Genomic DNA, 144,179 nt, shown 5'->3' with positions numbered 1-144,179 from the left:
TGTTTTTCTAGGAGTTTGAGATGTAGCATTAGGTCATTGATTTGAGATCTTTCTGTCACTTTAATATATGCACTCATGGCTATAAACTTTCCTCTTAGGACTGCCTTTGCTGTGTCCCATAGGTTCTGGTAGGTTTTGTTTCATTTTCATTAACTTCCAGGAACCTTTTAATTTCCTCTTTTACTTTGTCAATGACCCATTGATCATTGAGCAATGTGTTGTTCAGCTTCCAATTGTTTGCATGTTTTTTTACTATTGTTTTTGTTGTTAAGTTCTAGTTTTAATACATTGTGATCAGATAGAATGCATGAGATTATTTCTATTTTCTTATATTTCCTGTGGCTTGCACTGTGCCCTATGATACAATTGATTTTGCAGAAGGTTCCATGAGCTGTTGAGAAGAATGTGTATTGTGCAGAAGTTGTATGAATTATTCTGTAGACATCAGCTAGGTCCATTTGATCTTTGGTGTAATTTAGTTTTAGAATTTCTTTAGTGATTTTTTATTTGAATGACCTATCTATTGGTGATGGGGGGTATTAAAGTCTCCCACTATCATTGTGTTAGAGTTTACATATGTTTTTAGGTCCTTCAGAATATGTTTGATGAAACTGAGTACATTGACATTGAGTACATATAGGTTGATAATTGTTGCTTCCTTTTGGTGTATTTACTCTTTTATTAGTATGGAGTGTCCTTCTTTATCTCATTTGATCAATGTAAGTTTGAAGTCTACTTTGTCCAAGATAAGTGTTGGTACTCCTGCCTATTTTTGGGGGCTATTGGCTTGGTAAATCTTCTTCCAGCCTTTCACCCTATGCTAGTGCTTGTTTCTGTCAATGAGATGGGTCTCCTGTAAACAACAGATTGTTGGATCTTCCCTTTTAATCCAGTTTGACAAACAGTGTCTTTTGATGGGGGAATTAAGTCCGTTAACATTCAGTGTTAGTATTAATAGGTATGTGGTGATTCTTTTCATTGTTGTTTTTGTTGTTTAAGGGTTGGATTGTCTGCAACTGAATCAATGCTAGTCTCTACTAACATCGTCCTTTCTGCTCCTGTGGTTTGATACTGTCTGTCCTTTCATGGTTTTGTTTGCTTTCATTTCCTGTGTGCAGAATTCCTTGAAGAATCTTTTGTAGTGGTGGCTTGGTGGAAGACTTTTATTGCTCCATCTTTTGAATGGTAGTTTTGCTGAGTAGAGTATCCTAGGGTTGAAGTTGTTTTCATTCAGTTCCCAGAATACCTCACTCTATGCTCTTCTTGCTTTTAAGGTTTCCATTGAGAAATCTGCTATGATTTTTATGTGTTTATTTTTGTATGTTATTTATTTTTTCTCTTCAATATTCTTTTTCTATTCTCTGTGCTTGTTATTTTAATGATAATATGTTATGGGATAGTTCTATTTTGGTCTGGTATGTTTGGTGTTCTGGGGGCCTCTTGCATCTGTATGGGAATAGCTTTCTGTAGATTTGGGAAATTTTCTGTTATTATTTTGTTGAATAGATTATGAATTCCTTTTGCTTGCACCTCTTCTCCTTCTTCAATGTCCATGATTCTCAGGTTTGGTCTTTCGATGGAGTCAGTGAGTTCTCGCATATTCCTTTCACAGGTCTTGTGTTGTTTGACTAATAGCTCTTTAGTTTTTCCTTTAATTTCCATTTCATCTTCAAGTTCTGAGATTCCATCTTCTGCTTGTTCTAGTCTGCTGGAGTGGCCTTCCATTGTGTTTTGTGTTTCTGTTTCATTCTTTTCTCTGAGACTTTCCATATCATGGGTCACTTCCTCTTTAATATTGTCAATTTTCATCCTTAATTTATTTATCTCTCTATTTATGGTGTTCTCTGTTTCACTTTGGTATTTATTTAGGGCTCCTATGAGTTCATTTATTTGTTTTTGTATCTTCTCATATTCTTTATTTTTGTTGTCTTGGAATTTCTTGAGTGTCTCCTGTACATTTTTGTTGACCATGTCTAGTACATCTCCATGAAATTCTCAGTGATTACTTCTTTCAGAGTGTTCTTGTGGGCTTCATTGGGTTCCTTGGCATAGTTTATCTTTGTTTTGATAGAGTCTGGAACTGGGTATCTTTTTCTTCATTTCCCTCTGAATCCGTATTAATTTATTTTTGGGAGGAGAATGGTTTCCATTCCTTTTCATCTTTCCATCACTCCACTTGGTGCTGCTTCTGTCCCTAGTCTGTGTGTAATTCAGTATTAGCCAATTCACAATAGTAAAACTAACAAAACAAAGAAAAAAAGAAAAAGAAAAAAAAATGAGAGAGGGAACCAAAGAAATCAATAGGGAGAGGTGGTGGACAAACAAACAGGGAACAAAACAAAAAACACATGAAAAATTCCAGGTTCAGAAACAGTAGAATTTCAGTCTTAGTAGTTCTGGTGTTACTCTTTCAGTATCCAGTCCTGGTGTTGGTATTTAAGCAGAGGCTCTGTCTTAGTCTCACCAGGTGGTTGGGGAGACATGCCAGTTTTTTTTTTTTTTTCCTGTCTTTCAGTGGCAGCTGCTTAGTCAGCTCCTACCCCAGTGAAGTGTGGCTTGTCCTCAGGTTCTGGAGATCAGCTCTGTGGCCCACTAGCCATCCTGCCTTGAAGTTGGGTTTTTGCTTATTGGGGGCTTGTTTCTTTGCCTCATGCCCTTTCTCTGGGACAAGATCAGAGATCCATCAGCCTGCTCCCTGCTGTTAGCATGTTATGCTGGTTTGCTGACTGGTTTTCAATTTTGCAATGTCATATGACGTTGGATGTTGTTCACTGGCTCAGGAGATGAGCTTTGTGGACTGCTATCTGCCCTATTTCAGGCAGTGGCTTATCACCCGCCTGCTGTCTGCTCTTCTTCCTTTCCAGTCTTTGTTTACTGAAAGTTCATGTGGAGATCAGCTCACTTCTCTGGTGCACTCAGAGCACCCCACCCCCTCTGCTGCATGTTCCTTTTCAGTTCCTTGTTTATTATTCAGTTTTTCTTTTTTTTTTTTTTTGCAGGGTGGGGGTCAGTCTGCCCAGGGGGCTATGCTGGTTTATCCCAGAGGTAGCTGTGGGAATACCACATGCTGCTTATTTGCTCACCTGTTGGTCTGCATCTCCCAAGCAGGTTTAGAGATGGCATCTGGTGGGGGGGAGCCCTGTTTTCTCGGTGTAACGTGGTGTGGAGAAGCTGTGTACAGGCTGGGGTTCAGGGTGTCAGAGTTCTGATTCTTCTTGGTGGTTTTTTTCTGCCAAGTGTGGCTCCAGCATCCCAGCAAAATTTTTGATTTGTGGAGCTCATGCTGTCTGCTTCTACCCTCTAGTCACCATCTTGGATCCTTGGTTGTTCTTTTGAATATAGTGTCTTTCTTTTTCTGATTGTTTTTAAATTTTTCTCTTTGTATTTAATTTTTGGCAAGTTTACTATTTGCTATCAACTGAATTGTCACTCCCTTATATGTGGATGTCCTAACCCTGATGCTATGTTGGACATGGGGACTTTGGGAGGTGATTAGTTTGAGATAAGGTCATGAGGGTGGGGCCCTTGTGATGGGATGAGTGTCCGTATAAAAACAGACCAGAGTCTTGCTTTCCAACCACCACGTCTACCGCTCCAACTCCTCTCCTCCCCCTGCTCTCCCACTTCCCTTCTCTACAGGTGAAGTCACTGCAAGTCAGCCATCTCAAGAAGAAGCCAGGAAGTGGGATCATAAGAAAACAAAATCTGCTAGCAACTTGACCTTGGATTTCAGACCTCCAGAACTATGAGAAATACATTTCCAGTGTTTAAGGCCCCCCAGTCTATGATATTTTGTTATAGCAGTTCCATCAGATTAGTACACTTTGATATGCTAAGTTATGGCTTGCTTTGTGTTCATTCTTTTTGTGGTTTCCGAACTTCTTGGATCTATGAGTGATTAGAACCTTTCATCAGTTTTGGCAAATTCTCAGTCATATCACTTCTGGCAATTCTCTTTTCTCTTTCTGAGGTGCCAGTCACCCATAAGCAGAATTGTTTCATTGTGTTCCATTTGTACCTTATTCTCTTGTCTGTGTTTTTCCATCTTTTTTCCCTCCGTTTCAACCTCAGTCTTTTCTACTCTCTTGTTTTCCAGTTATGAACTCTCTTCTGCTGCATCTAATCTGATTTAAATGATGATATACATTTTTTCTCATGATTCTGTGCTTTTTCTCTCCTGGGACAACCTGGCTGGGGCTAACTGGTCTATGATGAACTCACATATCTAAGACCTCAGCTGGACCAGGTTGGGATGGCAGGGTCTCTCTACTTTTGTGATCTCTCATCCACAGAAGGCTGACTCAGTCTTTCTCTAGATAGTATCACAGTTCACAGAGGCAAGAGAAAACAAGGTCAATATGCAAGTGCTTCTGAACCCTGTTCATGTAAGACTAACTAATGTCCCATTGGCCAAATAAATCTCATGGCCAAAGCCAAATCTAAGGGACAGCAGAGAAGTAGACTCTTTGTGCCAATGGAATGTGGCACAAAGAATAGCTGTTGTCAATCCACCAATAGGACAAGGACACACTGAAGGAAAACCACCAAGGACATATGTCAGTTTCCTCTTACCGAAGACTCCTGGAAGCTGCCACAGGACCTTTGCATCTCTTAACCAGAACTTAATCAGATGAATCTGTCTACAGCATAGACCGGGGAAAGTAGAAGTCAAATGCCCATCTAAAAGATCTAATACTTTTAGGAGCAGAAAAGTCTCTTCTACATCTGTGCTCTTGCTTTCTCTTTCCCATCCCTCATATCTACCAACTTGGGGCAATGCTTAGAAGAGAAATGAAATGAGTTTTACTTACTATTCAAAAAATTAATGGTTAGAGTGCTGGAGTGCAGCTCAGCAGTAGAGCTCTTATCTAGCATGCACAAGGCCCTGGCTTCCATTTCTAGCACTCCCTCGCTCCCCAAAACAAAAGATTAATGGTTGGTGAGGGAAATCATGACCTAAAATTAGTCTGGGGATTTATGCACAAATTTAATCTATTTGTTATACCTTCTTAGTCCCTAAATTCCAAGTGGATTGAGTTTGTGGGGCTGTGGTCACTAAGGCTATCTTTTATTCTGTTTGATGCAACATGGACGATACTTGTCATGACCATTATTATTCTTAGTCAGTGTTCAGAGAGCTGATGAAGAATCTAAAATAGTCATTGGGAGCTTGATGCTGCCATGGTTTAAAAGTGCAACCTTACTGTGTGTGTGGGAACATTTCTTTAAATTTTTTGCAGGTTTCTAGCTTGTTTCATTAGTAGAAGCAGCCAGAGAGAGAGAGAGCAAGTGCACACAGGCCTCGCTCATCTGTCTGCTTTGTTATTATCCTGTGACTTAGGTGAGAAGCTGCATTTCTGTTTCCAATAAAGGCCTTATTAGCAAGTAGGCAAGAAATCTGGAGGAAAGCTGACCATAGAGAAGCAGAAGACTGAACCTGGGAGAGCAGAACTGAGAGCCCTTAGCAAACCCAGGCCTCCCCTTGATGGAGTTTGTGCCTATGACTGTACCTCACATAGCAAGAGGACAAAACAGCAGATGAGAATGTTGCAACCCAGCATGGTGGTTCAGGCCTGTAATCCCAGCAATTCAGGAGGTGGAGATAAGGAGATTGCAGTTTAAGGTCAGCCTAGGCAAAAATTAGGAAGACCATATTCCAAATAGTAAAATTTAAAAAGGGCTGGGAGCATGACTCAAGTGATAGAACACCTGCCTAGAAAGCTCAAGGCCTTGAGTTTGAACTCCAGTGCAGTGCCACCAAGAAAAGAAAAGAAAAAAAAAAAACAAAACTCTAGATCTGGGCTCACCTCCCCACTTCTCCCCAGCCCACGACCACTTATACATGCTCCTGCCATGACCTAAAGACTCATGCTCTGAGATTATCTTAAAGAGGAGAAAGGACTTAGATTTTGGATTTAGAATCTTTAGATCTGAATCTGGGTTCTTTCCACTCACTAGTCAAATTACCTTGGACCCCCGTCATCTACCCCCACTGAGCCTATCTCTGCATCTACAAAAAAGTGACAGTGATGACTAGCGGGCAACATTGATTTTATTTTAGCTGGCACCAGTTGACACCAGCCTGGACTCTGGAGCCTACTTCACTCACCTTCACTGGCTACCTAGGTGCTTCCAGAATTGGAGTTGCAAGGCCTAACTTGGTCTGAGCACCTGACCCTTATATTTCTGTGGAGAAACCAACACCCTGAGTAAGAGAGCTGGCCATGACTCTGGTTGCCATCACTTTCTAGTGAGTTAATCTTGGTGACTTTATTTAACTTCTCTTTGCATCTTTAACTGTAAAATAGAAATGGTGAAGAGAGAATAAGGTGTAGAGCATCACACGCCAGCACCTGAAATATAGTGAATATTCAATGGAGGCTCTTTTGGTAACATGAAAACTTGTTTTATAATTCAAATGCTTGACTAGAAAGGGATATGGTCTGTTTCTGGGACTCTTTGCTTGATGAAAGGGAATAACGTGGTTTGGTATGAACATGCATCTTCTGTGGTACCCTACACAGTCCTCTGCCCCTCCCACAGCCTATGCCCTGCCTCTATGTCTGTGCATGTTGTTCCTTCCTCTAGAAATGCTGCCCCCATCTCTGTCCTAGCCACGTAAATAAAGCCCTGCTTCAGTCAGGCCTTAGTATGAATGGTAAATGCAGGACCCAATTCTTAAACTAAGGGCCAGGTCACACTGGTTAAACCCTGAAGAGTATTTCTAACTCATGCTGTGCACTCAAACTAAATCCTCCCCTTCAGTGTTGCTGGTATCTTGAGTCAGAGTTTTTAACAACCCCCACCCTCACCCACCCACACCCCTCACCTCCCCACACCCCCTCACTCCTGCCACAAGATCACAAGCTTTGTAAGGGAAGAGAAACCCCCAACCACCCACCCAGGGCTGCTTCTGTGCTCTGAGTGCTGGCCTGGCAGAAAGTGCTCATTTTCCCAGCTGTCTTTAACAGCAATCTAGCCTGGGCCTACAGAGGCAGCCCCAACCTTACCAAAAGAGGCCCAACACCAGCCTCTTTCCTGAGCCTGTGCTGTCCAGACAAGAGTTGTATCTGGAGTTCCAATTCTGCCATCAAGAAGAGTCTGGTGGAAAGTCCCCTGGCCTTTAACAATGACATAACATTCTAGTCCTCTGTACCTAAAGACACAGCTCAGCAGAGAAGCCTTGTCTCAGAAGGATCCCCCAGTGTCTGTCCTAGATCTACCACTAACTGGCATTGTGACTGGCAAGTCACGTAACCTCTCTGAGTTACAGTATATTCACATATAAGAAGAGATAGAGGTCCTGCTTCACATATTGCCTGTTGCAGATTAATGACTACATAATAATTGAGCCTGGAATTTTTTAAAAGTTATATTACTGGTGCTCTTTTTCTTTCCATCATTTCTTCTCTCTCTTCTTTGGATATTGGGTATCATGTTTCCAGAGCTATTTTATATGCATATACACATTCAATAAATAAAGATACAAACTCTGCCCATGCAGGGTCTGGACACAGTTTAGTGACAAACAAACAAACAAATAATTGCTCACTCACCTAAACACAAATGGTACTTATTTAAAATATTTTAAAGGTGAATCATGAGATGCTATGCCAGTATGTAACGGGGCATTTATTTAGTATTCACTGAGCCCTATTGCTGGGCAAGTGGTGTGGTGTGGGGTTAGGATGGAGAGGGCCTCCTAGGAGGAGGATAGCATAGCAGAACCCCAGTGGTGAGAAGCTTGGAGTGCATGAGGAACTCAAAGAAAGCCAATATGGTTGGAGCTCTGGGAGGGAGCATGCAGAGTAGGAAGAGGGGAAGTAGGGCCTGTTGTGCAGGCCAGAATTCTAATAGCAATGGGAATCATGGAAGAGCCTAAGTAGGGGAGTGTTCTTTTCAAAAAAAAAAACCCAATGACTCATGTTTTGTATGTGGAGTTTGTATGATATGGAAACTGTGCTGAGGATGCAGGCAGGAGCCATTGCAATAATACAAGAGTCACAGTGGAAAGGCGAGAAGTGTAAGATCCTAGCAGTCTTTTAGGAAGTGGAGATGATGGGCTCTGGTGACTGCGTGAGTGAGAAGAGGAAGAGGTCTAGGACAACTTCAGACTTTGGACCAGAATAGATATTGCTGACCTCTTGTGATCCAGACTCCTGATAAGGTGGTACAGAACAGGTGCCCAGGTGACTTTCACCTCCCCAGCACTCTCTCTCTCTCTCTCTCTCTCTCTTGCTTACAGTTCTCAAAATAACCACAGAATGTAACATCCTGAGGTAGGAAGGAAATGCCATAACAGTTCAGGCTCTGACTTGTTCCTCCCAGAACAGGATCCATGAAACAATTGATCTCAGTGATCCCAGTGGCACCCAGTGCATAAAATGCAGAGTGTCTGCTCTCAGGATCCAAAGGCACAGTGCATTGTGGGGCACACGCAGACAAGACTCCGTCTTCTCTGGGCAGCTTTCCTGAGCCTTAGAGGATGGGCTTGCGTGGATCCTGGACTGTTCATTATGTCTGTTCCCTATCTATGAGTAATAAGGTTGCTTTGCCTGACTTATTGTGCTAATTATCTGTTTTCTCTAGATCCAAGTTGTAGAAAACCACCAAAGGTGAGACGATGGATGGTCAGAATTTAGGACTTTTCCAGGTAGCACCTGCCAGCATCTCTCCTTTTTTCATTTACTCCACATAAAGCACCACAAACCCCCAGGCTCCCAGTTGCCTAAGAAACTGAGGGTCCTTTTTCAATATTTATTCCTCCAGGAGCATGGCCTCCTTTATCGGAATTGGGCCAGCTCATAAACAAATGAAAGCTGCTTCTGCCCTGTTAGGTGATTCCTGAGCCTATAGCACCTCTCTTCAAGCCAAGGGCAGCATGGGGTGTGCTGCTCATTGAATACCCTTGCTAGGAAGGTGGAGTACCTGGGCATCCTCCTCTGGGAAGTCCTCATATCACTCATCACCCTTCCAGAAGGATGTTTGCAGAGGACTCTGCCCTTGCACAATGTATACTTTGCAGTCTTATGAAGCTGGCCTTAGTTAGCTGTTTCCAGGAAGCAGAAACAAGGAAAGGGCTGAATGTGAGCAGAAAAGAGGAAAATCCAATGCTAGGTGATGTTGTGGAGGTCACTGCTTCACCCACATCAAGTTGCAAGACCTGGGGAGGGGTCTAGGTGGGTCACCTGAGTATGGCAGGCTAAAGTCTTTGTCCGTCTCCAGGTAACCTGTGACACTGTTGTTCTACCTGGTGGGTGCAGAAAGCAGAAATCTTTGATCTTTGAGCTAGGAACCTGTCAGAGGAGGATGACCTTGACTTTGCACCTCTGAGGCTGGAAGTGAAGTCAGATGCTTCTAGGGATGGAAGGAATGACTCACAGGATGCAGGAGGTCTTAAAATAGGGTTATTGAGTGCTCCCAGCCTGCACAGCCTATCTCTGGATTCTCAGAATCTGGAGTCTGCAAGGCAAACCTTGTAACCCGCATCTGCAAGATGAGTAACCTTACCTAGGGAAGCCGGATCGCCAGATCACAGAGCCTGCAGATGACAAAGGCAGGATCCCAAGTCAAAGCCAGAGACACCAAAACTCATTCTTCTTCTCACCAAAGCCTTTACTACATAAGTCTCCAGTTCCTTTCCTAAATCACTGGGGACCACGATGCCACCTAAATCCAGTCCCCTCTACCCAGCTCTTTAGAGGTCCTGGGTCACAAGAAACACCTCACAGGGAAGAGCACATGCACTGAGTTTGGACCTGGAAATGGAGAAATTCCCATCCAAGTTCAGCATGCAACTATTAGGCAAATGTACACTGAGGACCTACTGTGAGTCCACACACACACACACACACACACACACACACACACTCACACACTCACAAATTCATACCACACACATCCACCCAATTGCACACAAACTGGCACACACAGAGTCTGCTCATTCTCTATTGATTTGCCCAGGCAAAAATTGACCTGGTTTACTCTTAGAGACAGGAAAAGGACCATACTTCCCCATCATATTTCAAAACAGAGCAATCAAGCAATGCTAATTTGGAGTCTACTAGCAATAATTTAAATGTAGCACAAGACAAAATTTATTTAGATGGCAGGATCATGGCTTATTCCTGCCTAGCATCTCCCCATAGCATCCAGCAAATGCCTTTACAAAAAGAAAACATTTGCAAAGCAATACAATAGTGTAAATGAGATTATATAGGAAGCTCTTTAACCCACACAACTAAGTAACTCCCTTTAAGCATCCTTTAACTGTCTTAGAGAAAATATTCTAATGTGAATTACGTATCTGCCTTATCTATTTTTTGGTGCATTTCCACAAGTTGTACCCACTCCTTTAGGATAATCCTGGCTTTCTCTAATCCAGCTTCTACTGCAGAATTAGTGTGATTTCTGTGTGTGGACATCTCATACATCTTCAGAAAAGGGCACTCAGCACTTGCCTTTGTTCTCTATCACCTCCACATCAGCTGTCATTCTGCTCTGTGAAGGCTTCCTGGGTTTCTAGCATGGCCAAGTCAATGAAGAATTCCATATAAAGAGCAGATGGTAAGAGAGTTGGCCAAGACAAGGAGAAAGCTCACCACACAAATGATTTCTTCTTTAATAGTCTTTTCCCCATTCACACAGCCTCCTTAATGAGTGAAAGTGACATATGAGCACTATTAGATCAGGTTCCAACAAAAACTGTTACCAGGCCTCATGAGCTCAGCTCATGAAAATGGTGTTCTTTCTCTCAGTGCAAAGCCAAAATACATCTTTTTGCACCATGGGGGATTGGTGGGTTCCTAAAATCAATGCTACTCCCTTATTAATGCTTGTTAGAGTAGCAGCAATAGCTTGTTGTTCATGAAAACTTAACCGTGACTTTCTAGATACATATGATCATCCAAAACTGAACCAAGAGGACATTAATCACCTGAATAGATCTATAACACAAAATGAAATTGAAGCAGCAATCAAGAGTCTCCACAAAAAGAAAAGTCCAGGACCTGATGGATTCTCTGCTGAATTCTATCAGACCTTTAAAGAAGAATTGATACCAACCCTCCTTAAACTGTTCCACGAAATAGAAAGGGAAGGAAAACTGCCTAACACATTTTATGAAGCCAGTATTACACTTATCCCAAAACCAGGCAAAGACACCTCCAAAAAGGAGAACTATAGGCCAATCTCCTTAATGAACATTGACGCAAAAATCCTGAACAAAATAATGGCAAACTGAATTCAGCAACACATCAAAAAGATTATTCACCACGACCAACTAGGCTTCATCCCAGGGATGCAGGGGTGGTTCAACATACAAAAATCAATAAACGTAATAAACCACGTTAACAGAAGGAAAGACAAAAACCACTTGATCATCTCAATAGATGCAGAAAAAGCCTTTGGTAAGATCCAACATCATTTCATGATAAAAGCTCTAAGAAAACTAGGAATAGAAGGAAAGTACCTCAACATTATAAAAGCTATATATGACAAACCTACAGCCAGCATTATACTTAACGGAGAAAAACTGAAACCATTCCCTCTAAAATCAGAAACCAGACAAGGATGCCCACTATCTCCACTCCTATTCAACATAGTACTGGAATTCCTAGCCAGAGCAATTAGGCAAGAAGAGGAATAAAAGGAATACAAATAGGTAAAGAAACTGTCAAAATATCCCTATTTGCAGATGACATGATCTTATACCTTAAAGACCCAAAAACTCTACTCAGAAGCTTCTAGACATCATCAATAGCTATAGCAAGGTAGCAGGATATAAAATCAACATAGAAAAATCATTAGCATTTCTATACACTAACAATGAGCAAACGGAAAAAGAACGTATGAAAACAATTCCATTTACAATAGCCTCAAAAAAAATCAAATACCTAAGTGTAAACCTAACAAAAGATGTGAAAGACCTCTACAAGGAAAACTATACACTTCTGAAGAAAGAGATTGAGGACGACTATAGAAAGTGCAGAGATCTCCCATGCTCATGGATTGGTAGAATCAACATAGTAAAAATGTCTATACTCCCAAAAGTAATCTACATGTTTAATGCAATTCCCATTAAAATTCCAATGACATTCATTAAAGAGATTGAAAAATCTACCGTTAAATTTATATGGAAACACAAGAGGCCATGAATAGCCAAGGCAATACTCAGTCAAAAGAACAATGCAGGAGGTATCACAATACCTGACTTCAAACTATATTACAAAGCAATAACAATAAAAACAGCATGGTACTGGCACAAAAACAGACATGAAGACCAGTGGAACAGAATAGAGGACCCAGATATGAAGCCATACAACTATAACCAACTTGTCTTTGACAAAGGAGCTAAAAATATACGATGGAGAAATAGCAGCCTCTTCAACAAAAACTGCTGGGAAAACTGGTTAGCAGTCTGCAAAAAACTGAAAATAGATCCATGTATATCACCCCATACCAAGATTAACTCAAAATGGATCAAGGATCTTAATATCAGACCCCAAACTCTTAAGTTGATGATTTTTGGTCTTTTGGGCCTGGCTAACCTCACTCAGAATGATGCTCTCCAATTCCATCCATTTACCAGCAAATGATAACATTTCATTCTTCTTCATGGCTGCATAAAATTCCATTGTGTATAGATACCACATTTTCTTAATCCATTCATCAGTGGTGGGGTATCTTGGCTGTTTTCATAACTTGGCTATTGTGAATAGTGCTGCAATAAACATGGGTGTGCAGGTGCCTTTGGAGTAACCTGTGTCACAGTCTTTTGGGTATATCCCCAAGAGTGGTATTACTGGATCAAATGGTAGATCAATGTTTAGCTTTTTAAGTAGCCTCCAAATTTTTTTCCAGAGTGGTTGTACTAGTTTACATTCCCACCAACAGTGTAAGAGGGTTCCTTTTGCCCCGCATCCTCGCCAACACCTGTTGGTGGTGGTGTTGCTAATGATGGCTATTCTAACAGGGGTGAGGTGGAATCTTAGTGTGGTTTTAATTTGCATTTCCTTTATTGCTAGAGATGGTGAGCATTTTTTCATGTGTTTTTTGGCCATTTGAATTTCTTCTTTTGAGAAATTTCTGTTTAGTTCACCTTCCCATTTCTTTATTGTTTCATTAGTTTGGGGAGAATTTAGCTTTTTAAGTTCCCTATATATTCTGGTTATCAGTCCTTTATCTGATGTGTAGCTGGCAAATATTTTCTCCCACTCTGTGGGTGTTCTCTTCAGCTTAGAGACCATTTCTTTTGATGAACAGAAGCTTTTTAGTTTTATGAGGTCCCATTTATCTATGCTATCTCTTAGTTGCTGTACTGCTGGGGTTCCATTGAGAAAGTTCTTACCTATGCCTACTAACTCCAGAGTATTTCCTACTCTTTCCTGTATCAACTTTAGAGTTTGTGGTCTGATATTAAGATCCTTGATCCATTTTGAGTTAATCTTGGTATAGTGTGATATACATGGACCTATTTTCAGTTTTTTGCAGACTGCTAACCAGTCTTTCCAGCAGTTTTTGTTGAAGAGGCTGCTATTTCTCCATCGTATATTTTTAGCTCCTTTGTCAAAGACAAGTTGGTTATAGTTGTATGGCTTCATATCTGGGTCCTCTATTCTGTTCCACTGGTCTTCATGTCTGTTTTTGTGCCAGTACCATGCTGTTTTTATTGTTATTGCTTTGTAATATAGTTTGAAGTCAGGTATCGTGATACCTCCTACATTGTTCTTTTGACTGAGTATTGCCTTGGCTATTCATGGCCTCTTGTGTTTCCATATAAATTTAATGGTAGATTTTTCAATCTCTTTAATGAATGTCTTTGAAATTTTAATGGGATTGCATTAAACATGTAGATTACTTTTGGGAGTATAGACATTTTTACTATGTTGATTCTACCAATCCATGAGCATGGGAGATCTCTCTACTTTCTATAGTCTTCCTCAATCTCTTTCTTCAGAAGTTTATAGTTTTCCTTGTAGAGGTCATTCACATCTTTTCAATCAGGTACATAGCAGATCTCAAATCAGATTTTCTTTTATTTCCAATGTTGCTTTGTGGTTTTCATTCCCTGGATCTTGTAACTTTTTAAGCTATTTACTATTTTCTGTGGCTATGGTGAATTGGATTTTTTAAAAATTTCCATTCTAACTGATTATTGTTTGTATAGAGAAAGCCCTTAGTGAGCGTACATTTAAGCTAAGCAAGTGGTCTCATCATATTTTTTATTAACTCTTATACTGTCCAGCAGAGACTCTGGAGTTTTCCAGGTGTGCAATGGATCAGCAGCAAGTAAGAATTTTTTTTCTCTTTTCCCAAGCTTGCATATTCCATGCATATTGAATTGACAAAACTTTTCAAACAAATTTTAACTAATATAACATCCCTTTATAATTCATTATTCTAATAGAATTTAAGATTTTACCATTTATTATGACTGTCATTGATTTTTTGTAACTAGATAATACTCTTATGCTTTACTTACAGATTTTTATTGCGGTTACCACAGTCAAATGCTCTGAACCAGTGTCCAGTCCTGTAACATTTGGCAAAGTGTATATGCCCATGTAACTAACAGCCCAAAAGTTTTGGTTATTTAATGCTGCATAACAAATTGACTCCAAACTAAGTAACTTAATAAGAACAATTTCCAGCTGTGATGGTGCATGCTTGTAATCCCAGGACTCAGGAGGCTGAGGCAGGAAGATTGTACACTCAAGGCCAGTTTGGGCTCCATAATGAGAAACTGTCCACCCAAAAAACAGGGGAAAAAAGAACATTTTATTTTCTCTCAAGATTCTATGGGTTGGCCATGGAGTTCTGCTTCACGCAAGGCCAGTTGCTGAGTGGGGTGACTGGAAAGTCCCAGAAGGCTAGCAACCAGGACCAGCAATTGCTAAGTTAGTCTTCATGGCCCTCTGATCCTGTGGCATGGGCCTCTCCATGTGGCTGCCTGACGGCTGGATTCTGAGGAAGAATGATGGAAAGTGCAGGGTGGTAGGGCCCAGCCTTGACAGTCCACAGCACCACATCTCATTCAGTTGGTCAAGCTGGACACAGCACTAGCCACATTCAGTTGACGAGTAGCTGTGTGGTAGAAAGGTAGCAAAACATCCTGAAAAGAGTGGGAGGGAGCAATTATTATGACCATCTTTGGAAGCACTTACCACACTGAAGTAGGTGTAGATAACATGTCTACCATTCTAGAAAGACCCCATGCTTCCCTCCAGCCAATCACCACCTCAGCAGGTGTACTCCATCTGTTCTCACACATCATGTGCATTGTACCGTGCATTTATGCATCAGTCTGCTGGTGGATATTGGACTCATTTTATGGTTTTCGCTGTTAGGACCAAAGTTGCTATGATGTTTTGTGCAAGTCTTTGGGGGTGTATATGTTTCCATTTCCCCTGTGTAAATTCCTAGACATGGATGTGCTGGAACATATGCTAAGGGCATATTTATCCTGGTGATTCTCCCACATTCTTTTCCAAAGTGATTACACCAGGTTTTACTCCCACGAGCAAGATGACACTCTTGTAAGCACTTCATTTTAGCAGGGTCTTCCACAAAGTACATTTTTAAAATTTTAATCAAGTTCAATTTGTCAATTTTTTTAAAAAGCTGTCATGTCTAAGAACCTTTTGCTTAGCTTTAAGCTGCCAATATTTATTCTAAAAGACTTACAGTTCTATATTTTACATTTTAGGTAAAATTTTCCACTAAATGTTAAATTTAAGACAACATACATTCATTTGCAAATGGATGCCCAATTTTTCCAGTACCATTCATTCCAAAGAATAATCTGACTCCATTGATCATCCTTTGCACCTCTGTTGGAAATCAATCATCCATACCTGTGTGGGGACATTTCTAGACTCCCTGTTCTGACCTATTGATCTCTTTGTCAATGTTGTACTATAGCTTAATAGTACAGTAACTCTTAAAATTGGGTAATACAATTTCTTCAGCTTTATTTTTTAAAATTACTTTATTTTTTTCCAGCTCTTTTGCCCTTCCATATAAACTTTAGAATCAACTTGTTTACATCCATAAGAATCTGACTGGGATTTTATTTGAATTCCATTCAGTCTGAAATTAACTTGATAGAATTGCCATCATTACTTTATCAACACTTGCAATCCATTATTACAATTTATCTCTGCATTTATTTGGGTCTTTGATTTCTTTCTTTAGCATTTTGTAGGTTTCAGAACATAGGTCCCAATAGTAGTAGTGTTTTGTGCCTAAGTACTTCATTCTTTCTGAACCTTTGTAAATGATTTTATGTACTGAAAGACTAAAATATTGTCAAAATATCAATTCTCTCTAAATTTATCTATATTGCATAAACCAAAATAACCCCAACAGATATTTTTGTCAAAATTGACAAGCCAATTCTTCGGTTTATATAGAAATGCAGATCTACAATATATAAAGCAATCTTTTAAAAGAACAATTTTGGAAATCTCACACTATTTGACATCGAAGCTTGCTATAAAAACTACTTCATTACAGGTGGCTCGCACCTAGAGGCTGAGATCTAGAGGATTGCGAATCTAGACCATTCAGGGCAAATAGTTCACAAGATCCCATCTCCAATAAAATAACCAGCGCAAAATAGACTGGCGGTGAGGCTCAAGCAGTAAAGCATTTGCTTTGTGCATGCAAAACCCTGAGTTCAAAACCCAGTCCTACCACCACTCACCACCCCCCAAGAAAACATATCTCACTAGTCACTGGGGAGCTGCTTAAAGATGGACATGTGGAGCAAAATAGAAATCCTATCCAGACAAGGTGGTGCACACCTATAATCCCAGCCTGTGGGAGGCTGAGGCAGGAGGATCTCAAGTTTGAGGACAGCCTGAGCTACAATAGCAAGACCTTGTCTCAATAAAGAAAACTAGAAATTATTTTACTGTCATTTGATTTTGCCACAAACACACCAAAGCAATCCAGCAGAGAAAAAGAAAGTCTTTTTTCAACAAAGGTGCTAGAACAACTGAACTTAAAAAACTTGAACTTAAGTGTTTACCAAAGATATTGGATAAATTATATTATGGCCATATAATGGAATAGTATAAAGCAGTAAAAAAGACCCAGAGCTACAGGTAGCAACTTGAAAAAGTCACTAGTATAATACTGAGTGGGAAAAATTCAGCTGGATGCTTATAGTTTGATACCATTTATTTAAAATATTAAAACAAAATGTGTGATTTTAGGGAGATATACATAGATAGTTAAAATACAAAGAAAATTTTCAGAATGATAAATAGTAGATAAGAGAAAATGGTTAGCTCTGGGTGAAACAGAAAAATTGGGCTTTCAGCTCTATTCATAATATTTTATTTCTTTAGTTATAGGTGGGTGGTACATTGGACTTTGTTATAGTACCTGTTAATATTTTTTAATCTATTAACTAGGCCACTCTGTTGAATATAATGTGACTAATTAGAGATCCTTTAAGGAAAAACAATTTTCCTTCATTGTAATATGTATGTAGTGCTCACCTGTGGCTGAAAACTTCTACTGTGAGGTCAATCTGCCATCCCAGAACAGAGGCAATCTCAGACTACCAGGAGATTATCGTGGAAACCAAGTGTGGCTCATTCCAGCACTCTGACATGTCCAAGTTAAATTTCGTTAATATTATACCTTGAGTTGAAGGCATTTTAAAAGACCAGTATCAGCATAAGTGTTGGTGTGACTAGAATATCAGCATTATCCTGTGAGACACCTGAGCATCTTCAACACCTCCATGTCTGCCTGTCCCAATCCACTTCCTATTGCTGTAACACAATAACACAGACTGGTTAGCTTATAAAGAAGATAAAATAAATTTATCTCACTCACAGCTCTGGATGCTGGGAGCCCCAAGGTCAAGGAACCACATCTGGCTGTGGAACCACATGGTGAAGGCTCACATGGTGAGACAAAACACACATGTTAGTTTGGGCCCTCCTTTCTTCCTGTTATTGCAAAACCACCTGTGCCATAGGGGAGCATCACACCCATCTAATTCCAATTACTTCCCAGAGGCTCCACTTCCAAATACCATTTCCATGAATGTGGAGATTAAGTTTTCAATATAGGAATTTCTGAGGTACACATTCAAACCATAGTATTGGCCTAGACTCTCAAATTTGCCATTGTTGTCACTTAAACTATCTTGCTTTCCCAGTGAGACAGATCCAAGGGACCCATTTCTCCCTGGAGCACTGTGGCAAGACTTAGCACTGTTAGAGCATGGATAAATACTATCAAAGTGCTGTTAATGGTAGGCCTTTGTTGTAAGCACCCCTTTTAATACTTATTTTAACTTTAAATAAGCTAAGATGTTAAGGGCCTAGGTGATTTGGCTCCCCAGGTGACAGGTATCAGACCTTCCCTTTTCTCCCCCCACCCCCCACAGCCATATTCCCAGGCTGCTTTGATGGAGGACTATCAGCCGAGCAGATGGTTGGACAATCCTCAGGGCAGCCCAGCTGCTTTGATCACTTCATGAACGCCTTGAGGAAGCTACACTGCAACCACAGATGCTTGCTGCTAAAGCACAGCTCCTGCTTCAGAAGGCATTGTTACAGCCACAACTGTTTCACATAGCTTTCCCTGGACTTTTTCTCATCACAAACCTCAGTGAACTCCAGCAGCTATTTTCATTCAGGCCAAAGGGGGAGCACTTCCCTGAGGACCAGAAGAAGGCCTGTGATTGGTGTAAACACAGTCCTTCATTTGTTTGAAGGACTGTCATGGTAAGTGCAAACCGCCTTGCACACCCCCTTTCAGGCTGTTTAAGCTGACGGTTGGCTTCACTTTTTGAGTCAACTGAGAGACACCCTCCTGTGCTGCCCCCTAGTATTGCAACATAAAAAGGCTTCTCTTGAGTGGTCTTTTCTTCCCTACGTTTGATCTATATCATTATTGGAGTGGGCTGAAATGGTACTATGAAGAGAAGAAGGCAGAAGTGACAGCAAAGTGGAAACAGTGGTAAGGTGGCAGCAATAGTGAAGGTGACAGCAGTGAGACTATGGACAAATAGTCCCAAGAGTGGCCAGGCAGAAATGATAGTGATCAGAGTTGGTGGAGACAAAGAGATGGTGTTGCAGGAGGGCTCAGACAGAGACTGAGAAGGCACCAAAGCTTTCAGGATGCAAGTTTATTAAGCTCTTGGTATGCACCTAGAGGACAGGTAAGCACACTGGTGAAGGCCACATCACAGAGACTCAGGTTTACAGTGTGTGCCTAAAAGTGCAACCTAATCAGAACCTGAAAGCCTCCCCTACCACCATGCTAACCAGCAACGAGTAAAAACTGGAATGCAAATGGGATCATTGCAATGAGGCAGTGCAAAGAACCGACCCTAAACTAGACAGGGAGAAAATCTTCAGTCCAACCAGTTCCTCAAGGAGTTAACATGCACTTCTATGCAAAAGATCTAGCAGAAAGGAAGACAGGCTCATCTCTAAATATCGCTAAGATTTGCCTTAGTATCTACTTTCCATACAATGTCTGGCTTTCAATAAAATAAAATTATGAAGAATAAATAGAGGCAAAAATAAGAAACCCACAGTCTGAAGAGACAAAGCATTAACTAGAACAGATTTAGATATGACCAGGATGTTAGAATTACCAGACAAGAAATTTAAAAGGTATTAAGGGCTCTGATGATAAAGGTAGACAACATACAGAGAAATGAAAACTATGAGAGATAATTGAGCCAGGCATGGTGGCTCATGTCTGTAATCCCAGCACTTGGGAGGTGGAGACAGGAAGATAGTGAGTTCAAGGCTAGCCAGGGCTATGTAGCAAATTTAAGGCATCCTGAGCTGCATAGTGAGATCCTGTCTCACAAAGGCAAGGACTGAGAGTGTAGTTCAGTGTTAGAGCACTTGCCTAGCCATGCACAAGGTCCTGGGTTCCATCCCCAGCACTAAAAAAAATTAAGTAGAATGCTAGCAGTCAGAAACACAGTAATGAAGACAGAGAGTTCTTTGGATGGCCTCTTCAGAAGGCTTGAGGGAAGAATTGGTGAGCTTTTACACAGGTCAACAAAAATTACTTGAGCAAAGATGCAAAACATAAAAGGAACAGGAAAATAAAATCTTAAAGAGAGTGTTCAGTAGCTGTGATTAATGTCAAATAGTGTAGGACAAATATAATTAGAACCCCAGGAGAAAAGAAAAGCAACAAAACAGATAAAATATTTGAAGAAACAATGGCAAGGAATTTTCCAAAATTAGTGGCAGACAGTAAACCACACAACCAAGAAGCTCAGAGAACACCAAGCAGCATAGATCTAGACATTTTAAAACCGACAAAAATCCCAAGCACATTATAATCGAACTGCGGAAAGCCAAAGTCAAAGATAAAATCTTGAAGGCAATCAGAGGAAAAAAGACAAGTTACGCGTAAAGGAACAAGAGTAAGAATTCCAGTGAAGTCTCATCAGAAATTATGCAGCCCAGACAATGATGGAGTAACCTCTTTAAAGTGCTGAGATTAAAAAAAAAAAAGCCTCCACTGCAGAATTCTATACTCCCCCAAATGGCCTTCAAAAGTGAAAAATACAGACTTTCTCAAGCAAGCAAACATAGATGAAATTCATTGTCAGCAGACTTACTCTGTAAGAAATTTTTAAAGAAATCCAGTATAGTCAGTAGTCACATCCATGCAAGAAAATAAAGAGCACTGGAATTGAAACAAATGAAAGGAAAGTGAGATATTTACTTTTCATTGCATTTTCTTATTTAAACTCTCTTTAAAGCAAGAATTCATAGCAATACAGTATGCATTAACAGCATATGTTAAAGTAAAAAATGTTTGACAAAATAATTTGAGGATGAGTTACTTTTTTTTTTCCATGCTGAGTATGCAACAAGTGCTCTACTTCTCTAACCCTTGGTTTCTTGAGACAGGTCTCACTATGTAACCAGGCTTGCCTGGAGCTCACTGTGCTCCTGCTTCTGCTACCTCCTGAGTGTTGGGATTATATGTGTCCATTTCTATGCTTGGCATAATATTTGAAGTGAGGATAGCCTGGGCTAGGTAGCAAGTTCAAAGTCTGCCTGAGGGCTGAGAGTGTAGTCCAGTGGTAGAACACTTCCCTAGCATGTGCAAGGCCCTAGGTTTGATCCCCAGCACCAGAAAAAAATCAATAGATTGCCAGCAATCTGAAACACACTTTAAAAATGCACATCTCAAATCCCAAGTCAACCACTGGAAGCATTTAAAAAGAATATAAGAATTCCAAGATGGCGGCTAGAGGTAGGAAGCAGAAAGCGACCCTCCTATAGTGAAATCTTGGAGAGATGCTGGAGACACACTTTGCAGGCATAATCACCGAGAAAAGGCATAACTTTGACTCCTCCACATCTCCAGCCGGCGCAGAGAGTCTCCACTTCACGTTAAGACACGCTGGAAAGAGGGTGGGGCGCCCTGAGCGCTGAAGATTGGGGGAAGGGAATCCTTCCCGGGACTGTAAATAAACGAGCCGGGCGGGCCGGAGAGGCTCTGGCGGGAGCGGGGCGCGCCAGCAACCAGGAGCGGGGACGCTTGTGAGAAGAGGGAAGACCCACTTCCCATGTGAGCTGTAAATAAACACGCAGGCCTGACAACGCGGGGCAGTGTCGCCTTTCCCAGTGCTTGGAAAGGGAAAAGCCTGTAGCAGAGGCCCCCTCCCCCGCACAGGAGAACTCTGAGCAAACAAAGCCTGTGGGACCAGGTGAGTGCTAAGCTCACCCCAGAGATCTGCATAAATAACGCCGCCAGCTACAGGCTGAGAGCAGCAGGCAGGCAAGCCACAGTTGCAGATACCACTCTCAGAACTGCCTCCAGACGCTTTTTTTTTCTTTTTCTCCCTACCTTTGATGAGAGAACAACCGAATTACACCTGCAAGCCGAAAAACTTACTGAAACTGTATTGCATTTGAACTGGGGACACTTGGTGGGGTTTTTTTTTTTTTCTTCTGTGTGTGTGTGAGTGTAGTTTTGTTCTACTTTATGCATCCCCTTTGATGACACAACTACAGAACAACATCTGAGGCACCAATTCCAGGACTGGAGATTGAGACGGACATCCAAATTATTAAGACTGAAATTGCATTGCATATAAACTTGGAAGTTTTTTGGTTTTTTGGGTTTTTTTGTTTTTTTTAATTTTCTATTTTCCATTTTATTTTAATTAATTTTTATAAATAGATATTACTTTCATATACTTATTTTTTATTTTTTTTATCTTTGATTTTCAATCCTCTCTCTGTCACTCTATTGTCTGTTCAGCTTACTGTCGATTAGTACACTAACACTCCCTGTTTATACCTTTGAAACTCTCTTGTCTGATACTTTGTTCTGCTTTCTCCCTCTTGTCTGTATATTTGTTTTCCCCTTTTCTTTAACTTCTTGCTTTCCATCTCAGCTCACTCTTCCATTCTCAATATTACCATTGTTATTATTACAAGCTAGAAAATACTTAATTACACACAGTACAGGGACAGTAACAACACCAAGGACAATGACAGGAAGACAGAAAAAACAAGGAAACCAGTTTCCCCACAGCAAAAAATTAGTACAGGAACCAGAGGGGAATGAAGAGAACAGAAACTCAGAGCCAGACTCCAACAAAATGAAGATAAACTATGCCAAAGGACCCAATGAAGCCTACAAGAATAATTTAAAAGAAGACATACTACAAGTACTCAATGAGAATTTTATAGAGATGATACTGGATAGAGTCAACCAAAATGTACAGGAGACACTCAAGAAATTCCAAGACAATAAAAATAGAGAATTTGAAAGAGCAAAAGAAGAAATAAAGGAAACCATAGAAGCACTGTATAAACACCAAAGTGAAAGAGAGAACACAATGAATAAATGGATAAATGAACTCAGGACAAAAATAGACAACAATAAAGAAGAAAACAGCCAGGATATGGAAAACCTCAGAAAAAAGAACGAAACAGAACTGCAAAACAAAACGGAAGGCCAATCCAGCAGAATAGAACAAACAGAAGACAGAATCTCAGAACTTGAAGATGAAATGGTAATTAAAGGAAAAACTGAAGAACTACTAATTAAACAACTCAAGACCTGTGAAAAGAAAATGCAAGAACTCACCGACTCCATCAAAAGACCAAACTTGAGAATCATGGGCATCGAAGAAGGAGAAGAGGTGCAAGCGAAGGGAATGCGTAATATATTCAACAAAATAATAACGGAAAATTTCCCAAATCTAGAGAAAGATATTCCCATACAAATGCAAGAGGCCTCCAGGACACCAAACAGACCAGATCAAAATAGAACTACTCCACGACATATCATCATTAAAACAACAAGTTCAGAAACTAAGGAAAGAATATTGAAGGCTGCAAGAGAGAAAAAACAAGTAACATACAAAGGTAAACCCATCAAAATCACAGCAGACTTCTCAACAGAAACATTAAAAGCAAGAAGAGCGTGGGGTGAGATCTTCCGGGCACTGAATGAAAATAACTTCAACCCCAGGATACTCTACCCAGCAAAGCTATCATTCAAAATAGATGGAGCAATAAAAGTCTTCCATGATAAGCAGAAACTAAAACAATATGTGACCACAAAGCCACCATTACAAAAGATTCTGCAAGGGATCCTGCACACAGAAAGTGACACCCAACTTAACCATGAAAAGGCAGGCAGCACCAAACCACAGGATAAGAAAAAGCAAGACAGTAGAGAGTAACATCAAGTTAGGTACACACAATCAAACCTTCAAACAACTAAGATAACTAAATGGCAGGAATCACCACATACCTATCAGTACTAACACTTAATGTTAATGGACTTAATTCACCCATCAAAAGACACCGTTTGACAAAATGGATTAAAAAAGAAGATCCAACAATTTGTTGCTTACAGGAGACTCATCTCACCGACAGAAATAAGCATATGCTTAGGATGAAAGGCTGGAAGAAGATTTACCAAGCCAATGGCCCCCGAAAACAAGCAGGAGTAGCAATACTTATCTCTGACAAAGTAGACTTCAAACCTACATTGATCAAACGAGATAAAGAAGGACATTCCATACTAATAAAAGGGGAAATAGACCAAAAGGAAATAATAATCATTAATCTGTACGCACCCAATGTCAACGCACCCAATTTCATCAAACATACCCTGAAAGACCTAAAAGCATATATAAATGCCAACACAGTGGTTGTGGGAGACTTTAACACTCCATTATCATCAATAGATAGGTCATCCAAACAAAAACTCAATAAAGAAATCCAAGATCTAAAATATGCAATAGATCAAGTGGACCTAGTAGATGTCTACAGAACATTTCATCCAACCTCTACACAATATACATTCTTCTCAGCAGCCCATGGAACCTTCTCCAAAATAGATCATATCCTAGGGCACAAAGCAAGCCTCAGCAAATATAAGAAAATAGAAATAATACCATGCATACTATCTGACCACAATGCAGTAAAAGTAGAACTCAACAACAAAAGTAAAGACAAAAAACATGCAAACAGCTGGAAACTAAATAACTCATTACTTAATGAAGAATGGATCATCGATGCAATAAAAGAGGAAATTAAAAAGTTCCTAGAAGTCAATGAAAATGAAAACACAACCTACCAGAACCTATGGGACACAGCTAAGGCAGTCTTGAGAGGAAAGTTTATAGCCATGAGTGCATATATTAAAAAGATTGAAAGATCCCAAATCAATGACCTAATGATACATCTCAAACTCCTAGAAAAACAAGAACAAGCAAATCCCAAAACAAATAGAAGGAGAGAAATAATAAAAATAAGAGCTGAAATCAACGAAATAGAAACCAAAAAAACCATACAAAGAATTAATGAAACAAAAAGTTGGTTCTTTGAAAAAATAAACAAGATCGATAGACCCCTGGCAAACCTGACTAAAATGAGGAGAGAAAAAACCCAAATTAGTAGAATCAGGAATGCAAAAGGGGAGATAACAACAAACACCATGGAAGTCCAGGAAATCATCAGAGACTACTTTGAGAACCTATATTCAAATAAATTTGAAAATCTAAAAGAAATGGACAGATTTTTAGATACATATGATCATCCAAAACTGAACCAAGAGGAAATTAATCACCTGAATAGACCTATAACACAAAATGAAATTGAAGCAGCAATCAAGAGTCTCCCCAAAAAGAAAAGTCCAGGACCTGATGGATTCTCTGCTGAATTCTATCAGACCTTTAAAGAAGAACTGATACCAACCCTCCTTAAACTGTTCCATGAAATAGAAAGGGAAGGAAAACTGCCAAACACATTTTATGAAGCCACTATTACACTTATCCCAAAACCAGGCAAAGACACCTCCAAAAAGGAGAACTATAGGCCAATCTCCTTAATGAACATTGATGCAAAAATCCTCAACAAAATAATGGCAAACTGAATTCAACAACACATCAAAAAGATTATTCACCACGACCAGGTAGGCTTCATCCCAGGGATGCAGGGGTGGTTCAACATACGAAAATCAATAAACGTAATAAACCACATTAACAGAAGCAAAGACAAAAACCACTTGATCATCTCAATAGATGCAGAAAAAGCCTTTGATAAGATCCAACATCATTTCATGATAAAAGCTCTAAGAAAACTAGGAATAGAAGGAAAGTTCCTCAACATTATAAAAGCTATATATGACAAACCTACAGCCAGCATTATACTTAACGGAGAAAAATTAAAACCATTCCCTCTAAAATCAGGAACCAGACAAGGATGCCCACTATCTCCACTCCTATTCAACATAGTACTGGAATTCCTAGCCAGAGCAATTAGGCAAGAAGAAGGAATAAAAGGAATACAAATAGGTAAAGAAACTGTCAAAATATCCCTATTTGCAGACGACATGATCCTATACCTTAAAGACCCAAAAAACTCTACTCAGAAGCTTCTAGACATCATCAATAGCTATAGCAAGGTAGCAGGATATAAAATCAACATAGAAAAATCATTAGCATTTCTATACACTAACAATGAGCAAACGGAAAAAGAATGTATGAAAACAATTCCATTTACAATAGCCTCAAAAAAAATCAAATACCTAGGTGTAAACCTAACAAAAGATGTGAAAGACCTCTACAAGGAAAACTATACACTTCTGAAGAAAGAGATTGAGGAAGACTATAGAAAGTGGAGAGATCTCCCATGCTCATGGATTGGTAGAATCAACATAGTAAAAATGTCTATACTCCCAAAAGTAATCTACATGTTTAATGCAATTCCCATCAAAATTCCAATGACATTCATCAAAGAGATTGAAAAATCTACTGTTAAATTTATATGGAAACACAAGAGGCCATGAATAGCCAAGGCAATACTCAGTCAAAAGAACAATGCAGGAGGTATCACAATACCTGACTTCAAACTATATTACAAAGCAATAATAATAAAAACAGCATGGTACTGGCACAAAAACAGACATGAAGACCAGTGGAACAGAATAGAGGATCCAGATATGAAGCCACACAACTATAAGCAACTTATCTTTGACAAAGGAGCTAAAAATATACGATGGAGAAATAGCAGCCTCTTCAACAAAAACTGCTGGGAAAACTGGTTAGCAGTCTGCAAAAAACTGAAACTAGATCCATGTATATCACCCTATACCAAGATTAACTCAAAATGGATCAAGGATCTTAATATCAGACCCCAAACTCTTAAGTTGATACAAGAAAGAGTAGGAAATACTCTGGAGTTAGTAGGTATAGGTAAGAACTTTCTCAATGAAACCCCAGCAGCACAGCAACTAAGAGATAGCATAGATAAATGGGACCTCATAAAACTAAAAAGCTTCTGTTCATCAAAAGAAATGGTCTCTAAACTGAAGAGAACACCCACAGAGTGGGAGAAAATATTTGCCAACTATACATCAGACAAAGGACTGATAACCAGAATATACAGGGAACTTAAAAAACTAAATTCTCCCAAAACTAATGAACCAATAAAGAAATGGGCAGGTGAACTAAACAGAACTTTCTCAAAAGAAGAAATTCAAATGGCCAGAAAACACATGAAAAAATGCTCACCATCTCTAGCAATAAAGGAAATGCAAATTAAAACCACACTAAGATTCCACCTCACCCCTGTTAGAACAGCCATCATCAGCAACACCACCAACAACAGGTGTTGGCGAAGATGCGGGGAAAAAGGAACCCTCTTACACTGTTGGTGGGAATGTAGACTAGTACAACCACTCTGGAAAAAAATTTGGAGGCTACTTAAAAAGCTGGACATCGATCTACCATTTGATCCAGCAATACCACTCTTGGGGATATACCCAAAAGACTGTTACTCCAGAGGCACCTGCACATCCATGTTTATTGCGGCACTATTCACAATAGCCAAGTTATGGAAACAGCCAAGATGCCCCAGCGCTGACGAATGGATTAAGAAAATGTGGTATCTATACACAATGGAATTTTATGCAGCCATGAAGAAGAATGAAATGTTATCATTCGCTGGTAAATGGATGGAATTGGAGAACATCATTCTGAGTGAGGTTAGCCTGGCTCAAAAGACCAAAAATCGTATGTTCTCCCTCATATGTGGACATTAGATCAAGGGCAAACACAACAAGGGGATTGGACTATGTGCACATGATAAAAGCGAGAGCACACAAGGGAGGGGTGAGGATAGGTAAGACACCTAAAAAACTAGCTAGCATTTGTTGCCCTTAATGCAGAGAAACTAAAGCAGATACCTTAAAGCAACTGAGGCCAATAGGAAAAGGAGACCAGGAACTAGAGAAAAGGTTAGATTAAAAAGAATTAACCTAGAAGGTAACACCCACGCACAGGAAATCAATGTGAGTCAATGCCCTGTATAGCTATCCTTATCTCAACCAGCAAAACCCCTTGTTCCTTCCTATTATTGCTTATACTCTCTCTACAACAAAATTAGAGATAAGGGCAAAATAGTTTTTGCTGGGTATTGAGGGGGGGAAAGGGAGGGGCGGAGTGGGTGGTAAGGGAGGGGGTGGGGGCAGGGGGGAGAAATAAACCAAGCCTTGTATGCACATATGAATAATAAAAGAAAAATGAAAAAAATAAAATAAAATAAAATAAAAAGAATATAATAATGAGTCAATAGAAGAGATAAAGTAGTATCATAAAAATGCTCAATTAAACTCAGGAAAAGGAGAAAAATGGAAACAAATAACAAACAGAAAACAATTAGAAAGATGGCAGATTTTACTCAGGTTACTCTAAAGGCACGTGCACACCCATGTTTATTGCAACACTGTTCACAATAGCCCAAGTTATGGAAACAGACAAGATGCCCCACTATTGATGAATGGATCAAGAAAATATGGTGTCTATATACAATGGAATACTACTTGGCCATGAAGAAGAGTGAAATCTTATCACTTGCAGGTAAATGGATGGAACTGGAGAACATCAGCCTGAGCGAGGTTAGCCAGGCCCAGAAGACCAAAAATCGTATGTTCTCCCTCATATGCGGACATTAGATCAAGGGCAAACACAGCATGGAGATTGGACTTTGATCACATGATAAAAGCGAGAGCACACAAGGGAGATATGAGGATAGGTAAGAAACCCAAAAAAAAAAAAATGATGCAGAAACTTTAAAGTGACAGAGGCCAACAGGAGAAGGGGACCAGGAACTACAGAAAAGGTTAGTTTGAAAAGAATTAATTTAGAATGTAACACACATGTACAGGAAAGCAATGCAAATAAACTTCCTGTATAGCTATCCTTATCTCAACCAGCAAAAACCCTTGGACCTTCCTTTTATTGCTTACACTCACTCTTCAACAAAATTAGAGATAAGGGCAAAATAGTTTCTGCCTGGTAGTGAGGGGGGGTGGGAGGGGACCAGGAAAGGGAGGGGGTGGGGGGAAGGGGGGAGAAATGATCCTAACATTGTATGTACATATGAATAAAAGAAATTTAAAAAATTAAAAATAAACTTAAAAAAAGAAAGGTGGTAGATCTTAATTCAGCCACATTAAATAATTACTTTAAATGTAAATGATCTAAGTCAGTTAACTGATACAGATTTTCAGGTTGGACAAAAAAGCTAGACTCAGGTCTGCACTGTTGACAGGAAAATCCACTAAAACACAAAGACATGGGTTAAAGGTAACTGAGCAAGAACAAAACTAGAATAGATTAGTGGATTTCAGACAAAATAGATTTTTAGAACAAAGGAGATTACCGGTGATCAATAATATAAAGCAAAAAGAAAAAACATTTAAAGCCTAATCTTAAAAAGTATTACCTTATCACAGAAGAAAAGGTAGTTTCAGTGAATCTTAATGTTAACACTGAATTTTAATTTCATATATTCTTTTACTTCAATTTTCTTACTGGGATGTACATCTATTAAATAAAAATTACTGATTCCATATCACAATAGTTCAAAGCCACATACCTTTCTGATTCCCACAATCGTTTGCCATTTTGCAGGAAGCTTTTGTCTTTTACCAATTGGTAGGGAAACACACCAACATTCCACTTGCCAGTGTTGAAGATGGGGGCATTTAAAGTGTTCTCCTCTGTTGTTGCCTGACAGAAGTCCAGTGGAAATCCAAGTAGGAGGGATTACATTCTTTAGCATCTGGAAAACTTCTCGTGGTTGTCTGAATGTAATGGGTTTCTTTCTTATTCTTATAGTGCTTTGCCCTCTGAGGGAGACTAGAATTGCCCAGAAGATTTATACATCTCATGAGTAGATTTTATCTTTATCATTTTTGTTATTTTATCTTTGGGTTAGACAATGCCATTGCTTTATGAACTTTATGTAGGGTAAATTAACCAAAAATCCTTGATTTCAAGGCTCACTTAATGATATATTTGTTAATGTATAGCAATATTCAAAGAGCTTATAAATTCTGAAACATGCATCAGTAACAATTTTAACTAAGGTGATTTAATTTGCATTGTTAGGAGTTTTGAAGTTCTTAAGAAGGCTGAGAATAAAGAATTCCCAAGTGTGATACCTATAGATAGAAATGATCCTGCCTGTGCCCACTAATCCATTTATAATGAAATAGTTACTGGCTACATATTAGGACTGATTAAAGGACCTATTAGAAAATAATTCACGTTGGCAGATTGATGCTTCGAACATATTAAAGAAGATTTATGTTTGCTTGTAATACTCATATTAGCAGATTCATGCAGGACTATGTGCAAATATTTATTAAAAGTGGCACAGTATTTAATGGGTGTCGACTCCTTTGGAGAGGAAAGAAAACCTATCTAGCACTGGACAGCTTGGATTCTGCAGGTAAGACACTAGTACTGTGGTTCTGTGCCTCAACTGTAAAAGGAGTCAACAATTTCCCAAAGTGGTTTGGAAGATTAAATGAGATAATGATAAGAACACGTTTGGGAGAAGATTAGTTACATTACATTGACATGGGTCCCTCGTTCACATTGTGGTAACTATCTCTTAATCCAACAGCTCAATGGCTTCAGTTCCGTTCATACTACTGTGTGCTCAAGCAGTACCATTGTTTTGATGTTGGAATTTTAAATGACTGGTTATTGCTTTGACAAACCAGAAAATATTTGATAAACGTCAATACATGATATTGTCGTTCAAGATAAAGTATCCTCTACCATAGAGACACCTGTACACTGATGTTCACTGCAGCACTATTCACAATAGCCAAGCTATGCAAACAATCCAGGTGCCCTACAACTGATGAATGGATCAAGAAAATGTGATAGATGCATGGATAAATAGATAGATAGATAGATAGATAGATAGATAGATAGATAGATAGATAGAGCTAGATAGATAATGGAGTCTTACTCAGCCATAAGGAATAATCACATGGTTTGAAGGTAAATGGATGCAATTGGAGGACATCATGTTAAGTGAAGTAAGCCAGGCTCAGAAAGACAAAGGCCACATGTTTTCTCTCATACATGTAAGATAGACCTGAAAGATAAACATATACACAAAAACGAGCATGATCATATACAAACTCAGTCGTAGAACATATTTATAACAGTGGAACTACTCTATGGAACTTGGGGAAAGAGGGAAAGGAAAAGAGAATATCATAAAACATAACATCTGTGAAAGTAGAGGATATAAGGATATGTATTGAAAGCTCTTGAAATATGGGGGGTGGGAGGTAAAGGGGTAAAGGAGAGCAATGGAAGGGGAGCAATGGAAAGTAAAGTATAACCATAGTGGGGATACATTGAGAAACCCCTTTAAACCATCAACTTAAATATTAATAATGAAAGACAGGATTGTAAAATAGGTACCGGTGTGTGGCAGCAGGGGGTTGGGGGTACCTATGGAAGAGGAGAGGATGGATGAAGGAAATTAAGGTGAGGGCATATGGTTGATGGACTTCATATACTTTTTTTTTTCATTTTTCTTTTATTATTCATATGTGCATACAAGGCTTGGTTCATTTCTCCCCCCTGCCCGCACCCCCTCCCTTACCACCCACTCCGCCCCTCCCTTTCCCCCCCTCAATACCCAGCAGAAACTATTTTGCCCTTATCTCTAATTTTGTTGTAGAGAGAGTATAAGCAATAATAGGAAGGAACAAGGTTTTTGCTGGTTGAGATAAGGATAGCTATACAGGGCATTGACTCACATTGATTTCCTGTGCGTGGGTGTTACCTTCTAGGTTAATTCTTTTTGATCTAACCTTTTCTCTAGTACCTGTTCCCCTTTTCCTATTGGCCTCAGTTGCTTTAAGGTATCTGCTTGACTTTCTCTGCGTTAAGGGCAACAAATGCTAGCTAGTTTTTTAGGTGTCTTACCTAACCTCACCCCTTCCTTGTATGCTCTCGCTTTTATCATGTGCTCATAGTCCAATCCCCTTGTTGTGTTTGCCCTTGATCTAATGTCCACATATGAGGGAGAACATACGATTTTTGGTCTTTTGAGCCAGGCTAACCTCACTCAGAATGATGTTCTCCAATTCCATCCATTTACCAGCAAATGATAACATTTCATTCTACTTCATGGCTGCATAAAATTCCATTGTGTATAGATACCACATTTTCTTAATCCATTCGTCAGTGCTGGGGCATCTTGGCTGTTTCCATAACTTGGCTATTGTGAATAGTGCCGCAATAAACATGGGTGTGCAGGTGCCTCTGGAGTAACAGTCTTTGGGGTATATCCCCAAGAGTGGTATTGCTGGATCAAATGGTAGATTGATGTCCAGCTTTTTAAGTAGCCTCCAAATTTTTTTCCAGAGTGGTTGTACTAGTTTACATTCCCACCAACAGTGTAAGAGGGTTCCTTTTTCCCCACATCCTCGCCAACACCTGTTGTTGGTGGTGTTGCTAATGATGGCTATTCTAACAGGGGTGAGATGGAATCTTAGCATGGTTTTAATTTGCATTTCCTTTATTGCTAGAGATGGTGAGCATTTTTTCATGTGTTTTCTGGCCATTTGAATTTCTTCTTTTGAGAAAGTTCTGTTTAGTTCACGTGCCCATTTCTTTATTGGTTCATTAGTTTTGGGAGAATTTAGTTTTTTAAGTTCCCTGTATATTCTGGTTATCAGTCCTTTGTCTGATGTATAGTTGGCAAATATTTTCTCCCACTCTGTGGGTGTTCTCTTCAGTTTAGAGACCATTTCTTTTGAGGAACAGAAGCTTTTTAGCTTTATGAGGTCCCATTTATCTATGCTATCTCTTAGTTGCTGTGCTGCTGGGGTTTCGTTGAGAAAGTTCTTACCTATACCTACTAACTCCAGAGTATTTCCTACTCTTTCTTGTATCAACTTAAGAGTTTGGGGTCTGATATTAAGATCCTTGATCCATTTTGAGTTAATCTTGGTATAGGGTGATATACATGGATCTAGTTTCAGTTTTTTGCAGACTGCTAACCAGTTTTCCCAGCAGTTTTTGTTGAAGAGGCTGCTATTTCTCCATCGTATATTTTTAGCGCCTTTGTCAAAGATAAGTTGGTTATAGTTATGTGGCTTCATATCTGGGTCCTCTATTCTGTTCCACTGGTCTTCATGTCTGTTTTTGTGCCAGTACCATGCTGTTTTTATTGCTACTGCTTTGTAATATAGTTTGAAGTCAGGTATTGTGATACCTCCTGCATCGTTCTTTTGACTGAGTATTGCCTTGGCTATTCGTGGCCTCTTGTGTTTCCATATAAATTTAACAGTAGATTTTTCAATCTCTTTAATGAATGTCATTGGAATTTTGATGGGAATTGCATTAAACATGTAGATTACTTTGGGGAGTATCGACATTTTTACTATGTTGATTCTACCAATCCATGAGCATGGGAGATCTCTCCACTTTCTATAGTCTTCCTCAATTTCTTTCTTCAGAAGTGTATAGTTTTCCTTGTAGAGGTCTTTCACATCTTTTGTTAGGTTTACACCTAGGTATTTGATTTTTTTTGAGGCTATTGTAAATGGAATTGTTTTCATACATTCTTTTTCCGTTTGCTCATTGTTAGTGTATAGAAATGCTAATGATTTTTCTATGTTGATTTTATATCCTGCTACCTTGCTATAGCTATTGATGATGTCTAGAAGCTTCTGAGTAGAGTTTTTTGGGTCTTTAAGGTATAGGATCATGTCGTCTGCAAATAGGGATATTTTGACAGTTTCTTTACCTATTTGTATTCCTTTTATTCCTTCTTCTTGCCTAATTGCTCTGGCTAGGAATTCCAGTACTATGTTGAATAGGAGTGGAGATAGTGGGCATCCTTGTCTGGTTCCTGATTTTAGAGGGAATGGTTTTAGTTTTTCTCCATTAAGTATAATACTGGCTGAAGGTTTGTCATATATAGCTTTTATAATGTTGAGGAACTTTCCTTCTATTCCTAGTTTTCTTAGAGCTTTTATCATGAAATGATGTTGGATCTTATCAAAGGCTTTTTCTGCATCTATTGAGATGATCAAGTGGTTTTTGTCTTTGCTTCTGTTAATGTGGTTTATTACGTTTATTGATTTTCGTATGTTGAACCACCCCTGCATCCCTGGGATGAAGCCTACCTGGTCGTGGTGAATAATCTTTTTGATGTGTTGCTGAATTCGATTTGCCATTATTTTGTTGAAGATTTTTGCATCAATGTTCATTAAGGAGATTGGCCTATAGTTCTCCTTTTTGGAGGTGTCTTTGCCTGGTTTTTGGATAAGTGTAATACTGGCTTCGTAAAATGTGTTTGGCTGTTTTCCTTCCCTTTCTATTTCATGGAACAGTTTAAGGAGGGTTGGTATCAGTTCTTCTTTAAAGGTCTGATAGAATTCAGCAGAGAATCCATCAGGTCCTGGACTTTTCTTTTTGGGGAGACTCTTGATTGCTGCTTCAACTTCATTTTGTGTTATAGGTCTATTCAGGTGATTAATGTCCTGTTGGTTCAGTTTTGGATGATCATATGTATCTAGAAATCTGTCCATTTCTTTTAGATTTTCAAATTTATTTGAATATAGGTTCTCAAAGTAGTCTCTGATGATTTCCTGGACTTCCATGGTGTTTGTTGTTATCTCCCCTTTTGCATTCCTAATTCTACTAATTTGGGTTTTTTCTCTCCTCATTTTAGTCAGGTTTGCCAGAGGTCTATCGATCTTGTTTATTTTTTCAAAGAACCAACTTTTTGTTTCATTAATTCTTTGTATGGTTTTTTTGGTTTCTATTTCATTGATTTCAGCTCTTATTTTTATTATTTCTCTCCTTCTATTTGTTTTGGGATTTGCTTGTTCTTGTTTTTCTAGGAGTTTGAGATGTATCATTAGGTCATTGATTTGGGATCTTTCAATCTTTTTAATATATGCACTCATGGCTATAAACTTTCCTCTCAAGACTGCCTTAGCTGTGTCCCATAGGTTCCAGTAGGTTGTGTTTTCATTTTCATTGACTTCCAGGAACTTTTTAATTTCCTCTTTTATTTCATCGATGATCCATTCTTCATTAAGTAAGGAGTTATTTAGTTTCCAGCTGTTTGCATGTTTTTTGTCTTTACTTTTGTTGTTGAGTTCTACTTTTACTGCATTGTGATCAGATAGTATGCACGGTATTATTTCTATTTTCTTATATTTGCTGAGGCTTGCTTTGTGCCCTAGGATATGATCTATTTTGGAGAAGGTTCCATGGGCTGCTGAGAAGAATGTATATTGTGTAGAGGTTGGATGAAATGTTCTGTAGACATCTACTAGGTCCATTTGATCTATTGTATATTTTAGATCTTGGATTTCTTTATTGAGTTTTTGTTTGGATGACCTATCTATTGATGATAATGGAGTGTTAAAGTCTCCCACAACCACTGTGTTGACGTTTATATATGCTTTTAGGTCTTTCAGGGTATGTTTGATGAAATTGGGTGTGTTGACATTGGGTGCGTACAGATTAATGATTATTATTTCCTTTTGGTCTATTTCCCCTTTTATTAGTATGGAATGTCCTTCTTTATCTCGTTTTATCAATGTAGGTTTGAAGTCTACTTTGTCAGAGATAAGTATTGCTACTCCTGCCTGTTTTGGGGGGCCATTGGCTTGGTAAATCTTCTTCCAGCCTTTCAACCTAAGCATATGCTTATTTCTGTCGGTGAGATGAGTCTCCTGTAAGCAACAAATTGTTGGATCTTCTTTTTTAATCCATTTTGTCAAACGGTGTCTTTTTTTTTTTTATTCATATGTGCATACAAGGCTTGGTTCATTTCACCCCCCTGCCCCCACCCCCTCCCTTACCACCCACTCCACCCCCTCCCGCTCCCCCCCTCAATACCCAGCAGAAACTATTTTGTCCTTATCTCTAATTTTGTTGTAGAGAGAGTATAAGCAATAATAGGAAGGAACAAGGGGTTTTGCTGGTTGAGATAAGGATAGCTATACAGGGCATTGACTCACATTGATTTCCTGTGCGTGGGTGTTACCTTCTACGTTAATTCTTTTTGATCTCACCTTTTCTCTAGTTCCTGGTCCCCTTTTCCTATTGGCTTCAGTTGCTTTAAGGTATCTGCTTTAGTTTCTCTGCATTAAGGGCAACAAATGCTAGCTAGTTTTTTAGGTGTCTTACCTATCCTCACCCCTCCCTTGTGTGCTCTCGCTTTTATCATGTGCTCATAGTCCAATCCCCTTGTTGTGTTTGCCCTTGATCTAATGTCCACATATGAGGGAGAACATACGATTTTTGGTCTTTTGAGCCAGGCTAACCTCACTCAGAATGATGTTCTCCAATTCCATCCATTTACCAGCGAATGATAGCATTTCGTTCTTCTTCATGGCTGCATAAAATTCCATTGTGTATAGATTCCACATTTTCTTAATCCATTCGTCAGTGCTGGGGCATCTTGGCTGTTTCCATAACTTGGCTATTGTAAATAGTGCCGCAATAAACATGGATGTGCAGGTGCCTCTGGAGTAACAGTCTTTTGGGTATATCCCCAAGAGTGGTATTGCTGGATCAAATGGTAGATCGATGTCCAGCTTTTTAAGTAGCCTCCAGATTTTTTTCCAGAGTGGTTGTACTAGTTTACATTCCCACCAACAGTGTAAGAGGGTTCCTTTTTCCCCGCATCCTCGCCAACACCTGTTGTTGGTGGTGTTGCTGATGATGGCTATTCTAACAGGGGTGAGGTGGAATCTTAGTGTGGTTTTAATTTGCATTTCCTTTATTGCTAGAGATGGTGAGCATTTTTTCATGTGTTTTCTGGCCATTTGAATTTCTTCTTTTGAGAAAGTTCTGTTTAGTTCACATGCCCATTTCTTTATTGGTTCATTAGTTTTGGGAGAATTTAGTTTTTTAAGTTCCCTGTATATTCTGGTTATCAGTCCTTTGTCTGATGTATAGTTGGCAAATATTTTCTCCCACTCTGTGGGTGTTCTCTTCAGTTTAGAGACCATTTCTTTTGATGAACAGAAGCTTTTTAGTTTTATGAGGTCCCATTTATCTATGCTATCTCTTAGTTGCTGTGCTGCTGGGGTTTCATTGAGAAAGTTCTTACCTATACCTACTAACTCCAGAGTATTTCCTACTCTTTCTTGTATCAACTTAAGAGTTTGGGGTCTGATATTAAGATCCTTGATCCATTTTGAGTTAATCTTGGTATAGGGTGATATACATGGATCTAGTTTCAGTTTTTTGCAGACTGCTAACCAGTTTTCCCAGCAGTTTTTGTTGAAGAGGCTGCTATTTCTCCATCGTATATTTTTAGCTCCTTTGTCAAAGATAAGTTGCTCATAGTTGTGTGGCTTCATATCTGGATCCTCTATTCTGTTCCACTGGTCTTCATGTCTGTTTTTGTGCCAGTACCATGCTGTTTTTATTGTTATTGCTTTGTAATATAGTTTGAAGTCAGGTATTGTGATACCTCCTGCATTGTTCTTTTGACTGAGTATGGCCTTGGCTATTCGTGGCCTCTTGTGTTTCCATATAAATTTCACAGTAGATTTTTCAATCTCTTTAATGAATGTCATTGGAATTTTGATGGGAATTGCATTAAACATGTAGATTACTTTGGGGAGTATTGCTACTCCTGCCTGTTTTGGGGGGCCATTGGCTTGGTAAATCTTCTTCCAGCCTTTCATCCTAAGCATATGCTTATTTCTGTCGGTGAGATGAGTCTCCTGTAAGCAACAAATTGTTGGATCTTCTTTTTTAATCCATTTTGTCAAACGGTGTCTTTTGATGGGTGAATTTAGTCCATTAACATTAAGTGTTAGTACTGATAGGTATGTGGTGATTCCTGCCATTTAGTTGTCTTAGTTGTTTGAAGGTTTGATTGTGTGAACCTAACTTGATGTTCCTCTACTGTCTTGCTTTTTCTTATCCTGTGATTTGGTGCTGCCTGCCTTTTCATGGTTAAGTTGGGTTTCATTTTCTGTGTGCAGGATCCCTTGCAGAATCTTTTGTAATGGTGGCTTTGTGGTCACATATTGTTTTAGTTTCTGCTTATCATGGAAGACTTTTATTGCTCCATCTATTTTGAATGGTAGCTTTGCTGGGTAGAGTATCCTGGGGTTGAAGTTATTTTCATTCAGTGCCTGGAAGATCTCACCCCACGCTCTTCTTGCTTTTAATGTTTCTGTTGAGAAGTCTGCTGTGATTTTGATGGGTTTACCTTTGTATGTTACTTGTTTTTTCTCTCTTGCAGCCTTCAATATTCTTTCCTTAGTTTCTGAACCTGTTGTTTTAATGATGATATGTCGTGGAGTAGTTCTATTTTGATCTGGTCTGTTTGGTGTCCTGGAGGCCTCTTGCATCTGTATGGGAATATCTTTCTCTAGATTTGGGAAATTTTCCGTTATTATTTTGTTGAATAGTTTACACATTCCCTTTGCTTACACCTCTTTTCCTTCTTCGATGCCCATGATTCTCAAGTTTGGTCTTTTGATGGAGTCAGTGAGTTCTTGCATTTTCTTTTCACAGGTCTTGAGTTGTTTAATTGATAGTTCTTCGGTTTTTCCTTTAATTACCATTTCATCTTCCAGTTTAATTCTGTCTTCTGTTTGTTCTATTCTGCGGGATTGGCCTTCCGTTTTTGTTTTGCAGTTCTGTTTCGTTCTTTTTTCTGAGGTTTTCCATATCCTGGCAGTTTTCTTCTTTAATGTTGTCTATTTTTGTCCTGAGTTCATTTATCCATTTATTCATTGTGTTCTCTCTTTCACTTTGGTGTTTATACAGTGCTTCTATGGTTTCCTTTATTTCTTCTTTTGCTTTTTCAAATTCTCTATTTTTATTGTCTTGGAATTTCTTGAGTGTCTCCTGTACATTTTGGTTGACCCTATCCAGTATCATCTCTATTAAATTCTCATTGAGTACTTGTAGTATGTCTTCTTTTAAATTATTCTTGTGGGCTTCATTGGGTCCTTTGGCATAGTTTATCTTCATTTTGTTGGAGTCTGGATCTGAGTTTCTGTTCTCTTCATTCCCCTCTGGTTCCTGTACTAATTTTTTGCTGTGGGGAAACTGGTTTCCCTGTTTTTTCTGTCTTCCCATCATTGTCCTTGGTGTTGTTACTGTCCCTGTACTGTGTGTAATTAAGTATTTTCTAGCTTGTAATAATAACAATGGTAATATTTAGAATGGAAGGGTGAGCTGAGATGGAAAGCAAGAATTTAAAGAAAAGGAGAAAACAAATATACAGACAAAATGGAGAAAGCAGAACAAGGTATCAGACAAGAGAGTTTCAAAGGTATAAACAGGGAGTGTTAGTGTACTAATCGACAGTAAGCTGAACAGACATTAGAGAGACAGAGAGAGGATTGAAAATCAAAGATAAAAAAAATAAGTAAATGAAAGAAATATCTATATATAAAAATGAATTAAAATAAAATGGAAAATAGAAAAGTAAAAAAAAAAAACCAAAAAACTTCCAAGTTTATATGTTATGCAGTTTCTGTCTTAATAATTTGGGTGTCCATCTCAATCTCCAGTCCTGGAGTTGGTGCCTCAGATGTTGTTCTGTAGTTGTGTCATCAAAGGGGATGCATAAAGTAGAACAAAACTACACACTCACACACACACACACACACACACACAAAAAGCCCCACCAAGTGTCTCAAGTTCAAATGCAATACAGTTTCAGTAAGTTTTTTGGCTTGCAGGTGTAATTCGGTTGTTCTCTCATCAAAGTTAGGGAGAAAAAGAAAAAAAAGCGTCTGGAGGCAGTTCTGAGAGTGGTATCTGCAACTGTGGCTTGCCTGCCTGCTGCTCTCAGCCTGTAGCTGGCGGCGTTATTTATGCAGATCTCTGGGGTGAGCTAGCACTCACCTGGTCCCACAGGCTTTGTTTGCTCAGAGTTCTCCTGTGCGGGAGCCTCTGCTACAGGCTTTCCCCTTTCCAAGCACTGGGAAAGGTGACACTGCCCCCGTGTTGTCAGGCCTGCGTGTTTATTTACAGTTCATGTGGGAAGTGGGTCTTCCCCCCTCTCCTCTGAAGTTTTCCTCCCACTGCCACTTTCAGAAGCTTTCCTGCTCCTGCTTACTGGGCGGTGTTGCTGCTCCTGCCGGCCACCATGTTTATTTACAGTTCACGTGGGAAGTGGGTCTTCCCTCCTCTCCTGTGGAGTTTTCCTCCCTCCTCCACTCTCACAAGCTTCCCCGCTCCTTGTTGTTGGGCGCGCACCCACCAGAGCCTCTCCAGCCCGCCCGGCTTGTTTATTTACAGTCCCGGGAAGGATTCCCTTTCCCCAATCTTCAGTGCTCAGGGCGCCCACCCTCTTTCCAGCATGTCTTAACTGTTCTTATTGCTTATTACTCAGTTTCTCTTTTTTTCCCGGGTGGAGGTCAGTCTGTCCAGGGGGCTATGCTGCTCTGGCCCAGGCTCGTCTGTGGGGCTACCGCGGTACCGCGAAGCTCACCTGGTCTGCGTCTTCCCACGCCGTATGGGCGCCGGCCACTGGCGGTCCCGGGGGCCCTCCTCGGTTCTCCATTTAACGTGAATTGGAGATTCTCTGCACCAGCTGGAGATGTGGAGGGGTCAAAGTTATGCCTTTTCTCGGTGATTATGCCTGCAAAGTGTGTCTCCAGCGTCTCTCCAAGATTTCACTATAGGAGGCTCGCTTTCTGCTTCCTACCTCTAGCCGCCATCTTGGAATCTCCCGGACTTCATATACTTATATGAAACAGAGCAAAGAAACCTCTTGCAATTGCTTTAAGAGAGGTGGGGAGGAGGTTGAGGGGAGAGAGTATGGGGTGATCTAACAAATGTACAAGATAAGCCTGATCAGAATTGTCACTATGAATCCTCCCTTGTATAACAAACAAATCCTAATAAAAAATTTTATAATAAAAAAGATAAACTATCCTCAAATAAAAGAACTTCTTATCACTGGGATGATGAGTAGACTACAAACTAATTCAAAGTGCACACTGGAGAAAGATGAGTTGTGATGATACTGATGAATCAAAGGATGAAACTGACCAAAGATAAATGAAGACCAAGGCAATGCAAGAGGAGAAAAAGAACATTTGCTGACAATTTTGTGGATGCCATGCTTTGAATCCTGACGTCATAATGCACTTTTTTACTGTTAAGCAAAAACAAGTTCAAAGAGAAGCAAAATCAGTTTATCTGAGCATCCTTGATTGGCTCATGCTTGTTCTGACAGCTCCAAGTTCTTTCCCTTTCCAGCATGGCACAGACTGAAAGAACATAACAAGACGCCAAAAGCACAGATTCCTTACAAACGATTTCATTTCCTTTCTAATAACACTGTCTCCACAATATTTACTTTAAATATTTTAGTCTTCATTTCCCATGGCACACTTTGAGTCTTGAAATGATAAAGGTCCTATTAAACATGACTTATTTCTACATTCAAAAAGTCGATTTTACAGCCAACGGACTCTTCAGAGAGGTGCCAACAGGAATACTGACATTCCAGAGTGCTCTCTTCATGAAATTATTTCATTTTAGTTGACTCTCAAGCAACTAGAGCTACATGGCCAAAGTTTCAGCTACCTAAGTTTATATGTAAAGTGAAGAAAAGCCAGAATGAAAAAGCCTTTCATTTGTCATTGACGTTTAGTGTTATTTGGACATTGTAGCCATAAATCATAAAATAGGCTATAGAATTTATGAATAAATCTGTTAGAAACTCTTGATAGTCTCCCAGCCTATAAAGAGCCTCCAAATTTGGAAGTCACAACCACTCTGAAACCAGATGTGATAGGTGACTTCAATAGCCAAAATCTAGTAAACAGATTCACTAAATGACAAAGCAGGTGATCTAGCCAGATAAATATCAATAGATAGTTGTTTCTCATCCCATGGACTGGCTCTGCTTTCTTGACAGAGACAGCAAAAATGTTTCTTCCCTCTCCCACTGTGTGTCTTCTGTAGGAATCCAACATCTAGGTGTAGTTGTCTGGCTGCTGGCTGCTGGGGGTCCTATCCTGGAGTGGCCAAAGTGTTAATCCCTGTCCCTGTCCCTTTATCCTGTGCAGGATTTATGCACTCATTGGCATTCAGACCCTTGAGAGAACACAGGGGTAAGATGGACAGGAGAGAAACTGGAAGAGGCTTGTGGCTTTCTGAGAAGTTTGGGATGCGGGATGTGAGAACATGGGAATGAGAGAAATAAGATTGCTACATGATACCCTCCACCATGTTATGACATGTCAGGAGGGCCCTCACCAGATGCCAGTACCAACTTTTTAAACTTCGCAGCTTCCAGAACCATACAAAATAAGTCTCTGCTCCTAATAAATTACTCAGCATCAGATATTCTGGTGTAGCTCCAAAAAACAGGTAAAGACTCCATGTGAGTGAAATTTTCCTGCTCTGTGTCAGCTCTGATGATACATGTGGCCAACTAAGGAAGAGGTGAGCCCCCTCCCGAGCTCGGCCCCTGCAGCGCCATTCAGGATGTGCCCCCATTCTTTTATTCCACTATGTGTGTACGCCCACAGCCCAGTTCCCAGCACCCAGGCTGACTGCAGCAATTCTTCCTCTTGCTTACTGTGATTACTCACAATTCTGAATTTTCTGCCCTGACCAAGTAGCTCTCTGCAACTGTGTTTCTGCATTTCTAGCAGTTTTTATTTCCAGGAAGCAAGCTAAGTATAGAACACAGAAGAGCATGATTCTGCCTAACATAAGGGAGTCAGCCATGACCGTGAATGATGGTGAGATGAGGAGGAACCCCAGGCCATCAAGTTCTCAGCCTCTCTTTCATTCCCCTTTCCTGGGCCCCTCAGGCTGTCAGGATGAAATGGCAGGCCTTTGGCCAGCAGAAGCTCAGAGGTTTGCATTGAGCTCCACTGGCCTTCAGTGACCCCTTGTCAGAGCCGCTCTTCAAGGCACAAGCTTCCTACTGAGCAAGAGAACCAAAACTGCTTCACTCAGCTTGAGGCCAATTTAGCCAAACTGGGCTAGGCTTTGACTTGAGCCCTTCCTCTTCTCCTTAACACCTGACTTGGGAAAAAACATTTAGCCTCTCTTATGCCTGAAAAATGAGACTCAGTTGGCTAAGGCTCCTAGGGGAATGTAAGACTTAACTGACCTGACTGATAAACAGATGCATTGAAAGCTTTTGGGTGCTGCTTAGGTTAAGAAAGTTATTCCTATGCATAGTTCAAATTAAGAGAGCCCTAAATCATTTTCTGGGTCCTTGGACCAGGCAGAGGAGGGCGTATCTAAACAGATGAGATTTCTCTTAGCATGGCTGAGCAGGCAGGGACATGTCCAAGTACAGTCATTGATGCGTTCATTCAGTGTACGTTTATTGAGTGCTTGCTACAGGCTACTTTTCTAGATGCTGGAGACCATTCTGAAGCAGAGATTCCAAAGGATTTGAATTCTCTAATACAGGCTAGAAATTCCTGAGTGCAGGAATGAAGAAAAGTATACAGCTTTAGTTAATATTTGGAAAGTAGATGTGATAAGACTATTTAGATGAGGTGGAGGAATTGATATGGTTTTGATGTGTTCCCCCAAGATTTCATGTGTCAAAACTTATCCACATTATGAGGTATTAAGAGAGCTGTGATATTTAGAAGTGGGTCCTTTGGGGTATGATTAGGATTACATAGGGTCATTGGAGTGGGGCCCCCATGATTGAGTCCTGGTAGCTTTATAAGAAGAAGAAGAGAGACTAGAAGAGATACATGAATGTGTATGCACTCCCTGTCTCCTGCTATGTAATGAGCCAGCAAAAAGGCCATCACTAGATGTGGCCCCTCAACTTTGCAACTCCAGAGCTATGAGATATCATAAACCTCCTTTCTTTATAAAGTTATCCAGCCTCAAGCATTTTCTTGTAGTAATGAAAATCAGACTGATAGGAATGTTGGTGAAAAAGGGGATGGGGTCAAAAATAACTCTCACTTTCTGGATTGAGCAACTGGATAGAGGATGATGCCAAACACAGAAGTGGAGACAGTAGAAGAGGAACATGTTGGGTAGTGGAAGTGGTGAGTTCAAGTTGGGGAACAATGAGTTTGAGGTCCTGTAGGACAGCAAATGACAAATATTTGTTGGATAATTGGGTCTAGAACTGCAGAGAGGCTGGGTTCGGCAGGTAGACCTGGGAAACAGCAACCTCTAATAGAGGTACAGAAAAGGATGGTCACTTCCCTAAGAAACTCATGATCCGAAGGGGGAAACAGATCCAAGAGCTGACTCTAGCATGATGAAAGTAATGCTAATACAGATCACAAAGAGGATACAAAGGACCTTGGAAACCCAGGAAGGAAGATATTAATCCTGCCGGGGAAGGTAGGAGAGTGCTTCCATAGAGGTGACATTTGCTGAGTGTGCCAGTAGATAAAGGGGTGGGGGAATAGAGGTGACAAAAAGTGCCAAAGGAGAGAAATTGAGAAAGCAGACCTAAGATGTGCTGACCATTGGCATTCCTACAGGTGCTGGGGGTAGTTGAGGAGAGATTTCAGGGTTGGGAGGACAGAGATAAGGCTGTGAAGACATTGCAATGTCCACTTCTGCAGACAAAGGGGAATGGTGCTAATTCTGTGACCATTGGGGAGTTCCTTCATTTGCTTGTTTTTTTATTAGTTGGTTGGTTAGTTTATTTTGTAGGTAATAAACATAAGCAAGACCCACATTTCCAAAGAATCACCCTAGCAACATTGTGGAAACTGAAGGAGAAGCTGGTTAGAGCTTTTGTGTGAGTATAAATACATTTTCTGTTGAATTCTTCACTTGCTGCAGACAACCAGAACTGGAAGAGAATAGGACTGTGGTCTTCTTCAGTCATTAACATTTGCTGAGTAATTGTGCAAAGTATTTCACCTTTTGGAGAGCTCATTTGTAAAAGGAATTTCACAATGGTAATTTGCTCACTGTCTTCTGTAAGGAGGCACTAAGAAGATACATAAAATACGTTTTGTACAATCATTGAGGTGGAGACCATACTAGCATAAGACCTCTTCAAAGTTTGGCCATGGAAGGTCATCAAATTAGCTAATAGAATTGCTAGATTAGCTAATAGGATTTGTCATGTGAAGATGTTGAAGGATTTAAGTCAATTCTCTTTCAAGAGGGGCTGTGGACCTGTCAGTCCCCTTCCAGGAAAGAGTGAAAACCCTTAATTAATATGGTCTTCACCATCTAGAATTACAGATAAATAGAAGATGGTGAGGGTGCCGAGGTTAGACAGGCCCAGAAGACTTGATATGGAGATGAAGAGAAGGCAGAATGCTGAATCCCTGATGTCAACCCAGATAGACTTTCGGGACTGAAATGATTCAGTGAGGGAAGGTGTGCAATGCTGTGCAACAGAAGTTATGTCACCCACTTGCTCTGTCTTAGCCCGGGGTCTTTGTCTTACAATTTCAAAAAATGAAAACCACAGATGATGAGAGTGAGCAAAGCCAGGAAGTTTATTGAGAAAGAAAGCACAAAGAGTAGAGTTGCCTGGCTATTCTTTGTCTCCTGGCTTATAACATTGCAAGGAAAACAATTTCAGACAAAGATTCTTATCCTGATTGGCTGGAAACCATTCAGACTTCTTTCTTTGGCCAACCAGGCATGCTTTGTTTATGTGGTTCTTGCCCTATCAGGTCTCTGATCACATGTTAGACAATGGCCAGGATTTGCTGAAGGGTTTCTGCCATGAAGTGAGCCCTGTGTAGTGTTGTCTCCCTGTCTGTTACTTTTCCATAGAAACTGTGGGAGTCTCGGTGCCTGTTTTCTCACAGATACTTTGGAATTCAAATGCCTTGTGAATCTTGATTTATTACCAGGGGTGGTGCCCCATCTGGATTCTTTCTACCTCCTAGCCTGTTTCAGTATCATGCAAGTCAACACATAAATTTTTAAACTTTCAAGTAGCCTTATTTTTTTTAATAAAAGGAAGAAGCAGAAATTAACTTATCTATGCTGTCTGGAGACATTTTGGAATTAAAGTTTAAGCTCCCTGCTTAAAAAGAGTTGAAAAGCAGTCCTTTCTTTACATTATCTCGAATAGATGTACAGCTTAGGATCATTTATTTCTTGACTCTTTAGTAGAAATTACCAAAGAAGTTCTTTGGATACCTAATTTTATCTGTGGTTATAGAACTATCGAGGGTTTTGCTGCTGTGTTTTAAATAATGAATCTCTACTGTTGTTTCTTGATATGTCCATCTTATAGCGTTATACTTTACCTTCCTTTTCAGGCAGGTGAGGCTTGAGTTTTTACATCCCCTAATCTCACCTCTATTCCCTGTATCTTAGACAGAAAAAAACTGTATCACAATTTATGTTTACATTTTAATAAACAAAATTTTTCTCACACTGCTACTTCTGCAGTGAAATGGATGCATATGCACACTCAGTGTAAAAATGGAAAGTTATTAACAGCCTTGTGTCTGTTCAAGTCAGCCTCTCCCCAAACGACTCAGCCCAGACCACATTATATAGCTAAATGAGTCTTCAAAAATTTCTTTTTAGATTCCAAACCATAATGAATTTGGAAATTGCAAACATCTCCAAGTATTAAACTTCTAGCAGGGTTTCCAAGTGCAGCTCATGCTTGTCAGTAATTACCAGCAGACACTATATCGTACCATGATCTGAGAGGCTAGTCTGTTCCCTCTTGTCTTCAGTATCTTCTCCAAAAGTATGGTGTATTCCTGGTGCAAAGAATATCTCCTTGCAACTCTCTTTGCTATCAGAGGTTAAAAACTTTTACTATCATTTCAGCTTTACAGCGGGGAGACAAATGTATATAATCAAACCCCATTTTTATCCTAAGATCATGGTTGTGAAGGGCCAGGAAGAATCTTTCAAGTATTTTGACCATGAGACAGTCTCTAGGAGGTAAACGGAAAAGGCTAGACATAGGCAAACAACTTGTGACCCCTTCAAAGGGATCTTTCTGTCTCTCTCTTTCCCTTCCTCCCTTCCTTCCTATTATTATCATTCTTACTATTCTGCTGTGCTAGGGATCAAACCCAGGACCTTACACATGCTAGCAAGCACAAGAATATTCTTTTTTTTCCACACATGAATTTTTTTCCTTTTTAAAAATTATTGTTGTACTGAGGGTACCTTGTAACACAAAAGTTCTTACAATATATCATAGTTGAATTCACACACTCCATCATTCCTCTTTATCCTCTTCCTCCCATTCCTTGAATAATTTCAACAGGTCTCATTTTTCCATTTTCATACACGAGTACATAATATTTCTACCATATTCACCTCCTCCACCCTTTCCCTGCATCCTCCCTCCTTCCTACTAGTACCAACCCCCAGACAGGACCGGTTTTGTCTTCCTATTCTCTGTTTTGTGGGGAAAAAAAGACATTTCACTGTGACTCTAACATGTATATATGTATTATGACCCAAATTGGTTCACTCCCTCTATTTTTCTCCTTCATTCCTTAGTCCCCTTCTTACGGTGATTTCAAGAAGTACATCAAACATATTCACCTTTTTAACTTCCTTCTTTTACCCTCCCTCTCTCATATGTGACCTCCCCTTAGTGTGACCTATTTTTCGTAATATTGCTGTATATAAAATGTATTGGGTCTATAAGGAATATTCTTTAAATTTTTATTCAATGTGTACACAGAAGAAAGGCTGAGTATAAGTGCTAAATAGAGAGGGGGCTCTCATAGAAAACCAACACAAATGATGGATTGGGTTACAACAGAGCTTCTTTTATGCTAATTTGTAGCACAGGTTACATTTTTCAGGATCTTAGGGAGACAGGCTAAGGCTGTCAGTCCTATTTCCCATCTCTAGAATTAACTGGGTCCAACATATTGAATAGAAAAGAAGAGAGGTAAGAGTTTGTAGGCTTCTTCTATAGCTCAGGAACAGAATTCTTTGTCCTGGGCTCAGAATGTTAAGAGAGCAGAGAGGAGATGCCATCGTGAAGGCTGAGTAGGTTTGAATAGAATAGGAGGTTTCAAGACTGGAGAAGACATTTTAGACTTAGGGGATGGCATAAATAAACACCAGAGACAAGAACTGCCTACTTCTGGGTTCCACGGGGACCCTTGGGTGTGTAAAGGTCTATCCTGTCACAGTTAGAACTGTGGAAGGGTTTTTAAGCAGGGGACCAACAGGCCAGACCCACAGCCTGGCTCCCAAAGTACTGGTAGTAGGTAACAATTTGGGAAGCTCATCCTGACAAGTTATCAAATTCTGTGGTTTCTGATATATTTGAAAGACTTCACCTTTGGATGAGAAACAAATAATACCCAACCTCTGACTAACATTGTGTGAAAAACCCACTCATCAACTGCCAGTAGTTCCGATGCAGGTGGTGCAACCTGGGGAGTTTGAACAGCCTGACAGTCTGCTGAGTTGGATCATTGACTTCCATATCAATTACACCCCTTTCTGTAGAGAGTTGCATTTTCCTTGTTTTTTGTCTAATATCAGAACTGAGGCAGAGCACATATGCCTTTCCTTGGATGGATGTCTCCTCTTGGGATAGAGAATAGAAATTTGCTCCTGAGGGTAACATGTCCAGTGTGCATTACATCCATCCCGTGAATTTCCCACTGGTGATGGTAGGCAGGGAGGGAAACTCTAGGATGTAAGTTAAAATTCATCACTGATTGGATCAGAACAATTGCTCATGCTGCAGTCTGGTGACCAAAGAGTTCAGTCAATCCTCAGGGAAGAAGTTCTCTCTTCTAACTCCCTCTGAATTTTCCTCTTAAAGATTTGATTTTTTCCCTTGTGGAAATGAGTATCTTATTGAAAACATTAAAAATTTTCGACTGACATTTCCTACCCTTGCAGATTTTCAGTACAAAATGTTTGAGGACAGTGTAACCAAATCCTGGAGACAAAAATAAAACATTCTTAAATTTTTCATGAGATACTAAGTGTCCTTTGTTTCCTTCTGCTTAACACAGGAACTTGGATAAATTACACTTGAGTTATATTTATTAGACAATGAACTCATCTATAAATAACCATTGCCCCTGGACACTTAAAAGTTTTTGAGTAAATGAACTCTAAAATTTTAAGTCCTTGTGCTGGATTTTGAAGGAAAGCTCTAGCTCTGAAGTGATTCTTTTGCACAAGCTAAGCATGGCCAAAGCAAATAAACAATCAAACATAAAACCAGCAGGTGAAATCCTAACCAAGCCTTAAGAGTACCCAAAACCAGCTGTGCTTGTACCAGGAAATTGCTTGCACATGGCATGCTTCTACAGTAATAATGTTAATTGATTTCCCCTGTGTTGGAGGGCCTACTTTCTCAGCCTAATCTTGTGGAGCAGCATGAGAGTGAGAACCAGTTATTGAGGGATTATATATTATCTGGAAAACCCAAGCAAGACCAGTCACTGTGCAGACATACTCAGCTTACCTTGCCTTCCTCGAAGATTGCATTGTTAAAGATACATAAATATTGTGCTACAGCAAAGCAGAGTGTAGAAAGGGCCTGGGTCAGGTCTATTCTGTGCATAGAATTGAGCATATCAAGGTGTCCTGGAATGCAAGTTTTTTAGGTTTCTTTGTTTGCTTATGGAGGGAATTATTATTACACGTTCATGGGCTGGTGTTCTGTTTCCCATCCACTTTTCAGCAAGTTCTGACAATGTGGCAGGTAGATTTATCTATAAGGAATCAAAGTTCAACCTAGTTCAATTTCAATAAGTGTTTGTTCTTCACACAGAACCATCATAGCTGTGAGTTTGACTCTGTGAGAAACGAAGAATTGAACCACATGATTCTTGCCCTCCCACCTGGGGTTCATTCTAAATGGGGAGAGAAGACATAAAGGATACTTGGCCAAGTGGTCTGTACCCACCTGACCAAAAACAGTGGAAGCCCATGGCAGAACAATTACTTAAGACATAAACAAATGAAGGAGTCTGTCATGGCTCCCTCCTTACACAGGGTCACACCAACTTCAAAAGCCATGAGGGAAAACTGAAGATGAACATGTTTATGGGCATGCTTTAATTTGAAACTCCTCACCCCACTTCCTATCTGCTGTTCAAGGTCACAGGAAGCAAAAATGAAGAAGAAGGATTTGGGAGTCAATCAACACTTTCTCTCGTGAGCTGCACAGGCTCTTGTCCTACTGACCTAACTGGGGGTGACTGGAGATGCAGAAAGGAAGAAAGACAGAAGACAAACAAGCAGGAAGTTGGGATCAGGTGTGCTGGGTGCTTGGGTGGAGATGCACAACAGCCTTGTTACTTCTTTTTTATTTCTCTTCTTTTACTTTACTTCTTTTCTCTGTTCTTTAAAACCTTACTTCTTTTCTTTTCTTTCAAGCCTTTCTTCTTTTCTATTCTTTAAAGTCTTGGTCCTTAGACTCACACTACTTCATGTTTTCTTTAATCTATCTTAATGTCTCAGACTTGCACTGTCCCATGTTTCCTCTAATCTCTAGCATAACTCTTAAAACCTTGGTCCTTAGAGTCACAGGCACACAACAGCAGCCACCAGCAGCAGCAGCAGCAACAGCCAACCTTACAAGCAACCAACCCCCTCACAAGCAGCCAGCAGCCAACAGCCAACCACATCCTCCTTCAGCGAGTCTTTTATCTACAGTGGCAAGCAAGGAGGTGGAGGAACAGTTCTCTGTGAGGGGCGAGACATCATAACAAGAGAAACCTGTGATCCTACTCTCTGAACATAAACATTTTAGGAAAAGCAGCTGTGTTGCATTTTGCCCTCACCCTTTTCTGCAGCTGGTGCCATGCCAAACTCAACCTGCAGATTATTGGGCATAACTGCACTTGCTCTCTTCTGTGGCTACAGCTGTGCCAAACTCAGCCTGCAGATTGAGTATAACTGCACTTATGTCAAGTTCTCTTAGGCTGCTCATAATCCACTCCCCACAACTTCCTTTAAAATATATAATTTTGTGATGGTAGAAAACTCCTCCCAGATGAAAATGTTATAAGTGAAAAAAATCAGAATATAAATTATAGGTAACTTTTGAGTAATACACAGTCAGGGCCAGATTTTTCTTCTCTTTCTAGCTACATTATACTGAAAAAGGAATTAAAACTCACCAACCTTAGTTTTCATATCTGGAAAATGGGGAAGATAAAAATGTTAATCTCACAAGATTAACTGATAAATTAAATGAGAACTTGCATATGCAACCTACATATCTTCAAGTCTTCCAGCCACAAATTTCTCCTGCTGATAACCCTGTTTCTTATCTTGCCTCCTTTGTCCACCTCATTTTGCTTCAAACAAGAAACAGCATTGGGGAGGCACAGCAAAATGGCAGATTACAAGCCTCCTCCATTTCAATTAGAAGACTCAGGGTAACAGACTTTTTTGAAGACAGAAAGAGAAGAAGAGTATCAGGAACCATGAAAATCACTAACAAATGACAGAAAAAGTAGGAAAGTTTGCAGCTCCAACTCCAGTGTGAGTTTGGCATGGCACGGGGGAGACACAACCAAAAGGTAATCAAGCAGTCCTGGTGACAGACTGACAGACCTAGCCACAGGATAAGCCCACATTTTCTTGCAAGCCTTAAATGCAGTGTGGAGATTTGATGTTACAGTGACTACTCCTGCAGTCTAGCATTGGAGAAGAAAGACATTTTGTCACTCCCCCTATCTTAGCATGCTATAGCAAGGTACCATCTTAATAGAGCGTCTATTATTTGAGACTGAGTTACTCTAGGAACCTGAAAACATGGAACAATTATGGCACAGGGAGCCTGGGGACACTGTGACCCAGTGTCTGGATGGGAGGCAGCCACATGAAGCAGTCATAGAGAAAAGAAAGCTCTTACATAGACCTGTTAATAAGAGGGGAGCTCAGACAATGACAGACATGTAGTGAACCCTTAACCAGCCCCACCCTCAGCCCACATACAGCACCAACCTTTACACTAGGAACTACAAGAAACTCCAGCTAATTTTCTTTTCTCTGAGTGGTGCTGGAGATCAAGCCTGGTTTCTAGGGATATATGCAGATGTTTGCTACTGAGCTGTACCCTTAATCAAGTGGTGAGAAACTGCAAGTTAACTCTGCCACTACTCAGTCCTGCCTGAACATTGAGAATGCTTTAACTGAAATACCACAGGTGATTAAAACTTCCAAAGACTTGGCCTCAGAGGTGCAAATCCCAATGAGGAAAGACAATTTACATGACAAAAACAAGGCAACACATTTCCTCCAAAAGTTGAAAGTTCCACAATAACAGACTCTGATGATAATGAAGTGATGAAATCTCAGAAAAAAAAAGAATTCAAATGAATGATAATGTTAAAAAGGACACAAACACCTGAATGAATTCCAAGATAATACAAATAAACATTTGAGTGAAATAAGGAAGACAATGCAGAATATGAAAGAGGAATTCACTGAAGATATAGAAATCCTGAAAAAAAATTGAAATTCTGGAAATGAAAAGCTCAATAAGTCAAATTAAAAACTTAGTTGAAACCTTCACTAGTAGACTAGCTCAAATAGAAGAAAGAATATCAGAGATTGAAGACAAGGCAGATGAATTGGAACACTCAGACAATGACAAAGAAAAAAAATTTTAATATGAAAACAACACACAAGACCTATGGGACACCATTAAAAGACCAGATCTACAAATCATGGGTATAGAAGAAAGAAGTATAAGTTAAGGCCATAGAAAATATATTCAATAAAATAACAGCAGAAATTTCCCCATATCTTGAAAAAAAGATGGTCTTCCAGGTCAGGAGGTTCTTAGAACACAAAATAGAGAAGATCAAAAAAGAACCTCTTCATGTCACATTATAGTTAAAACATTGAGCATACAAAACAAGGAAAGAATATTGAAAGCTGCAAGAGAGAAGTGCCAAGTTACATATAAAGTAAGCCCATCAATCTGTGAAAGCAGATTTCTCAACAGAAACTAAAAGCAAAGAGGGCATGGAATGATGATTACAAACCCTGGAAGAAAATAAGTATCAACCTAGATTACTGTATCCAGCAAAGCTACTCTTCTAAGTGAAAGAGAAATAAAAGCCTTCCATGATAAATAAAAACTAAAATAGTTCATAACCACTATGCCAGCACTGTGGAAGATACTTAAGGAATCACACACAGAAGAGGAAATAAACACAACCAGGATATTTAGGTAAGTATAAATCTCTCTAGATGAGTCAAAAGCAAATGAGGATTTGGAAAGAACCAAACATTACCAAAAAAACAAAATGGCAGGTACTACCACACACCTTCCAATAATAACCCTAAATGTTAATAATATCAATTCTGCAATCAAAAGACACAGACTGGCAGGTTGGACTAAAAGTATAACCCAACCTACAAGAAATGCACTTCATTGACAAAGACAAACACAAGCTTAAAGGGAAAGGATTTAAAATTTTATCAAGCAAATGGAGCCAAAAGCAAGCACTCATATCTGACAAAGTAGATTTCAAACCAAAACTAGACATGAGACAAACAAAATCATTTTATATTGATAAAGAGAACAAACCATCAAGAGGATGCAATAATTGTAAACATATATGCACTGAATGTGGTGTACCCAATTTCATAAAACAAATACTACTGGACATTAAAACACAGACCCCCAACATAATAAAAGTGAGTGGCTTCAGTATCCCACTCTCACCACTAGATTGGCCATCCAGATAAAAAAAATCAACAAAGAAACTTCAGAATTAAACCATAGTACAGACCAAATGGATTTAACAGGCATCTACAGAATATTACAAACAATAGTCACAGAATACAAATTCTTCTCAGCAGCCCATGGAACTTTCTCCAAAACTGATCACATTGTAGGGCATAAATCAAGTTCTTTCAAAATAAAAGAAAATTAAAATTATTTCATTAGACCACAGTGGAATAAAACTAGAAATCAACAGCAAGAGAAAATTCAGAAAATATATGAACATGTGGAAGCAATAACAAACTTTTGAATGATCAGTGATCTCTGAAGAAATAAGGAATGAAATGTAAAAATTCCTAGAATCAAATGAAAATGAAAATACAACTTACCAGGACATTTGGGACACAAAAAAGCAGTGCTAAGAGAAAAGTGTATAGTAATGAGTGCCTACACTAAAAAATTAGAATGATCTAAAATAAATAACCTAATGCTGCAACTCAAGATCTTAGAAAAAAAGAACAAGCCAAATTAAAATTAATAAATGAAAAGAAATAATAAAGGTCAGGGCAGAAATTAAAGAAATAGAGACCAAAAGAATGATACAAAGAATCAATGAAACAAAGAGTTGGTTCTTTGAAAAGATGAACAAGACTGACAAGTCCTTAGCCATACCAAGAAAAAGAAAAAGGACAACCCAAATTACCAAAATTGGAGATGAATAAAAAGGGATATCACAATAAATACCAATGAAATTCAGAGGACCATTAGGGAATATTTCAAAAGCATTCCAATAAACTAGAAAATCTAAATAAAGGGATAAACTTCTAGATGCATGTGACCTACTAAAAGTGATCCATGAACATATAAACAACTTGAACAGATCTATAATGAGTAATGAGGTTGAAGCAGCAGTAAAGAATGTCACAAAAACAGAAACAAAAGTCCGGGATCAGAGGGATTCACTGCTGAATTGTACTAGATCTTTAAAGAAGACCTAACACAAATGTTCTTTGAATTATTCCATAAGATAGAAAAGGAAGGAACTCTTCAAAATTCATTCTATGAAGCCAGTATACCTTGACACCAAAACTGGATAAGGATACAACAAAAAGGAAAATTATAGACCAATTTTCTTGATGACTATAGGTGCAAAAGTTCTCAATAAAGTAATTACAAACTGAATTCAGCAACACAACAAGAAGATCCATGATTAAGCTAGTTTTGTCTGAGGGACTCAAGGATGGTTCAACATTTGCTGATCAATAAGCATAATACTGCACATAAACAGAATAAGGGGGAAATCACATGATTATCTCAATAGATATGGAAAAAACCTGTGGCAAAATTTGACATATCTTCCTGATTAAACTCCCTGAAGAACTTAGAAATAGAAGGAATATACCTCAACACAAGAAAGACTACATATGACAAACCTGTAGCCAGCATTGTACTAAATGAGGAAAAACTGAAACCATTTCCTCTGAAATCAGGAATGGGACAAGGTGTCTACTCTCTCCACTCTTATTCAATAAGTGCTTGACTTCTTAGCCAGAGCAATAAAGCAAGAGAAAGTAATAAACGGGATACAAATAGGAAAGAAAGGAGTCAAATTATTCCTATTTGCAGATAATATGATCCTCTACTTAAAAGCTCCTAAAGATTTCACAAAAAAAAATCCCTTAGATCTGATAAAAGATCCTTACTTTCAGTAAAGTTGGAAAGACCTTCCATGTTCGTGGACACGTAGAATCAATATTGTGAAAATGGCAATATTACCAAAAGCTTCAATACTACTACAGACTCAGTGCAATCCCTACTGGAATTCCAATATCATTCTTCACAGAAATATAGAAAAGATCCTGAAGTTCATATGGAGTCAAAGACCCCAAAAAGCCAAAGTAATCTTGAGCAAAAAGGGCAGGGCTGGAAGTATAATATCAGACTTCAAATTACACTGTAGAGTCATAGTGTAGAAAACAGCATAGTACTGGCACAAATTGAGAAACATAGAACAATGGAATAGAATAGAAGACTCAGAAATAAAACCACACAACCAGCTATAGCCAACTGATTTCTAACAAAAGAACCAGAAACGTAAATCAGAAAAAAGACAAGCTTCTTCAACACATGGTGTTGGGGACCCTGAATATCCACATACAGAAAACTGAAGCTAGATGCCTGCCTCTTACTCCACACAAAAACCAATTCAAGAGTATATGTTAATAAAAATGAAAAAATAAAAATTTAAAAGATCACACAAATATCAATTCAAAATGGACCAAGGACTTTAACATAAAACTTGAAACTTTTTTAACTACCATAGAGAAAACACCTGAAGAAAGACTTTCTAAATAAGGCTCCAATAGCTCAGGATAAGAACAAGAATTGACAAATAAAATTGCATCAAATTAAAGAGCTTCTTCACAGCAAAGGAAATAATTACCAGATTAAAGAGATAGCCTACAGAATGATAAGAAAATCTATTCATCAGACAAGGGATTCATACCAAAATATATAAAGAACTCAAAAATTTAAACACAAAAAGAACAAGCAATTCAATGGACAAATGAGTTGAACAAACAGTCTTCAAAAGAAAAAGTACAAATGGCTAATGTCGTGTTCAGTGAGCAGTGATCTGGGCATCCTCCATGCGAGTCCACTAAAATCTACAACAGCTTTATGCACTTCATTGCATTCCTTCACTGAGATGAGAAAGCTTTAAACTGAGTGGCCTTTTCTCTTTATTTTGAAAAGTTAATGATAGGTCCCTAAAATTTCTATGCCCATTTAGTACTTTCACTGAATGGATTGAAACAGTACTTCTCAGACTTCAGTGCTCACCCTAACCACAGAAGGATCTGTGATTCAGTAGGCAGAGAGTGTTGCTAAAGACCTGCAGGTTGTGGATTTGGAGCACTGTCAGCATCTCCCAGTCACATTTTCAGCTTCTGCATCTTTTAGATGTGTTTAGTCAGTCAGAATGGATCCAGGTGAGAGGTAAGGAATACAGATGTGATGAAAAGAGAACCAACAAGCCTGGGTATGTGACAGATTTGTGGTAAAAGTCTAGCCATTGCTCGTTGTATGACCTTTGGCAAATCACCTAACTTCTTTGAGGTTTAGTTTCCTGAACTCTAAAATGAGCATGATAATCACTACCTCACAGTATTGTGAAACTTAAATAAGTCCATATCCCCTTAATTGTCACTGTGTTCCAAAGAATTTCAATACTACATAAATACCTCCAGTGTCCTGTAGGCAAAGCAAGTCATTCTTTACCATTCATATCTAGTCACATTTAATCCCTACAGAATTCATCTCAGATGGACACCCCAAACCTTCTCTCCATAGGTTTCCTCTTACTTCTTTTATGACCCAATTGTTTCCTCTACTAAGACTCAGTTCTATATTACTATGATCCCTGACAAGTGAGGACTGGTAATACCTAATTTTGATTTCTTCAGGGGAGAGATAGTTCTCTGAGACAAATAAAAACACTGTCTTAAAATGGGTTCCCTTTCTTAGCAAAAGTTCAAGTGAAAGTTCTCAACAGAGTTAAAAATGGGAAAGAATAAAAGCAGTGAAAGAAAGAAAGAAAGTCTCTCTTCCTATAAAGTAAATGATACTGCACTGCATGTGAGAGGTCCTAGCAAATTGTGGCCCGTCTTGTCCTCTTCCTTTTAGTCTCAAACTGTTACTGCACTTGGGAATGAGGAGGAGGGTGCAAACTCTCTCTCTAATTCCAAGGTTTGCTCAACAGCTTCCTGCACATTCTCTTCTTAACATCTTTGTGTGTTTCAAGACTTGGTTGAGTTACAGCCAAGCCAGCAAAAGGAACTCGAAGCTAGATTTGCCAGCAAAACACCTTCAGTTGCCATCAATGGAGTCATATGCTTTGGCAAGAAATATCAGAGTGCCAAGTTAGCATAACACAATCCATTCCCAGGGATCTGTAAATGGATTAGCCACATGGCAGAACTTTTCTGCTGACCCTGGTATTTCCTCTTTTCCTTCCATCTAGCAGGTTCCAGGACTGTGCAGGAGCCAGAAGAATGCTGAGATTCGAGAGCAAGGGCTTCTGAAGGAACAAGACATCCTTTCCTATTCACTGCAGGTCACATTTAACCCCTATAGATCTTGGCTGTATGCCAGGCAGACTCTCAAAGGCTTTATGGAGACTTGAAGTGAGAGGAAACACTGATTAACCTTCTCCCCTTGATATGATGCATCATTTGCTTCCAGAAGAAAACCTACAAAACTACTTTAATTCAAATGAACAAGTCTAGTATAAAGGACGATGCTGCTTTGCAAAGGCTAAAACATTGCAGATGTGTTCACTGATGTTTTGTTTGTTTACTTGTTGACCTACTTTTATGTCTAAGCATGCTGAGTCATGGAAATTTTTTTCATTTAACAATGATCAATTGTTATAATGAACCAATCAATGAAATTGTGAAAATGTATTGAAAATCTTCCCAGCTAATGCCACCAATATGAAGTTGATAGCACAAAAACCAGGATCTGCCTGAGCCTTTTGCTTTCTATGAGTATATTTCTGACTGCTGTGACCCTGGTATTTTGAGTTCAGCTTATCTGACATCAGGAAATCACTCAATTCTCCCACCTCTTTTCTCTTTCCAAACCACCACAAAACTCCTCATTGTCTGAGGCTTATCCAGCATACCATGTTGGCATGTAGCTTCTACTAGCACAGATGAATTACTTATGCCTTGTTGCTCTCTTCCTCATTAGTCCATAATTTTCATTATGTCAAACCAGAATCTCAGTTTGCAAAACAACAGAGGACTCTAGAGCTTTATTTCATGACAATGCTTTTGATTGAATGCTATCCCTGCTGAAGAGAAAATTTGTCTTTATAACGTGAGCACAATGGTAATTACAAGTTCTCTGTTGTCATTTTGACAACACCAACCTAATTTCATCCAGAAAGTCTTAACAACACATTGAAAGTTCAGAGCTGTCACATCAAAACAGGGATCACTCAATATCAACATCATTGTCCATACAAAGCCGTAAACAGTCCTGAAACCTCATGGCACGAGGTGGTTTTCAGTGGCTCATCCACATGACTGAGAATATGGTTCCAACAATCCTTTCAGATTGTCTTTTGAAAAAAGAAAAATTTTAAACTTTTAAAAACTCTTTTCAAGTTATCCAACCCCTTATGAAATATCTGCAGGCTCCAATATGATAAGCACTCATCTCTGCCATTTTTGTTGCTCAGAGAGGGAGCAGCCAGGGGAGGAGGAGCAATGAACTCAGGGCACACAGATGTTCATGATAGGGGTGAAACTCCTGTTCCACCCGGCTTAGTCTATATCATCCGGCAGTTGTCCCCTGTGCAGCAAGTATGGTGTCACTCAGTTCAGCTCTACAAAGGGTGTTGTCAAAGGATTCTTAGTATTGCTCAGTTCTAACATATATATATATATATATATATATATATATATATATATATATATATATATGCACACACATTCTCTATGTCACTGTGAAATCATGGCACCTTGGAGTTCCAAGCTGACATCAAGTCCCAGAGGATAATTCTGTTTTTACATTACAACCAGAGCTCCCTCTAATGGCTTTTTACTCAGACAGTGAAGTCTCTGGAAAATAAAACATGCTTGCTCATTTCAAATTGAGAATGACTGTTTTAGTCTACAGCCATACCACCCTTAACACACCTTATCTCGTCTGATCTCAGAAGCTAAGCAGAGTCGGGCCTGGTTAGTGCTTGGATGGGAGAATGGCTATTTTAAAAACTACTATTGTTTAATGACTCATTAAATGATCCAAAATCTGGATCAATTGTATCCCACTCATTACAGGTTCTAGAAAGTGATGATAGTCCCACATCTGAAAAATCTTATCAATCTAAGTGAAAAACAAAACTTGCTGATATGGTGGTTAATTTTGTGTATTAATTTGGTTGGCTTGGAGCCTCTCTACTGTCACTTCCCTGCATGTTGGGGCATCCTCTCTCCCTTTCTGTTTCTTCCTGCTTTACTGAATAAACTTTGCTAAACTTTGGGAAAAAATTTTGACTGGGTCATGGAGTGCCCAGATATTTGGTCAAACATTATGCTAGGTGATCCTGTGGAAGGTATTTCAGGATGAGATTTTACGTGTGTAGACTGAGTAGAGCATATTGCCCTTCTTAGTGAGAGTGGGCCTTGTCCAATCTGTTGAAAGCCTAAAGAGAGGAAAAAAGGAGAGAACTCGTCCTGCCTAACTGCCTTGAGCTGGGACACTGGCTGGTTGGATTCAAGGTGAAATATCAACTCCTTTGGGATCTCAAGCCTGCCAACTTGTGGATTGGCATTTACACCATTGGCTCTCCTGGGTACCCAGCTTGCAAATGCAGGCCTCAGGACTTCTTAGGCTCCATAATCACAAATCAACTCCTGATAATAAATCTCTTCTCTCTCTCTCTCTCTCTCTCTCTCTCTCTCACACACACACACACACACACACACACACACATACAGAGAGAGAGAGGGAATGAATTGGTTCTATCTCTGAGAATGATAGTGAATATAATTAATTTCAAAGAGCTTCAAAATATGAAAATGTAAAAAGGTTGGGTCCTGCTGTTACACAGTCGGTAGCAGTGTGGGTGCTTCTCCTTGTAGAGTAAGTCAGTCTACTATCTTGGGTGGTTTTGACTAATTAGTTGTCATGTCATTCTGACAGAGGTGAACATAAGAAAATTGAGATCTGTGATCACTGATTTAAAACAGTACCATAGAAAATGATATAATATATAAAATGTGTTCAATAAAAATAGTATCAACTCTACTGATACTGCATTTACATTTCACATTTTCTGTCACATTTGATTTGATCCTCACAGCAATTCTGAAAGATAGAGCAAATATCCTGAACACATTATATGGATTTGTAATCTCATCCCCAGAAAGTAACTGGCTTCTAACATGGTATCATCTCCATTATATTATCATCTCAGTGTCATTCTGAGTCATTCTCTGTCACAACCCAGCAAGACATCATCTTCAGCTACCTCTCAACCACATGAGCGACTGGTGACTTTCAATCCAAATGGTGCTACCCAGTGGCTGTTCTCTGGCTGGCTTGGCTCAATATACTACAGTGGGATATAAATAATGCCAAACTTAGAGATGGAATTTCTGTTTTGAACAAATGACTTTCCCCATTGAATGGCCATTGAATATATCCCCACTACTGCACAAACAGGTGATTTGGATCCCAACAATCTGGGTAAAACAGTCAATTATATCTCCTTGCCTAAAATGAAATTTCCTAGAAGCCAGGAGGCATGTCTTAGTCACATCTGCCCCTCAAAGGCCTCTCACAGAGCAAGGCTTGGTAAACACTGTGGTATGAATAATAACTAGCATTATCTGGTTATCATTTGTTGTGCACCCACAGAATGTCACAACCTAAGCTGAACAGTTTACACTCCTTACTTCTAATCCTTGAAGCCATCCTCTCAAGCAGGTAATGTTTGTTTCTTGTTATACATTATACATATGAGAAAACTGTAGCTCTGAGAAGTCAGGTGACAGCTCAACAGGGTGGTGCTGAGACCACCCTCATCTATTTGGTTCCAAAGCCCACACCACAATAAAAGTTGCCCATCATTGTTGAAAAGCGGTGCAAAGGTAGAAATAGGTGAGTAGTATCATATTGATGTGCAGAAATGACCAAGTAATCTCCTGGGTCATGACTCATACCATCCCATCAGATCTCAGTACTGGGTAGCTGCTTCTGTCACTCCCTCTATGTCTGGATGGTGCAAGAGCTGCTCACACCAGAGTTGGATCACCAAGGAGAAGATAAGCATCCTCCCTGAGCCATGGAAACACCACACGTGTTCCAAGGACCAGGAGCATGATCTGGTCTGTTTTCTCTCCCAAATACAGGACCAGGTCTTCCGTTGGGTCACCTGGTCTGAATGCTCCTGATGAATCAAAATATTTGTGAAATACCGTGGGGAAAGTGTTTTTAGGTTTGCTGATTTTTAATGAATTCATTTTTCAGCCCACAGCATCACAGGTGCTCTATTGGTGTCCTGGAAGAAATTTGATAAATGTTGTTGACTAAACATATTCCCTTCATAATCCAGCAAGTTGCCAATTGGCAATAAATTTCAGTTGACAAGAGTGATGTGACTTATACTAATGCTTTTCTTAGGATTGATAAAAATCTTGCAACATGCATTGAGGCCCAATCATGACATACACTTCTGTAAACCACTCAGGACAGCACTGAGACACATCACATATAGCCTTCCACACACGGCCTCCCTTGCCTGAAATAGTAAAACATCAGAAATAGTCCAAGTGTTCATCTATAGTTACTACCTGGTTAAATAAATTATGATATAATATAATCCAGGCATTGAAATATTATAAAACTATAAAAAATTAGGAGGTTCTCTGTATATCATCATGGAGCAGATCTTAGATATAGTGTTTATTTTTTAAAAATTTAAGTAATATTCACGTTGAAAAACATTTCAAAAATTTAGAAAAAAAACAGTCATGCTGCTACTCTAACATAATCACTGTTAGCATTTTAGTGATTTCTTTTTAGTTGTTTTTTTCCCTAGGAATAATAAACATGTGTTGGTGAGGGGATAGTGTGGCTAATTTTGCATCTTATTTTTATTTAATAATATATTGCATTTTCTGTGAATAACTTAAATATTCCACTAAGTACAGGTGATATTCCCACTATTTTATTTACATAGCTTGGATTCTTTAATTTTCTACATAAAGCACTTTCCTTAGAAGAATATTTTAGAACATTCTTAGAATTTATTTTTACAAGCAGAATGACCAGACAAATAAGAAGAAAAACTTTAAGGCAGACAGTCATTTTGTCCTGTTTGGTTTTACGTTTGAGACAGGATCTCGTATATAGCCCAGGCTGTCCTCAAATTTGTGATCCTCCTGCCCCAGCCTCCTCAATGCTGAGGTTAAAAGTGTGCACCACCATGCCTGGCCAGTGATTTTGAAATGTGGCTAAAACAACCTCAAAGAACTAGTTAGAGCTGTTAGTCATGCTGCAAGAATTTGTGCTCTAATCATTCAACCAGTCATTGAGACATCCAACTGAACTAAGTCACCACAATAATCCTGCATGCTTCCCTTAATAAAAATCAATGTATTTGTGTACAGTATATAGGTATAGTTTATAGATAAGTACGTATTTACCTACATTTAAAATTATGAAATGAATATTAGAGTAAGTGTGCATAATATAATTTCAAGTTAGAATATAAATCACATTAAATTACTCCATTTAAGAAGTTTTTAGGAAGTAAAATCTAGCTTGGTGCAGTGGCTCAAACTTATAATCCTAGCTACTTGGGAAGTTCAGATTGGGAGGATCACGGTTCTAGACCAACCCTGGCAAAAAACTTTGTGAGATGCCATCTCAATGGAAAAATCTGGGTGCCATGATACTTGCCTGTCATTCTGGGGATGATGGGAAGCTTAAAATAGGAGGATTGTGGTCCTGGACATCTTGGGCAAAAGCAAGACCTTGTCTCCAAAACAGCCAGAACTAAAGGGCTGTAAGTGTGGCTCAAGCAGTAGAGCTCCTGCCTAGCAAGTGCCAAGCCCTGAGTTCAAGCCGCAGTACTCCCAAAAGATCAAAAAAAGAAAAGGCAAAATCAGGTAAGGCATTTATTAATAGCTTGATATTAAATGTCATTACATTAAAAAGAATAATCCAAATCCTTGCACTGTACCTGAATAAATTTCCAAGACATGGAATTTTCCTTCCAATTTACTATTATTTCACAGAATCCTGCTTGGGTTTTTTGATGATTCAAAAATCAAAAGTATAAGAGCTGGCAGAGTGGCTCAAGCAGTAGAGTACCTGCCTAGCAAGTGTAAGGCCCTGAGTTCAAGCCCTAGTGCTGCCCAAAATAAATCGAAAGTAAACAAGTAAATACAATTAAATGTCTCTCCAACATTATTCCCATCCTTCCACACAGTTCCTCCTAATTCCCCACCCTGAATGGGATGGCTTCTAATCACTGTGTCCTTTCAGAGTTCTTTGTCAAACATAAACAGTGGCAAATACAAATTATTTACACCTTTTTACACAAAAATAATGTATTTTGCACATTGTTATACAGCTTGCTTTTCCCCTCCTGATGACATATCTGAAATAAACTTCCTGATGATATAAACATCATTTTTTTTAACAGTTTCATAATTTGCACTGCTTGGATTATACCATAATTTATCTAACCTGACTTTGTTTCCAACAGGAGTGTTTTAAGTATTCTTCGCAAATGTCCCCCAAGATTCACATGCTGGATATTTGGTCCCCAGATAGTGTGGCTGTTTTGGGAGGTTCTGGAAATTTTAAGAAGTGAGGCCTGGCTAGAGGAAGTAGGTCTTGGGGGTGTCTCTTGTCCCAGGCTCCTCTTGTCTCTGTATCTTCTCTCTCTTACTCTATCTGCTTCCTGTCTGCCATGAGGTGTGTAGCCTGTGCCATATGTCTCACCACCATGATGCTCTGGCTGACCATAGGCCCGGAGTCAATGAACCAAGGACTACAGACTAAACCCAAGTCAAAATAAAGCAATGAATTAAGCCATTAAATGTATTACACCAGGAAAAAATATAGAGAAAGAAAAATGGAAAGGGGACTGATGTAAAATTTGTAGTTGTTAAAGAGTGATTTATCAGTATATTATTTAAATTAACTGTCAAAATGTTACAGTATTTGATTCCATTCAACCCACATGGAAGAGTGATATAGAGTCTTCCATTAAAATGTCAATATTTACAATTGGCTATCATCATGTTCTAAACTTATTTTTAAAATGTGGAGAGATATACTTTTGTCATTTATTTTAGGCTTATGAAGGAAAAGACTGAAGAAACAGTTCCGTGAAGAAAGAACTAGCATAACCTGGGTTGCACGATGTCTTTGCACACTCACCAGGACAGAAGGACATGTTGGGGAGGACTCCTGGGAACACAGGTATATACCAGAAAGGGCCTTGTATATTATACCTAAGAGAGAATGGATTGGGGACCCAATGGGGGGGCCAATCTGAGCAGATGGGTGATTAGGTTTGCAGTTTGGAAGTGCTTAGGTAACATTTAGTAGTGAGGATTGGAGGGAGAGCACAGTCGCCAGCAACCTTAGGAGTCTATTGCAGAAATTCAGGGTGAAATTAGGAAGCCAGAGAGCAGGGACAGTTGAAGGTTAGACCCATGGGGAAGTGGAACTCAGAGACCTCAGTGGTTGATTGGCTCTCTGGACTGAGAGGAGATTGCAGACAACTGGTTCACAAAGGCAATGGGAAGTAGCCTGACTTCCGTTGAGGCCTGATGTCAACAGGATGTCATTGAGGTGCTTTACTCATGGCTCTCTGGAGCTGATGTGGATTGAGAATGAGGTGTAAATGGAGTTGCTGGGCACTGGTCATTAATATTTATTTCTGAATGATTGCTCTTAGGAAAGCTTATTCTACAGAATAAACTTTATTATATGCAAGATTTGTCAGGTTTTAGTATCACTATCACAATTTCTAGAAATAACATTTAGAAAGTTTTCTTTTCTTTCAGACCCTTGAACAGTTTACAGAGAAGTGAAACCCCCTGCTTCTTAAAGGTTTCACAGCCATCTGTGGTGGAATGACTGTGCTCACTGTCACAGGTGCTGAGAGGAGTAGCACTCTGGAAGCTTAATTCTATTGAAACCACGTGTTTATGTTTCTCGTACTTTCTAGGACCAAATTTGAAGTTATATATTTCTAAAATTGCATCCATTTTGCTCAGATTTTCAAAGATTTTCCTCAGAAAATTGGAAAGTGACTCTTACAGTTATTTTTATTTCTTTGCTTTTGCCATTACTTCTCTTATATTTTTTTATTTTGTAAATGTTTCTTCTTGAAGTGTTCAACTTCCCTGGCCATTAAAGAAATGCGAATCAAAACTACACTAAGATTTCATCTCACCACAGTTAGAATGGCTATCTTCAAGAACAAAAACATCAAATGTTGGTGAGGAAGAGGCAAAACAGTAACACTTACACAGTTAGTGGGAATGCAAATTAGCACAACCATTATGGAATGCAGCATGGAGATTCCTTATAAAAACAGAACTGCCATATTGTTCTGTGATAGCACTCCTGGGCATATACCCAAAGGAACGTAAGTCAGGATGCAATAGATGTTTATTGCAGCACTATTCACAATAGCCGAACTATGGAAACAACCCAGATGCCCCACAGCTGATGAATGGATCAAGAAACTGTGATATACATGTATATAATGGAGTTTTATTTGGCCATATGGAAGAACTACGCCATGTGGTTTGAAGGTAAATGGATGGCATTGGAGGACAGCAGGGTAAGTGAAGTAAGCCTGGCTTAGAAAGACAAAGCCCTCAGGCTTTCTCTCAAAAGTGGAAGATAGAGCCAAAAGAAAAACTTATCCATAAAAATCGAATGTGATCATGTATACATCAGAATATGTTGGTAATAGTGGAACTGCACTATGGAACTCAGAGGAGGAGAGAGAGGAAGAGAAAATGATAGAATATCAAAAATATTGAAATCCTTCACATCTGTATGTACAAAAGTTGCCAAGCTATGGGGGTGGGAGGGAGAAGGGATAAGGGAGTATAACAGAGAGGATTGAACTGACCAAAATAAAGCATAATCACAGCTGGGATATATCGAGAAACCCCTTTGAACATTGATTTTGGAATTAATAACAAAATATAGAACTGTAAAATAGGTACAATGTGGAGGGCTACTTGTGGGAGGGGGAGGGGGAATGGAGGAGATGAAGGTGAGGGAATATGGTTGATGGACTTCATATACATAAAGGAAATAGAACAATGAAACCTCTTGCAATTGCTTCAAGTGGGAGGAGGAGGGGGTAGGGTGGGGAAGAGATGGAGGAGGCAATTAAACCAATGTACAATGTAAGGCTATTTGGAATTGTCACAACAAATCCCCCCTGTACTATGAATATATGCTAATAAAAATGAAAGAAAAAATTACATAAATTTTTTTCTCTCTTTTCTTCATCATGAAAACTGACACTTTGTCTTTTACATAAGTTCTTATGAGGAGGGAAGGGGAGTGGAGGAAAGGAAAAGAAATGAGGGGAAGAGGGAAGGGAGGGAGGCTAGTAGAACCCTGGGTGTTGACAAAGACAGCGGGCCTATGCTCTCGCTTGGGGTTGTGGGTAACTTCTTCCTTCCTCAGCAGGGACAGCCTCTCTCATGGGCTGTTCCAGAGTGCAGTTTGGCACCCTGTGAGAAGGAATCAAAGAACTGGAGAGGGCTGGCAGAGTGGCTCAAGAGGTAAAGCACCTGCCTAGCAAGCATGGGGCCCTGAGTTCAAATCCCAGTACTGCCAAAAAAAAAAAAAGAATTGGGCTTTCAATCATCAACTAATCTTCAATCAACTAACTCACAGATTGATTGGGTTTCCCCTTTCTGCTTCATTAATTTCTGCCTTCTGTCTAGTACTTATGTCTTCCAAAGTCATTTGGATTATTTCACTGTTCATTTTTAACATTTTGAGCAGGGTACTTATTTCACCTACTTTCATTCTTTACTTTTTAATTGACATGAGAGATTTAGGTTAAGGGATGAGAGTGAGGGGACCCGAGTCTACCTCCAGCTGGGGACCACAGTGCCCTGGAGAAGCTGCCTGAACTCTGTGTGTGGGGCCTGGTGATCACCTACCCAGAGCAGGAGCACAGGGTCATCACAAACCTGGTGATGTGTGTGGCAGTGGGAATCTCCCACATTACTGTCTACAGCCGCCAAAGTGTTTTCAGAAGAAATAATTCCAGAGTGATGGGTGAAATTTTAAAAGAGCAGCAGGAACTTCTGGGCCTGGGTTGTTCCAAATGCTCAGCAAAACTTGAAAAAAGGGGTGACAGAGACGATCACGAGTTTTAAATGACCATTGGGCAGCGACAGTGCTGTCCCCAGAAGATGGCAAAGCAGGTATTTGTGACAGTTGCTCTGAACTTTTGCCAGTATTTCACCTAGCAGCAAGGAATTCCCAATTTCCCTGGAATATCAATAACCTGAAGCACTCTAAGGAAACATTTACTTTGGTCTACTTGCAACTTGGCCCAATTATGTTGAAGTGTTGGACACATCTGTGAGGGGGGAACAAGAAAGATTGTGCCATTCCATTCTTTGTCCCTTTGTTAGTGAAGGGGAGCATTTTCAAATATTTTTGTCCATCTTTTTATTTTCAGCCTTTTAGAAACTCTTAGATATTTCTCCTGTGTACAGTTTGCTTTGTGGTGCAGTCTGAAAATCTTTTTCTCTTGATAGGTTAGTCCAGCTCATCTTCATTTAGTAAAATAACAAATATACTTGCTTTTGCTCAGTTATTAAGAAATGTGTGTGGAGAATTCCAAGATGGCGGCTAGAGGGAGGAAGCAGAAAGCGAGCCTCCTATAGTGAAATCTTGGAGAGACGCTGGAGACACACTTTGCAGGCATAATCACCGAGAAAAGGCATAACTTTGACCCCTCCACATCTCCAGCCGGCGCAGAGAATCTCCACTTCACGTTAAACGGAGAACCGAGGAGGGCCCCCGGGGCCGCCAGGGGCCGGCGCCCATACGGCTTGGGAAGACGCGGACCAGGTGAGCTTCGTGGTACTGCGGTTCCCCCACAGACAAGCCTGGGCCAGAGCAGCATAGCCCCCTGGACAGACTGACCTCCACCCGGGAAAAAAAGAGAAACTGAGTACTAAGCAATAAGAAAAGTTAAGACATGCTGGAAAGAGGGTGGGGCGCCCTGAGTGCTGAAGATTGGGGGAAGGGAATCCTTCCCGGGACTGTAAATAAACGAGCCGGGCGGGCCGGAGAGGCTCTGGCGGGAGCGGGGCGCGCGACCAGCAACCAGGAGCGGGGAAGCTTGTGAGAGGAGGGAAGACCCACTTCCCAGGTGAACTGTAAATAAACACCCAGGCCTGACAACGCGGGGCAGTGTCACCTTTCCCAGTGCTTGCAAAGGGGAAAGCCTGTAGCAGAGGCCGCCGCACAGGAGAACTCTGAGCAAACAAAGCCTGTGGGACCAGGTGAGTGCTAGCTCACCCCAGAGATCTGCATAAATAACACCGCCAGCTACAGGCTGAGAGCAGCAGGCAGGCAAGCCACAGTTGCAGATACCACTCTCAGAACTGTCTCCAGACACTTTTTTTTCTTTTTCTCCCTACCTTTGATGAGAGAACAACCGAATTACACCTGCAAGCCGAAAAACTTACTGAAACTGTATTGCATTTGAACTGGGGACACTTGGTGGGACTTTTTTTTTTTTTTTATCTTCTGTGTGTGTGTGAGTGTAGTTTTGTTCTACTTTATGCATCCCCTTTGATGAGACAACTACAGAACAACATCTGAGGCACCATCTCCAGGACTGGAGATTGAGACGGACATCCAAATTATTAAGACTGAAATTGCATTGCATATAAACTTGGAAGTTTTTTGGTTTTTTGTTTTTTTTTTTTAATTTTCTATTTTCCATTTTATTTTAATTCATTTTTATAAATAGATATTACTTTCATATACTTATTTTTAATTTTTTTATCTTTGATTTTCAATCCTCTCTCTGTCACTCTATTGTCTGTTCAGTTTACTGTCGATTAGTACACTAACACTCCCTGTTTATACCTTTGAAACTCTCTTGTCTGATACCTTGTTCAGCTTTCTCCCTCTTGTCTGTATATTTGTTTTCCCCTTTTCTTTAACTTCTTGCTTTCCATCTCAGCTCACTCTTCCATTCTCAATATTACCATTGTTATTATTACAAGCTAGAAAATACTTAATTACACACAGTACAGGGACAGTAACAACACCAAGGACAATGACAGGAAGACAGAAAAAACAAGGAAACCAGTTTCCCCACAGCAAAAAATTAGTACAGGAACCAGAGGGGAATGAAGAGAACAGAAACTCAGAGCCAGACTCCAAAAAAATGAAGATAAACTATGCCAAAGGACCCAATGAAGCCTACAAGAATAATTTAAAAGAAGACATACTACAAGTACTCAATGAGAATTTTATAGAGATGATACTGGATAGGGTCAACCAAAATGTACAGGAGACACTCAAGAAATTCCAAGACAATAAAAATAGAGAATTTGAAAAAGCAAAAGAAGAAATAAAGGAAACCATAGAAGCACTGTATAAACACCAAAGTGAAAGAGAGAACACAATGAATAAATGGATAAATGAACTCAGGACAAAAATAGACAACAATAAAGAAGAAAACAGCCAGGATATGGAAAACCTCAGAAAAAAGAACGAAACAGAACTGCAAAACAAAACGGAAGGCCAATCCAGCAGAATAGAACAAACAGAAGACAGAATCTCAGAACTTGAAGATGAAATGGTAATTAAAGGAAAAACTGAAGAACTATTAATTAAACAACTCAAGACCTGTGAAAAGAAAATGCAAGAACTCACTGACTCCATCAAAAGACCAAACTTGAGAATCATGGGCATCGAAGAAGGAGAAGAGGTGCAAGCGAAGGGAATGCGTAATATATTCAACAAAATAATAACAGAAAATTTCCCAAATCTAGAGAAAGATATTCCCATACAAATGCAAGAGGCCTCCAGGACACCAAACAGACCAGATCAAAATAGAACTACTCCACGACATATCATCATTAAAACAACAAGTTCAGAAACTAAGGAAAGAATATTGAAGGCTGCAAGAGAGAAAAAACAAGTAACATACAAAGGTAAACCCATCAAAATCACAGCAGACTTCTCAACAGAAACATTAAAAGCAAGAAGAGCGTGGGGTGAGATCTTCCGGGCACTGAATGAAAATAACTTCAACCCCAGGATACTCTACCCAGCAAAGCTATCATTCAAAATAGATGGAGCAATAAAAGTCTTCCATGATAAGCAGAAACTAAAACAATATGTGACCACAAAGCCACCATTACAAAAGATTCTTCAAGGGATCCTGCACACAGAAAGTGACACCCAACTTAACCATGAAAAGGCAGGCAGCACCAAACCACAGGATAAGAAAAAGCAAGACAGTAGAGAGTAACATCAAGTTAGGTACACACAATCAAACCTTCAAACAACTAAGATAACTAAATGGCAGGAATCACCACATACCTATCAGTACTAACACTTAATGTTAATGGACTTAATTCACCCATCAAAAGACACCGTTTGACAAAATGGATTAAAAAAGAAGATCCAACAATTTGTTGCTTACAGGAGACTCATCTCACTGACAGAAATAAGCATATGCTTAGGATGAAAGGCTGGAAGAAGATTTACCAAGCCAATGGCCCCCGAAAACAAGCAGGAGTAGCAATACTTATCTCTGACAAAGTAGACTTCAAACCTACATTGATCAAACGAGATAAAGAAGGACATTCCATACTAATAAAAGGGGAAATAGACCAAAAGGAAATAATAATCATCAATCTGTACGCACCCAATGTCAACGCACCCAATTTCATCAAACATACCCTGAAAGACCTAAAAGCATATATAAACGCCAACACAGTGGTTGTGGGAGACTTTAACACTCCATTATCATCAATAGATAGGTCATCCAAACAAAAACTCAATAAAGAAATCCAAGATCTAAAATATGCAATAGATCAAGTGGACCTAGTAGATGTCTACAGAACATTTCATCCAACCTCTACACAATATACATTCTTCTCAGCAGCCCATGGAACCTTCTCCAAAATAGATCATATCCTAGGGCACAAAGCAAGCCTCAGCAAATATAAGAAAATAGAAATAATACCGTGCATACTATCTGACCACAATGCAGTAAAAGTAGAACTCAACAACAAAAGTAAAGACAAAAAACATGCAAACAGCTGGAAACTAAATAACTCATTACTTAATGAAGAATGGATCATCGATGCAATAAAAGAGGAAATTAAAATGTTCCTGGAAGTCAATGAAAATGAAAACACAACCTACCGGAACCTATGGGACACAGCTAAGGCAGTCTTGAGAGGAAAGTTTATAGCCATGAGTGCATATATTAAAAAGATTGAAAGATCCCAAATCAATGACCTAATGATACATCTCAAACTCCTAGAAAAACAAGAACAAGCAAATCCCAAAACAAATAGAAGGAGAGAAATAATAAAAATAAGAGCGGAAATCAACTAAATAGAAACCAAAAAAAACATACAAAGAATTAATGAAACAAAAAGTTGGTTCTTTGAAAAAATAAACAAGATCGATAGACCCCTGGCAAACCTGACTAAAATGAGGAGAGAAAAAACCCAAATTAGTAGAATCAGGAATGCAAAAGGGAAGATAACAACAAACACCATGGAAGTCCAGGAAATCATCAGAGACTACTTTGAGAACCTATATTCAAATAAATTTGAAAATCTAAAAGAAATGGACAGATTTCTAGATACATATGATCATCCAAAACTGAACCAAGAGGAAATTAATCACCTGAATAGACCTATAACACAAAATGAAATTGAAGCAGCAATCAAGAGTCTCCCCAAAAAGAAAAGTCCAGGACCTGATGGATTCTCTGCTGAATTCTATCAGACCTTTAAAGAAGAACTGATACCAACCCTCCCTAAACTGTTCCATGAAATAGAAAGGGAAGGAAAACTGCCAAACACATTTTATGAAGCCAGTATTACACTTATCCCAAAACCAGGCAAAGACACCTCCAAAAAGGAGAACTATAGGCCAATCTCCTTAATGAACATTGATGCAAAAATCCTCAACAAAATAATGGCAAATCGAATTCAACAACACATCAAAAAGATTATTCACCACGACCAGGTAGGCTTCATCCCAGGGATGCAGGGGTGGTTCAACATACGAAAATCAAAAAACGTAATAAACCACATTAACAGAAGCAAAGACAAAAACCACTTGATCATCTCAATAGATGCAGAAAAAGCCTTTGATAAGATCCAACATCATTTCATGATAAAAGCTCTAAGAAAACTAGGAATAGAAGGAAAGTTCCTCAACATTATAAAAGCTATATATGACAAACCTACAGCCAGCATTATACTTAATGGAGAAAAATTAAAACCATTCCCTCTAAAATCAGGAACCAGACAAGGATGCCCACTATCTCCACTCCTATTCAACATTGTACTGGAATTCCTAGCCAGAGCAATTAGGCAAGAAGAAGGAATAAAAGGAATACAAACAGGTAAAGAAACTGTCAAAATATCCCTATTTGCAGACGACATGATCCTATACCTTAAAGACCCAAAAAACTCTACTCAGAAGCTTCTAGACATCATCAATAGCTATAGCAAAGTAGCAGGATATAAAATCAACATAGAAAAATCATTAGCATTTCTATACACTAACAATGAGCAAACGGAAAAAGAATGTATGAAAACAATTCCATTTACAATAGCCTCAAAAAAAATCAAATACCTAGGTGTAAACCTAACAAAAGATGTGAAAGACCTCTACAAGGAAAACTATACACTTCTGAAGAAAGAGATTGAGGAAGACTATAGAAAGTGGAGAGATCTCCCATGCTCATGGATTGGTAGAATCAACATAGTAAAAATGTCTATACTCCCAAAAGTAATCTACATGTTTAATGCAATTCCCATCAAAATTCCAATGACATTCATTAATTGAAAAATCTACCGTTAAATTTATATGGAAACACAAGAGGCCATGAATAGCCAAGGCAATACTCAGTCAAAAGAACAATGCAGGAGGTATCACAATACCTGACTTCAAACTATATTACAAAGCAATAACAATAAAAACAGCATGGTACTGGCACAAAAACAGACATGAAGACCAGTGGAACAGAATAGAGGATCCAGATATGAAGCCATACAACTATAACCAACTTATCTTTGACAAAGGAGCTAAAAATATACGATGGAGAAATAGCAGCCTCTTCAACAAAAACTGCTGGGAAAACTGGTTAGCAGTCTGCAAAAAACTGAAACTAGATCCATGTATATCACCCTATACCAAGATTAACTCAAAATGGATCAAGGATCTTAATATCAGACCCCAAACTCTTAAGTTGATACAAGAAAGAGTAGGAAATACTCTGGAGTTAGTAGGTATAGGTAAGAACTTTCTCAATGAAACCCCAGCAGCACAGCAACTAAGAGATAGCATAGATAAATGGGACCTCATAAAACTAAAAAGCTTCTGTTCATCAAAAGAAATGGTCTCTAAACTGAAGAGAACACCCACAGAGTGGGAGAAAATATTTGCCAATTATACATCAGACAAAGGACTGATAACCAGAATATACAGGGAACTTAAAAAACTAAATTCTCCCAAAACTAATGAACCAATAAAGAAATGGGCATGTGAACTAAACAGAACTTTCTCAAAAGAAGAAATTCAAATGGCCAGAAAACACATGAAAAAATGCTCACCATCTCTAGCAATAAAGGAAATGCAAATTAAAACCACACTAAGATTCCACCTCACCCCTGTTAGAACAGCCATCATCAGCAACACCACCAACAACAGGTGTTGGCGAGGATGCGGGGAAAAAGGAACCCTCTTACACTGTTGGTGGGAATGTAGACTAGTACAACCACTCTGGAAAAAAATTTGGAGGCTACTTAAAAAGCTGGACATCGATCTACCATTTGATCCAGCAATACCACTCTTGGGGATATACCCAAAAGACTGTTACTCCAGAGGCACCTGCACATCCATGTTTATTGCGGCACTATTCACAATAGCCAAGTTATGGAAACAGCCAAGATGCCCCAGCACTGACGAATGGATTAAGAAAATGTGGTATCTATACACAATGGAATTTTATGCAGCCATGAAGAAGAACGAAATGTTATCATTCGCTGGTAAATGGATGGAATTGGAGAACATCATTCTGAGTGAGGTTAGCCTGGCTCAAAAAACCAAAAATCGTATGTTCTCCCTCATATGTGGACATTAGATCTAGGGCAAACACAACAAGGGGATTGGACTATGAGCACATGATAAAAGCGAGAGCACACAAGGGAGGGGTGAGGATAGGTAAGACACCTAAAAAACTAGCTAGCATTTGTTGCCCTTAATGCAGAGAAACTAAAGCAGATACCTTAAAGCAACTGAGGCCAATAGGAAAAGGGGACCAGGTACTAGAGAAAAGGTTAGATCAAAAAGAATTAACCTAGAAGGTAACACACACGCACAGGAAATCAATGTGAGTCAATGCCCTGTATAGCTATCTTTATCTCAACCAGCAAAACCCCTTGTTCCTTCCTATTATTGCTTATACTCTCTCTACAACAAAATTAGAGATAAGGGCAAAATAGTTTCTGCTGGGTATTGAGGGGGGGAGCGGGAGGGGGTGGAGTGGGTGGTAAGGGAGGGGGTGGGGGCAGGGGGGAGAAATAAACCAAGCCTTGTATGCACATATGAATAATAAAAGAAAAATGAAAAAAAAAAAAAAGAAATGTGTGTGCTCTCTGCTTTTTTAAGTTTTTCAGTTTGCTCTCTGTACTTTTTTTATGTATTTGAGAAGTTTGTGGAACTGAGAGTGCCAGAGAGGGCTTGTAACTTGTCCTTCCCACTTGGGGATGCCTGAGGGAATTTTGACTCTGACCAGAACACTTACAAATATTGACTGACAGGATTTACTAATTAAAAGAAAAATGAGTGTGTTAAGGGGTTGCTTTGTACTAAGTTGTTGTTTTTTATTTATTTTGTTCGGTTTCTTTTTGACAGCTCGGTTTTATTTCCTCTCTAGGGTCCTTGCACTTGTACTTGGTAGAAATTGCCTTCATAGAGGCAGTTAAGTCCTTAGAGGAGTTACAACGTTCATGGATTGCATGGTAAGTTTCTCTGCTATTCTTTAGCTGATACAGTTTGCTAACTTAAAGGTCTGTCTTTCTAGGGTTTGGCATGCATTTCACTGCCTCCCTTTTCCCACCCCTTTGTGGCTCCTATTCAGTCTCCACTCTGTCTCTCCAGACCCTTCAGCTCTTGATAGGTGCAAGAGATGCATGTTTCACACTTCAGAGTGTCATAATCTTCAGGAAGGGCATCCCTGAAGTCCACTGCCAAGGGGCCACCTTTCTACTCACTTCCCTCCAGGAGCTTCTGAGCTTATCTTAATCACCTTTGTCAGACACTAATGTTTTGAAACCTACATCTTACCTGTGTGTAGTTTTGCTTAAATGGTGGTTAATAGGTTTCCCTCATTGTTTCTTTCTTGTGGCATACAGGAAAAGAAGAATTCTGTCTCATGCAAACATATTCACATTGGAATTCCAGGCACATTTCTTTCCCAGAACTCCTTGAGTGGAAATGCAATTATGTAGCTCTAACAAAAGAGTTGGCTTTACCTTTGGGAAGGGATTAAAAATGATACACAGTTACCAGTCTTGCCATTTTCCATTTGAAAATGAGTGGATGTTGTGTTGAATATGAACCAGAGCCTGCTTTCTAAACTAGAATTTCAGATCCTCCTAGCTTCCCTGGGCCCTGCATCCTTTATTCATATGTTTTAGAGATTATTCAGTAGCAACAAAGTGTTTCAAATATTTTATAATATACCATTATATAAATTTCCAGTAATTAATTTCACCATTTTTACCAATGAACTTCAAGTAAAGAAATCTTTATTCAAGTCTAAAGATAGAATGGAATACATTAATTAGTGATAAATTACATTTAAAGATAAGTACGAAAGATACTGCATTTAACTCCTAATTATATGAAATGAGTATAAATGTAATGAGATTTGTTTGAAATATATAAATGGCAAAAAATAAGTAGCTAGTTCCAGGTAAATATCCCTCAGTCATGCATGTACATCTATAATGTGCCGAGGCCCAAAAAGGGCATCAGGTGACTTTATTCCAGTCACAGGAAGACTTATATACAAAGAAACAATGTCCAAGGTGCCACCTATAAAATGTTGGGAAATGATATTCAAATGCAAATCTCCTAGGAAATGAAGGCTGAGAGTGGTGCTTGCATAGTGTCAAAATCTCAGGCTTCCAAATAGCAGCTGTGTGGCTTTGAGGGAGGTCTCTAAACTTTTTTTTCCCCTTGCCTGTGAGATTTTAAGAACTACATTCTGACTAAATAAGGTAGTATGTTATCTTATGAAATCCTTTGGAGAGCAAAGCAAAGTAAACCTCTAACCCACAGCAGTGGAAGGGAAAATGGTGCTTATATAATCTGTGCTGATGGATTTAGTGACTGGCCTGGGCATTGCAATGATTCAGTTTATCCTAAAAAACACACTTAGAAGTATTTGACTAAACACCAAACAATGGTCAGTGTGACGAGTTGGTTCCAATGTGTACATTACCTCTGTGAACCAGTGGGCAAGTGTGTGTTCCAACTGGACCACCGTCAGAACCATCATGCCCTACAGCTGCCCCTGAGTGCTCCTCTTACATTTCCTCAACCTTATCTCTGTATTCCCAAAGGGACTGCTCTCACCCATACTTTGGGATACCTTGTTCCTCTCCACTACAGGTGTCTCCCCATGGCCTCCATAATGGATGGCTCTTCCCCCAGTATGGCTCCTGATTCAAGGATGAACCATGGTTGTTACACTTGTGCACCTTCTGGTATCGGGCATCCATAGTTACCTTCTTTGGGTCCTTTTTGGAGCCTTCCCATAGGCTGAGTTCTTAGGCACAATGAACATCTATCCTAGACTTTGCAAGAAAATCCTAATTCCACAGAAGTGGCCTCACTCCCAGTTCATCCTCAAATGTCTCTGATGCTCCACCCATGCCGAAGCACTTGGAGACCCGGCTCATGCCTGTGCATAACCATATACACTATGACCTCAGCTAGGAATGTTACTCCTTGGGAATGGAATGGGGCAGATGGGACTTTGTGTTATTCACAGGTAAGGAAATTAACTCCAAGTACAACAGATGAAGTTCTACTCTTTCCACAGTTAGACTGCATTCCCTCATCATCAATCAGCCTCCTAAATATTCCTCCTGGCAGTCTCTCCCCACTCAGCTCTATCACCCTTGCCTACACAACTAAATCAATCTTGCTGGCAGAAAGTGTCCTGACCCTACGTAAGGAAATGTGACTTCCAGTGCGACTTCTCTGAGAGACTGGGGCAAGTCACTTACCCTCTCCTGACTCAGTCCCTTCACCTGTAAATTAGACACGTTGCATTGTATGAACTCTAATGTCTGTACTTTTTCTGAAGGTCTATGATTCTAAGTAATCTTTTTTTTTTTTTTTTTTGCTGTACTGTGGTTTGAACTCAGGGCCTCAAGCTTGCAAGGCCAGTGCTCCAACACTGGAGTCACACCTCCAGCTTTTTTTTGTTTTAATTATTCTTCAGGTAGAGTCTCACATTTTTTGCCCAGCCCCATCCTCCCTCAGACCACGATCTTCCTATGCACAGCCTCTAGAGTAACTGGGATTGCAGGTGCGCCCCACCTGTGGTTGAGATGGTGATCTTGCTAACTTTTTGCCCAGATTGGCCTCAAACAAAACTGAAATCATCTGAGTCTTTACCTCCTGAGTAGCTGTGAGCCATGGTGTCCTGCCCCCTTTCTTGCTTTTTTTTTCTTTCTTTAACTTTTTTTATTATTATTATTTAGTTGTGCAGAGGAGACTCATTATGACATTTCTGTATATGCTTACATTGTACCTTGGTTAGGTTAGTTTCACCATCTCTCAACCTCATTCCCCTTCCCCCTCTGCTTAAAATGATTACAAAAGGTTTCATTGTCCTACTTCATACAAGTATATAAAGTACATCAGCCACATTCGCCCCCCTTTATCCCTCCATTCATCCTCCCCCTCATATTTTACGAGCCTGTCCTTCATTTTTGATTCCATATTCATCTGTTAAAAGGGGGTTTTCAATGCTTACCTCAGCTGTGAATATACAGTATTTTGGTCAAATTAAACCCCTTTATTTAGCATACGTTTTTTTTTCAGGGTATTTTCAGTGGGGCTGACAAACCAGCCTTCCCTGAAATTGCCATTAAAGTCTGCCTTCTCTTCCCAAGGCGACATTCACCATGTGGTAAGACAAGAAGTCTCATCAAGGACCTGTTTCTCCTACACTGAGGATGTTGAGATGGAGCCTGCTGGGTGTTCTAAATGCAGCCCTCCAATGTGTTTTCAACAGTGTCCAGGAAGGATTCCCCAAACCTACACAAGTTACATTCCATGACTTACAGAGTCTGTAGAGGAGAGCTGCTGCTGTGTTGACAACCTTCCTTCTCCCCTCTCCAGGCATCTCACTTTTGCTTCATAGATGTGAGGAAAGGACAGTTTGTTTAGATCACTGGGAAATCTTGATCACTACACAAGCACTTCACTCACAAGCCAGGGCAGCATCTCACAATGACACAGGGAGGAGAGTAGAGGAGACCAAGCAGACAATGTGCCAGTCCCAAGTAGACGCTGACCATCCACTGCACTCAGATCTCTCACACATCTCTTCGGGATCTTCTCACATGTTCAGCACAAATCCTTCCTTCCTTGGTTCCTCCCCTGATCCCACTACGCCTACCAAACCTCCATTCTGCCATCCTCTGGACAGGCCCCTAGTGGGTTCACTGCTTGCCCATGTCAGGCTCCACTGTCCCCTCCTTTGAGGATGGTAACCTCATTTCTAGTTCTATAAATTTGGCATTGAGCCATCCTTTGTTGACAATGAACTTCTTAGTTGGGTTTTCTCCAATTTTATGCAAACCATAATATATATCCAAGAAATGGATTTTGCAAACAACCAGATGTTATTATGGGGTGTTAAACTGACCATTTTTTACTTATTTTTATCATATACTTAGTTCTTTCACACTGGCATTGTAGTAACCATTCTCCCACCTGATTTTTTGTACATTTGGCTGTTTTTAACACAAGAACGTTTCTTCTCAAGTATTTATGGTCAAACTTACCCCTCAAATTTTTATTTTTCTTCACTTATTTTTTAAATTAAGAAATCTCCTTATGAGAAGAAGCTCAGTTAAAATTCCTGTTTTATGGCCTATTTCCCCACTTTATCTTTCTGCTTTTTCTTTTTAAGCTTGTTTTAATGTTTTTCTTTCACCAACGTAAGTTTTTTTGTTTGATGCTCACACAATGCTTTATGTTTATGGCAAATCAATTAACATTTTCTGATATCTATAAGATCTTCCTTCCTTATAGAGAACCATAATGAGCCCTACTGGAGTGGAACCTACTGATTCTGATTTGTCACTTGAGGCATGTGACCAATGGGAATGAAATAGAAAGAAGATGGAAAGGCCCTACTCAGAGGAAGTCCTTGTTGGATAGATGACCACAAACAATGCGGCATAACTTGCAATAGTACACATATGCTGGGAGTTGATAAAAACTCAGCCTGGCTTTCAGGGAGGATACATGGCTGCAGTTCCTGGGAGTGTTTAGGAAGGACTGTCATTCACTATTGGGAAAAGAAGAGAAACAATTCTTTTTTTTTAATTTTTTTTATTCGTATGTACATACAATGTTTGGGTCATTTCTGCCCTCTACCCACCCCCTCCCTTAGCCACCCCACCCCCTCCCTCTCCCCTCCACCCCCTCGCTTCCAGGCAGAAACTATTTTGCCCTTATCTCTAATTTTGTTGTAGAGAGAGTATAAGCAATAATAGGAAGGACCAAGGATTTTTGCTAATTGAGATAAGGGTAGCTATACAGGGAGTTGACTTGCATTGATTTCCTGTGCATGTGTGTTACCTTCTAAGTTAATTCTTCTTGAACTAACCTTTTCTCTAGTTCCTGGTCCCCTTCTCCTATTGGCCTCAGTTGCTTTAAAGTATCTGCATTAGTTAGAGAAACAATTCTTACAGGATCCTCAGCATCACTAAACATCCTGATTCTCTCCAATCTGCTTGTATTCTTTTCTGGCAAATAAACATTTCACAGAGATCTTGGGATTGTGGTAAGGTCCTGTGACACCCCTTTCTGATTGTGTTGTGCTAAGCTTTGTCTCCTCATAGAAAGAATAACTTCCTGCGTCTGGAAATAGTTGCTTATAAAAACTTAAGTGTAGACTTCGCATAATCAGGGTTGATCAATAAACAGTCTTTTCAACAAATTAAAAAATTCAGGTAGTTTTTGTAAGCAATTCTACTTTATCATCATTTTTGCATCATTATGTACATATGGCTATCTGATGCTTTAATATAACCTCCCTTTCTTTCAACCTTAGAATTCACAAACTAATTCTTATTCTTTTTTCTGCCTTCAGATGTGGAATCAAATGTCTTCCCATGGGGCACTAGTTCCTTTTACCAGAGAATTGCTTTAGAAACCATAGGCACTAGGTCTACAAATAAGATTGTTCCATATTCTGACTAGAATTTGGCAGAATAACAGCAAAAAATATACAATATCACAAGTAACTGTAGGAGCAGAAAAAAATATGTTCAAAAATATATCTATAGAACCAGGTGTGATGGTGCAAACCTGTAATCCCAGTACTTGGGAAGCTGAGGCAGCAGGATAGCAAGTTTGAGACCAGTATGGACTACACAGTGCAATCCTATCTCAAAAATAACTACACACACAAAAAATCCATGGATTCTTACTGAAATTTCAAATTCACCTCTATTTTAATAAGTTATTTTGTCTTACTCTAATAAGAGAGTTAGTACAGTTTTTCAACTTTTGAGCAACAATTTTTCTTTTTTTCATAATGTTAACAGCCATATATTTCATACAAATCACAAGTCTAAATTTCAGTGTTGCCTCTTCCAATACAGGAAACTCCATATCTTTTCTTCTTTCTTGACCCTCAGTTTAGCCATCTTGCAACTTCTTTCACAGTGTCCGGGAACCATCAATTCTTTGGTTGGCATCAACTTAGCACCAATATCTGAAATGAAAGAAACCCCAGCCTTCACCTGGGGCAACTCTAAAGAAGCTACAAGTTAAGAACACTCAGTATGATATATAGATGTCCTGTGTGCTTAAATAATAATAGTAATAAAATGTAGAACAGAGACAAATACCACCTCTCAAAATTTACAAAAAAATATCATCCATCAGTTTTCTCCATTGGATCTCCCCAATTTGAATTTATTTTATATTCTCCTTATATTTTTTTCTTTTATGAGCACAATTTTAGTAGTGTAAGCTCTACTTTCACAGGGATTCATCGGGAGACAGAAGCCTCCTTGCACTGTCTGTGTTAATTCGAGATAATCAACTGTGTGTCTCTCTTCCCAGTTCTGCATTCAAGGGCATCACATTCACAGTATGAAATCAGCACCCAGGAAATATTGACACCATGAAGATTAGGAAACACTATAAATCAGGACTTTCTACCTAGAGACCCCACTGTTAAACATTTTCTAAGACAACTCTGGGTACACACCTCGGTTTCCCCAAAACCATTCAAAATGTCAGAACATAAAATCAGTTAATATCAGTCATATGCCAGACATTATGGCTGTGAATTCCTACTCAATAAGTTTACAGAGAATAGCTTTTGGAGTTTTGTATAATCTCCACAGTATTTACTGGGTAGTGTTCCCCAGACCTAATCGCTGAAGACAGAAGAAAATGAGGATTACAGTACATTTTAGTTATGATATGCAAGCTCATCACATTTAGCTATCCACCAGTTTCAAGTAATTTCCAGATATATTTCTACAATGGACAGAGAATTCAGTAATGAGTTAATACACACTATGTCTTCCCCTCCCCAATCATCCTGTAGTAACTGTATATTCTGGGTGATATGGAGAGTAGAGCCCAATACACTCTGGCTTTGCCAAAATCAAGAGGCTGAAGGGAGATTAAATTTCCTTATACAGTCAGGTGAGGCTGGACCAGGAATTTGTCTCACCAGTGGTCTACCATTTGTTTCTAATTCATCCCCACTTTGCCCAATCATGTTATTCTTAGAAATGTCATGGGCTTAGATATCTCACCACAGGAAATTGCTATAGTAGAGGTTGTCACTTTGTTGTTCATTTAGCACCCAAGTTTCAGCCATGAGAACATTTCTACTCAAAGGCTCCTTGAAGCTAGAGCCCCTGCCTTTTGTTAACACTCCACAGAGCCACAGTACCTCCCAGGAGGGCAGCCAGGACGTTTTAACCTCACTCTCCAACTGCCTTGGGGCAGTACTTGGCTTGATTCCTCCCTCTGGGGGTTTGGCATTCTGAGCCATAACTCTTCTGAGTCTACCACTCTTCCCACTCACTGGCATTCTCTCTCTCCAGCCCCATACCTTGAACAAGACTTCCTCTGACATGACCCCATATCTGCACTTGCTTCTTATGCTTGGCCAGGTCTGGCTGTGCTGACTCAAGGATGCAGGACTGTGGTTGGAGTTTTGGGCACCTGACTATGCTTAATCACACCAGCTCCCAGCACAAGATCACTCCTGATGCTCTTCTCTCTCTTCATGCTGAGTTCCCTCCACTTTAACACTACATCCCTCTACATTCTCACAACATTCTAACATCTTCTGTGTTTCCTACCTACTACTAAGGGAAGGTTGAGAGGAGAGCCATATTCTAGCTTTCTCTTTTTTATTTTTGTCAAATGCCATCAAAAGCCTCACCCCATATCCAAAACTGATACAAAACAAAAATTTTTTTGTTCTCTAAGACTTACAGCCTTGGAGATACCTGAGAATTTTCATCACTTTCCCACTCATCTCTCCAAACAAATCTGTCTGGCTAATATTCTTAACCATTTCTATGTAGCTTTTAGTTTGGTTATTTCTTCAAACCAGGAATTATTTCTTATCTTTTATTTCTAAGAGGATACATTTTTGGATATTCTTTTACTTCCATTTTTTATTCTGCTGCATTATAGAGAAAGTATGAGATCTTGTGGTTTATTGGGGAACATTCAGTATACTATTGTGGTTGTTAGCATGTATCATAGGGTGTCATACTGCATATAAAATCTACTATTTGCTTTTTATATTCCTCGTTTGTTTTCCAGTTTTATCTACCTGATATGGGTGTGTCTGATACATTTAACTGTTATTTAGGATTTTATCTATGAGTATCCCACAACTAATTTATTCATTCATTCCCCTCTTGGTGGACATTCTGGTTAATTTCTTTCTTTCTCTTACTCTTTCAGTTGCAAACCATGATTCGTGTGTTGGTGGTATATTGGTGAGCATAGCTATATTCCAAACCATGATTCATTTAACAGATTTATGTATATATATGTCCTCTAAAAGTGTAAGTTTTCTCCAAGATGGATCCCAAAAATCAAATCATAATTGCTTGATTATAGGTTATACAATATTCTGCCTCGCAAGTATTGCCATATTACACCAAATTTACAATAGTTTATAAATCCTCATCAGTAGCTCATAGAATTCCCTTCACATTCTTGCCAATCTTGACATTTTTTTATTCTTGCCATTTTGATGTTTGTGCATTAGGGTTTTTTTTTTTTTTTTTGCATATCCTTGAGGAGAGTCATAAATCTTCAGGATGAAGAAACTTGAGTCCTGAATAGGATAAACAGAAATAAGTCCATACTTAGTGACATTATAGTGAAACTTCAAAACACCAAAGAAAAAGAGAAAAATCTTAAAAACAACCAAAGTAGAAAATATAATTTACTTACAAGGGAAGGACAAGTAGATTGACAGCAGATTTCTCATTGGCTCTTACAGAGGGAGATGATGAGATGGTATCTTCAAAGTGCTGGAGGAGGAAAATGTTGTCAAACTAGAATTCTACAAGCAGCTGTTCAGCCTCCAATTATTCTCCCAGTGATCACACCTGAGCATTCCCGGTTAGCCTCCCTACCTTCTTCAAAAATAGAACTTGAACAAAAGGGGTGGTGGTGTCTGAAGCTATGCAAACCCTAGACCTCATGCTCCCTGGCTGTGATTGATCTAAAGGGTAGGCATATAAACAACAGAGACAGGAAGACCTCTGGGTGCTTGCCCTGAGACCACCTGAACCTTGCTCCCCCCATGCCTTAGAGATGCACCTTTTTTTCTTTCTGTCAACTGTAGCTGAAAGTCCTGAAAAGAAGTTTTTCCTGAGATACATATTTTTTAAGGGAGTGGGCAAATGGAACTCAGAGAAAATGAGAGAGAAAAATAGAAGGTCAATTTAAGAAATTCTAATCAGAGTTCATTTTTTTAAAAACTAATTGGGATTATAGGAATGATAGAGGGCAGGTGAGGGGTATAGTCCGACCACTGTGAAAGATAAGAAACAGAGGCAATCACAAAGAACAACAGATAAGAAGTATTGCCCATCAATGGATAAACTTTGATAAACCTACCAGCCAACAACTTTCTAAGTCAGGAAATGCAACTCAATTTCTCTGTGTAGGCTCCCCAGGCACAGGGCCCATGTGAATCTGAGTTTCTTTGTACTTCACATGTATTCTCTTTTATTCAAACTGAGGACAACACAGTCCATGTAAATCACAGGACTTTACAACTGGAAAGTTTCATAAAGACCCAGCAATCCAGCCCCGTCATCGTATAAATATGTGAATCAAAGATCACAGGTTAGTTGTTTGAAATGACATCACTAGTTAGTGACAGACCTCAGAATAGAACCTAGGACTCCTAACTTCTAAGTCACTTCTTCTTCCCTTTGTCACACTATCTTTTCATCCTTGTGGACTGAATTTTTGAAGTGACTTTCTAATATACCTGATATAGTAATCTGCCTCTAGTAGATACTTTCTAAATGCTGGCTATCTTCTATGTCCTTCTTTCCCCTTATCTCTCTTCTCCATTTTTTCTGTACCAAAAAGTTCTTGGTTTGATGCTAAAATTGCTACCCTGAGACCTTGTCTTTATAGAGGACAACCCACACTGGACATCAGAGGTGTTGGCCATACCTCACACTATTATAGCACACACACACACACACACACACACACACACACACACAGAGGCAATGATCTTCTGAATAGGACTCTAATAGCTCAGGAAATAATAGAAAGAATCAACCATTTGATCCAGCAATACCACCCTTGGGGATATACTCAAAAGACTGTGACACAGGTTACTCCAGAGGCACCTGCACACCCATGTTTATTGCAGCACTATTCACAATAGCCAAGTTATGGAAACAGCCAAGATGCCCCACCACTGACGAATGGATCAAGAAAATATGGTATCTATACACAATAGAATTTTATGCAGCCATGAAGAAGAACGAAATGTTATCATTCACTGGTAAATGGATGGAATTGGAGAACATCATTCTGAATGAGGTTAGCCTGGCCCAAAAGACCCCCCAAAAAAATCATATGTTCTCCCTCATATGTGGACATTAGATCAAGGGCAAACACAACAAGGGGATTGGACTTTGAGCACATGATAAAAGTGAGAGCACACAAGGGAGGGGTGAAGATAGGTAAGACACCTAGAAAATTAGCTAGCATTTGTTGCCCTTAACGCAGAGAAACTAAAGCAGATACCTTAAAAGCAACTGAGGCCAACAGGAGAAGGGGACCAGGAATTAGAGACAAGGTTAGATCAAAAAGAATTAACCTAGAAGGTAACACACATGCACAGGAAATTAATGTGAGTCAACTCTCTGTATAGCTATCCTTATCTCAACCAGCAAAAACCCTGTTCCTTCCTATTATTGCTTATACTCTCTCTTCAACAAAATTAGAGATAGGAGCAAAATAGTTTCTGCTGGGTATTGAGGGGGTGGGGGGGAGAGGGAGGGGGCAGAGTGGGTGGTAAGGGAGGGGGTGGGAGCAGGTGGGAGAAATGACCCAAGCGTTGTATGCACATATGAATAATAAAACAATAAAAAAATAGAAAGAATAAACAAATAGGAATACATCAAATTAAAGTGTTCTATGCAGGAAAAGAAACAACTACCTGATTGAAGAGAAAACCTACAGAATGGGAGAAAATATTTGCCAGCTATTTCATCCAACAGGGTATTACTATCCAGAATATATAAATAACTCAAAATTTTAAACAAAATAGCAAATCATTCAATTAACAAATGGACAAGTGAGCTGAACACTTATCAAATGAAGAAGTATGAATGGCCAATAAACACATTTAAAACTGCACAACATCTTTCTCCATCAGGCTAATGCCAGTCAAAATGACATTGAGATTCTATCTCACGTGGATCAGAATGGCTGTCATCAAGAGAACTAACAACAACAAATGCTAGTGAGGAAGCAGGAAAAAAAAAAAACCTATACACTGTTGGTGTGAACGTACATTAGTGCAGCCACTTTGGAAATCAGTATGGAGGTTCCTCAAAAAATTAAAAATAAAGCTATCACCAGGCACTGGTGGCTCATGCCTGTAATCCTAGCTACTCAGGAGGAAGAAATCAGGAGGATCACAGTTTGAAACCAGCCTGGGCAAATAGTTCAAGAGACCTTATCTTGAAGAAAAAAAAAATCACAAAAAAGGGCTGGTGGAGTGAATCAAGGAGTGGACCCTGAGTTCAAACCCCAGTACTGCCAAAAAAAAAAATTACCATATGATCCAACTACACCACTTGTAGGAATACACCCAAAAGAGTAAAAGTCAGCACACAATAGAGACACCTACACACTCATCTTTCTAGCTGCACAATTCATAATAGCAAAGTCATGGAATCAGCCTAGATTTCATTATTTATTATTTATGCCTATTTTCATCAGCAAATGAATAAATAAAGAAATGCAGTAAATAAACACAATGGAGTTTAATTCAGTCATAAAAAAGGACAAAAATAATTCATTTTCAGGAAAACTGATGGAACTGGAGATGATCATATTAAGTGAAATAAGCCAGGCTCACAAAGACAGGTATCATATGTTTTCTCTCATATGTGGAATCTATCTGGGGGGGACCTAAAATTACAAGAGAGGGACTATTAGGGATATGAAAGGAAAAGGAAGAGGAGATAAAAGAGGGCAATCAAGGGGGGACTAAGCTCCAAGTACATTTTATGCATGTTAGAAAATGTTATAATGAAATCCATTGTATAATTAAAATATGCTAACACAAAAAGAAATGGAGGCACAAATCCTTTCACTGTGTTAAATGACTTGTCCAACATCATATGGTCAATGAGGAACAAAACCACATCCCAGCTCTGTTTTATTACATAAATCCACTCCCCGTTTAATAATTTAATATTCTTGTCCATTTTTCTGAAAATTTCTTTGAGCTGCTGCTTTCAAAATCCCAACAATTGGAAAGCTTTTTAACTTACTTTGTTTATTCTTATGTGAAAGTACAAAATAACCAAGTTTTAAACAGCAAGATTAGAAGAAATATCAAAAAAGTGAATGTACATTTAGAAACCAGGCAATTTTTATTTTTTTTAATTAAAATAGTTTGTTAGCTTTTCCTTTTTTGTACAGTTCTGGGTATTGAATTCAGGGCATTGGGCATGCTAGGCAAGCCCTCTACTACTGAGATACATCCCAGCTCTTGATTTTTAAGACAGAATCTCACTTTGTAGGCCAAGCTGTCCTTGAACTCACAATCCTCTTGCCTTTGCCTCCTGATTGCTGAAATTACAGACCTGAACCATAATATTTGGTTTAGTTTTTCTTTTAACAGAAACATGAGAAAGAAAAACCATTTAAGTTATAACATTCTTTTCAAAATAAAACTACAGTCAATACTTGAGCATCTAAGCTCTGAGCTCCATTAAGAGTGGAGGTTTTTAAGGTAGGAGATTATATTTCATGCACCATTGGTTATCATTTATGTCTCTCTCCTTTAAAACCGATGGAATCTGCATCACTCAATATTCTATGAAATATTGCTTCATTGAGAGACATTATTCCTGGCCCAGAAAGCCTTTGTTAACAGGAAAGCTTCTTAAGATACATTTGAGAAGAGAAATTGGTTTTACATAGTTGAGAACACTAATATTTTTTAAATATTTCAAATTTATGTGACATTATTATCAATCTCCTCAAATTATTTACTCCTTTCTTTAAATAGTAAGGATTTCTAATAGTCATATAAAGTCCCTCTGAAATAATAGAACTTGAAATGAGACACCTGCAGCCAAGTTAACACATAGGATAGGTTTTAGGAAAAAGCCAGACTGTGGTTCACGCCTGTGATCCTGTCTACTTGGGAGGTAGAGATCAGGAAGATCACGGTCCAAGGCCAGCCTGGGCAAAAAGTAAGGGAGAACCCCCATCTCAAGAAAATAAGCCAGGCATGGTGATATGTATCTATAATCCCAGATACTCAGTCATAGGTAGGAGGATCGAGGTTGGTGGCTAGCCCTGGGCAAAAACACAAGATATTACCTGAAAAATAACTAATGCAAAAAAGGTCTGGGGGGGCATGGCTCAAGTGGTAGAGTGTTTGTCTAACAAGAACAAGGCCCCAAGTTCAAACCCCAGTACCATAAAACTTCATTTCACCCGTTGCTATTAGGGCCCATTTATTACATTTAAAGAGTGTTCTTTATAATCCTCTTTTACAAATCTAGAGAAAATAAATTTGGGTGATCAAAACAGATGGAGCCCAGCCCTGCAGTAAGCCACTTAAAAAAAAAAAGGAGGATATGCCCATGGAGATACAAGGTACCCCCAAAACACCAATGTAATGTTAAGGTCTGATACCTGTGGACATATGAATGTTACAAACCTCAAAACATCATCCAAAGTTGAGTTACATTTCCCTTAAACTTACTTAATTCTACAAATTTGCAGCATTACACCTTCATTTTTAGTTTTTAAATTTTAGTCAATGTTTTCCATCTTCAAGAATGACTGAAAAAGATTAAAATATTCAAAATTTACAAAATTAAATGAAATTACAGTGTCAAGTAATGCTCCGCAAAAGCCTTTTGACTTTTGCTGCAGTGGCCTGGAGAGACCACACATGGTACAGTAAAGCTTCAAACTGCACTAGAACTTGTAAGACATCCTGTACTTTGCAATCTGCTCATTATCACTGAACCACTATATAGGTTGGCACTATGAAAATATCTTTTAATATGTTTATTAAATCAATAAGAGGTAAATTATCCAATAATTCCAAGCACCGTCAATAGTTCCCAAGAAAGGCAATAGTGAAAGAAGTAGAAGCAGAGGACAATCAACTCTTACCTTCTTCTTATGACCCCAACGATCCCAAAGTGCCACTCAGTAGTGCTTGCAAAGAGTGTTAATGGCAGGTGTCATCAGCAGCTTTCTGGTTTAAATTGATCATCAGTAATGGCTAGCAGCTTCCATGATACAATAGGAAGAGCCTTTAGTCCCTAACAATGCCACTGTCTGATCCTCCGTGGCTTCATATGTTAGGAGTTCCGCATCAGCTAGGGTGTAATTTGGTGTTGGATCACCTGCTTAGCAAGCACAAGGCCCCGTGTTCAATCCTCAATACTTCCAAAAATAATAATAAAAGAGCCCTCTGTTTAGGACTGGGGGTGTAGCTCAGAGCTCAACCTTCTAGGCCCTGGGTTTGATCCCCAGTCACACACACACACACACACACACACACACACACACACACACACACACACACACACAGCCCTATGTTTTAATGGTAATACTACATCAATTCTGAAGGCTTATGTCACAATGAGGGGAGCAAGAAAAATAGGAAAAACATAAAAGTTACATGGTTATTGTCCTTAAAGTCTAAAATTTAAACTATTGATTTAAAAATCTGACCTAGTTTACAGCTGTTGGCCACCATGCCATAAGCAAACATGTATGTCCAAGTGGGGAGTCTTGGCTTTGGAGCAGTGTTTGTGACTATATTTATCGAAGGAATGAAAAGCGTATCATTGCTTTGACAAGGTACCATTCTTCCCTATGAGTGCAATCGTCATTGTCCAAGAGGAATTAATATTTTAATCAAGATATTTTTATTAATTCAGATTATACTGAGAAACTAATATTCAAATAAAATCATACTTTAGAAATATTAATTACTGGTAAAGTTTAAATAGAAATACCATAGAAATATTGCTTAGGACAGAGGAAAATGATTTGTAGTGTCCAAGAATTTTAGTTCAGTACATTCTTATTTCATGAAAACCAGTTAACTGTGTTTGTGTGTGTGTGTGTTTGAGACAGGATCTTACTATGTAGCTCAGGCTGGCCTGGAACTCTTGATCCTCCTGCCTCAGCCTCCCAAGTGCTGGGGTTGCAGGTGTACACCACACACCTGGCTTGTGAAGCCCAGTTTTTTGTTATTTCCCTTAAGACCAAGTACCTTAATCATGAGAATGACTCTGTGGAGTTCTGGTAGGATCCATGTGGAAAGTCTGGAATTGTACCATGTGCTTCCAGATACTCTGGCTCATGAGGGCAAAGCACCACAGTCCATCCCAAATCCATTGGAAGGACTCTGCCCACTTCTTTGCTCCAAGTAGATGGCACTGTCTGTACTTACTCTCAGGCTCAGCCTGGCTTCAGCTTCTCACCAGCATAGCCCACGGGGCTGAGGCACAGCCTCAGTCATATTTCTGCCTAAATTCCAGATGTGATCTTTGAATAACTGATTGAGCTGGAAGTCAAGAGCAGCCCTAACATTTTAGGAAAAGGATTGGCAACTTACTATACGTTTCACAGCACATGGAACCTGTGTGTAAAAGTTGATATAGGATGCATGTCAAGAAAAACAATGAGCTGGGCACCAGTGGCTCACACCTAGCTCTGCTCAGGAGGCAGAGTTCAGGAGGATGGCGGTTCAAAACCAGCCCAGGCGAATACTTCATGAAACCCTATCTTGAAAAAACCCTTCACAAAATAGGGCTGGTAGAGTGGCTTGAGGTTTAAGCCTTGAGTTCAAGTCCCAGTACCTCCCCAAAAAAGAAGAAAAACAATGAGATATTTACTTCAATGATAATTACCTTTCTTACTATTATTATTTAAGGAATTACACAGATGGGATGTTTCTATGTAAAATCTGTTCATACTAGCAGAATGGAAAGTGGACCAAGTCTACGCTCTGCCTGGCCAATAGCATGGTCAGAGCAAAGGCTTAAAAAGTGATCTAGCAGGGACCTGGAGGCCATACTTTCAAAGCTGATTCTGGACATTTCAGAAAATGATACTTGTCAATATCAAATAATCAAGGGAGAGTGAGGACAACACAGGGCTCTTGTTCTTATGAAGTTTACATTCTAATGGTGGAGGAAACTAACAAACTAGTATGCAAATCAATATGAGATAAACACAAATAGTGATAAGAGTTGTAAATATGAAGATGAATACCATATTTTCCTATTTTTCTGTGTGACTGCTCACCACATGCGAGCCCCCGTAGCATTGCCTTACACGTGTTTCCTATTTAAATGTCCGTGCTTGTACAAATGGAACTTAGAAAGCTTCAGTCACTTATCCAAAGTCACACAAGTAGTAACACTCAGACAGGGGTTCGCCTACAGGTGTGACTGTTTTCAGATTCCTCTGGACCACCTCACAGATCACCTTTTTTGATGATAGTTGCCATGGTCATTTCCTACTTCTGGAGACACTATGAGAACTTCCCTGAGCCCATGCCATTAGTCCATTAGTTCAAATCCACACACCAACCCCATCCACCATGATGCCATCAACTAATAATGGAGTGGACATATGTTAGCATAGGACATGCTCGATTCACCTTGTGGTCCTTGGGTGGAGGGAGATGAATGGCAGTGTACACTTGGGCGTACTCAACAGTCTTCTGGAATAAGGGTGTGAGCTTGGACACCTAAAGCTATGGTTTAGGCCCTGTGTCTGGTGGTTGGAATTTTCTCTTCTGAGTCTTTACTTACATAATAAATCCCTACATGATATTATTATCAATATATTTTAATTTTTATTCAGTCAGTCCATAATGACCATGTTGGTCAGTGGCACTAGTGATGAGTAGACTTTCCCATGAACTTGAGGGCAGACACTTATTTTTGTCTTTTAAATAAAAGTATGTATGTGCTTAGTGCTCCAGGGTTCCATAAAGAATTGACTCCTGACAAACATGACTTGTCAGTCCCCTAAAGAACTTAAAATAGGAGGCTCAGATTTTGAAGCAAAATGAGTTGAATTATATGCTTAGGAAGAAAAACACACACATGAGCCAGATTTTTTTTCCTGTATAAATATTGTTCCAGGCTAAAAAAAAAGTTGGCTTCTGTGATCCCTGTGTGAGAAAGTAACACTACTCTCAATCAGTTTCCCGGTGCAGCTCAGAAAACAGAGCTTCCTTAGGAAACAGCTTTGTAAAGCTTGTGGGATGATATATGTACCCTGAGGTCCTTTTCATTTTCACAGATATCTAAGTTTCACTAGTCACAAGGTGGAGGAATTGGAGTGAATTTCCAACCAAATTCCCCTCTGAATGATCTGGTTTTGAGCAAAGAGACAGGAAATGGAAGGGAGACAGCCCACCCCTCCCACAACTCATGACACAGCAGAAGGAACGAAGCCACAAAAAGGGGAAATCTCTCTCTCTCTCTCTCTCTCTCTCTCTCTCTCTCTCTCTCTCTCTCTCTCATACACACACACACACACACACACACACACACACACACACTCACAGACACATTTAGTGTCAGATGATTGCCCCTCCTTCTTTGAACTCTCAGGTTTCTCTTATTTGGTCCCCAAGGCCTCACTGAGAAGAAACAGACCAGAAAAGAGCAAAGATGTCACATATGAAGCTGGATTCAAGTATTGGCTAAGGTCTTTTGAAACTTAAAACAATGCAAGTAATAGGTTAATGCTGTCAGTGGTCAAGATATGCATTCAATTGAGGTGTCCATCAGCAGATGAATGGATTAAGAAAATGTGGCCAATTAAAAATAAAATATAAGAGCCTGCATATGAAAGCAAGTTAAGAAGGTAGATTCAGCAGTAAGTGTAACCACCCCAAGGTAACTTGCAAGGCATGATGCGACAGGCCTCTGGGGTTGGAGAGACCTGGAGCCAGATTGCACCTGGCCATGGGTCAACACTCCTATCAGGGGTCACTGCTGGTTGCCTGACAGAAAGGAACTTCAGGAGTCATAGTGCTGCTGGTTTGGACAGAATCTCAGCTAGCAATCAAGGACAAAATCTGGACAGAGAAGGCAGTGAAGTGAGGATAAAGTCCAGAACAATAAAAAATGTAGAAAGTTTGTTAGTAAGAATGCTAGAATTCTGTAAACTGAGATCTGTGGATTTAAGTTGTAGAAAAGGAAGGCACATGGTGGAAGGAAAACAGGAGCTGGAGGAAGGGGAAAGGGGTAGCAGTACAATAGACTGTAGGAGTACAGGGGAGCCCTGTTGGAGAGAAGACCATGACTCTTTCAGACCCTAGCTGCTCCTGTCCCCACCTTCCAGATCAACAAGCAAATCGAATAAGATCTCAAGTCTTGGAAAGAAGCTGTGGCTTTGGAAAATAATGAACTGAGGTCCTCAACACATACACTGTGCACCTAAAACCTCTTGATCTTGATTTTTGTCTCAGAGGAGGAAAATCATAGGAAAGGAAGTAGACAAGATTATGCTGAAAATGAAGAGTTTGTGAGCAGATTACCACAGTGAGAAGACAAAAAGTCAGCGAAGTCAAGAGTTGAAGAAAACAGACACCATTCAGACTCTAAGCCAAATAACAAGGTGTCAGCAAGGCATCAGCTGGAAGAAAAATGTTTTAACTTGAAAAATGATTTTTTTCCTACTTGCAGCCAAAGCTCTAGTTGAAAATAAATGCAAAATCTTTGCAGCTGGCAATAGAGATCCTTAATGATCCCATCAGCAAAAAATAAGTCTCTGCTAAAGGACCTGACTCAGAAAGCTGCTAAACCAGAAAATAAAAAAGAACAGAAGCTGTCAGCTAAAGGAGAAGGGATGCTCACAAAAGCATTCGAGAAATGAAGGGTGAATTATTGTGAAAAAGGATTATATAAAAACCTGCTGGATCATGAGAACAAAAACATCCCAGTACACCAGGCTTCTTCCTGATGCAGAAGACGCAAGCAACAAACACAAGGATTGGTGTGCTTCCAAAACCACAGAAAGGAAACTAAATAGCACACTCTGTAAATAACCTCCACTGATAAGAGGCCCTGGAAGACAGACTGGCTCCCTTGGGTCACTTCCTGTGAGTACTGAGACTCTACTCCAGTGGGAGTAGTGCCATCCACCTTGTTCTTGCTATTGAAGACGCAGCTCTGGGAGGGAATTAGCTATGAATGGACTTCCGTGTGAGATGGGAGGGACATATGAGGTATTGGGGAAAACTTACCATCTGATCTGCATACCAACATGACTTAATTAATACAAAGTTGCAGGATGCTCGAGTACCCAGCTCACCCTGATGGTGGGCACAATAGGTATTCCATTCCACCACTAATCAAATAGATTTGCCTGGAGGTCAACATGGACTGACTCTTGAACCAAGGAAGTATTTTTGATAGCTCACGAGATGTTTCCCTCTAATGTTGAGTCTAGCATGGCTTTGTTAGGAATGTATGGCTGACGAGATTTTTCTGCACTGACAGCAGGTTTGGTTAGTGCTGATAGAAGTATCTTCCCAGCTTTGTCAGGAATGTCCGTCATTAACTCACCACAGGAAGGAATTCCACCACCCTCAGCCACCTTCTCAAGCATGGGTCCAGGCTCTCTTTCCCACCTCTTCTTCTCATGAGTTCCCATCTGCTGACTCTAGGTCAGACCACCTTGCTGAAAGAACTTAGGAACTTTCTTGCCACAAGAAAACATCTTCTTTTTGAACTTTAGGATTATCAACATTTTCCTGTACAAACTTCTTACAGCTTTTGAGTCCTAGAGAGGAGCCTGCCAGTTACCACCACTGGGTCCTATAGGCTTCCAACCTCCCATTATGAATGGACTCTTGGGAAATTCAAGTACTTCAAAATCTAATAAGAATGTTACATTGGCAATAGACAACACTTTTTCAGGACTTTGTTTTAAGAAATCTTTTTGATGTAATTCCAGCTAATCGGGAGGTGGAAATCAAGAGGATCACAGTTTGAAGCCTGTTGGGGTAAACACCTTGCAAGATCCCAATTCAATCAATAAAAGGCTGGGTGGTGGTGGTGCGTGCCTACCATCCTGGCTATTCAGGAAGCACAAATTAGGAAGATCATGGTCTAGGCCAGACTGGGCATAAAAGCAAGACTATTAGAAAAAGAACTAAAACAAAAAAGGCTGGGGGAGGGGGAGTATGGTTGAGCATTGGCTTAGCAAGCATGAGACAATGATATTCAAATCTGAGAGGTACTTGATTAGCTATGAAGTTAATACACCACTTTTTCTCCACTCTCTTCAACCTTATTTTTGTGTCATTCATACAGTTATTGCAGTTTATGGATTTTTAATGCTGTGTCAAATAAGATACTTTTTACATAAATTTGTTTAAAAAATAAGTTATAGAAATAATTATTAGGATTGTTTGCTAACCTGTGCTCTTTTGCTCAACTTTGCTTCGGAAAAACCTAGCCAGTTGATCAAAGGTCAAAGCACCAACTTGGTAAAAGGTGGATTGTTGCCTAAGAGGAAATAAGCTGTCACTTATTAAATAAGCCAGTCTCCTAAAGCCAAACCTGTGTGATAATGCCAAGTAGTATATGCTCCAATTCAATAAATCATTTGGGAAATCACTAACATAAGGAGTCTATCAAGATTTGCTTTCAGTTGTCAAAAGTAGATCATCAGGCTCTTTACTCCAGTGGAATCCTTTACTTATATAAAATTAAAAGTCAACATAGACTCTAAAAACTACCTTGGTTGATGTAGAGGTGTGGTCTGGAGTCCTGCTGACTCCACCTCCCTCTCATCATTAGGTGGCATCTCCAAGCACCCCAAGCTCAGTTTAGAAACTTGAAGCTAAGACTGTTACTCCAGAGGCACCTGCACATCCATGTTTATTGCGGCACTATTCACAATAGCCAAGTTATGGAAACAGCCAAGATGCCCCAGCACTGACGAATGGATTAAGAAAATGTGGTATCTATACACAATGGAATTTTATGCAGCCATGAAGAAGAATGAAATGTTATCATTCGCTGGTAAATGGATGGACTTGGAGAACATCATTCTGAGTGAGGTTAGCCTGGCCCAAAAGACCAAAAATCGTATGTTCTCCCTCATATGTGGACATTAGATCAAGGGCAAACACAACAAGGGGATTGGACTATGAGCACATGATAAAAGTGAGAGCACACAAGGGAGGGGTGAGGATAGGTAAGACACTTAAAAAACTAGCTAGCATTTGTTGCCCTTAACGCAGAGAAACTAAAGCAGATACCTTAAAGCAACTGAGGCCAATAGGAAAAGGGGACCAGGAACTAGAGAAAAGGTTAGATCAAAAAGAATTAACCTAGAAGGTAACACCCACGCACAGGAAATCAATGTGAGTCAATGCCCTGTATAGCTATCCTTATCTCAACCAGCAAAACCCCTTGTTCCTTCCTATTATTGCTTATACTCTCTCTACAACAAAATTAGAGATAAGGGCAAAATAGTTTCTGCTGGGTATTGAGGGGGTGGGGGGGAGAGGGAGGGGGCTGGAGTGGGTGGTAAGGGAGGGGGTGGGGGCAGGGGGGAGAAATGAACCAAGCCTTGTATGCGCATATGAATAATAAAAGAAAAAAAAAACACATGTAATGTAAAGCAACCCCTAAATAAATCCAGAGCATGATAACACAAAAAAAAAAAAAAAAAAAGAAACTTGAAGCTAGCAGCATGATGGCAATCAGGTCAAGGTCATGGTTTCAGTTGTCATGGGGGCCATGACTTACCTCTCTCACTTACAAATGCAAAATACCCTGTAGTATAAGAAGGATGTATGCTTGCTCAATAGAAGAAATTATGCTTATCCCTAACTAACCATTCCTGCCAAGTGTATACTTGTGTCACAAATAAAAATGTGCAAAATCTCTCCAAAGACAACTGTACACCCTATTCTTGAGTCTTCACTCTGTCTTTGCCCATTAAGGACACCATTCTTTTTTTTTTTTTGGCAGCACTGGAGTTTGAACTCAGAGCCTCGTGCTTGCTAGGCAGGAACTTTTACAACTTGATCCACTCCACCAGCTGCCATTTTTTTCTAAGTAGAGACAATATCTATTAATGACATTAACAAGACTGTTAATAAGCACTGTGGAGTCAAGCAGGAAACCCTCTCAGCACCCTTCCAGCGTGAGTTTCCACATCTCTCTGGTGTTAGAACAGCCCATATGGACAGGGAGCAGATCACTGTCTCTGATCATAGCCTCATCTCTCTGTAATCTGGGAGAATTTTTGCAGGTTCCCATAGGCAAAGTTTCCACATGAATCTGCCTTTCTTTCTCTAACTCTTTTGCCTACAACCTGAAACCATATTGGTCTAGGATTTAAAACTAAATATGAAGTTGTAGACAAGGACATAACAACAAAATGCTGCCCTGGAATTTAATAGGACAAATAAAAATATAAATTTATCCAAAAAAGGATTATGATAAAAGATTTCAAAGAGGAGAGTTGAAGTGACTTCTTTATAATCCTTTCCTCTATCCTCAGACCTATGGCCCCCAACACCATCATCTCCACTGTGAACTCCAGCATTACAAAGGAAATCCAAACCTCAGACAGGAACTTTCTCAGGTTCCCACCACTGACCCTGCATCTACACTCTCCAATGAAAAGGTACCCTTGCTCTGAGCCTATTCCCCCCTTCTGAACCCCTCACCTGTACCTCCTTCCCACCACTTCCTAGGTTCTTAGTTCCATCAGTTTCCTCCTTCATCATACACCCACCCAGCAGCATTTCAACCTATTCAAGCGTCTCCTGAGTTAACTGAACTGCCCAGCCATTGCTGTGCCCCTTTGCTTCCCTTCATGGTCAAGCTAAGTTGAGAGACCTGCACCTAATTCACAAATTTCTTCTCCTCATTTCCTCCACACAGAGAGTGTCCTGAAAATCACCAACAATCTCACATTGCTAGATATCTTTGACTTTCATACTTTTGAAAAATTATCCCTTAAAAAAGAAACAAACAAATATCCATTTGGTCAACAAGCGTTTATTGAATTATTAGTGGCAGAAACTGAGGATATAGCAGTAAATAGGTGTTGGCAATCATGGGATTTACATTAGGAGGGGAAGAGAACAAACATTAAACAAGCAAATAAATGAACAAGAGAATTCTAGAGCATGATAAAATGCTATGATGGCAAACAAGATTAGTGATGGAATAGAGTAACTGTGGACATGGCACTGAGCTTTTAAAGCAAGCTTATCTGAGGTGACATTTGAACTGAAGGCACCTGTACAAAGACCACAGACCAGAGCATCACAGGCAAAAACAGCAAGAACAGAGCCTGTGATGGGCATAAGCACCAAGTATAGATGGCCATATGTTGTTCACATGTACAAAAGTAGAGAGCAGCAGGATGACAAGAAAGTATGGTCTTGCTGGGCAGGGAAAGGGCTTCTGAATCATAAGCAGGGTGGATGAATCCTGAAAGAACAATAAGCCTTGTATCCTCGTGGGTGGAGGCATGGCTTCCTTTACCTCCACTGGCCTCCTAGGTAGAAAAGTGTTGGAGGGGCAGCAAGGAGTTGGGAGAGGATCTACTGCTTGCACCTTTCACACCTCAATTCCAACTTTTGCAGTCAGTAAGCAAATCATCTAAGTTTGGGCATTAAACAAGCTTTCTGAAACGGCTTCTGGAGTAGATCCAAATGGAGACTGACTAGAGATGGATCCCCTCCAGCTCCCCACTTTCTAACACCACCCTAACACTGGGCTGAGTAGGGAAAGTAGCCCACTGTTGAGGATACAACAGGGCCAGGTCCTTGAAGGGGGAGTATTAAGTGTAGTCTTCCATGGCGAGCTTCGATGAGCAGAATTCTCAGGGAGCAGGAACTAACTTGGGACCTGGAGGAGCTCTCCAGTATTTGTGCCTGGGAAAGAAAATAAGAGCCCAAAGATATTCTCCAAAGCCTAGTTCACCAACACACACACACACACACACACACACACACACACACACACATACACACACACACCAGTGCACCAGAGCACAAGGTGGTCTGAGGATCTTCCCTCTCCCCACTGCAAGTGTTTATGGATAGGCACATGGCACAACCAGGTGGAATGGTGTGACATTTAGTTCCTATGGCCCTGATCAAGAGCCCATACTCAAGATTAAAGTTTTTCCCGAAAGTATGGGGCTAGAGATAGATAGGATTATATGGCAATTTAAGATCTTATTCATAAAATAACTTAGATCTTCCCCAGAGCCTAATGTGGCTCTAACTATGAGCTGGAGCAGAGAGAAGAAATGGGAAGTCAACCTTCAATTTGCTGCCCCACCATATTGAGTCCAGACTTCTCATATCATGGAATGTCCTACTACAAGGAAAGGGAGGTCTTGAACTGCTAAATCTCCCCTAACTCCCCTTTTTCCCACTTAGCTCTCCTCTCCCCCAAAGCCAAGTGCCTCTCTTATTTTTCTTGATCCCTCTACATCACCAGACATAAATGTAGAGGGCCACCCAGGGAAAGCACTGAGGCACCTGACCTCAGCTCTCTCCCAGGAATCTAGGGAAGTACAAATTCTCTGAGCAACTCTTTCCAGTCCCATGGAAGTGCCTGGGGTCATTTGCCTGTGTCCAGCATCCCTCAGGAGAGGGAATGGGGATAGGACGCATAGTTGAAGCCAGATAACTTTCCCAAGTTTATGCAGTTTGAAAGCAGTGGATTCTGGGGTTGGAAATGTCCTGGTGGGCTAGACAAGGCTCAAAGACAGTGCCTTAGAGTGTTCATTCTCACCCAGACAGGACCAGAAAGAGGTGTTCACAAAGCCCTGCCTGAGGTTGGGACAGGGTTACTTTCTTGTGCTCTTTTCTCTGCTTCTGACATAGTCTGCTAGCGACATTTGACATTGGAATTTAGACAACTCCTACCCTCTCGGGATTTCTTTGCACTGAAGGATTATATGTCAATTTAAGATCTTATTCATAAAATAACGTAGATCTTCCCCAGAGCCTAATGTGGCTCTAACTATGAGCTGGAACAGAGAACGGATTAAGGAGGTCAAATGGAAACAAATGGCACAGGGAAGAGAAGAACCCAGATGGAGAATTAATTACAAAGAAGTCACAGATCAAAAGTCAGGCTCAGCAACAGGTGCCAAGGACAGAGAGGAATAGAGATCTGGAGGATAACATGTGGGTTGGCACTTGAGCCACCCTTACCAAAGACGTTGAGGGCCTGTGCACATCCTGGGGGGCAGGGGAAGGGCTGCAGGTGAAACCAAAAGATCTGTGCACTGAGCTCTGAAGCCCAAGGGGTGCTGCTATGGCCTGCTAGCTGAAGCACAACATACAGAGATGCCCCCCTCACCTCCAGGCAGGCTGCCCTGTGGCTCCCACACTGAGAGCACTGTGGGCATCGTCAGTTGCCACATCGGCAGGTGTTGAAGCCAGGTAACTTGTCCAAGGACAGATGGGTTGGGAAGCAGTGAATCCAGGGGCTGAGGCCATCCATACACTTGTAGCTCCTTGATCACTTCTTTTTGGGGGCTGTCTTGCTCCTCCTTTTCAATCTAGTTTACAAAGAGAAAACAGAAATTTCACAGCACTGGTAAGTGATGTCTACTCCCTCTGTGTTCAGTTTATATGATGGTGAATTTATAGACTACTTTTGAGATTCTTTTTTTTTTTTTCAGAAAATCCAGGCTTACCATCCCTCTCTTTAATTTCTCAATTCTGGTAGTCTCTGGCCAAATAATTTTGATAATACCTTTTTCCTGGACTGAGCAGAGGAAAGATTTTTTTTAAGTTCTCTTATTTTTATGTATAGAAATAGTTGCTTTTCTGGTTACTTGTTCCAGATAAATTTGAAACATACAAAAACACAAAGGGACTCAAAGTACACCCCACTCATAGGGGAAAAATGTTTTACTGCCATAGACACATAAAGATTTGAATGTACACGTAGATAAACATAAAGCATGTGCACTCACATTATAAAGTTGTGACCATGTTGGCATGTACCTAATTTAATGAGGAGCAGACTGTGTTCAAGCAGATAAACAACATCCCATAAATTAATTATAATTGTGTGGCCTCAGGCAAGCATGTCTCACCATCTTTTCTAACTTGGTATCACCTTCAGTTTATTGGATAGCAAAACTCTGTGTGACTGTCTTTGAAATAGATTTAGGGCACTCTTAATTTTAAAAACAAACAAGAAAACAAGGACTATGCATTAGAAATGTGGCATACTTTTATTTTAGAACCAAACTTATAGGACCACAGTTTTATTTATAATTTGAGAGGTCTTAAATTTTATATTTAAGTGTTAAGAGTAGCATTTTCTGCACTTCCAAATATGCTTTAGCCTGCATGCATTAGAACTTCCCATAGATCCTGCTGAATAGAAAACCCAGGTGCTAAGGTTAACGTGAAAGCCCTCTGATCCTGGGCATCATCCTGTGCAGGTACCACTGAGGCATCTTAGATAACATGAGTACATGAGCATCCAATTATCTACTTGGCTCTTCACTGGCCATGGCAGCCTCTTTGATGGCATTTGGGCTGGCTGCATTATAAAGCAACAACCCCTGAACTCCAAATCAACCAGGAGAGGTAACTGAGTTGATGGAATCCACTGCTGGTAGTTAGAATTAAATGATACACAGCATCCATTAATAATAGTTCAAATAGCACCCACTTACCTAGCACTGTAATTTGATGAACTAAGCACTCAACAATGCCAACTAATGAAGGAAATAATATCCTTATTTTACACATGGGAAAGATACATCTTTGAGGAGATCAGTAACTTGGACAAAGGAAGTCCACAGGCACCAAAGCTTAGACTCAATCCTAGTACCAGAGTCCTTGCCCTTCCCATTGTGCCAGAATGACTAGTAAGAATATTTGTGATTCATTCAGTCAATAACACCAGCCAACTCCTGAGTCAAGCCCTGGAGATACGAGTGTAAGAATGCCTGATCCTGACTGGTGCACACACATGCAAAGGAAATCTATAGGTAAATGAATCAATGTGTGAAGGTAGAAGCATCAAGAGAGTCCAAGAAGAAGACATCCATCTGCTCAGTGAGGAGTATGAGGGCTCGTAAGTCAAAGGGCTGTGCCAAGGCTCCTTACCACTGACAGTAATGGTGATTCTCTCAACACAGGCGAGAAGCACTCTGCCTCACGAATTGCCCCACACACCATTTTCACCCACCAGCCCAAAAGCAGAAAATTCCTGGCCACCAGAATGAACAGATCAGTCCCTATATAAAATGTCCAAATTTTATTGCAGCATAACCTTTAAGACTATCCATACATCAAAACAGGACAAACAGCTCAGGCACATGTAGTGTTGGGGAAGGAATATCATAAATCTTTGGTCCACAGATGATGATCATATGTCTGCCATTTTACATATTAGCTCCCTCAAAGCAGAGACTGGCCCTAAACGTGAGTTGGAACTGAATGCAACATGCAAATTGAATCCCAAGAGCTTTGGTAACTATCTCTCTCGTTAAGCATCAAGGCGATATCAGCACTTAATGACATGAGTAATTACTGCTGTAGTAATTCCAGGAGTAATTAGAACCTCTATGATTCTTTAAATCCAAAGCATGTTCATGCCCACCCAGTTGGCAACAGAGTAGGTCAAACAATGGACTATGAGGAAAGTTGAGCTATAACTTGAAATGAGTATTTTAACAGAGCACAGGAATGAGTTGACAATCTGGTTAGGCTCAGGCCTAATCCATTTTAATGATCCACAAAACCAATGTGGCAGTGACTTCATCTTATCAAAATATTTTCCTAAAATGCATTTTGAGAAACAGTCATTTAAAACATATGCATACAGCTTGAAAAAGAAAATATAAAACTATCTCTATTTAAAATCAACATGATTGTCAATGTAGAAATATCCCAGATTCTACACAATAAACCAGAATAAGTGAGTTTAGTAAGATGAATATACAAAAACAAATATATTTTATATGCTTGCAATGAATAATTGGAAATTGAAACTGAAAAAATGTACTTTTATTGCACCAAAAATACAATATATGTATGAAACAAACAAAAATATGTTCAAGATCTCATCCTAAAATTACAAAACAACAATTACCTAAATAAATGGAGAGCCAGACCATGCTCATGGATTGGAAGATTCAGTATTGTTACAGTTCTTCCTAAACTGATCTATAAAGCCAAAACAATACCTTTCAAAATCCTATCAATATATATTTTTGAACTGTACACAGTAAAAACTTATATGGAAAAATAAAGGATAGCCAAAAGACTTTTAAAAACTAAGAACAATGATGGAAATCCACATGAACTGATTTTAATACTTACTTGTAGGCTACAGTTAAAAAGTGTGGAATTGGTGAAAGGTAAGATATATAAAATAAGGGAACAGAGCAGAAAGTCTGGAAATAAACATATACCTGTATGATCAACTGATTTTTGACAAAATAACAAAGATGATTCTGTGGGAAATCTTTTCAACAAAGACTGGGACAATTGGATAAACGTAAACAAAGGGAAATCAAACCTCAATCCATATCAAACTTTTTTTAAATTAGCACAAAATAGATAAAAATGTAAATGTAAAACCCAAAACTTTAAATTTATAAAAGAAAACACAGAATAAATTTTTTATTGCTTTGGTTTAGAAAAAGATCTCTTCTATACAATGCAAAAAAAAATGTGACCCATAAAAGAAAAAAAATAGGTAAGTTTGACTTTGTCAAAACTTAAATTTTTGGCTTCTCACAAAACACTACTAAGAAAATGAACCATCTGAGAGTTGGAGAAAATACTGAAAAACTTATTTTTAAAATAAAACTTTTGTGTCCAGAGCATTTAGAAGCTTCTCAAAACACAATAATTAGAAAACAGTGACCTAATTTTTAAAATATGGAAATATTTGAGAAGACAATTTACCAAATAACATCTTTGGTGAATTAAAAGATGCTCACCTTCCCATTGTGGGAGCCAGTTGGATAACACATTAAAATTTTTTTTATCTTTCTTTGTCTCACTTCCCCCATTCCTGTAGAGTTCATTTCATCTACCAAATAAACTGCCTGCCCTCGTTGTTGCTGCTGGAGGATTCTGTGTGAGACAAATTCTAGTAGGAAGCTATCGGGAGAAATCAGCACTATTCTTCTAAAAAATTGTCTAAGAAGGGAAGAAAAAAGGATAGTGGAGAGCTGAACAGAAAGCAACAATATGAAAAGGCTTAAAATAGGAGGGAGGTAGACAAATTATACTGCAAGACCCTGGAGGAGCCTGGAGTAGAGCAAGGAAGATTGCAGGAATGTGTGCGGTGGGGGTGGGGATAGGGGTGCCTGGCTTGATTGGGGAACAAATATTTCATCCTTTGAGGCTGAGGAAAGGATTTCAAGACAGAAACATATCCTGATCAATGTGTGGTGGCTGCTGGGGACAGGACAATCTGGGGAGTATGGGGGCTCTTTTGTCCACATGGCATCAGCCCATGGATCCATAAAGCTTTCCCCAGCTGTGCTCACATAGCAGCTCGGTGCATACACGACTGTGCTCAGGAGATTGGAAACCAGAGCAGTGCAGAGAGGTTGTGAGCTTGATCTAGCATTAGGGATTTATGGATGGGGGTTGTGATGTGTTGGGTTGTGGGAGGATTCAGAATGCCAGGATTAAGGCAATTTGAGGGGGCATGGTTAACCTAGTCCAGGTAAGACCGTCAGACTGGAGATCACACACAGCTTCTAGGACAGGAGGCTTCCCTGGCCAACCCAGGCCTCAGCACTTGCTCTTGTTGGTGCTGGTGCTATGACCACAGAGCATAAAGGCCCACTCCCATGAGGGAAGACCGTATGGCTTAGGTAGAATGAGATCCACAAGTTCGGTCATCCAAACCCATAAAAGCAATAATGCAGCCTGGGGTTGCAGGCAGGACAAAAGGATAGCAGAGCTCTTAGGCCCTTTCCCTAGCTCTCTATTACCTGGGGAATGGTAGATGAATTTCTGGTTTTGTTTGGTTGAGATTGCCGGGACAGAATGACTGCTATGCAATTAAGTATAACATAAGCATGGAGGGGAATTTTCCAGAGTCCATGCTTTTCACCCTGGGAAATAGAGGCAGGATCCAGAGCAGGGAATGGCAGAACTAGTTTACCCAGTCCTGCCCAAGCAAAGGGAGCATGCTCTATAGTCCTCTGGATGGAGAAACTGCAAGGTCTCCATAGGGGAATGAAAAAGGAGGACAAAGTCACGCTATAGACAGTATCTGGAAAAGGTAGAGCCTATGTGCCTGAAACACACAGACCTTTGAAGCTCCCTGAATGCTGGAACAGACGTTGCACACACACTCCTGAACCCCAATACTAACCACTCATGAGTCAGCACTCTGCTGGAGCAAATTCTAGTTTTTCAATTATAACTGGCAATTATAAAATGTTTTAATTGCAGTATTCTTTGGAAGTCCTGATAACTTCAAACACACTCAAAACCATGTACAAATGTTCTACAATTGCAGAAGGAAACTAGAGTGGTTTCTACTCTATTACTAGTGAGACCAGCATGGAGTGCTTCAGCTGGTGGTGGCAGTTCTGAACTTTAGAGGCACTGCCCTGCCATGCCCAGCACAGGACAGTACCTGTCAACAAATCACCAAACTAGGACTTGCTTTATTTCAAGACTCAAGATTAAACAATTCTCTGTCCTTTAGAGAGCAAATCCTGTGGAAAACCTAAAGCTACTTACCTTTCCCTCTAGCAGTTGTATTTCCTAGGCTTTGATTTTATCATCTGATAAGGTGAGGCAAAGGCTACAGGAGAGGAATCAGGGAGATAGAACAACTGGATTGGGTGAGGCGGCCAGGGTCATGGCTGCCCCTTTAGGGAACAGTAGCATCACCGAGGAATGGGCCAGTCATAAATATCATCTGAGCTGCTCAATCCAGAGCCTACTTCATTTCCCCTGATTCTCAGAGCTTGGTGCTGTCCTAGACAGGGGTTGGGTAAATAGGCTTCATGAGTACATACAGAAATAAACTGGTCTCCCAGGCTTCTGGTGCAATATAAGACATACTTTGAAAGAATGAGTCAAAGGTCTTTAGCACTGCCCAATATGTGTGACCAATTGGCCTAAATTAGTCACTCACAGCCTTGGTGGTTCTCAGAGGACCACAGATCCTCAACTTCCAAGAGAGGTGCAGCCTGGGAAATGTGTTAACCCCAAGGCAAGGGCAACCTTGCAAAACCTTAAAATCTTAAAGAATTGACAGAGCAAAATACATTGAGTGAGATGCCAGGGTTTCCTCCAATCAAATATGAGGATGCTACTGTATTCAGTCGGGATGCTGAGAGTCATAGCCATTGATTTCTAAGGTTAGCGTGTACTCTGGCTTTCTGAGCAGACCTATCCAAGGCAGTTAATACAGACTCAAAGGCCTTTGCCAGAGATGTTTAACCTCTCAAGGTCACATCTCAGGAATGGCACCATTTCAGACAGGTGACTTGCTTAAAAATTTGTTTTTAAACTTTTTAAAAATGTGACCTGGATTCTCCTTAAAAGTGAATTTTCCTCGTTAACCTACCTCCCGCTCCTTTGATTTGAAATAGTCAACAGTATCAATAAAGGAAATATGGAAATAAAATGACTCTAATATATTCCCCAGGACCTTGGAGAAGGGAAAATGAGTACCTCAGGCAGGCTTGGGTGGTGCATAAGTGAAGTGAGGGGACATTTTGAAGGCAGCCTTTCAGGTCCTGTGTTCTCAGGTAAGGAGCAATGGCTGAGAAGGCAGCCCCGGCCTCTGTTAAGTACCTTCTCTGATACCCTCTAAAACAAGTTAACCAAGGAACTCAAAACATGCCACACCAGGGTAGCTCCTGAGTTTAGATGGGTACAGTGAGCAAGACTGGGTCCAGAGAAAACTGAGCTGTGCGTTTACTCTCTTGGTCTTCCATCTCCTTTCAATGTTCTGCTTGAACCCCAGCCACCAAAAGAGCCATCACAAGACTCACCATAGATGACATGCCTCTTACGAAACTAATTTCCTCTGCTCCCCACATTTTCTGACCACTTCTGTATATCAAACTTGCCAGACCTAGCCCCCTTTGACTCCAGCCTCTTGGAGCCACCAAGATAATGACTAGGTAACCTAGCTACAACTTGCCACTAAAGCTTTAATGACTAGTAGCCTTTTACTTCTTCTTGCAAATTAAACTCACCTGATCTTGTATTTTTTTAATGCTTTCATTTTGGGTACCAAAAGTTTGGCACCTCCCACTTTTGTTTTTTACTACCTGTCACAGATAGTCTGGATCATTTACTTATGGAGGACTTAGGTCATGGCTGTTAAAGATGGATGTAGACTTTGTACTGCCTGTGTCACTATACTTGGGGGAAGGGAATATGTGTTAAGAATGCAGATCCCCCAGGCCTCACTGGTAACCCAATGACTAAGACACTCAAGGGATGTCCTTAATGTGCTCCCCATTTGATTCTTCCCCCTACTAAATCAGTAAACATCAAGTGACCTTGGCGCACGGGAATGTGTATGACGGGCTGGATATCAGAGTAGATGTGAGAATGCCAAATGCAGAAGCACCCATTGCTGACTTACAAAACATAAATTTCCAAACATTGACAGGACTAAACAGTTGGCCCGTCATGCACAGGGACAGGGAATACCAAGGAACTCTCTGTGCCTTTCCCCTCAATTTGTGAACCTAAAACTGCTCTAAAAAGTAAAGTAGAGATGTGGAGATAGAGAAAGAAAAGGGGGGTGGGGAGAGAGGGGGAGAGAGAGAGAGAAAGACAAAGAAGAGAGAAGCTGGCCTCCTTAAGATAGAGTGGGTGATCACAGTGCCTCTCTGGCTCTCCTTTTCTCTCTCCTTGGATTAACCTCCTCCAACCTGCTGCTCACCCTAACCTGATTTCCTCTGTGAAGCCCCAAATTCCTGTGGCAGAGCCAGTCAGTCCCTGCTCCGGACTCCAAAGGTCCAATGAGCACCTCACTTAAAGCATTACTGGAGCACTTACACTCTACACTGTGACAATTATTCTCTCACTTGGTCCTGGAATTCATAAATGACATGGTTTGCTCTCTTCTATATTCCCTTCCCTCAGCACAGTACATAGAACCGTATAAATATATAGTAAAGTTTGCTGAATGACTAATAAATGAATAAATGGGGATAAGGCCATTGGGATTAGCATCTGATGAAGTGTGTTGGGAGAGTGGGGAGAATGCCAAGGTTGAACTCTCCTACTCATACACAGATAATCCATCAGCGTCACCATTGCTACTCTGTGAGAGTCACAAGAATAGGGGATCCCCACTTCTTCAATCTGTCACTGCGGCCATTAATCTGATTTGGTAAAGTCCTGACTTTACCAAAAGTCAGTCCTATGACACAGCCATCTGGAGTATGGAGCTATGACACAGCCATATGGAGTGTGGAGCACTAGCGTCTAGGAGGCAAACAGAGCCAGCTGGGTGTTTCAAACAGAGGGGGTTTAATGCGGGGAAGTGATCACACAGGTTTGGTGAGAGGCTGAGAGCAGGCCATTGAGAGAGCTCCGTGTTAGTACACACAGCAAGCAGCTACTAACCTTCGGGCTGGGGGAACAAAAGGGAAGAGATGGTGTTACCAGAACCTAGAAGCTTTGGTGGGGGACCCCCCGCGGCTGGCGCCCGGCCCTCGCAGGGGGCTGCTGCGCGGCGGCTGCTTGGACTTCTGAGGGGGGCGCTGCTTGGCAGGTGGCGGTCGGACCTCGGGGCGGGGACGCGGCGGACGCTCAGTCCTCGGAGGGGACCGTGGCTTGGCCGGCGCTCTGACCACGGCGGGGGGCGCAGCGGGCTGGTGCTTGGGCCTCTGGGGGGACGTGGCGCGGCGCCTGGTGTTGAGAGGGCCAAAAAAGCCGGGGGCTGCAGCCGGGGCGGTCCTCTGCTGGTGCAGGGATGCTGGCGGGAGCTGGCACGGGGAGGACGCCCTGCTTTCCCTCCCGCCCTGGAGCCGGAACCTGTCCGAGCACCGAGCACCGAGCACCGAGCACCGAGCACCGAGCACCGCGCACCGAGCCCGGCCCGGCCCGCGCGGCGGCTCGCTCACCTGGTCTTCTGGCAGGCGCAGCAGATCCAGTCCTCCTCCTTCTTCTGGTAGAAGCAGCCGCTCTTGCAGATGCTGTACTTGCGGTCCACGATCTCGCGCTTGGAGTTGAGGAAGGTGAAGGGCGGGCAGCAGTGGATGCTGAAGTGCTCTGAGAACTTCTGGTTCTTGGAGAGTCTGGGACCCTCCTTGGCCATTTTCTGACTCATCTCACTGGAAACCATCCATGGAAGGAGAGAGAGATGGGGAAAGAGCGGCGTGAGGCCAGGAAGCAGGTCCTGCTCCAAGAAGTCGCTCCCTGATTCTTGGACACCCCTATGTTCAGGGTTGTCTTACACAGCCAAGGTCTGCAAAACCAACCCCTGTCCAATTCTACAGAATGGAACCAAACAAAGGGTTTTTTTTTTTTTTTAACAAAACTGAGCAGAGTCTTGCTATGTAGCCCCAGCTGACCTGGAAATCTCCCTCCTCCTGCCTCAGCCTCCTGAGCCCTGGGATCACAAGCATCCACACCACCCCTTGGCTCGGTTTATTAACTTTTATCTGTGAGTAATTTAAGTATTTTTCTAAGAGAAAAGAATATGGACTGTATTTTTCCTTATGTTTTAGAGGCCTAAAAAAGATAGGAAAAATAGCGCAAAACCAAAAATGTCTTTAACTAAATAATATTCTAGATATAGGAAAAGACTTTGCTCTAAAAAAACAAACAATAGTTATTATTAAGACCATAACCACAGGGTTGTGAAGTGGCTCAAGTGATAGAGCACCTGCCTAACAAGCAAGAGGCCTTGAGTTCAAGCCCCAGCACCACCAAAAAAACCCATAATTACTATTCATACAATAAAATACTACACAACAATGAAAAAGAATAAACTACTGATACATGAACACATCTGAACCTCACCAGCACAGGGCTGAACACAAGAAGTCAGACAAAAACATGCAAGCTGTACGAACTACTTCATACGAGGTTCAAAAACAGGCGGAACTAACCTGTGGTGCTAGAAATCAGAGCATATCTATGTTTGGAAGAGGTAGGATCTGACCCAAAGGGGCACAACAGAGCCTGCGGGAAGCTGAAAATGTTCCTTCTAGGAATAAGACAATCTCAGAAGTTGCCCTAACCCTCCCAAACACAGAATCACAAAGGGAACAGAAATAACTGTTAATCAACAAGTCAACAAATATACGTGGGTGGTGGGCATAGGCCAGACAAGAGATGTCCCTGCTCTCAGCAAACTCAAGGTCACCCTGGAGACACGGAGGCCCATGTAGTCAAGGGGTTCCAGAAGAGCACAGAAAAGGAATGACGATAGGACACCTGATATGGGATTTTAAGGATGAATTCATACCTTAAAAACAACTAAATTATATTAAGGTGATATTTTAATACTTCTGCTTTTTAACATGGTTGTCTTCTGCTACAAATAGGAAAGAGGGCTGAGAATCAAGTAGACTACAGCTAAAATACTTTTTCTTTTTCAAGACAAGTTCTTACTATGTAGCCCAGGTTGGCCTCAAACTTATGATCCTCTTGTCTCAGTCTCTTGAATACTGGGATTAGTAGTTCAGTCATGTAGCACCATGACCGGCCTTAAATTATTATAATAATTAAAATAGTATACTATAATATAATTATAATGATATAGTAATTACTGCTTATAATTCTAGCTACTTGGGAGACTGAGATCAGGAAGATCGCTGTTCCAGGCCAGTTCAGGCAAAAAGTCTTCCAGACCCCATCTCGACCAATGGCTGGGTGTGGTGGTGCACACCTGTCACCCCAGCTCCGCAGGGAAGTACAGATAGGAGGATCTCAGTCCAGGCTGGCCTGGGCATAAAATGAAACTGTATTTCCAAAATAACCAACACAAAAAGGGTTGGTGGAACCGCCCAAGTGGTAAAGTGACTGCCTAGCAAGCACAAGGCCCTGAGTTTAACCCCCAGTACTGTTCCCCCAAAAACACCTTTTTTGTGACTCAGTTGATAATAGCCCAAATTACGCATTACATCCTTTATGAGTGCTGTAAATGCACTTTCCAAAGACTTCACCTGCTCTTATCATGAAAATAACCAATTTTACGTGATTAAATTTCTTAGTTCTTATTTCATTTAGGAAGATCTTCCCACTCCATGAAGTTTTAAACATACCCATGGATATTTTCCTTCTGAAAGAAAATCGTATCTGTTCATCTCCCTATCAGTCTCTCTCCCTCTCAACAGGCAAAATTCTTGAAGAATGATCAATCCTTTCTTCCTCCACATCTACGTCTCTCGCTCACTCTTTAATATAGTCTAACCATGCTTTTGTTCCTTTCCTCCCAAGGGAAATGCCTCCCCAGAGGCCTCCATGCTGCTAAAACCCATGTCTTCTTTGATCCCTCTCTCCATGTAACCTCTCCCCTTTCCTGTGATGCCCATCCTCCTCGATTGCCTCCTCTAGCTCCTCCGTATTAATCTCTTTTATAAGTTCATCTGCTTTATCCAAAGCTTTTCCTTTCTTGAGACAGGAAAGGAAGTGAAGGCAGGAGGATCATGAGTTCAAGACCAGGTCCTCCTGCCTTCACTTCCTGAGTGCTGAGATCAAGGTGTAGACCACTATGCCCAGCACTATCCAAAACTTTTATTTTTCAAAATCCCCAAAGTGCAATAAATACCAAATGACTAATGGAGTTACCCGCAAGCATTCAAAGTCTAACATTTAGTACACACTTAGGTTGTGACAGGCACAGTGTATCGCAGTTGATACAGCTGGACCATGCTTAGTTCAGTCCTCAAGAAACTTGCCCACCAGTTGGAGATACAGCCAGCATGTCAATAGGATGCACTTGACGTACTGATGGCCACAAAATGAATTTGTTGAGCTCAGATCTGTAGTGGGAAGGGTCAGGGGATGGATCATATGGATATTCTGCTCACAATGTGCTCACAGTATAAACAGAGGAAATTGCACAGGCATCAGTAAGATTAATAAGAGACAGCTTGCTCTGGAACATGGAAACACACTGACAAAATGACACGGGAAGTCCACAGGACAGAGGGCTAGATGCTGGGCTAGGAAGAAAGAGTCCATCAGGCCTTAAGATTTGGCAAGTCAGAGACAATAATCTTCTGGTGGGATGCAAATGGTTGATCCATAAGCAAGATATGCAGGGGTGAATTATAGCCCTCTGAGAGCCCCCACCATGTGTGCAGTGAAATGCCAAGTGTGGGAAAGGGAGTGGTGCCAAGGTGCAGGTGGAGAGGTAGGACAGGACTTACCTGTCACTGCAAAGGTCTAACCCCAGTGCCTGAGCACATGGTCATGCCATCAGCTGACTAAAGGCATACATCAATGAGAAAGAGGGGGAGATCATCTTGACATCTGGTCTCATCTGCCCAAGACATGCATAAGGAAATGGAGCCCAAAACCTCTGAAGCTACAACTGTCACCTCGAACTGTTCTTAAGGGTCCTTCCCCTCGTGGAGACAGGCTGCTCATGAGATACCCATGAAGACAGTGAGGAGCCGGGACATCAGCAAGGGTATTCAGAGAGGCAGGATGAGTAATAACCTCCTGGGAGAGAAATTTCCAAATGTTCAGGAGGAGGAGCTAACAGGTGATATCCATAAAAAGTCCTTCAATCAAACAGGCATTTGTAGAACAGAGAAACCACAGCTGACATACATGGTCTGCTTTTCCCATGGGACTTTCCTCCCCTCCCCCATAGCAGCAGAAAAATCTAGCACCTCCTCCAACTTCTAGAAATGACTGGCATGGATTAAACATGGTGGTGCCTTTGGATGCCTACTCCGGCTGAGTTCTCAGTTCCCAGCTGAGAAGATGCCTGGGACCTATGCCCTTCTCTTCCCCCAGCCCATCAGAAAAGAGAGTTCTCAAGGCCTCCTCCCACTTCTTGGGTGTGCTAGGGATCAAATCCAGGGCTTCACTTATGCTAAGCAGTCACTCTAACAGTTACATCACGCCTGGTCCCCAATTTCTTATTATCATATTCTCAGACAGCTTCCATCAATTCCTCCTTGCCCATTCTGTCCATCAGGGGGCAGCCTCCTTCTCCTTATCCATCAATACATGGTCCTTAAAAGGACAAAGCAATTTTCTTAACTGGAAGAACAGCAAATTGTCCTAAGACAACCAGCTGAAAATTCATCCAACTTTTTAAAGAACATTTTCTCCCTTCCCTAAGTAAAATGATGAGAGAGGCCAAGTTCATAAAGCCAGTAAGAGGCAAGCAGATGTGAATCTTCATCTGTATGACTCCAAAATCCTGAGCTCCTGAACCAAGTCCAACACTATTCTAGAACTCCTTATACTTAGTCTCTGTGAAGCAGTAGCGGGGGCCAGGCCCAGACTGGACTTCAGGAAACTGGAGATGGGATTCCATCTCAGAGATGCATGGGTCTGTGCCCTAGAGTGAAAAAGACTGAAAGCTGGGGAAACTCACTCCAGAAGGCGAAGGGAGAGAATTGAGTGTGAGACCTGGTAGCCAGGACTTCCCTGCCGGCAAGAAGGCTCATCCATGGGAACCAGAGTGTGAACTTGGACCCCACATGTGCTTTCAAAGCTCCTTCTGTTCGGTAGCCCAGGAAGGCCTGGAACTTGCTGTGTAACTAAGATTGGCCTTAAACTCCAATCCTCCTGCCTCAGTCTCTCTAGAATTACAGGCAACTGCTACCATGCACAGCCCTTTAGTAAACTTTTTAAAAATCTATATTTGCTATTGAAAATGAGAAAATTTGAATGGATGAAAATAATACAAAGTTTTTTTTGTCAATTTTACATTTACTCACATGTGTGTACATTGTTTGGGCCACTTCCCCCCCCACAAAGTTCTTGAATTATTACTCCATAGTTAATCACTTGTAAAATATTTGAACATTTTTTTGGTTTGAGAATATTTTATGTAAATATATAGTTAATAGAAAGTAGGCCATACCTACCTACTGTTCAAATTTATGTACTACAATTGGAAAATCATTTTTTTTTTGGTTTTAACTTTATCATTTATTTTGGGGGGATTACTGGGCTTTTAATTCAGGTCCTTAAAATTGTGAGGCAGGCACTCTACCACTTGAGCAACACCCTCAGTCTTTTTAGTTTTAATATCATAGATATGGGCTCTCAAGTGGTAGAGTGCCTGCTTAGCAAGCATGAGGCCCTGAGTTCAAACCACAGTACTGTCAAAAAAAAAAAAAAGATAGATATAATGTTATCTGTATTATTTTTTATGTTTTTTAAAAACTGTGATGAATTTATAATTATAACCCCCTTTCTATAATATAATTTTATCTTTTCTTATTTTCCCTGAGTAATCTTGCCAGAGGTTATCTACTTTTTTTTTTTTCAAAAACAAGCTCTTGATTTCCATACCTTTGCTTTTTATAGTTTGTTAATTTCTGTATGAGCTTATTATTTCTTTTCTTTGATTTTTCTTTCGATTTATGTCTTGCTCTTCTCTGTTCTTGAATCAAGTGCATCTCACATAAACACTTATGGCTGTAATGTTCCTACTAAGTACAACTTTAACCATACACCACAAATATTACTATAAAACATTCATCTTCACTTCTTTTAAATATGGAGGACTTCTTCAATTCACCAATGAGTTTTTTTTTAAATCTGTTGTAATGTTTCCAGAAGTGTGAAATTATGTCTGTTACATTGACTTCTAATTGTAATGCACTTAGTCAGAGAAAGTAATCTGTATGACAATGACTCTTTGATATTTGTCACAATTTGTTTTATGACCTGGTATGTTCCATGTGTGATTGAAAAGATTGTGTATTTCTGCAATCGCTAAGCTATGGAAACAGCTAAGATGCCCCACATCTGATGAATGGATTAAGAAAATGTGGTATTTATATATAATGGAATTTTATTCAACCATAAAGAAGAATGAATTTTTGTCATTTGTAGGTAAATGGATGGAACTGGAGAACATCAACTTAAGTGAAGTTCACCAGGTTCAGAAAGCCAAAGGTCACATGTTTTCTCTCAAATATGGAATACAGACCTAATATAATTCAGCAATGTTATGGAAAAACAGGTCATACTAAGGGGAGGCCACTAAAGGGAGGAAGGTAAAAGAAGGAAGTAAAGAAGGCGAATATAGTTTATGAACCTCCTATACAAGAATTAATATAGAAATTTTAAACCTGTTGAAACCAACAGAAGAAGGGGACTAAGGTAGAAAGGAGAGAAATGGAGGAGATGAACCAACTCGGGTTATAATGCATATATACATGGAAATGCCACAATGAAAGTCCCTGTATAGCTATCTTAAACAAACAAAAATGTCTTTTCTTTTTTTTCAAAAATGGAGAACAGGAAGGTAAAACAGGTCCTGTGGTGGGGTGGGGCAGGGGGGTGATAAGGGTGAAGGAAAGGAAGGGAAAATGGAAAAATGAGACCTTTGAAATTCCAGGAATGGGGAGAGGGAGGATAAAGGAGAATTATGGAGGGGTGAATTCAACTATGATATATTATAAGAACTTTTGTAAATGTTACAGTGCACCCCCAGCATAACAATAAAAAACAAGAAAAGATTGTGTCTAGGCGCAAGTTGCAATTTCCTAGTACAGAATTTTAAAACATGGCCAGTGATTTAATCCTGGGTAGAGCAGTTATCTTGGTTGTGGCACAAGCTTGAAGATGAAGCCAGGGTATATAGGACACAAAAGCTGGAGGAGCCTGGATCCTCCATGACTGTAGAGTCACTAACCCAGGCCTGGACTCTTGAAATCCGAACACCTTTTATAAGAAAGACAACAAGTATCCACCTTGTTTAAACCACTATTATTTCAGCCACAAGCAATCAAATAAAATTCCTACTTGGGTATTCTCTGTTTCCTCATCTAACAGCAATTATAACAAGAAATTATAATACTTTACACAGAGGGCCTTTGGAAGTATTAAATAAAATGAAGAAGATAAAGAACCTAGCACTGTACCTAATGCAAACAACTCATTTAATGAATTCCCTTTCCTTTTCACTGTGAGAATTCATTCAAATGGCCTGTATCCTGCTGAATTCTTCAGACACTCTATTTACCTCACCATGTAGCTCTGACATTGAATTCAAGCATTAATCACATATTCATTTTCTTTATTGGCTAAAAAAAGTCATACTAAACACCATACAATATTTTCACCGAAGAGTCCACTTTATTGAAGAATGAAGGTAATTATGTATGGTCTGACAAAATGAAGAGGAAAAGAACTAAAATTGAAGCAGTAAAATATAATCTTGCCCAGATTTTCAGATATTTCCAAATAATCTAAAACTGAAGAGAAGAGAAAAAATGAGGTAAGTATTGGGAAAAGGAGGAAAAGGAAGTGAGGGAGAAAAGTCAAGGGGAAGAAAGCAAGAATGTCCTGCAGCGTCCATTGCACACCTACTCTCCAGATGCTTCGGATCCACCATTTCTAATTCACCAAATAACCCTTCCAGGCAGGTCCTGACATTCCATTTTGCAGACAAAGATGAGGCCTAAAGAAGTTAGTTAAGCAAACTATGCAACATCATGTAATAAAAATAGTAATCTCATGATCAATGTGACCCGTGACTACTCAACGTCCCTTCTCTCTTTCTTCAGTAGCAAGCCTTGATGTTGTCTGGCAGTACCAGATACCCAGTTTAATACACATAACTCCCCATATGCCCATGTTCAAGTGTAAGGATAACATCTGGCTTCATATATGTAACCTCCAAAGAAAAACAATGATCAGTCCCAATGTCTTTTTTTTTTTTTTTTTTTTTTTTGGTGCTGGGGACTGAACTCAGGGCCTTGCACTTGCCAGGCAAGCGCTCTTCCACTGAGCTAAACCCCCAACCCCCCCCAATGTCTCTTAATATGTTACATGGATTAAGAAATGAAATGTTTAAATATATACTTAAGCGAAATTAACAATTCAAATGTATTTAAACTCAGCATGATTATGCCCAAAAAAGTCATAACTTTTTCGTTTCTCTGTTGCTGTATGATTGAGGCACTGCCATGACCCCCTCACATCTGAATATTGGCTGGGGAAAAGGGGGGCGGTAGAAAGTGAGTAGAACTGAATTTGTAGTGCCTTGGTCACTTCTGGCTAAAACTCCTCTTCCTAAAAAGTCATCAATCGGTCCAATTCTCCAACAGGACTCATCTCACTCCATTTCTTCTCAAAGTAGGAAAGAGAATGGAGAAAGCTGAGTGTCCTTGTGCCAATGAGGGAAGGAGGCTGGCCTGGGTGGTGTTCTCCATAGGACTCTGCAATGAGGTACCTCATCTGGCATGAACAAGATACACTGCTGGTTATTGAACCCCGCCAATGGTCAACAAGTTGCTCAACAAACTTCCCATTTAGAAGCTTCCTATTCAGGTCCAGCTGTCCTCCCAGATTCTCCATGTCCACTCTAGGAAATGTCTGGTTCCCCCACATGCTGTGTACCACTTATGGGGAACTGAGAGCCTATCTTGTGGACACTGGCCAAGACAGCACCCAACCAAAGCCTGGCTGGGAATGCAGTCTCCTTGAGGCTGGCAGCCTGCCCCACACTGTTGCCTTGAAGTGTATCACCACCCCTCACACACATACATGCAACTGCAAATCTCTCTGGATCATTCTACCATGCCATGGCACATCCTCCACCATGGTTTTCAGGTTTTCTCTGGAAGAAAGAGAGAAGATGGATATCTGCCTCCTTAGCTTTCTCTTTATCTCCCCCTTCCCACTCTCCTTTGTCTAGAAACACTCTTTCTACCTCTTCCTTCTCGTTGACAAAATCTCCCCTCTAATCATCTCCTTTTTCCATCTGAGGGCACCAAACCTTTGACTCGGCTTTCTTGACAGAAGGACATTCAATTAGACTACGGAGGAAACTATGACCTGGGTTGTTTGGCATGATTCTTGGTACGTAAGCTACCAGACCATTTGGAACTAAGGATTACAAAGAACAGAGATGTTCTAACATTCCCTAGATCACACCACTGGGAAATGAGTTACCAACCACAGCTAAGGATAGCACTACTGAGAGCCAAGTCTGAGTCAGGTCTCTTCTCTGTGCATGACATTCATTATCCATTTGAGCCTCACAAGAGACCTAGACATGGATACTATCACATGTACCCATATTTTACAGATGAGGAGACGGAGGTACAGAGAAGACAGGTCAATAAGAACCAGCAAAACTCATGAGTGACTGGTGAGAGAGACCAAGAGTATGGGTTGATTTATACACCCCGTCCATACAGGGCAGACAGGACCTCAGTGACATCCTCAGCTGGTCATTCCTAGTCTGGAGAGTGACATCACCACCATGTACCTAACAATAAAGAGAGGTTAAGGTAGTTACAATAAATTATCTCTCCCAAGTTCCTACCTTTGCTCCCGCTTTAAGGAACAGAGCAGGAAAGGAGCTCCCCCTCAACATAAGAATGTGCTCCTCAGGATACAGAATCCCCCATGAACTGACCAAGTGCAAATGGCTTCAGCAAAAGAGCTCATGTTCTTCTTAGCCTTCCTTTTCCTTTTCTCTGACTCCTTCCTATACACAGCTGCATTGTCTCCTTAAAACTCACATTGCCACCTGGATGTGGTGGTGCATGCCTGTAATCCTTGCACTTAGGTGTTGAAAGCAGGATGATCTCAAGTTCAAGGTCAGCTTGGGCCATAGACAAACAAACAAAAAATAACCATACACTGCACCCTCTGTGCCTTCAGGTGATTAAGTATAATTGTAAGAAAGAAATGGAAGTAAGTCAAAATTGCAATTTTCATATATTGGTTTTAAGAACAAGCTAACCTAACATTTAAAATACTGAATCATTTGGAAGCATGAAGAATTAACTGCAAGTGCTTAAAATATTTATAAATCATGAATGAATTTTTGTTAAACCTTGACTCCATTTCACAATTTAATAATTACTCTCTTAAAAATCAATGCGTTTGAAAGCAATAAAGATTGCCACTCTATGAGAGAAACAGCAATAAAATATATTTCCAGTAATGATGGAAGAATATTCATGGGAGGTAGTAAGTGGAATTTTACTTACTAATGGGGACAAGGGAGGATGGCAGGAAAATCCCAAACTTAATTTCTGCATGTTCTCCAGAAACGGGATTGTGAAAAAACAGCCAGAATGGAAAGGTGAAGTATTCATTGTTCTTTGTCTTTCCTAAAACCAGTCTTCCTTACTAAAAAAGAGAAGATGGGTTGGGGGGAATCTTCACATTTTTGTAAAAGTGCATTGTAAGCAGTAAGAATTTTTTTTATTTAATATTATTGTTCTTATAGTTGGTTAGTCTTGGAAATATTATGCAGTCATTTGAAAACTAACTAAATATTAGGCAGTCACTTTAAAAGATGCTTATAAGGAAGTTGCACTGACATAAAAAAATTTATCAATTAGATATCAAACTAGATTATTTATTAAATGGCAGCATGTCTGGCTAGCTGGCCATCTCAGTCAGGGGAAAGTCAGGGTAGCAATCCACATCAAGAGAGTGCTCAGGGGCCTGGTGGAGTGGCTCAGAGGTAGAGTGCCTGCCTAGCAAGTATAAGGCTCTGAATTCAAGCCTCCCAGTACTTCCCCCCTGCAAAAAAGAGAACACTCAACTACTTGGGGTACCCTCAGGTACTTCCAGGAGCAGGGGACTGGACTGTAGCCAGGGTCCTGAGCAGAGGCAAACCACACACCCGTATCCTGCCTTAAGTAGGTATCAATGCCCTGGACAACAATTCTCCATGCTAATTTTAAGGCTGGTGAGGGCCCTCTGAACTGCTGGCATGAGCTACTGAGACAATTTACTTGTGATCACAATGGACCCCACAGTCAGAAAAGGCTCAGTGACATTGAACTACGCGTGTAAGGAATACACTTAAATGACGGAGCATAAATGCAGACAAATATGGTACTGACACAGCCATTTGTTTGAATATTTGCCACTGATGAGCAGGATCAAGAAGGTCCCTGTCCTCATGGAGCTCAGGATACAGAAAAGGAGAACTGAACAGTTTATTTCTCATCTCATGAATGGTACAACTCATGTAGAACTGAATTGTAATGAGGCCTCTGACAGACAGTAGCTGGGTTCTGGGAGAAAATGTAAATAACTATAATACAAATTTAGATTGAGAGTCTAAGGATTTTGGAAGTAGTGGTATTTAACTTGACATCCAAAGGATAAATGAAAGTCATCTACATATAGGAGAGGAGAGAGTTCCTGAAAGAGTCCCTGAGAACTTGAAAAAACAGGGAACTGGGGTGGATGGAGCAAAGAGGTGGGGACACCAAGGCTGGAGGGTAAGATGTAGGTAAGACCAAGAACATGCAGGGCCTTGGGAAGGTGCTGGAAGGTCTTGACTAGAGGAGGTACATCTTCCTACACATGTTCAAAAAAGGGCACTTGGGCTCCTTGCATCACAGATGGAAGGGCTCAGGAACCCAAAGAAACCAGTGAGAATGGCAGAAAAGCAGACAAGGGCAGGAGGAGTGGAGGTGGATTTTGGAGACAAATTTAACAGAACTTGGTGGTGGACTGCATGTGGAGATGGTTGGAAAGGATGAGGCAAGGACGACTATCAGACTAGTGGCTTAACCTTAAGCAAATGTCCAGTGGAACAGTTTACTGATGCAGAGAAGGCCAGGAGAGGGAAGCGAGGGTGTTTTGTTGGACATTTATTCTCTACCAGACAGTAGTTAGGCAACTTCCTTTTATCAAGCAGTAAGTCACATAAGCATCTAAGTGCTCGTGATAGTACCCAGTGGTCTTGCGTGGGCTAGAAGCATTGGTATTGCCCCCAAATTGCTAAGCTCCAAGCACAGAAAGGAATCCTAGCAATGAACAGGACATGTAGATGGATTAAATGTAGGCAGGTAAGTGAGGCCACTCAGGTCATCATCACCAAAAGAAGTTAGACAGATGACAAAGCACTTTACTAAGATGGAACTGGTTTAGGATGGGAGAGGAGAAGAATTAAGAGCACAATTCTAGGCATGTGAGAAACTTGGAAAACCTCCAAGTGACTATGAAAAGAAATCCACCAATCAGATGAGAGGAGATCTCAAGAGAGAGGGCTGGAAATAAATATAAGTGTATTGCCATATAGATGAGATTTACAACCAAGGGAAAACATGAGAACACCTAGAAAGAAGGAGCATGGAAAAAAATACCTGGAACAATCATATTCATAAAAGCAACAGGAATCCTGAAATACTTAAAATAAAGCAAAAGCTAAAATATTTCAATCCTTATGGGGAAAAATGTCAAAACTTCAGATAAATAATATGTAAAATAATCTGTGAATATTCAGAAGGAAAAAATGTCCATAGAAGGAAAATGATGGGTCTGTCATAAACAAATTTATCCAATGTTAATCCATAAATTCCATGTATTTCTCACTAAAGTCACCAAATATCTTTTGTGGAAAGTTATTATTTGATCTGGTGGAAAAACACAGAACCAGGAATCATCAAGAAAAATCTGACAAGAATAATAAGACTTCATACCAGGTATCAAAATGTATTACTAAGGGATAGCAATTAAAATAATGTGACACAATAGCCAACCTGTGGAAACAGCCAAGATGCTCCACTACTGACGAATGGATTAAGAAAATGTGGTATTTACACACAATGGAATTTTACTTGGCCATGAAGAAGAATGAAATCTTATCATTCGCAAGTAAATGGATGGAACTGGAGAATATCATCCTGAGCGAGGTTAGCCAGGCTCAGGCCAAAAATCGTTTGTTCTCCCTCATATGCGGACTTTAGACCTAAAACAAAAGCAGTAAGATTATTGGACATGGGTCACACGCTAAGGGGAGAACACATACAGGAGTAATAGGGAAAGGTAGGAAACCCAAAACTTGAAAGTGTTTGATGTGCCCATTATACAGGAGCTAATATCGTAACCTTAAAACAACAGAGGTCACTATGGAAAGATGACTGGGAAGTAGTGAAGAGGTCTGGTAGAGATGAATCAATTTGGATTGTAACACACATGTGCATGGAAGCAATGCTAGGAATCTCTCTGTATAGCTATCCTTATCTCAAACTAGCAAAGACACTATGACTTTATTATTTTTGCTTATGTCTTCTCTTCAACAAAACTGGAGAAGAAGACAGAACAGGTTCTGCCTGGAAGTGAGGTGGGGGGAGTGGGGGGGGCGGTGGACAGGGAAGAGAAATGGCCCCAACAATGTATGCACATATGAATAAATGAATAAACAAATAAATAATGTGACATTGGTCCAAAATAGACAAGTGCAATGGAAGGGTAGAAAAAACAGAACTCAGAAACAAATCCACATATACAAAAAAAAATTGTTATCACCATTCACTATCAGAAGGTGACTTCTATGGCAAATAATGTTGACATAATTAACTTGCAAGATGATAATATTTGACTACCTCAAAATAAAAAAAAACTATTCTGCATAAAAAGACTCAATAACTAATAAAGGTACGCAACACTGGAAGAATATAACACAGGTAACATTCAAAGAATTACTATCCAGAATCTTTAAAGAGTCCTACAAATTAATTAGTAAAAAATAATTTAGAAGAAAATTGATCAAATGATGTGAGCAAGTAATTTACAGAAAAAGAAGCAGTGAGTGATTCATAAGCATATGAAAGTATGTTTCAACTATTTCTGATTTTAAAAAAGACACAAATTAAAACAATGGATACCATTCTACAAGCATAGATCAGGGAAGTTGAAAACTGCATGTGGAATTTGTTGGAAAGGGGGAGGCAAGGGTGACTGTCAGACTAGTGGCTTCACCATAAGCAAATGTCTAATGGAGCAGTCTACTGATGCAGAGAAGGCTGGGAGAGGGAGCACTCTTATTCTAACATCAAAGAAACAGGAGCTCTCCTGAAGAGCAGAGGGACCTTTTGGGAGGGTGTTCAGGAAGTATGTGGTAAAAGTGAAAGCGTGCATGTGCACATCCAGAAATTTCACCCCTGAATATATATTTTAGAGAAATCATAGTATGGAGGCTTGTATAATAAGATTGACTGCTGGTTCATTTGAAAAATGAAAAACAAGCCAGGAGTCAATGTGTCTCATGCCTGTAATCCTGGCTACTCAGGAGGCAGAGATCAGGACGATTACCCGTTCGAAGCCAGCCCAGTCAAATAGTTTGCAAGACCCTATATTGAAAAAAACCTCACAAAAATAGGGCTAGTGGAGTGGCTCATGGTGAAGGCCCTCAGTTCAAGTCCCAGTACTGCAAAAAAAAAAAAGAAAGAAAGAAAAATGAAAAACAGAGAACATTAAAAATATGTTTATCAAAGAAATGAATGAAGTGTGGTAAATTCTTTTTTTTTTTTTTTTTTTTGGCAGTACTGGGGTTTGAATGTCTGGGGCTCACACTGACTAGATAGGCACTTTACCATTTGGGCCACTCCACCAGTCTTTTTTTTCTGTATGTGTTGGGTATTTTCAATATAGGGTCTCAAGAGCAATTTTTCCAGACTGGCTTTGAACTGCTCCTGGATACAGGCCACCTGTACCCATCAACGTGTGGTAAATTCTTAAGTGGAATTTTGTTCAGCAGTTTAAAACAATTGACTAGATCTCTGTATGTGAGACAGAACTATCTCCCAAAATACACACTATTGGGGGCTGGGAGTGTAGTTCAGTGGTAGAGTACTCACTATTCATTCACAATAAACACTCTTAGCGTTGTGGGGAGGGAAAGGAATGTCTTCTGCAGGTGAAATCTTAGAAATATTGCATGCAAATCAGACACCTATCATTCTGACTATTCCACATCGTACTTGAAATCCTAGGCAATCACAAAAATAAAAAACAAAACCATGACACTCTACAAACCAGTAGAACTAATAAAATAATGAATGCTTGGGGACATGGCTCAAATGGTTTAGCACCCCCACCTACCAAGTGCAAGGTTCTGAGTTCAAACTCCAGTACCACTAAAACAAACAAAAAATAAATAAGAACTCCAGTAAGATTTCTGGACACAGATTGAAGCATCAAAATCACTTTCGTAAATCAGGAAGATCCAATTAGGAAATTTTTTTTTTAAGCCATTCACACTGGCCATAAAACCACAGGGCATCTATAGTTAGAAATTTTTGAAAGAAATGCAAAACTTTCATGAAGAAATTCACACAGTGTTTTCTTCCACTGAAAAGGAAATATTCAATGGCATAAATATGCTGAATATCTCCAAGTAAATCTAAAAACTTAAAATAATTCCAGATTTTTCACATATTTGACAATGTTGGATCTGGGAACCTAAGGGACAGATGAGTGAGTCAGTATTCCATCCTCCATGGAGAGCACTGTGAGCCCTGCACCCTGAGGAGGAGACACAGGGTCTCATAGATCTTCACAGGGCTGATAGATAGGATGCTCTCAAGTTGTTTCCCCCCCCAGTAAGGGGCAAACAGACCAGCTCATTGAAGAGAGCCCAAGCATGCGAATCCATGGTCAATGGAAAAAAACCACCTAACCCATACCCTAACCCAGAGTTAAAGCCTGAATAAAAAGCCCCAGCCCTCCCCTCAGCTGGGAGCCACCAGTTTCCGGGCTCCACTGCACTGCTGTAGCTGCAGCCTTTTCTTTTTCTAATAAATCTACCTGTGTATGCATTATCCATGTCTCATGAGTTTATTCCTAAGCCAGGGAAGACAGTACCCCTGGAGCATCCCCCCTGTACCCCACAACAAGATGATCCCACATTTCTTATGGAAGTATGAAGGCCCAAGATTGAGACATTTGTGAATAAAAAGGGATTGTCCTACCGAGTATCAACACTCACCATAAACCACACGAATTAAAATAGTAGAGTATCAGCTTGAATGAAGACCAGTAGATCAATGGAATAGAATAGAAAGCCCAGAAACAGATCCACATATGTATAGTGGCATGGTTCGTAGAAGAGGGATAATGTTAAGAATGGAAAATGAATGGACTACTTAAAAGAAAGAAAAAGTGAAATGAGATCAAAGATTCTGGTACGAATGGTAATAGAAAACACATAGCATGAGATACAAGCCAGGCACTGAACTTCATGTACTGAATTCCTTTACCCCTTATAATCTCTCAATAATCCCATTTTGCAAATGACAGACACAGAGAAGTCAGATAATTCACCTGAAGGCAGAGAACTAGCGAATGGTCCCCTGAGACCCCAGTACAGGTATACTAAAATGAATTCCTAACCTTGACATTATACTCCTTCTCACACGGCAAACATGAAAAGGAGGAAAGCATATCGTAAAGACTATTTTATAGAATAAAAAAATTATTTCATACAATAATTTGAAGCTACAACTTAAAAGGCCAGTGCTGACCTAGAAGAAAATATTCTAATATATAAAAGCATAATGTTTCAAAAATCAGAATGTACAAATAAATATCAAACCATAAATAAAAGACAAAAACAGGCAAATAATTTAAAAAGAGGAATCTTTAATAGCTACTAATCATATACAGATATCTCTGTAGTACACAGAGAAAGAGAAATGACAGAAAGAAATGTCAGTTCATGTCCCTCTTAATTGGCCCACAGAAAAGAAAGAGATGACATAACAAAGAAGAGGGAGAGACAGCGAATCAGAAGAATCAGCGAGGGAGCACAGGGTGATGAATCCATTCAACAAACATTGACTGTTGTTCAGACTTGGTACTAAGAACAGTTATAAGCCAGTGAGAACAGTTCTCTTATAAGAACAGTTATAAGCCAGTGAGAACAGTTCTCTTATAAGAACAGTTATAAGCCAGTGAGCCCCTGGCTGTCAAAGACGTGCCATTTCCTATGAGGGAGGATTGCACATGAGTGCTTGTAGAAGAGCTACTCTGGAATAATCACTCGGGAATTCAGGCACTCCACTTCAGGCCCACCCTTTCTTTTATATAGTCCTACCCACAGCCTTACAGAAACTGCCCAGCCCCAACACTTCCACGTGAGAATATTGATCGATGCTCTGTGGAGTAAATTCATTCCACATTCACCAGCTCCCTTTGAGACCATGGTAGTTCCTAAAGCCTTGTTAATTCCCACAGGCCAGAGGTTAATGCCTTCCTCAGAGTGTAGATTTCTTCAGTAAAGACAATGGCGTCCATGTTAATCAGTCCACACCAGCAAAAATACAAAAAAACGTAGGAAGAAAATACATGCTTCTCTAAAGATATCTTTCTCCATTTGTACTTTTTATCCTTTTGTCTTCTTGGCAATAATTATGTTTATAAATCTGTACAATGAAAGCTGAACAATCAATGATTGGTGACAAACCAGTGTCCTGCAATGGGAAATTTCACACAAATGTTTATTTTGAACCGGGGTGCTTTTCCACAATAAGCAATAAGATGGCACAACCCAGCTGATTTGGGGACCTGCAGATACTATGAAAAGATAATGAAATAAGAGGGTTGACATTATCTTGGAGGTGATAGCCTATTTGGGAACACAGAATGAAGGCATGTTAAATTCTCTCCTTGCTTTGCTTTGCTTTCAGGCAACAAGGACAAAGTAATGTGGCGCTAGGATTGCACTGTCCAAGACAACTATCTCACAGAGTTGTGCAAGACCCCTTTCCAAAGAACAAAATGTACCTATTCTATTCCCCCTATTCTAGGAAAAGGAACAAATGCGATCCAAGATTGGCATCCCAAATTCATGGATAATGTATTTTGTAACTATTTTAATGTAAAAACATCAATTATTGTAGTGGAACCAGATAAACACAAGAATTATGGTGATCTTATAAATGTTATATAGTAAGAAAAACAAAGGTGTTTTTAACAGCTAAAATCATATAATACATGGTTTTAGTGTATGGACACATGAATTTATATTGGCAATGAATATGAATAAATGATCCCATCATTTTCTCCAGGCTGGAAGGTTGGGGGATAGGGGGGTGGGAAGGTCTTACTGAGGAGTTTGAAGGCATTCAGATGGAGATGTCACAGGGATAGTTCAGAGAAGTCTGGATGGAGACAGAATTTGAAAGCTATTTAAGGGTAGGTGGCAATTGAAGCTATGAAGGTGAATGTTGCCTTGATGGCTGAGTGTAGAATAACGAAAGGCTATGCCTGAGCCTTAAAGCACTCCACACTTATGGTTAGGTAGAGGAGGACTGGATGGCGTGATATGAAGAAAAGAGTAAGGGGGGCCAGAGAGAAACTAAGAGCATGTGGCATCATGGGAACTGAAGGGAAGGAGTGTTTCGAAGGAAGGAATGGTCAGCTTTGTAGAATGATTCCTTGAGGTGTGATATGAGGACTATAAGGGCACACTGGATTATGTAACATGGAACTAGCTGGTGACTTTAATAAGAGCTCTTCCCATGGAGTGGTTGAAACAGAAGCTAGATTTGAGGGTTTGTGGAGAGAATAACAGCTAAACAATTGGGTGAGAAACTCTAGGCAACTCAGACCAGAAGTTTGAGAATGGAGGGAGGACAGTGTGGTAGCTAAAGAAGCACATGGTTTCTGGCAGGCTTTCCAGGGGCAGAAATTGATCTATTGATTTGTTTATTTGGCATAATGAGACAGATGAGAACATGCAAAAGTATCAATGGGGAGGATCTAATAGAGAGGAAGAAATTGAAGCAAAACCAAAAAGAGAGGAAATGATGAATATTAATTCATGAGGAAACAGAATGCAGAGCACATGCAGAAACAGTTGGCTGAATGAAATTCTTATCCAGGAGCTTCCATATTTCTGGTGAAATGGGAAGACAGGGTATCAACTGAGAATGAAAAAGGAAGAGCTTTGAGAATAAAATGGGTTTAAAGGAGATTGTGTAGAAATTTGGAGACCCGGCTGCTAGGCAGTTTTGAGAGCCTAGAGGAGGCCACTATTAATTTGTACTGGTAACAATCTGTCCCATTGTGTTTGTCTCCAGTGATTCTCAGAAGTTTGGGTGTAGACATAGACAAGATAGATAGGTTCATCCAGGTTTGAGATTTGCCAGGGAATTTTCAAGAGACTAATCAAAATGATGGGTCTTAAAACCTATTAGTGACATGAAGAAAATAGAAGGTAGAGAACAGTGACTGATGAGTGGGTAGGTAAGTAAGCTAAGTCAACTAGAAGCATGTAGTGAAAGAATGGTTGTAGTGAGATACTTAACAATTTGAAAGAAAGGAAAGTGCCAGGTGTGGTGGCACACTTCTGTGATCCCAGCACTCTGGAGGCTGACTCAGGAAGAATGTGAGTTTAGGCCAGCCTGAGAAGGAAAGGAAAAAAAAAAAGAAGACAGGGAGGGAGGGAAGGAAGAAAGAAGGGTGGGAGGGAGGGAGGAAGGAAGGAAGGAAGGAAGGAAAAATTTGCTTCCTCTCTCTCTTCCTCCTTCCCTCCCTCCCTCCCTTCTTTCTTTTTCTTTCTTTCCATCCCAGGCTGGCTTAAACTCACATTTATTTGATTAAGGCAGTAGCTTCAAATATTGAGAAGGTCTACAGCATGACGGTAGTTAGATGAGTCAGAGAAGATAATTCACTAGATTGTTAAATTGTTTATTCATGCAACAATTGACATCAGCTAAATTGATGGATAAGGTTGGAGTTGAAAGAGAGTGGGGGTTCTGTAACAAAGCCATCAGTGGAGGAGGAGGAGTGACTGAGAGGTGAGGTGGAACTGGCATAAGGAATGGAGCACAAGCTACGAAACACAGAGGTTCAACTGGAGAGTGAAAGAGTCATGATCTGAAAGAGGCAATAGGAGGACACTGACCTCACTCTCAGACCTGGATCTACTTGGGGTGCAAAATGGCTGCATGTGAGAGACTAACAGATGAAGCTTTGTTCCCAAAAGACTAGCTAAACTCAGTCAAGAAAGGAGATGGAAGGAATCTCCTGAGTTGATGTTGAGTGTCCTCAACACTGAAAGAAGTCTCTCTTTCATAGAAAGGCTGTTTTATTGTTCATGGTTCACAAGTTTGTCAAGTATGGGTAAATGGCAGCTTGGGTCATAGTCTCTCTATGCCTTGTATTTCTGTTCCCCAAACCTAGACTATTATGAGACAACTGAACATATTAAAAGTGTTTCAGTCTTATTGAAAGCTCAATCACTCACGTCTTTTGCTGAGTCTAAATTCTACTGTGACACGCAGAACACTAGTGATCATTACGCAACCATTTAGATAGAGATCCAAATGGGCACAACAGGTTCACTTGTACCTGAATTTTCATCCGTACACATCTGGTGATTAGATCTCTGTTATAAGCTTGTCTTGGTATCATTTGCTTCTTTCTGTTCCTAAAAATGAAGCGGTAGAATGTGCTCTGATTAATTGTTGTTTGGTTATTCAGGTTATAATTCATTCAAGTGTTGTTTACGTACATACAGCTTCACTCCCACAATCCTAAAAGGTTCATGATGTGTGATGTTGATGCTGTCTGCAGGCTGGGGACAAGGGGAAGGATACAGTTGCAAAATCACATGCAAACTTTTTAAAGCCACTTTAACGTTATAGAAGAAAAATGCTAAAAGTCCAGTTAATTTACTCTCATTAAGTTAAAAGTCTTTAGTCCTTTTTCCATTTCTTCTTGTATATATTAGCTCTATGAGCCTGACTTGTGCTTTTAACACTAATGAATAATATTCTAGAGTCTGGGTCTAGAAATGCAAATACAATCAAATGAACCATCCCAAGAAAGGAATTAAAGGAATGTTATTCTTCCCTACACCTCTGAAAAGAAGTGAGAACTTAGCAGGATATCAGTCTTGTTTACCTGGGCAATATAGACAGTTTTGTGACTTTAACCTTTTTTCCCATTCTTTCTTGATATGTATGTATCAGGTCTTGGAAGTTGCACTTGAACAAAGGGGCTTTAAAAGATTATGAAGATTCTCGATGAAAAAATAACCTCCAAAACAAAAGTTTTGATTGGTTGTCTAATTAGGTAATTTGTTACTCTAGTAATAGTGATAAAATTAACAACTCTGTATTAATAACTGTATAAGTCTTATAAAGGTTCCAAGGCAAAAGGATGAGGATCACTAGTACGCTCTCTTCTCCCACCTGCTTGACAGAAAAATTGAAATCCTGAGTCTGTAAACTTTCTTGTTTTTTTTTAAAGAAAGATCGGCCATGACATGGAATCAGATATTGACTTTGCACTCTGACTGAAAACAATAAAGCTGACAAAATACACAAATAAATTGATTTGGGGTGCTGAATAGCAAACATTGTGGAAAAGGAGGTGAGCCCCACATTCATCTTGGTTTTCTCCCTGAGATGTTTTTCAAACTATTATGCACTTAAAAATAAATGAAGGGAAGGAAAGTAAAACACGTTGTGTTGGGGGAGGACGTTGGGGGGGGAGGTGAAGAAAGAGGGTGAAGGAGGGTGAACATGGTTGATGTAGTTTATATACTTGTATGAAAATGAATAATGAAACCTGTTGTTTTAGGTGGGGGAGGGGTGTGGAAGGATGATGGGGGTGGTGAATCTAACCGAGGTACATTGTAAGCATCTATGGAAATGTCAAAATGAAACCCCACAACTAATATATGCTAATAAAAATGCTTTTTAAAAAACTGCTATTAGGGAGAAACAGCCAAAGCAGACAGGGAAAAAAATGATTGAAGAGACCCAGAAGAACATAGAGGAGAGAAAAACAGGCAGTGGAGAAGGCAGATACAGACACAGAAAGGGTAAGGATTCAGATCCATTCTTTCTGTCAGAGACTGGGTCAAATCCAAGTTTTACAATTGTAGCTTGAGGCTGTAGAAAGCCCAAGAATTAAAATCTCTGAAGAGGCCAATAACTAAGCAGAAGTATCAGAGATCACACATTCAGAGCAAACAGTATGACTCTGGTGAACACCCCAACCTTCTGGTTGAGACTCCAATATATCTTGCTGGAGAATAGGGATCACTCATAAGAGTAAAGTTAGGACAGGCCTGTCCTAACAAGGTCTGCACCCACGGCTCAGCAGGATTAAGGTGATCTGCTAGTAACTTATGTGACGATACACCTCCTCGATTTGTTATCCATAATGACCAACAAAAAAATTACCAGAGCTGAACATGGTGATGCATACTGCTATCCCAGCACACAGGAGGTTGAAGCAGGAGAATCAAGAGTTTGAGGCCAGCCTGGGCTACACAGTGAGACTGTACCTCAAAAACAAACAATAAGGACTACAGGCATGGTTCAAGTAGTAGAGTACTTGCCTAGCAAGTACAAGGCCCTGAATTCAAGCCCCAGTATGGGAAAAAAGAAAACGATAAAGTAAATATAGTTGGGTCTATACTGATATGAATAAATGAATAGATAAAGACATGCTCATCCTTAAAGGATACATCAATTAATAAATGCGCACTGGGTGTGCTGGTCCACCTCTGTAATCCCCAGCTACTCAGGAGTCAGAGGCAGGAGGATCACGAGTTTGAGGCACAAGTAGCAGTGAAACCCTGTCTCAAAAGCAATATGAAAACCAAAGGGCTGGAAGTATAACTCAAGTGGTAGAGCTTGTCTAGATGCACAAGGCCCTGGGTTCAATCCCCAGTACTACCCTAAGTAAAGAAATGTATATGCAAAGAGGGAAACAGGAATATCACCATTTCAACACCACAATAGGGCTGGCAGGGTGGCTCAAGTGGTAGAGCAGCTGCTTAGAAAGCATGAGGCCCTGAGTTCAAAAAAAACACCATGATAATAATTTTTTGCATGTAACATTCTCTAATGGATGCTAAAATTTAGTAGGTGAAAGTTTAAAGAAAAACTGAATATTTGCATAGTCTCAAAATATCTCTTCCCCAAAGAAATATTTTCTAATTAAAAAAAGTAAGGCTATAGTGAAGAAATCAGGAAAACCCACCTTAACCAAATGGTTCAGGTTAACATCACCAGTAGAAAGGTCGAGCATCCTCATTCACCCTCTGACAGGAAGGACTAGGATAGGAGGGAGGCACGTCATCTCTGTGCCATTCTCTCCAACAATACATAACCTGGCTCTAATCACAAGAAGATGTCAGAAAAATTCAAATGGAAAGACAGTTTACAAATAATTCATCAGAATGCTAATAGTCTCAAGGTAACCATTGACCTTGAGAAAGGGACTGACTGGAGAACTGTCCCAGATAAGAAAAAATAAAGGCTGTACCTGATCATTAAATTCAATATGGTTCTTGAGTTCTATTCTGACATGGAAGACAGACATTAGCAGTAAAACTTAAGGAGTGTGATAAAATGTGCAGTTAATTACTGAGATGATGTCAAAGTTAATTTATCAGCTTTATTAATTATATTACAGATTTATATAAAATGCTAACATTAAAGGAAGCATATATTCTCCAAGAGGGTAATATCACCCCCGAGAGAACGAAAAGTTGGGAAACAAAAAAAAAAAATCCTACTTAGGGCAAAGCACAGATAGGCACACAGTGCATAAGTAATACACAGTTTATCTGTAGAATTAAAATTTCCTACAGGGGAGAAAGCAATGAAGAAAAAATGGCTCCTGACAAAATTATATATAAAATTATATATAAAATTTAAGTGATACGTATAATTTAAGAATCTTTGTTTCATTTAATTCAATGTCATCATATATTTCATTACACTAACTTATATAAGCTGTGAAGTTTCTGTTTTGGAGGATTCTGAAAGTCAGCCAAGTCAGAAAAAGGAGCTATAAAATGTATTTAGTGCCTGGCTCTCTATGCTACACTCATTGTATCAGTGCAGTATGGCTCCATCTACCCTGGACCCTCCCGAGCTTGCTCTACTCATGCAATACCTGTTTCAAAACAGGGAATTTCAAGCCAAATGCTCTTCCCTCGGAGGAACATTCCCTGGCCATTTGGATTAGATGATCTATCAAACACCCTCATACGTAATCGTACAGCATCCTGTGCTTTTCTCCCTTACTTATATTATATTTGGGGTTGCTGTGATTCTTTTTTCACTACCACTAAAATGTAAACAATATCCTTTGTCCACCATTTAATCTCTAGGTACTAGCTCAGAACCTGACACAAGACTCCCAACAAATATTTGTTGAGTGAATGGATGAATGGATGGGCGAGTGAGTGGATGAGTGAATGAGTGAATGAATGAAATGTGACACAGACTTGCGAAGAACACAGGAAAAACGCCTGAATGTGGACTTCCAGGTAACTCTGACTTACTGTAATTAACATCCAGTGATAACAAGTTGACTCTATATTGGTAACTGATTAACATCAATTAATACTATTGGTTGGCACAAAGGCTATTCCACATGCAGTTACTTGGGAAATGAACATTAATAAAACCTCTGCATAGCTATGGGTTAGACATAGCCATACAGAAAAATATATTTCCTGCATTCCCTACCACTACAGAAGTTCTGAATTCCCCAATTTCTTTGGCATCTGTTATTTAGCAGGTTTTATTCTGAGAACTTAGTAGCTTTATTTAAAAACAGAGTTGTCCTGAAAATGCAAATTATAAGGAGAAGGTGAATCCAGATGTGGTGCAGTCCTGTAATCCCAGCTATTCAGGAGGCTTAGGCAGAAGAATTGTAGTCCATGGTGCCTGGGCAAAAACATGAGACACTATTTGAAAAATAACTAAAGCAAAAGAGCTGTGGCTGTAGCTCAAGTGGTAGAGTGCCTGCCTAGGAAGTGTAGGGCTCTGAGTTCAAGAAAAAAAGAAGAAAGGAAGGGAGGGAGGGAGGGAGGGAGGAAGGAAGGAAGGAAGAAAAAGGGGACGGTGATACCCAATTACGGTCTGGTTTTCTTGTGAGCTAAATCCCTGAAGAAGGTTTGCAATGTGACTTAGTGGTAGTACCTGGTCTCTATTTCCTAGTGTCTGAAAATAGGCTGTGAATGCACCATTTACCTAGATTATGTAAGGTAAATTATACTTTGCCTATAATTAGTCACTTATAGTTTTGGCCTCTACTACTTTTTTTATTTTATTTTATTATTCATATGTGCATACAAGGCTTGGGTCATTTCTCCCCCCTGCCCCCACCCCCTCCCTTACCACCCACTCCGCCCCCTCCCTCTCCCCCACCCTCTCAATACCCAGCAGAAACTATTTTGCCCTTATTTCTAATTTTGTTGTAGAGAGAGTATAAGCAATAATAGGAAGGAACAAGGGTTTTTGCTGATTGAGATAAGGATAGCTATACAGGGAGTTGACTCACATTAATTTCCTGTGCGTGTGAGTTACCTTCTAGGTTAATTCTTTTTGATCTAACCTTTTCTCTAGTTCCTGGTCCCCTTTTCCTATTGCTTTTAAGGTATCTGCTTTAGTTTCTCTGCGTTAGGCCTCTACTACTTTTAAAACTTCCCAAGCCTACTATATAGACATACTTGCTTCCTTTAAGTTGTAAGTTTCTATGTACAAGAACCTGAGCCCATTGTCCCTGATATATCAGCAAGCACACCTGTGCCCATGGACTACGTGGATTTTCTCCCATTCGTGATTTACTTTTCCAATATTTTTTTTGCCTTTAGCTCAATAAGAAAGTCAGAGCCTTGCCTTAACCGCCTATGGAGAGGAACTCAGATCATTCTCATCCTTCCTCTCCCTGCAGTGATATTGCTCCCTGTTCCATGTGGACGATCTGGCCCTGGGCTCCTTCCCAGACTAGGAGTGAGTGGCCAAGACTCCAGGCCAGCATGAAGGTTGAGGAAAACGCATACTTTTCTTATTCCAGTATCTCTCACTTTCTTTTGGCAACAATAGGAAGCATTCTTGGCCTTGCCTCTGAGACTTGGGATGAAGTCAATGGAAATTTGGGGAAGGGAGAAGAAAGAATGAAGACTCACCAAGACCCCACATCATAAGCTACAACTTCCAGCCTCCCAGACAAAGTTGCTCTGCACTTCCCAGACTCACACCGTCCTGCTTGACTACTACCTGGATAAGGTGGGATTGTCTGCACATTACGGGCCTAAACAGGATGAGACTCTTCTCCCTTAAAAAATAAGTTTGCCTTCTACTCTTGGCCTCTACTACCTTCCTTTTAGCATGCAGTAAACAGGGCTGGAGCATTGCGCAAGCGCTAGAGCACCTGCTTAGCAAGCACGAGACCCTGAGTTCAAACTCTAGTATCACCAATAAATAAATAAATAAATGTAATAAATCCATTTCTATACTTATAATAGAAATGACTTCAGCTATTCTTGAAACATTTTACATGAAATTCTTGTGAAGTCCTCTTTTCATGTATCTCTGAGGGCAAATGTTAATATTGCTGTATGTGAAAAACTTTGAAGAGAAATACTCCATGTTGTATTTCAGTTTTTAAAAACACAATTCTCATGCCTTGGTGAACTGGTTACTACTTCTCACACTGCTCTCCAATTTCTGTTCAGACTACACTCTTTTTCAGACTATATAGTAGAGTAAATTTAATCCCCAGACTCTCTTGGCATCAACTCTCAGAAAGGTTTTTCTAAAGTTCTTTTCTCTCAAGATCAGAATATTAAGAAAAGGTTCACATAAATGTTCAAAACCATTCTTCATCGGCTTGTGAAACAGGATGGAATCCTGTGACCATTGCACACAAAGCTAATGGGCTGTGGCTTCCAGACTGAGTCTTAGAATTACTGTAGAGAAATCTGTTCCATGAACAGATGTTTACACCAAGTACCTACTATGTGTCAAGAAGTCTTAGCCACTGGTAATGAAACAGAGAACACACCAAGTTGCTGACTTCAGAAGGCTCACAGGTAAGAAGATGCCCAGAAAGGAGTGGCCAGCTAAGATCCAATACTGGAATACCTAAGAGGGTGTGAATATGTGTTGCCAAATAGTTGGGACCTCACCTTCAATCCTGACCAGAGGGATCAACAGTGGCAACTCAGAGAAAGGGGTAGCCCAGTTGAGACCTAAACAGTGAGCTGGAGTTATCCAGTTAACGGCCTAAGGAAGGGTGTCACAGGAATTGGAAATTACTAGCTCAAAGGCCTGCGTGAGCTCTCACAGGTTGAACCCAAATTCCTCTCTCCTGATCACTCCAAGGCCAAGTTAATTTGGGACAACCCCTGTGTCCCAAGGCCTGGGAAATTAGTCAAACCAACCAATCCTAAACCTGCATAGCCTGCTTACCCTGCCTCTCCCATTCTTCCCCACAAAAACCACATAAAAACTTTCACCCTGCTTTCTGCTTGCTCCTTCTGACTATCACCAAAATCCAATGCTTCCTGATGTGGACTGTGGCCCTTCCCCACATTCCCTCCCCCTCCCAGGAATTGTGACAAATGATCTTTTCTGATGACATTCATCTCCTGATCTGTTTGCTTCATCATATCTGAATAACTAAATCCCAAGTATGCTTCCTTAGCCACACATTTTTACCCAGTGCTTTAAGGATAACCAAGAACACAAGCCAGAGTGGCCTCCATGGCCAATGTAAGTCACCCTTAGAGCCCTTATGATGGAACCTGATCCCAGTGGCCCAGCCCAGCATGGCAGATTCCAAGGTTATCAGAAGCAGGTAAATCCCATCCATAAGACTCTCCTGGCCCCAATTCTTTTGACTGAGTGAGAAAAAGGAGTCTCCATGCCTTCATTTTCCACTCCAGGATTGTTCACTGTATTACAGGAATTCATTATCCTTTTAAGTATAAAACACTTTATCAAACTGCAGGGTGACTGCTGTGGCCCAGATACAGCAGTCATACTAGTTAATGCTATGTAGCAAGGTTCCTCAACCTTAGGTGACACCAGGTGCAAACCCCCAATCTTTAATTCCATTTTGAAGAAAGAAACATTTATTTACCTCACCCAGGGAATAGGCCTACTGAGGCAGGCTGGAGTTAGGAAAAGTTTGGGATTCATAGAAAATACATGACTTAATGTTGCATTTCAGATTGACCATGCTCTGGCTCAAAGACCACCCTCACCTGGCCCAGGGGCTGCCCATGCCCCTCCCCACTCACTGATTATCAGATGGGAATCACCTGGTTCCTCCCTTCCCATAGATCAGCATAGGTTTTAAAAGCATCCGAAGAGAAGCTCACTCTCTCTGCATCAAGATTCCACCTGCATCCACCACGCTCCCTTTTGTAACTCCCTTCCCTAACTTTTCATAAACTCTATTTATACCAAATCCTTCCATGGAATCTTCCCAGTGGGATACAAAGAATTTGGAAGTCTTCTGATCATGAACTCCACCGTGCCGCTAACACTATTATAGCCACGGTATGTTTAATTGATTACAAAGATCATCTAATAATCAATTGTTCCCATTCCAATTTGTGATGACTTCAGAGTAACTTTCATTTTTTCACTTTTTAGTAACGTTCACAAAACAAAAGAAGTCTGCTGGGAAGACAAATTTCTATGCAGTGTCCAAATCCGGGTACAAAATTATTTTGAAAATATTATTTTATCTTTGGTCTACCTTGCTCATTTCAAGTTTTGTGACTTTGAAGTACATGGTACATTAGTGAAAAGGAACAATGCATGTCATTCATAAAACATCAGTGGGTACATAACTTGGTTTGAGTTGTGGCTTCTTCATTCACTTGCTGTGTAGTCATAGGCTAATCCCTGGATTTCAATTTCTGGCATTTGTTGTACTGTCTGCAACTTTTCTGTAAATCTGGAGCAATTTTTGAAAGCCACTCACTGGTAATTCCCCTGCCATTCTAAATAATCATAACACAACCTATCTGCACATCTGGGCATCGTCTATTTTTTGCCTCCCTGTTTTATTCACAGAGCATTAAAAATTCTTCTCTCCATTTTCTTTCTAGTTCTCTAGCCAAGTTCATTACTTTATTCCCTTGATACATAATCTTTTTTATATCAACTACAGAACTGAAATGTCCCTGTGATTTCTAGAGATTCTATGTAAAATGAAGCATTGATGTCTTTTCATTTAAGTTTCTGGTCTATTGGGATAGAAATACTAAGATTGGTCTTTATTGCTCCATTAATATCCCACACACATAAATCCAACTGTATGAGTGAAGCAGTTGCTCCCAGATAAGAAGAAAAATTCATTTTCAAACCAAGACAAGTTAAAAAAGAAGAAATGGAGGCAGAGGGAAAGAAACCAAGAACACCATTGATATCACTTCCAGCACCAGGGGGCTTTGAACCCCAAGAAAATATAGAATGTTCCAGAAGGGTCTTCTGCCCACATAAGAATAAACATGCTGTCCTTCCTTTGTTACTGTTTTCTGCATTCTTTGATGTCTTCCCAACTTTGACTGCTAGCATAACAAATTCCCTCTGGGATATGACAAAGTTCATCCTTGCCACCTGAAGATGAAGGGGAAAAAAATGAAGTAAAATGAAAACCAGCGAAATCCTCTTACCTTCAAACAGAGTTGTGTGTGACAAGTTCTGTGGGTCCAGGTCCCTGAGGGTTTGAGGGTACCTCAATGCTAGCACAATATACAGGGACAGATTATATATCTGGGTTTTTCATCACACAAGGCGTTTTTCATGAGTCCAGCCGAGATGCACTTTAAAACAAAAGCTACATAAAGACTACAAAAAGGCCACACAAAGTTTAAACAAAAGGCTAAAGAAAGACCAAACAAAAGCTAAAGAAAGTTTAAACAAAGAGTGAAACAAAGACAAAACAAAGGCCAAACAAAGACAAGAACAAAAGCTAAGACAAAGAGCAAAAGAAAAATCCAAACAAAAGCTAAGCTAAGCTACAGGCATATCACACAAGCCACAGACACACACACATACACACAAACACTCCATATCCACACCACAGCACCCACAAAGTCCAGCCTCCCCCCTTGCACATAATCACTACACTGTGTGAAACCTCACCCAGCATCAAGGCTCAATCCATACCAAATTCACCCCACCTCAAACCAAACGGCATGCCAGGTCCATCTGCACCACACACCAGTTCACCCTACCAAACCACACCACATGCCCTTCCACCAATGTGCCATGCCCCCACAGTAACCATCCCAACCCAGCATGTCACATTCACCCCACACATCCCAAGCCATGCCCATAAGCCATGAACAGAGCCCTATCTTAGGCTTCCATTTTCTTACTACATGCAGATTAAATATTCACAACCACACCAAGACTAGCATTCACATACATGCCTTTGCATACTTAATTTAACAAAAACCTAATCTAGTTACAACTAAGATTGAATTTGGAAGATTCGATGACAATTAACCTATGCATTCAAATGTTTGAAAACCTCTATAAACCATCTCGTATGGTGGATGTTTTCTGTAAATAATCTCATTCGGTTACCATGACAATATTGACTTCAGTCTTAGACATTTTCTTATCATTTTACTAAAATTTCAGGGCCACATTACCAAGTCCTAAACTCTCTGTGCTATCATCATGGGTCCTATAATTGTGCATCTGCTAAATTTCATTTTATATATGTAGAACTAACTACTAATTATTTGAAAGCTGAAAGGATACTTCTAGAATCATCCAACCAGCAGCATCAATGCAAGTCTTGCCTCTGGCATTCCCAGAACTACCTGAGAGACAGTGAAGTATAAACGTCAACATCATCACCAAATTCCCTACTAGGTTCCTGTCTCAGTATATGCCAGGGAACCCTGAAAAGGGGATCCAATGAAATTGCTAGCATTCAGCACAAATCTCATTCTGCATTGAGGTCATGGCTAATTGAACAGCTTTCTCTTTCTCTGAGCAATGAGTTATGACTGTCTGCTGACTGACTCACTCCTACCATGAGGCCAGAGTCTGGCTTGTGTGGGGTGAATGTGGCTGAGGGTGGGGACAGAGTAAGGAGGTTCAGAGCATGGGCTCTGGAGGCCTCAAACACCGGGAACGCCACAGTCCCCACCTTATGGGATCAGCCTTGGACACAATGAATACTGAGCCAAAGTAAGTTCCTACAGTCCGGGCCCTAAAAAGCGTACAAACAGGTGGGTGTCAGGTATAAAGACTTGCTTCCTAATCATGAAACAACTTGAGATCAGACTATTTTAAATGTGCAAGTTCAGGTGAGTAGATTATAAAAAGCCATCTTTACTAAAAGGACATCTCTGCTCCTCAACCCTGTCCAGTAATTGTCTTCAGAGGCAAATTTTGGGGAATTCCCTCCATTGGTCATCTACTCTGTGATATATAGAGGGATATACACTATGCAACAAAATGCTCACTATGTCATCTATTTCATTCCTAGTTACATTTTGGTGTCTGTCCTTCAAGCAGCAGCATTCTCTGTCCTAGGCACACTACCACTTGAGCCACGCCGTCAGCCCTGTTTTGTGATAGCTTTTTACAAACTAATGGCCCTCCCCGGCTTTGAACCAAGAGCCTCCTGATCTCTGTCTTCTGAGTAGCTAGGATTACAGGCATCAGCCACCAGTGCCTGGCTACATTTCTTTTTGACAATCATACTTTTTCAATTCTAAGACTTTGTTTTTGTTTGGTAACCTTTTCAAAGTGCATAGTATTTCCTGTAAGTTGTACAGAAATCATAATTGTTTGAGGGTATGGCAAACATTTGTTAGAATATTATTAAAAATTAGTGTGAAATGAGTGAATTATCAACCAAAGAAAGTTACTTTAAGAAAGGTAGGCCTGGCAAGGTAGCTCACACCTGTGATCCAAGCTTTTCGGGAGATGGCGATCAGGAGGACTACAGTTCAAGGCCAGCCCCAGCAAAAAGTTAGCAAGACCCTATCGCAACCAAAAAGTTGGGCATGGTGGCATATCCCAGCTAGGAAGGATGACAGTCCCAGGTCAGCCCAGGCAAAAATCAAGACCCTATCTGAAAATAACTAATGCAAAAAGGAATACAGGTGAGACTCCAGTGGTAAAGCACCTGCCAAGCAAGTGCAAGGCCCTGAGTTCAAACCTCATAACACAAAAAATAAAATAGAAAGAAGTGTATGTCACTGGTAAGTTAAGGACACTTGCATATTTCACCTAAAAATTAAATATGCATAAAGCCATAACCACAATTAAGCAACTATTATTTTTATCTAACAAAATTGTGTACCAAAATATATGCTGTAAATGTTGGGTGGCAGGGGGGCGGTGTTTTTCTGTTTTTGAGACAGGGTCTCACTGTAGCCCAGGTTGGTCTCAAATCTACAACCCTCTTGCCTCCACCACCTAAGTGCAGGGATTACAGGTGTGCACCACCATGCCTGCTTAGAAATTCAATTTTGGGTTTTTTTTGGGGGGGGAGGGAAGGTTGTTTTCTAAAAAAGATTCTATGGCAATAACACCCTGGACAAGCCTAATTTCATCTGATTAAAAAAGACAAAAGACAGGCAGAAGATTTTGAGCAACAGTGCTCAAAATATTTTGCTGTATAAATATGAAAAGGTGTTTTGTTTTAAAAACAATTATAAAACCATGTTTAATTATTAGTAACTAATAATGTAATAATGATCTGAGAAAAAGAAACATAATTGTTCCTGACTTGCCCTTCAATCTTTCATTTATACCTTTAGTGTAAATGTGTCTCCTCAAAGATTTTGACCATGACCTTACAGTTTTGTAGCTACAAGTTCAAGACTTTCAATGGTAAACAGAGGAGTGTGATACCAAGTGAGATGCCAACCACCCAGACAAAGCCTCTGTGTGTTCCCAAGCTCCACACCCAGCATCTCTGTCTGTGTCCCTCTGCTCTGCTGAGGCCCAGTCACAATTGTGCTCTGCCCAGTGATGACCTGGGCAATAGTGGACATGGTGTACCCTAAAGAAGGGACTGGGTTTTTTCCAACTCACTCTGTTCAAACTCACTCAGTCGCACCTCTGCTATTAAACATCCTGCACCCAATTCATGGATTGCGCTCCATTTAATAATACCAGCAGAGGAGGAAAATGCAGTGGGTGGGGGGCAGTGTGCCAATCAATCCTCTAGCAAAAGGAGAGACCCAGAGAAAGTGTCAGTGTGGTGTCAGCCTGCTGTGGTGAAGGAGGCCTGGTTCTAATCACTAGTAACAGATAAGAAATCTGCACAGTGCAGCAGGATTCAACATCAGTGGAAATCATCTTTGAAAAAAAGAGATTTCTGTTTAATCCTGTGTTTTGCAAGCAGCCATGCATCTGGTGTTTTGTCAAGAAAGTACCTTGAGCTGGGCACCAGTGGTTCACGCTTGCAATCCTAGCTGCTCAGGAGGCAGAGATCAGGAGGATCACATTTCCAAGCCAGCCTGGGAAAACAGTTTCTTGAGACAACACCTCAAAAAAAACCCTTCACAAAAAAGGGCTGCTGGAGTGGCTCAAGGTGTAGTCCCTGAGTTCAAGCCCCAGTCGGCAAAAAAAAAGTACTTTGAAGCCAGGTATGGTGGCACATGCCTGAACACCAGAACTTGGGAGGCAGGGGCAGGAGGACTGTGAGTTTGAGACCAGCCTGGACTATGTAGCAAGACCCTGTCTGAAATAAAAGAAAAAAGAAAAAAAGCTCCTTGAGAAAATCAGAGCCCAAGAAATCTGTTGCTATTTTAAGTTCATAGATTGGAATTCATTACCAGTTTCTACTTTTTGAAATGCTTGTCTGGACACAAGATCTCTACAAACAGAGGCTGCTCTCTGTGATTTATTACTCCTTGATAAGCTAGAAATCCACGGTCTAAGCCTTTGATTTGAAGTTCATAGTAAGCCTTAGTTGGCTAAGCTGAGAAGAACCTGTATCTAACATACGCTTTCCTTAACCAAAGCTGTCAATAACCCTCTCCATTTACCCCAGGTTTCTCACTTGCATGCTGTTCTGCAACAGGATAAAACCATCCTAACCTCCTTCGAGCTGTCTCCCCTGACCCAAGATGGCCCTTCTCAGTGAGAGAGGCCAGAACCTCCATCAAGATAGAGGGCAGACCCAAAGCTTTAACTCAAAACCTGTTATCCGTTAAAAATGTGATGTGTGTTTTTTTTTATCCCCTTACTTCCCCAAACAACCTTGCCTTAGTTCATAACCTGTTGCCTATTAAAAGTATTGTGTGTTCCCACAGGCCCCACAATGAATGGATTTTAAAGATGTGGTATATGTACACAATGAAGTTTTACTCAGCCATAAAGAAGAATGAAATTATGTTGTTTGCAGACAAATGGATGGAACTGGAGAACTTCACGTGAAACGAAGTCAGCTAGGCTCAAAAACTCAAAGGTCACGTTTTATCTCACATGTGAAAGCAATAGTCAGAGACAGAACAAAATTGTATTAGTGAGTCTGACTGAGGGAGCTATGGGAGGTGGGAGAGAGAAAGAAAATGTTAAGAGAATGAAAAATATTGAAACAACCCATCTATAAATGAATGATATAAGCACTGTACAGCAAGATGTTGATTAGGGGAGCATGGTGATAGAGAATAAGTAATGGAGGGGTGGGGGGTAATTTGATAAAAGCCTGATACATACAGACCTGAGCAACCAAGGCAAAAACCTCCTTGGACTATCAGTGTGCACTTAATTTCAAAAAATGAAGGGCAGGAGGGGAAAATATATCTTTTCCAGGGATGGGTACGAGAGGGAGGGGTGGATACAAGGAAAGGGGGAATGTAGGTGAATATGGTACATGTCTTTTCTATCCATACATGAAAATGTAAGAATGGAACCTGTTGAAATTGTCCTAAGAAGAGGGGGATGGGGGAAGAGGGCGAATGATGGAGGGGGTATATTGTAAGCACATATGTAAATATCATAATGTATCCTCCACACAACTATAAAGATTTTAATAAAATCATTAAAAAGAAGACAAAAGGGCAGGAAGTGTAGCTCAAGTAGTAGAGCATTTAACCAGCATGCTTTAGGCTCCGGGTTCAATCCCTAGTACCAAAATAAATGAATAAATATACCAGTACCTATAATTTTTCATGTTCAAATTCATGTAGTTCAAATCCATCT

At 40.1% G+C, this 144,179-nt stretch overlaps 1 protein-coding gene across 1 annotated transcript; it reads right to left on the bottom strand.

The window, feature by feature from the left end:
- Positions 1–80,982: 80,982 nt before the first annotated feature.
- Mobp (myelin associated oligodendrocyte basic protein) lies at positions 80,983–138,790 on the bottom strand. Its single transcript, XM_074059969.1, is given in 10 exon segments — positions 80,983–83,886; positions 84,006–84,085; positions 100,682–100,883; positions 108,970–109,231; positions 109,234–109,286; positions 109,425–109,634; positions 119,457–119,598; positions 129,571–129,649; positions 132,220–132,355; positions 138,668–138,790. Coding segments are annotated over 4 exon segments (561 nt in total). The 5' UTR covers positions 109,631–109,634; positions 119,457–119,598; positions 129,571–129,649; positions 132,220–132,355; positions 138,668–138,790; the 3' UTR covers positions 80,983–83,886; positions 84,006–84,085; positions 100,682–100,843.
- Positions 138,791–144,179: the final 5,389 nt, after the last annotated feature.

The sequence above is a fragment of the Castor canadensis genome, chromosome 17 (genome assembly GCF_047511655.1).
Source record: "Castor canadensis chromosome 17, mCasCan1.hap1v2, whole genome shotgun sequence".
In the NCBI taxonomy this organism is placed as follows: domain Eukaryota; kingdom Metazoa; phylum Chordata; class Mammalia; order Rodentia; family Castoridae; genus Castor; species Castor canadensis.
Note: the sequence above shows the minus strand (reverse complement) of the source record. Positions and strands in the feature narration are given on the sequence as shown.